Below are 144,179 nucleotides of genomic sequence, written 5' to 3'. Positions count from 1 at the left end.
TTAACTACAACTTGTTCCTAATTTGCTGCTCATTAATAGTTAGTAAGGTAGTTGTTAAGTTTAGGTATTGGGTAGGATTAGGGATGTAGAATAAGGTCATGTAGAATAAGGCATTAATATGTGCTTAATGACTACTAATAAATGGCTAATATTCTAGTAACATACAACTAGTTAAGAGACCCTAAAATAAAGTGTTACTGTTAAGACTTTTTGCATTCTCTCATTGTGGACATGGCGATTAGCGTAAATACTTATTACTATAATGAATCCATTCATACTTTGCAGCTTTCTAATTTTTAGGATTCTCAGTCAAAACACTGGAATTCAATTATTATTATTTTTTATTACAGTTTAAATCAGCATAAAGTAAAATGTGTGTATTTTTTTTGCATTAAAGCAATGAGCCTTATTTTATATACAAAAAATTATATACAAAACTATATATTGTGTGATTTATTCATTTAAATAATATCTTAAACATTTTATATAAAAAAAAACATTTAAAAATATTTTGATTGATGTAATGCAATGACAGTAGTTTAAATCAGCATAGATTATTCTATAAATATAAAAGGCTTGTAACATTTACTTATTTATTTATTGTGCATTACGATAATGAAAATATGTTCATTATATATATATATATATATATATATATATATATATATATATATATATATATATATACAGTGTATATATAAAACTTGTAAATTATGTATTTTATGTATTATGTATATCAATTTTGCATTTAAAATGTACACACACACACACACACACACAGTTTGCATATCTATTCATAAAATCAAATAGAATCATATTATATAAATATGCAAAAATTAAAAATTATATAACATTTTTCAATTAAGCTGAAGTACATATTATAAAGATTTTGTACGTAAATACGCTGAACTTTACTAAACTTTTTTTTCTAGATTATTGGGGTGAAAAGTGAACATGACCTTGAGATTCACCCCATTTCTCCCTTCCACCCAGCTCTCCTAAAGATGTATGGTTGTTTCTGACAGCTGTGAGCTGAGTGCAGCACTAACCTGTGAGGCAAAAGTTGTTAGATAACAAATGCAGTCAGTCGGAACCAAGTGCTGCCTTACAGGTGCGGTATCTGCAGATACCAGAGGTCAGAGGTGAGGCAGTCGGTGGATTTATGAAAAGAGAGATAAAGCTCCAGCTGCACCCTGGGGGCTCTCTCACTGCCTCCCTCCGGTGGGAAGGTGTAACTGGGGTTAGATGAGGTGCGTCTCCTGCTGACTGACAAGCCTGTCTTGGTGTCTGAACTTCAAGGGTTCTGGAGGAAAAGCTAAAAGAGATGGAAAAAGAATCGAAGTTAAGCGACGGCACTTTTTCGTTGCACACCTGCTGTGCGCGCATTTATTTGTGAAAGTATGGTATATTAGATTGTGTGCTTCACATTCAGCATGAAATGCCATTCACAAGCCATTTTATTTCCGTAATGTCACAGGAAATTATGCACGAGGAGCCATGGAGGAAAAGTAAATCAAGTCAGTTGTGATTTCATGCTGAACTGAATGTGTGTGTTTCTGACCTCTCCAATTCCGCTGGCCTGCAGAGTCCGTCATCTTGACCGTGTTTGATGAGCCTGACCGGCGTGAAACCATCTGAGCGAAAAGGTCATGACAGAAATCTCTGTCTTTCTCTTTCTGACAGGTGATTCGTTCATGTGAAGTGAAAACAGAGCCTGGAAGAAGAATATACAGTTTTTATTAGGGCAATTTCAAAGTGGACATTGCGGTTTTTATTGCCTTAAATAATGACGAAAGAGACAATACATGTTAGTAATCAACTGCGGTCATTATGGGTTAATCTCCCTAGCAATATAATGGGGTTCAAATTCTCATAGTGAAAAAAAAAGAAAAAAGTAGTAATATTATGACCATTGTCATACAATGTATAAAAAAGCCCAAAAGCAAGCAAGAAAGAAAGAAAAACAATGAATGAATGATCATGGAGTGACATCTAAAAATACAAAAAAATACACAAACTCTCTTCGAAACATACTGATCGTCCCCCAAAAGGTCATTTCTAAAAGTTTAAAATCTAGTCTAGGTCTAAAAGTATTTAATACATGTTACAAGATTACTTCCATGAAATTCCTTTTTATGACAATGACCATGGAAAAAGACAGAAAGCAGAGAGAGGGAAATGGAGTCGCACATTGCTTATGGAAAAGTACAGTGTATTCTGATATGTGCCCTGGGACTGAATGTTCCTGAATCATATTCACTGGTATTAACAGGACACTTCAAAGATTTTCAAAAAACAATATTAACATGCCTACTGTGGTATAATAATCCACAGAAGAAGAAGAAGAAGAAGAAGAAGAAGAAGAAGAATAAATAAAAACGTGATCGTTATGGTCCCATAACAACTAATCAGCAGAACAAAATAAAACAAACAACATGAACAAGCAAACAATATAATAATAATAATAACAATAATAATATAAAACAGGAAAACAAACAAACCCCACAGTACCAATTTCCCCCAATTAAAACAAAGAACAAAATCTAATAATAACTAATAATAACAATAATAATAATCATCATCGTCATCATCATCATATGTGTGTATCATATCTACTCCCCAAAACAAACAAACAAACAAACAAACAAACTAATATGTATGTATAAACGTGCAAAAACAAAAAAACAAACAAACAACAAAAAACACACTCGCCTACAGTATCTTTGCCTTGCACTTTTTGGTACTTGCAACAGTTTTAAAACACTGCACTGCACAATTTCACACTATAAAAGTATGAAATTAACTTTAATAGTAATAATTAATTTATTATTAATAAACAGAATATTATTAGCTATACAGAATAGGTATTAAATGCACACACACACACAAGCTCTAGCAGTAGCTATATTAGTGTGCTGTTTAAATCCTCTCTGTAATCTTTTATAATCTATGGGACTTTTGACATGTGGAAATCAATGACCTGTCACTGGGTTTAATTAAACTGTTTGCACGGCAGTAGCACATCCATGTGTCCTGCTCTCGGTAATTGGGCGACATCCAAATAGAAGCCACGACCACGTCAGCTGGATTTATAACGGATCCATATCAATGCTATGGTAAAACGTCAAAGCTTGATTACTTGACTTAGTCAGGTAGATAGAGAAACAGACGGAAACTGTTTGATGCCAGAATCAATATCTAAGCTGAACCAAAATCTATTACAATTAAAACAAGTTTTGTGCTCCGCTAGCTCAACTTGCTGGTGTTCAGATGCCAAGCGATTAGAAAAACAAAACCAAAAATATCTACGCGACGTCAATGACAGCAAAACAGAATTGTGCCGGGTGATTGGCATGCTGGTTCGTTATAAAACATGACTTCTACAATAAGTTTTCTTTTATTATTTTCTATAAAAGAAGGCATGCAAACCTTGAAGGCTGGCCTCCAATGTGCGTGAAATTGGTTGGTTTTGTCTTTTTTTTTATTCTGAAGCAATTAATTTCTCTGTTCTTCAGGGAATGTTATAGGAGAATACCCAAATAAACACAGAGATACAAGCAAATAAAACAAAGACAAAGTGAAGGAGGATTTCATAAATTAAGTTATGTCCAGGTCACATTTCCAAATAAACAGAAACCATATTTTGCATAAGTAAATGTCTTTCTGACATATTTATTTATTTAAATCCCATTATTTTTAATGGTAATTCTAATTACTACTATTACTGCTACTTTTACTACTACTACTAGTAGGAGAACTGGCCCCCCGGCTGAGCCTGGTTTCTCCCAAGGTTTTTTTCTTCATTCTGTCACAGAGGGAGTTTTGGTTCCTTGCCACTGTCACCTCTGGCTTGCTCAGTTGGGGACACTTAATTTCTAGCGATTATCGTCAATTTGATTTCACAGATACTATTCAAACTAAACTGACCTAGACAATGACATCTCTGAATTCAATAATGAAATGCCTTTAACTGAAAATTGAATGTTTAATCTTACTTTTATACATTACTGAAACTCTATCCTCCAATTTGATACTAGTAGTCAAGTCAATTCACCTTTATTTATATAGCGCTTTTAACAGTACAGATTGTGTCAAAGCACTTAGCTTTGACACAATCTGTACTGTTAAAAGCGCTATATAAATAAAGGTGAATTGACTTGACTACTGCTAATAATAATAATAATTTAATAAATCTAATGACTGAATTAGTATTGAGTATTTAATTTAAGTTAATTTAATTTAATTTAATTTTAGATACATAAGATCTCATTCATGATTTTTGAGTCTGGTATAATATTGATTATCTAAAACAACAACAACAACATCAATATACTACTACAACCACGTTGACTACTACTACTACTACTACTAACACATGTATTATTAGTATTTTTTAATGATTATTTTTTAATAAGTCTCTGTCTTTTATATCAGATAAACTAATGCGATGTAAGAGAGATCTCATTTGTGATTTATGAGTTTTTAATGATAATTAGATAATAATAATGCTAAATTATCTACTATTATTATTATTATTATTTTTTTTTATTAATTTAATTTTAAATTATTATTCATTTTTAGTGAGTCTCCATGTCTTCTATATAAGAGAAAGTAATGCAATATAAGAGAGATGTCATTTGTGATTTCTGAAATGAGTCTGGAACCAACCAACTAACAAACCAACCAAATAAATATTGTTGAGGCTTGGAAATTTGTTTGGACTTTAAAGAGTGTGGAGTTGACTTTGTCACTGCACACAGCTTGGTTACTTTGTCTTCTTTAACTAACCACAGTTTGTGACTAGCTGTAAACTCGACCTGTTAATGTCAAAGGTCATTTAGAGTGTGAGTCATAGTGTAATTATAGTTTGCATAATCTCTGCAACGCTCCTTTGCTCTCCTAACACATGCACACCTTTCCCCAGCTGCTCTTTTCCAGGGCTGGAGACCCTCAAATAGGCCATGACAAGCAATTTGCTGCATGAAGATGATGAGAAATAGAGCAGAATAGGTTTGCACGTGGACGGCAAGCGCAGCTCACAAATACAGGGGGAGGTGAATATGCATGGGCGGAGTTGGAGGGTAACTGCTACTTATACAGAAGACCTTGAGATCCCGAGAAACAACAGCAGGGAAGCAAGTCAAGCAGAAACACCCTCTGAGGAAGCATGGGAATATGCAAGCATTTCACTCAGCATACTACCTTCTACTTACTTTGAAAGAAGTATGCATACTGTGGACTGAGTATGTAAATGTAAAAAAAAAACAACGGAGTGTCTTTTGCGCAGAACTACTTTCTTCCGCCACGGATTCAAATCTAGAGTTGACAGTTGAACAGCTGAGCCCAAGCCTTTGTTACTAAGGCCCCGTTTACACTAGTTCATTTTCATTTTAAAACGCATAAGTTTTGCTACGGTTACGCCTATCGTTTACAGTACTCCGGTGTTTTTGAGGTCAAAAATGGAGACTTTTGACCTTTGCTGCAGACCCCGTTTTAGTTTGAAAACTCAGAGGTTGCATTTCAGTGTAAATGCCCTAAAACATCGAATTTTGAAAACGATGTTGTGGCTGCCCACATGCGCTCTGCATATCCTTGACGACCGTGTAAACAATAGCATCATGCTCATTGTTGTACCCATAGATAAGTATGGGTAGATTCCCCCATTCGACCGCTCCAAGCACATATATGTGTCCACCATCTAAATAATAGGGAATCTAAATATACGTTTGCACCTGCATGAAGTGTCATATAATATGCGTTTTCGGAGATTGTTTCTGAAACGCAGCCGAAACGCCAGTGTAGACGAGGATCGTTTTCATTTAAACTAGTGTTGTAATGTACTAGTGTATTAAAAGCAGTGTATTTTGTATAGTTAGAATGTTATAAGAGAGATTGACTGTGTGATTGTGATTACCTGCATCTGAAAATTGCATAATGTATGCATAGAAAATCTTAATTGCTTAAGTGTTGCTCTTTTAGCACTCATAAGATTTAAAGGAGATAGCATGTACAGTATGTTTCATTATTTATCAACGTTGTCTCAGATATTTTTCCTAAAACTATATAGATAATTTGGTCATGGAAGATTTGAAAGGGAAAGTTAGAGTTTATATTGAGGCCTCCTAATCTCATAAAAACTATAGAGATATAAAAAAGATCTCATGAGTCATTTTGCAAGTCTCTTACAAAGATACATGCATAAGTCTCCATTTGATCTCAATTACTTCTCATTGTTGTTTCAGAGAAACAAATGAGATGTAAAAGAGATCTTATTAGTGAATTCTTATGAAAGATGTACTGTATACAAAAGTCTCTATTTGATCTCCTTTTAATCTCATCGCTTTCTAGAAGAAATTATTGAGATATTGTGATTTTCTTACTTGTGGGATGTGACAACAATGTTACATTGTAATGTCTGAAATTTGAATGTATTTCACATGCTATTTTTAAAAAATAGAATGCAATACGCCAGCATTCCTTTCTGAACGTAGCCCACATCTCTCTTTCATTTGCTTTTGTTCTTTCTCTCTTTTTTGTTGTTTGCTGGTTCTACAGTCTCTGTTTGCCTCAAGACACTCTATATTTGTGTTTCTCTAGGGAGTATTCGACTGAACCGAAGGGTCTGTTGTTCACAGCTCCTCCTCAGCACTAGCACATTTACACTTCGGCTCTGATCAGCTGCTAACAAACACACAATCCCGCTGTACATACAACAGAACACACACAAGCCACTGCAGATGCGCCCTGTTTTAATAACAAAATGGTGTACAGAACAACGCCTTCAAAGCTTTGTGTTTCCAAAACTATTTCCTGTGCAAAATCAGCCGTGAAAGGCAATATATTCTGATTTCCCAGGACAGAACGAGCTATTAAAGAGGAATGCAGACAAAGTTTCTGTAATTTCAAGTTTTCCCCAACACATACAGGCTTATCTTAGCTAAAAATTCCCTTTAGTTCGAGCATGTGTGTGTATATATATGATTTGGTCTGTTTATTTCTGTGTGTACTGGCAATATTGGTTGCGCCTATCCATGTTAAACGTCTACAACTTTAAATACAACTTACTTTCTCTACTTTTCTCCCCAGAGGAAGAGAGAAGCTGTGAAGTTCAAACAGTTAAACCCCTGCAAAGCCCTGATGGGTTGCTTATCAAGAGCTAAGAGAGGAAAGAGTGACACTGCGCTCTGGCTCTGAGTGTGTGAGTGTTACCGTCGGCAGAGATATTTTCAGGAGAAGGGGGGGAGGGAGGCCTGGGAGATTTCTTGTGCTCACTCACGGGGATCTACTCCAAATGATGAACAGAAAGCGCTGCTCTCCAAACAGCTCAAAACCTCTTGAAGTCCCCGAATCACTGGCAAAATAAATGAATAACATAAGTAGAAACTCCAATGCTTGTTTTAGTTTCACAAATACTGCTTTACTTTTTCATAGACTAGGGATTGCACTTAATATTTCAGAATCAGAATCAGAATGAGAATGAGCTTTATTGGCCAAGTATGTTTACACATACAAGGAATTTGTTGTAGTGACAGAAGCTCCACAGAGCAACAGAGAGACAGTAACAGGAAAGGACACAGGTAATAAAAACAAAATAACAAGAAATAGCCAATAACCAATGTACAAAGCAGCAGAAAAAAACAACAAAAAAAACACAATATATAATATAGACAACTATGTATGTACAGGTCAAGTATGTGCAAATTAGAAATGAGAAAAATAAAAATAAAATAAGTGAGTGGGGTGAATGGATAATGTATTAGTTGTGTGTTCCACGTTTATTGTTGAGTGTTCATGAGATGTATTGACTGAGGGAAGAAACTGTTCCTGTGTCTGGTCGTTCTGGTGCACAGAGCTCTGTAGCGTCGACCAGACTGTAACAGTTCGAAGAGGGAGTGTGCTGGATGTGAGGGGTCCAGAGTGATTTTACCAGCCCTTTTGCTCACTCTGGATGAGTACAGTTCTTGGAGAGTGGGGAGGGTTGTACCAATGATTCGCTCAGCAGTCCGGACTACCCTCCGTAGTCTTCTGAGGTCAGATTTGGTAGCTGAGCTTAACCAGACAGTTATTGAAATGCAGAGGATGGATTCGATGATGGCGGAGTAGAACTGTTTCAGTAAGTCCTGTGGCAAGTTGAACTTCCTCTGGTGGCGAAGAAAGTACAACCTCTGCTGGGCCTTCCTGACAATGGAGTCAATGTGAATATCCCACTTCAGGTCCTGAGAGATGGTGGTGCCCAGGAATCTGAATGACTCCACTGCAGTCACAGTGCTGTTCATGATGGTGAGTGGGGGGAGAGCAGGGGGGTTTCTCCTGAAGTCCACGATCATCTCCACAGTTTTGAGCGTGTTTCTCATCATAAGTGAAAAATATGACCCAATGTCAGCTAATTTATTTCAAACTGAGATGCAAGCCCATTTAAAAAGTATTATAAGAAAGGACATACTTATTGAGTATATCCTACTACATCTTCAAACTGTGTTTTGGTACCAAAGTGTTAGCATTACTAGCTAAATATATGGATACTTACCTTTTAGGTTCAGGTCTCTTCGGTAACACATTGAATTGTGGGCAATATAACCCCCCACCCCCCCAAATGAATACTGCATACTATTTAGGTAAAATTTTTAGTATTTTCAACACCTGTTTGTATGTAAGAATTAACATGTGGCTAAAACTGCACCCTGAATAGTTTGGTATTTTTACCACATATGCTAACATGCTATCATGTTTGTTATACCTTTCCTGTTTGTATGTAAGCATTGGAATGAAGCTAATTTGCACCTTGTGATGGAGCACATCTGTACTGTATGACATAGTTTTTTAAACACTTCTATTGATTCCACATATCCATTTAGGTTTGTACGGGTATAGCATATAGCTAAATTCATTGTTAGCTTTAACTGCCCTTATGAAAATTAACCATGTTTTTACCAAAAAAACAACAAAAAAGAATGCTATAGTTAAACCACAAATTAACTATGGTTTTACTACACTAACCATGGTATTTGTAGAAAAACTGCAGTTATACAAATGGTAATCAATATGCCAGAAAAAAACAAAACATGGTTGCTACAGTTTTACTATAGTAAAACTGTGGTTAAGGGTGTGTCTGAATATACTACAGTTAATGAAAAACAGTACATGAAAGAATAGTATGTCCTAATTCAGAACATTTATAAAACAATACACAACAAGTATCTGGATGACTTCATCCAGATTACATACATACTAAACATACTACATAGGACAAACTAGCATGCGATTTTGGAGGTAGATTAAGTTCAGATAAAATTCTCCACTATTTTTCTACAACTGCCACTAAGTCCACATTTTCCATAGCAAGGGATTATGGGTAAAATAATGTTGGATAAATCTCAAGCAGTTTTCTCTTTGGAATGTCAAGCTGTGCTGAATCATACACAATAAGACCAGGAAAAGCGTTTCATGAAAGTAAACAGTTTTTCAAATTTTATTTCCTGTTGATTTTAAATACATTTTACCTTGCTGAAGGGCATTCTGGGATAGATCTCCCTCAACAATGCACTTAGGTATGTCCTGGTAAGGTAAATACCAAGAAAGAATATGTTCTAGCTCTGCCACAGAACCACTATCAGACGTTTGCAATTTTCCCACCAGGGTTTTGGCTCCCTGAGGGTACCTGAGAAATTGACTGAAAGGGGAAGATAGGACATAGATGGAGTAGAGCTGTCAATCATCTGGCCCAACCAATCAGTTCTCACTGATTAAATCCTGATCACCACCCAGTCAGTTCCTGTGACTACCCATTCACACTCCTAGTTTCTGTTTAGCGCCAACCATCTCTCAAAAAATGCAATGCTGAGAGCTATTTGTGTGTGTGAATCATGTTAATTCTCCCTGAATTAAAATTTTTAACACCAATTAGCATAGCAGAACTAGCCTCCAGCAGTGCGTTTATGTCCGCATCCTACACTGCTAATTAACATAGCTGACAGGTTTTTAAATTTTTTTATTAACCAAGCTGTCAGAGGCAACTCCATCAAAGCACTAGTCAATAAAACTGTTATCCAAATTATGTAAAGATATTCTTGTTCTACAAGATGTTAGTGACGTTCCTCTTCCACTTGATCCATTGTGGACGAAAAAAGCTGCTACATTATTGTAACTCAATTTTGACTTATTTGCTCCTTGCTTGGAGAGCAGGTTGGCCAACTGATATTCAATCTTGCTAATCAAATTGGCACAATCAAATCTTTCCGTTTAATGGCCATCTAGAACAACCTCAGGCAAGTTGTTTTTGTATGATAAGCACTAGAGTGAAATAAAGAAATAAAAATTAACAAGAAGAAACTGCTCTGGAGGCGACAAAATCATGATGGAAAGCGGGTCATTTTGTCTTGTGAACAAAAAAATTTACTTGCCTTGTTGACTCATTTACTGTTGGATCCATCAATCAAATTTCACTGTTTTTCCACACTGAAATGTTCATTAAATTGTTCACAGAGTTCATTAAATCACTTTATGTTTATGCGATAAGGTTGTTCTTTATTGTGAATATTGTCACAGCCATTGCTAACTATGCCACTAAAAAGTTTCTGAAACCACTTTAGTTCTGACTTTAGTTTTAAAATAACCATAATAAAAATAGTAAATGCATTTTGTATTAGTCAAATTAAGTGTCATTCACTAATTTGGCTTTGTTTCAAAATATATCCAAGGCAGCATGATTTAGAAGTACATTTAATCATTATTTATCTTACTATAGTATGTCCTCCATCTTGAACGCATTTTTTCCTCAGTGTTTGTTGCACATGGGGCCTTCTATGCTAATAACACTTGCAATGCTGCCTTTGAAGGTATCTTATACTTAATCATACTTACCTCCTTAGCCAAATCACAAATTATGTCAGTAAAATATTCTGTTAGCATGTTGCTAAGCTAACATTGGGATACTCTAAACATAAAAAAACATAGTCAAATCATCTTTATAGTGCTTTATACAGATTGTGTCAAAGCAACTTTATAGTATTATGCCAGTTTCGCACTGCATGTGTAGGAGCGTATTTTTTGTGGTGCCCATGTTAACAGATTAGAGCATTCACACCGCACGCAGAGGTGGCACAGCAGCGTGTAGCAGGATCGTTTCGTCTATTTTTGCTGCACCGCTTACGCTGAATTAAAACCACAGTGTATTGCTCTTTATCAAAATGAACCTGATTAACATGAAAAATAACAAATTTCACCATAAAATCATGTAAGTGAGGTGTTTCGTGTTTCACAATCACCATATGAAAAAATAAAATGCACGAAAACACATCACATCCATGAGTTTTTCCCAAACTTCAAAGGTCTGTTAAATTAATAAAACTAGGAGGCATTTGTTAGCTTTAAGATAACTTTTCAATTCAATTATTCAATCCAATTACACTTCATTGTTCGAATTCTTTCCAAAATTTGTCTTGTATTTCACAGCGTGTACTGTCTCACATCAATTCACATCGATTATTACTAAACAAAAAATACAATAGACACACCTTAATACAAAGAAACAACACTATATACATAAACACACGGCTACAGTGCATTAGAATAGTGAAACCTTTCTATTTTCCAGCCTCCGCACTGCTTGCACATCCAGTGTGAAACAGGCGTTAAACAGGAAAATTATGTGTTGATAAAGCAAGAGAACGGTGGCCCAGTAGAGCACAACACAACAAAACCTCCACAACACAACCTAAAAATGCTGCAACACAATGGAAACAAGCTGCAGCACAACATAATTAGCACAGCACAGCAATGGAAACAAGCCACAACACAACGAAATTAGCACAACAATATGAAATTAGTCCTTTGCGTTGTGTTGTGGAGATTTTGTTGTGTTGTGGCACTACTGTTTCCATTGTGTTGTGCACAAAAAGAAAATAGAAAACACTCAATTCTGCTACAGTATTTCAGCCATTTTAGAGGCTTTTTTTTGTTTTGTAGTGCATTGTGGGGCCTTCTTAGTAATGTATACTGCTAAAAATGGTACTGTTTAAGTTATATTTACCTTTTGTAACAGTCAGGCCAGTTTTGTAGCAAACTAAGATTTATAGTTGGCCACAACTGGAAGTCTTTAGCAATCCAGAAAAAGTGAACTGTAAACTTCTCATGACTCAAACTAATTACTTGAAGTTTGAAATGGTTTCAGCTGTTTAGCAATCTCCAGTCAAGAGCATTAGTGATCTAGAGTGGACTTCTTGGATGGAGTGGATCTGATGGCTGATCTTGACTACACCCTTCAGAAGGACCTGCGGTTCCCCAGGGTCTCTGGTGGCAGCTGGTAATTGCATCGTCCAAGCTGTCTCCTGCTTGACCCGTCTCTCCTCTTCTCTCATTTTTTCCCTCCTCCGTCTCTCCCTCAGCCCGACATGTTGATTTGTTTGCTCGTTATTTTTAGGCAACATATCTGATGGCAGCGACTGCGCCATTCATCAGTGTCTCTGAACTCCATCGTTTTATCATCTGTCCCCAGCATCCTTCTCTCTGAGGTTCATCCTTCTCTACTTCCATCATGCCGATTCTTGTGTTGATTTTCCTCGCAGTTGGGCAAGAGGTTTAGATCATTTCATAAAGAATGCCTTTCCGGTTGGAAATGCAAGGAGTTATTCGTTTTCAGACTGCTTATACCAATACAGACAAGGACTGCAGACTCTCACTGTCTGTCTCTCTTCCCTGATGCATATGAAAGGTTAAACCCTGTTAATGACTGCATGGTGTCAATGGGAGAGTGCAGGATTGTGGGTAAAGGTCAGGACTGCATACAAGCTGAGCATAAGAAATGCAGGCTCTCTGGAGGTAAATGTTACTTTCTGTACTGCACACACAAGTAAACGGCTTCACAAATACACAACGTATTCTAGCCATCACGGTTTCTGCTTTGGAAGTCTTCTTGTAATTAATTAAGAAATTAATAAATAAGTGGCTGTCTGGTAATGTGCTGAGGTCGACACAACTAAACTTCTATCCTCGGGTGGGACTTTGGGTGGGACATTGTCCAATTTCTAAATTATTCATTATTTTGAGTTAAAAACTGGTAGAAGAAACTGACTGAATTGGTAGGACTGGTTCACCAAACCAGTGTGAACAATTCATTTTCAAATCTGACTGAATGAATTTGCATTACCTTGTCGAACCAACAATAAAAAAGATGGCTTTTCTAAAAAAGGCAGACGACGTGTAAAGCTTATCGCAGTAGATTTTCCGATTCCCTTTCATGCTGTTCAGTGTATATTTAGGCAACAAAATCGCTTTACATCAAAATCCTGCACAGTGTGGGGTAGTAGCATTTGACTACAGTTGAAACACTGCGGAAGAAAAACATGATGAGAAAAAAGCACCTGCCAGGTTTCACAGCTGGAGTGGTGCATGCTGGGATTGCTAAACTTGGAAACGAAGAGGCCATGCAGTTTATCCAATATATGAATCATTAACTAATTACTGAATTATTCAAAAACGAACCACACTACCGCTACCACACAACGCCTTGGACATGACATGAAGCTCGTTAAAAAAACAATTAGCTTCTTTTAAGTAGAGATAAAATTCTTGATGTGGTGTGACAACTACTGTGAAAGGCGTGGTAAATGTATGCTAACCGGAGCAAACGCTAAACCGCATTATATAGCATGACGTGATGGACAGATGGGCGCCTTGGTGGGTTCCACCTTTGTGTCACTGCGGCTGATAGCGAATCAGAGCATTTCAGAGAGCGTTTGATGATGTGGAGCTCGGCTGGAATTAGTCATATAAGGCTGAGGGATCAATACGTCTCTTTGAATCAGGTTGATGGACTACAAAGAAAGAAGGCGAAAAAGCCAGAGAAACTCATGAAGTTAGAAGGTTGTTACTCTCGAGTCACCATTTTGAGAAAACTTTGAAGAGCAAAGTAAAAAGCCATCAAGATCAAGACTGATGTGAAGTCAATTCTACGATCACACTTTTTCTAGCAATATGGGAATATGAGGTATTTACCAACAGGAGAGAATAAACACAATCTGTAATATCTCAATGTTTCTCCTAGACTGATGTATCTTGAGATGGAGAGCAAATTGAGACTTTTGAGAATCTTGTGTTTCTCATATTTTTCTTTAAGAAAAAGTCTCCTGTTATTTTACAGGTATCTCTGTTAGAAAAGATCTCAATGCCTTCAATCAAAAGAGATCTCAGTATAAACTCAAACTCACAAATGATTCGAACAAAATGAACATGAAACATAAATGAGAACAAGGAGATGATATATATAAAGAGCCGTGAAAAGGTTTTTTCCTCCCTGTTTTTTTTTTTTTTTTTATTTAATGCAAGTAAAAACAAAATGCAGTTTTTAAATGATGATTTCATTTATTCATGGAAAAAAGCTGTCCAAACCTACCTGGCCCTATGTAAAAAAATAATTGCCCCTTCCTGTTAAATCATGAAGGAACTGTGATTAACCAGATTATTTTAGAAAGCTGAGTTAAATTTGACTAGTCAAACCCAAGCCTAATTACTGCCAGACCGGTTGAATCAAGAAATCACTTAAATAGGACCTGTCTGATAAAGTGAAGCATGCTTAAAGAATCATGCTGCGATCTAAAGAAATTCCAGAACAGATGAGAAACAAAATAGTTGACATGTTTCAGTCTGGAAAGTCTTATAAAGCCATTTCTAAGGCTTTGGGACTCCAATGAACCATAGTCAGAGCCATTATCCACAAATGGAGAAGACTTGGAAGGCCTCACTTGCCTCAATTAAGGTCAGAGTTCAAGATTCAACAATAAGAAAGAGACTGGGCAAAAACGGCATCCATAGGAGAGTTCCATGACAAAAGACATTGCTGACCAAAAATAATACAAAAGCTCGCCTCACATTTGCCAAAAATATCTTGACTATCCCCAAGACTTTTTGGCAAATATTCTGTGGACTGATGAGACAAAAGTTGAACTTTTTGAAAGGTGTGTGTCTCGTTGCATCTGGAAACACAGCATTTCATGAAAAGAACATCATACCAACAATCAAACATGGTGGTGGTAGTGTGATGGTCTGTGGGCGCTTTGCAGCTTCAGGACCTGGATGACTTCGCATAATTGATGGAATCATAAATTCTGCACTCTATCAGAAAATCCTGAAGGAGAATGTCTAGCCGTCAGTTTGTGTCCTCAAGCTCAAGCGCACTTGGGTTATGGGACAATGATCTCAAACACACCAGCAAGTCCACCTCTGAATGGCTCAAGAAAAACAAAAGGTTTTGGAGTGGCCCAATCAAAGTCCGGACTTAAATCCGACTGAGATGTTATGACATGACCTTACAAATTCTACAAAGAAGAGTGAATTTTTCTCCAAAATTCCTCCACAGCGATGTGAAAGACTTATTTGCAGTTATCACAAACAGGTGGTACAACCAGTTATTAGATCTAGGGGGCAATTAATTTTCCACGTAGGGCCAGGCAGGTTTGGACAGGTTTTTTCACGTAATAAATGAAATCATAATTTCAAAACTACATTTTGTTTTTACTCGGGTTATCTTTGTGTAATATTAAAATTTGTTTGATGATCTGAATCTTTTAAGTGTGACATATGCAAAAATGATAAAAACAGGAAGGGGGCTTTTCACACCTTTTTATATATATATATACATTTTATTTATATATATATATATATATATATATATATATATATATATATCATCCACCTCAAAAATGTCAGTGTTTATTTAAAAACATCCTGTTATGCAGAATATAAGATGTTAAATATTTAATTGATGAGTTGTCAATACTATATATAACAATACAACATGGAGGGTGTGATTTTACCGCAAAATTCAACATATTAACATAAAAAGATATCTGCAAATCCGTGTTTTGCTTCCTGGAGTCCATTTGTTTCTTTGAATTGCAGCAATCCATTAGTTTATCTTTTCTGTAGCTTTCACAGTCTGTAAAAATACACCTCATATTTCTTGTCAAATCTATTAGTACAGTCAATCGCAAAGCTCTTTCTCGTTTTAGACATGTTTTCTGTCACAACATTCACGCTGAAAACCAATGCTGCCAATCAGTGGGCGGAACCGCAGCCACTTCAGCCGATGGTGAAGTCACCCTCTATAGTTTCTCAGAGACATGAATGAGATTAAATGGAGACCAAATTGAGGCATGTCTTCTGATTATCAGATTTGTCTGTCCCAGTTATAAAGGAGATTTAATGTCTCAAACAAATCTGAGATTAGGTTGGTAATTAATGAACACTGAAAGAGCAACTTTTGAGCAACATATATAAATTTTTTCTTTTACCACAGAGCTTATCGACATTCAGACAATCACATTAGAGCTGAGGTGATTCCACAGCGCTAGCTGAATAAGTACATCTCACAGGCCAAACTCTGGCCTGAAATATGATGACCTGGAAGCATTAGATTTCATAGGGATTTGTATAGCTGTGAGCTTGCATTAAAGATACACTTCATACAGCTGTTCCTGGGAAAATAAGCTGTCATGCAGATTTTTCTGCAAGCGGCTTTGAGCAGACAAACAGAAGATGCTGCCTGCTCTGTGGAAAGTCTCTGTAGAGGGAAAAAAAATGCAAACCTGCAAGTGTGGAAGAACAAAACATGTTATTTTAATGAAGTGAAGTGAAGTGAAGTGAAGTGAAGTGAAGTGACATTCAGCCAAGTATGGTGACCCATACTCGGAATTCGTGCTCTGCATTTAACCCATCCAACGTGCACACACACACACAGCAGTGAACACACACACACCGTGAACACACACCCGGAGCAGTGGGCAGCCATTTATGCTGCGGCGCCCGGGGAGCAGTTGGGGGTTCGGTGCCTTGCTCAAGGGCACCTCAGTCGTGGTATTGAGGGTGGAGAGAGCGCTGGACATTCACTCCCCCCACCTACAATCCCTGCCGGCCGGAGACTCGAACCCGCAACCTTTGGATCACGAGTCCAACTCTCTAACCATTAGGCCACAACTTCCTAATGAGTCCTATAGTACACTCAAAAATGCATTTGAGATCTCATTGGGTTTTATTACTGTAGGGGCAAAGAACTGACTGCATAACCAAGAACTGTGATGTACGGGAGGTTGAAAAGATTGAGCACTCATTTTTTTCTGAGGCTCAAGGATTATTCATAAGTGAACGTGCCATTACAAGGGTATCTGTCCTTAGAGACTTCGGGTAAAGGAAATACTGTCAGAGTCGCTAATGCTAAGCTATGAAAGTTCTTACTCTACAACAAACCATTAAAACAGCATAAGATTACTTTCACAATGTCTTTAATTTCCATAATGTAAGCTAGGGATCTGAATAAACATCTTACCTGCTGCAGACTCCAGCAACCACCCAAAATCCCCTCAAAACTAGATAATAACAAGCTAAAAATACATTAGCATCATCACTGCATGTTTTTGAAAATACAGCATTATTTATTAAATAAACAACAGCAAAAAAAGAAATAAAATAAAAATAGTCAGGTGGAAAGTGTTCCCACGCATTGATGAAAGCGTACGAAAATAAATATTTTATATAGTCTAATGTGCACAGACGAATCATTCAAAGCAAAAACAAAGACATCTATTTAGAAAGCAAAGTGAGTTCAAATTGTCTTTTAAAGTAACTGAAAATGTGTATGTATGTCTGTGTGTGTGTGTGTGTATATATGCGCACACACACACACACACACACACACACACACACACACACACAAATGGTCATATATATATATATGGTCAAACTACAAGCATATAATTGTTAAAAATCACACATATATAATAGTTTTATTAATATATCATATTAAATTTATTATATAAATTATTATGTATTATTGTAATTATTAATTTAATTTTATAAATTTTTTATATCATTTTAAGTATGTTGTTGGCTAGATAACGACATAACATTTAGACAAAGTACACATACGTTTAACTTAAGGAATGTTTATCAATCCATGTATTCAAAAGAGCTATTTCTATACAACAAGATGCTTTGGTCATCCCTTCAAAGCTGAAGTCTTTTTTTTAGCAATTTTGTGGCTGGTCATGCATAAATGAAAGCAGTGTATTCATCTGTAGCACAAGAAAGTACAAAGCCTGCCAATCGAGCTAAATCGACAGAGCACGATGGACTCTGCGAGATGACTGAATCGAATCTGTGTGACTGCATGAGCTGCCGAAGCTTTTCAAAGTCTCGTGTAGGAAAAAGGAAGGAATGGTGGTCATTTGAAAGACCCTGTAAGAGAAAATACATTCATGTACGAGATCTCCTTTGTCCTTGTCTACAATAAAAACCTTCTTTGTAACATTGCCGGAAAAAAAGAATGTGCAAAAATGTAGTGATAGAAATGTAAATAAGTGTGAGTACAGTATGCCAAATTCTTAGATTCCAACTTTTTCATTGAACTTCTCAAAAGCGCAGGGTGAAGATCAATATTAAACATTCTAGAATGCGTTTCAAAGACACGCTTCCATTCTTATCAAAATAAATGTTATCTTTTAACTATAAATAAATGCACTGCAGGGCATTTCTAGACAATCTTTGGCTCTCACACGTCAGTCTTGCGAGAACAGCACAAAGTGCAATATAGGTTGCGTTTAAATAAATCAAAACATGCTTCTATACTTTTTGTCTGGGACGTGGAATCCAAAAAAAAACAAAAACAAACCTGAAACAATGCAGACAGAGTGAGAAACTTGGCAAAAGAAGAAAAGAATATAATAGATTATATGCACAGCACTCACCTCATCCCATGGGTGCGACTGAATGATCTCGTTTTCGAGCGTTTAAACATTTCGAATGAAAGAAAACAAGTTTTCGGTGTTTTTATTCCTGAGAGCAAAAGCAAAAGATTTCTCACCTTGCTTTAAAAAAGTGAATGGTTTTTCTGTCAAGATATTGAGCAATTCGAGTTGATAAAGTAGGTATGAGTCATTCACTGAAAACACAATCCTGGTTGGTGTTGGATTAAGATTAATAGATTACAGACACAAATAAACACAGAGGTCATACCCAAAACATGCTTAAAAGCAATGGAACTCAACCATCATTCAAAGTTTTTCTTTTTTTTTTTTTTTTTGGTACCAAGCTCTAGCAACTAACAAACTACATAGCTACATATACTTGGAAACATCTGGTTGGAATGAGAAACGTGTGTGAAATTTAGCATTACATCACTTGCTCACCAATGTGTCCTCTGCAGTAAATGGGTACACTGTAAAAAAATTGCTGTGAACTTTACAGAAACTTACAGGCAATTTTGGTTGCCAGTAAGACTGTAAATTTACAAACTTTCTGTAAATCAATAATTACAATTGTACTGTAAAAATACAGCAAACTCCTGCATGCTGTAAAATTGTTGCGATGGTGTGTAAACATTTGGTTGACTTACTTCATTTGAGTCCACTGAGAAGGAATGTTTCTTAGTATAAAACTGCATAAACTAAATTTGTAATAGTAAAGTTACTAAAACCATGACTTCAACTCAACAATGTGCTTTACAAACACAGTTAAAGCAGCAAGAAAAAAGCTAAGACTAAAAATCAAGGGTCAAGAGCCCAACTAAAGCAAACCCTGATCACCATAATGGTGAGGTCAAACGAAACGTTTTCAATAAAACAACTAAACTTCTGTTAATTCTCAAATAATTTTTGCAGACATATGACAGAAATAAAGTCAAATTGTAATGTGTGAAGCTGGTAATGCTGTTTTAGGAGTTGTTTGATTAGATTTAATGTTGTCTTGTATTTCAGTTGATTTCATCTAAGGCTGTGGCTGAAGTCAGTTGTAGTTCTTGTTTCTCTTTCATTCAGTGATCCTGCTTGTCAACAGCAGGTATTATCCATAAGGAGAGTAAATATTTAACTGAACTGTATTATTTTACACAAGAGAGATCTGTTAGATTAATGTTTTGTGGGTGTTAGATTAATGTTTTAAGGTTTTGTGGGTCACCATTGTGCTGGAGAGTAGAGCCTGTGCTTCAGTCAATTATGAGCCACACACACTGACGTTCTGCTGCTTTATTTAAAGACAGTAACTGTAGAGTTGCTGATACAGTGATGATCTCGTTGTTAAGTGCTTTAGCACATACATGTGTGCTATAGCTGATGATAAACTGCAACAATTTGAGTTGAAGTTAACTTTACTATTACAAATTAAGTGTTTGCAGTTTTATATTAAGAAACATTCCTTCTGAGTTTACTCAAATGAAGTCAACCAAATGTTTACACACCATCATAACAATTTTACAGCATGCAGGAGTTTGTTACAGTACAATTGTAATTATTGATTTACAGGAAGTTTGTAAATTTACAGTCTTACTGGCAATCAAAATTGCCAGTAAGTTTCTGTAAATTTTACAGCAATGTTTTACAGTGTGCCATCAGAACACAAGTCCAAAGAGCTGTTAAAAACATCACAATAATCCACAAGAAATCCAGACTCCAGTCCATCAGTTAACATCTTGTGAAGTGAAAAGCTACGTGTTTGTAAGAAATATTTTGTCTGAATCAGGAGATAAATATGCACAGACCAAGCATTGATTATGAGTGAAAACAATTCTAAACAAATATGTTGGTGGACTTTGAAGTGACAGGACAACAGGGGATGGACTTTTTCAGTAGAAGTGATGGTTTAAAGTTAAAATTCCCTAATGATGGATTTGTTTAATATAAACAGACAGCTTTTCACTTCACAAGACATTAATTCATGACATGGAGCTGTTGTTTGGATTGCTTGTGTACTGTTCCTTGGGCTGGATGGTCTAAAATGCCCCATTGGAATTTCTCTATAAAACTTCACTCTTATACTGTATATGAAAAATAGAGAAAATGAGCACAATCAATTTTTTCAATTTTCTATGATGGTAATGGAAAAAGCGTTTTGGGACCAATTTATCATAGGGGGCAGCAGAGAACAGAAGGCATCATTTCCCCCCTTAATTTCCTCATAGAACACACATAAACCATACACAAAAGTGATTTCTTGGGGAACAGACCCTTCAACTCTCTTAAATATTTGATGAGCCCACTAAGAACAGGAAAAAAAGGGAAAAAAGAGAACTTTTCCACTTGTTATCTAGAAATTTATTTATTCACAGCAGAAATATTATAGATTTTCTGCATTACATTTTCTAAAAGAACAAAGCTATGGCAAGAAGTAGGACACCATTTTCTCATGAGAAAATCTGCAAGCATTACAGGTTTAGTACTGAACAGATACTATATTCTTTAACAACATACACAAATACATTGCTGTTAGCTCTCAGATTTGACTATAATGGTAACTTGTTTCCTCAAGAGTGAAAATCAAAAACAGAGAAAAAGTTTAAAATAACCAAATTCTCAGTGTGAGATATAAAGTCATCATATAAACTCCCAGACAAAACTGTTAGATATGAAGCCACAAATTTGAGAGAAAAAGTTACTATTATGAGAAAATGTACAATTTGCTTGATGAAAGTCATGCAAAACAGATTTTACAATCTTGGCCTTAATGACGCTAACTGCAGGGGAAATGTGGTTTGCTAATTTTAATAAGGTTGTCTAATGCTGCTGGTCTGCAATATGAAATTCCCTATTGGGCCATGTTATTGCTTTTAATTGGTTAATTCATTTACGCTAATTCACTTACACTAGCGTGGTATTCTGTAAAGTCTGCACACATTCATATGACCGCACACACATTCAGAGCTGAGTGAAGCCCTACGTCGAGACTCTACAGCGACTCTCCTGAGGGCATCTTTACCCAAGAGTTAATTATACGTGCACTCGTGGGCTGAATGTTAAACAGCGCTGAATGAATCCTTTCTTGGCTGGAGTGTTTGGTTTGTATTGGCAATCCATCTAAAATGGTGCATGTTTAAAATCAATAAGTCCCAGTAAACCCATACACGACTGCCCCATCATGTTAAAACAGACGTCCAGTGGATTACTATGGAGAGTCGACCATGTGTCAAACTTGTCAGCTTAGCTTAGCATTTTGCTGTGAAGAATCAATAATGCAAACCACAAAGGAAGGGTGTTTTTAACAATGTACTTTGTTAACTCGTACTGTACAAGCATCATTGTCATAATTTCCATTTTATGACTCATTACAGAATCGTCCACGAGACTCTTGTCTTTGTGAGATGCTTTTTTTGCTAGGAAATCCTCAACTGGTCTGTTCGGGGAGAGCAGTTTAATATCATCCTATTGTTGCTAGGTTTTAAGCAGCTCTATGTGTGGTAGCCTTTCAGCTAGGCAGATTACGCTAATTGGTTCTGGTAGCATTGATGCTTAAACTTAATGAATGTCAAAACATAGCCTGATTCATTTCAACTTAAACCCCTGGGTATTGGCTTCCATAATTCAGGATGTTGTTGCAATGCTATGAATTAGGGTTTAAGCTTACTTAGCTCTTCATTAGCTTAGATGTTTTATCTGGAGAAAAAAAAAATCTGTATCTCTTGCTAGAAAATGCTAGTGCAGTTGTGTTTTGGAACATTTTGGCTAGTTTCTAACAGGTCTAAACTTGTCATTAGCTGTTCCAAGCAGGTCATAAAATGGAAAAGCAGGTTTTTATGTTAGCAAGCTAGTTAGCATTTAAGATAACTAAAAAAATCATGATCCAAATTACAGCTACTATCTTAAAATTGATTTTCCATCAGGGTATTACCCAACTCTACCATATGCTAAGCTGCTGTACTGAACATGATGCTAGTAACACTAAAGTAATCATGGGCTTGATTCCCAGAGAATAAACATATAGATAAAATATACACTGTGAATGCACTTTAGGTCAGTTAACTGTTGGATAAAGCCAAATTAATGAATCTAAATGTTAATTTTCAGAAGTACTAAGAGATTACAATTTAATTTTATATTAAATGAAAAATGGGTCTTAAGATCCAAATTTCATTCTGTGACAACACCACCCTTGTAAAAAAAAGCTGTTAGACCAATGCTGGGGGTATCACTGCTGACGAAAGCTGTTTAAGTTAACAGCCAGACAAACTGTTTTGGGGCCCTCCAAGGGGAAGAGAATGATGGTATATACTAACACACCTAGCGTGGCATTTCAACAAGACATACGTTAAAGGAACATGAATCAAAGACAGTCCATGACAAATACACAAGATGTACTTGACTGCTCACTGAGGTAAATAAAACTGTGAAGGTGTAAAATAACATTTAACACTCAAGAATGCTTGATAGGCTGCGGTGACATGCAGCTAATCAGAAATGTTATGATTTTTTATATCTTGCACTGCTGTAATCTGTTATTATAGCACCATCGCTGACAGTTACCACCTCGCCTCATTAAATTAGACGTCATTCAGTTCTAACCCTCAACTCATCTAATTTAACCAAAGCTGCCTCTCAGTTTTTCGTCGACGCTCTTTGCCTTGAGTGTGAAGATTAGCTTAGCTGACAGTCAGTGACAGCTTTGTCAGTTTTTTAAAATTCTTAAGCTGCTTGACAGGTACTATTCCTGTAGTGTCCTTGGTTGAGTTCCTGTGCTAATCAGAAAACCAGCCTTCTCGTTATTCTCTGCCTTTCAACATGTGTATAAGTGTGATGGAAGATGCTTGCTCGTGCTCATCTATAATGCTGCCACAGTACACATGGAAACGGCAATATTTTGATAACTTTTGTGCTGTTTGAAAAGCACTCAGCTCACCTCAGCTACTCTGGATTGCTGAGTTGGTTTTGTCCAGCAGTGATAGTCCAGGTGCAGCTTAATGGCCAAGGGAGGGGTGTCTGAAGCTGTAGATGGTTTGCTTTCCTCTCCACCTACTTGAATAGATGACATGTTTCTTGGTCTCATTCAAGGTGTGGATGCAATAGTCTGGAAGACTGGATAATGATCACACAATGGTCTGGAAATGGATTTGTCAAGCTTCAACAGAACAGTACGCATCTTAAATAAACAAAAGATGAATCCAAGTTTCAAATGTGGTCAAAACCAAAGCTTGAGACAATTATCATCTACTACTTAACAAGCTACAAACAAAATCTACAACTAAACTTCAGTACAAATATTAAGGTCAAAACCAAAGCTCAAGACTCAACTCTTATCTAAAGGAGTCATGAACTGTCTTTGTTTTTTATTTTGTACTGCTCTCTGAGGTCCACTTATAATTTTATCAATAAATTTACATAAAACACATCAATTTAGGAGTAATAGGCTATTTTCTGTCCTGTTTTGACCCCCATCATCAGAACGCTGTGCCTTGTTTATAAACAAATCAAAGTGAAAAAAGGACCAAGTTCTTACTGATGCGATCTGGCACTTCACTAAAAATAAAGTTAATCAAATAAAGTTTATAGTTTGGTTTCTGCATTGACCTGCATTTGCCGCTCCTGTCATTTACCTACTACATGGCATGAAGCGGTAGGCGGGGCTAAACAGGCAGCAATGTAGAAGCAGGTGTTGATCTTTTATGCGGCGATGGTGTTTAGCCACACTATTACGTCATAAAGTGGCACATTCCACAACATGTCGTTTTGGCAGACTGGTTTTAGACTAACGAGAAAGTTTTGAGCTCTGGAAACTTACAGAACTTTTTTTTTATAGCACAATGACCTCTTATATTTCAAAAGATCAAGGGAAGTTTGATAGTTTGAACCGCGATACCATTCGGTACTGAAATAAAAAAAAAAAGTATATTTCCTGCACTGTGATTAGTTACAATGATCATTGCTTCACACTCTTAACCGAACGATCACACAGAAACACACGGGAGCATTTGAAAGCAGCATCTGTCAGTGGATCAATCTATGTGCAATATACTTGGGATCCGCTCATGGTGACGGATCAGCTGATAGATGCGGATTTCAAATGCTCCAGTGTGTTTCTGTGTGAGCACTCAGTGATGAGTGTGAAGTGATGATCATTGTAGATAAATCACAGTCATATCTGTTGAGTGTGTGAACACAATAACCAATCAGCGCAGAGTTTACAAATCTGCTCAACAGCACTCTAATATTAGCGGGAAATGGATGTTTTTAAAATTTCAGTACCGAATGGTATCACGGTCGATGCTTTTGACAATACTACTCAGTTCATGGCCCCTTTATTTCAAACTACAAACAAAAACTACAACCTGAAGAAAGTTTGCCAATGGTATTCCCATATATCTTAATGGCTGCTGCCTAGCTACAGCATTTTTTCCACAGAGGTATGTGGTTTGAAACCTTCCATTTATATGTAGCGTATTATTTATTTATTTGTTATTTCCGAATTGGCAGGCATTCTGACCCCACAATGCTGTAGATACACCATCCACCTGCAGGGGCAAACAAACCCATGCTAACCAGGCAAATCTCTGTTACGCAAGAAGTTAAAGCAGCAAAGAGATTCTGTGAACTCTTGGGAATCCATCAAGTCCTGATATATTTCTTCATCCCTTTATTCCTAAAGAAGAATCATGACTTAAAAGCTGTTTTTATTAGCATAAAAAGGTTTGCTATTGTCAGAGACCCATTGTAGTACAATTGGATGTCACCTACTAACAATAACTACTGTTATCCACAAAGTGCTGTCTGGGTATTTTAGCTCCTCATTCTGACATTTTTCTCCTGACTAATGCTTTGCCTTTTAAACAAGGAAATAATGGTATGCCATGAGCCCTTTATTTATTAAGCTCTCAAACCTTAAATGTGCTTCTTTCTTGTCGTATCAAACTGTCTCTGACCGAGACTAAGTCAAATCTAAATGAGAGGGTTGACACCGTCTATTGAACACTGCAATTTAGCCTTAACAAAAGCCGTCTTAGCAAAAGTGAATCATTCGTGATAACAACTGCCATTGGAAATCTTGTTAAAGTCCCTCGTCTTGATACCACACACCAGCCAACGTCACAGTCCTGTCTTGGTGATCAAGTGTGACTCTTAAACTTGCATTCGAGTCCTCTGACTGTGGTTGTAAACGTGTGATATATTTTTTCCATGTTATCTTTTAGCCACACAAAGGTGCATCCAGTCCAGAGATGGCTTCATTTGGGTCTGGATGCAATAAGCATACCTCTATTATTTACATTTTACATTTACATTTATTCATTTAGCTGACGCTTTTATCCAAAGCGACTTACAATTGCTATATATGTCAGAGGTCGCACGCCTCTGGAGCAACTAGGGGTTAAGTGTCTTGCTCAGGGACACATTGGTGTCTCACAGTGGATTCGAACCCGGGTCTCTCACACCAAAGGCATGTGTCTTATCCACTGCGCCATCACCACCCACAAGAAGGTCTCCAGCATAACGTTGGAACCAGAAAAATGACCGAGTCTGGTTCCCAGAATATACCACTGTAATTTGAAAAGTCTGGACAAAGGCATAACCCCATTTCTTAGAGGAAAATAGCCTCAAACGCAAGCAGGGGTGCTCTGTTCTCTCTATGTCATAGTCATTCTGTTACAGAAAGCTCTCTTTAACCTGTTAGCTCAGGGCAGAAGGAGAGATGAGACTGGAGGTGGGAAAGAGGATAATTAAACTGTGAAGGGTTAGAAACCAGAGCTAGAGTTATTATTAAAGTAGAGGAATACAGGTTGTGATGGTGGTGACAAACCTTGAGCTACTCAGCAAGACTGCATTTTTTGGAAACCATGCATGACTTATTGGTAAACTCATTATGCAGGCTCTAAAGCCCTCCCATCTTGAAGAAACAAATGTTTTACGCAACTCATTTTACTTCCATAATCTGTTGTGTTCCTGAGGCAAACAGTGTTCAATGAGGAAAAAACTATTACTGTAGGTCAGGACTTGAATTTATCTATTTAAATTATATTCCATCTAGGTTAAGGTACCTGGTCTTGCAGGGTTGTGCTGTTGGAAAAAAGTTAAGTTTGCAAGTTATAGCAAATTATTATCTTATAGTGAAACAAAGACATTTGCAATAACATTAACTTAAGAATACAACCACAGGATTTGTACTACAAGAAGAGTGCACAACTCATATAAAGAGAACAAATAAAAAGAGTTCACCTTTCAAATGTGGTCGAAACCAAAAGGTCAGGAAAATTGTGAACTATTACAAACAGGAAGATCTATAACGCAGTAGACAAAATACAAAGATGATGGCAATCATTACTATGGTTATTTCTTTCATTCACTGTCTCTCAAGAATTCATTACAACCTGATTTTACATGGTCATAGGGTCAATGAGAACCATCAGGCCAATTGAAGCTGACCTCATACCTTTGTTCACTGTTCTTGTCCTTCTTTTTCAGTGTATCGCTAAGCTCCTTCTAGATCAGAAAGCTAGTGTCCACAAGTACAGTAATCCTACTAAATGGTTTATTATGGTTCTCACAAGCAGTCCATTAAAGAGCGATTACAAAAGGACAGGAAAATGTGAATGCTAACGAGACAGAATCAATCAAGACCCAGCGTACAACTCCAATAATAAAGCCTCAAATCCTCATGAAAATTCATAGCTTTGGGTAAGAAGTAGCAAGAGTATTGTTAACTAATGCGGTAGCCATCCCAGCGCTGTTTGCTCACATATCCCATTGCGTCTAACGAGAGGCAAAAAAGCATGATTGAATTAATTTCTGCAATCTTTGCTCTCTTCGAGGGCATGGTCCATATGTTTAGCCATTTATGGTTGGGGCTAAGAACAGTGAAGTGGGGCTCTTGAGTTGCAAAGGACCATTCGGCCCTCCTACACAGCTGTCAGAGTTGCCAGTGCCGGTTTTGACGCAGGTCATCCGTTCCTCTCAGCATGCTTGGACTGTTGCCAGAGTATATCGCCTGTCCTCACTATCGAAGTGCACAATCTCACTCGCACTCATCTGCCACCATCACTTTGGCTGCCTGGAGGTCAAACCGAGTGCAATGCAAGCTGTATGGAAAAGAAACAATGTCCAAATGCCACTATGGTAACCTTGTTTCATTGCTAGTACCTATCTATCTATCTATCTATCTATCTATCTATCTATCTATCTATCTATCTATCTATCTATCTATCTATCTATCTATCTATCTATCTGTGAGTCTATTTGTCTGACTATATCCATCCATCTATCCATCCATCCATCCATCCATCCATCTATCTGTGAGTCTATTTGTCTGACTATATCCATCCATCCGTCCGTCCGTCTGTCTGTATGACAATCCATCAATCTATCCATTCATTCATCTGTCTGTTTGTCTATTTGTTTATCCATCCATCCATCCATGCTACAAAGTTTCCATATTGAAGAATATGAGGGAGAAAAGATTCCAGTTTGTCCTTTTGTTCGCAGAGAATATGAAACATTTCAAAAGCAGACATGGCTAGGTAATAATGTTATGCTATATACTCTGACATTGGGTTTGAATATCTGAAAGAGAGAGAGATTTTAAAGCTTTGCTGTGTATAATTATTTTTTTTTTTTTAAGTCAGCGCTGTCTCTACTAGCATGTCGGTATTATGCACTCTTGAGGTTTGAATCTATTAAAATGGATTTGAGAATCATGATCCAATCAAACGAGGCAAAGCTCACGAAAGAACACTGGTTTCAGGATTTTATAATGGCACACACTATAGCCCTAATTAGCACACAGGTTGACAATCTATTTGAATGGCACACTGATCCCCATTAAGGGATGCTGAAATTCCCAACATTACTTTCCATTCCAACTAGCCTCTAGATATTCATATATACCATAAATCGTGTGCTTTATAAGGCCCAATTTGTGACATAACAAGAATAGCAGAAAACATCATTATCTGGCACTCTACCAGATGGAAATGTCTCTGGAACCATGGTTCACACACATGCTTGCACATATTGCATGGAAACAATAATTAAATCAATTAATTAAATTAAATCACTCACCGTTCGCTTGTCTTTTTGAGAAAAGTAAGAACAATAATTAGCGTTAAAGACTACTCTGCTTTGTAGAAAGCAGGTGGGAAATTAAATTAGAATCATGTAGCTGTGGAGATCTAAAAATTGATTGGCGCCCACTGCCAACTTTGAGACATAAATACAAGCTTAGCAGAAAAAATACACAGCCACCAGGCCCAGAAGAGGAATATAGACTGTAATCTGGAACTTGCAACTGTGGCGTTTCTAGTCCCTGAGGTGACACATTTTCCCTCAGTTGCTCATTCTCGGCAAACAGGAAAGACACACTCAGCTGACCCCAATATCTGAGAACCGCTGCCCGTCCAGCAGGTCAGCCACACAGACGGCGAGTAGGAGGGGGCAAAGGTCACAGCGGAGATATAGTGCACAGAATTCAGTGCTTCATCTAACCTCAGTTAAAAAATATATCAGGCTTCATCATATCTTTGTCTTCAAACCAGCAGAAACTACTGAAAATAAATACGGGTGGGATTTTATCCATTGAGAATGGATTGGATACTGAAAAGTGGGTGTGTTACATAACAGACCGAGTTTTAGCAACCCAGTCTCAACTATTTTTTGAGGTGCCAATTTAGTATCTTCAATTTTATACAAATTGCACCAGTTTGCCAAAACGTAAAATATTTAGTGTCGTGTTGGTTGTAGAAAAGGGATTTCATGCAAATTAATTTCATTTGAATTACATTCGTATGAAAATTGTATTAAATTCATTAATTTAGTATGAATTTGTACAAAGTGAATTGTACGAATGCATACAAATTTGATAAAAAGCAGCATGAAAGTCCACCCTTAACCCCACCCCTAAACAAAAATATGACTAGGACAAATGTGATCGTACGAATGAGATTGTACGACTTCGTACAATTTCATGTGTAGTGAAATGTATAAAAACATATGATTTTTAGAAAAAATGCAAAGGTCCACCTCTAATATAAACGTGACTATGGCATAAGCAGATCGTAAAAAAAAAATTAGTTACTGCCATGAGAATTTGTTTGTTGTAGGGAAGAGAGAGAGTCGTACAAATTAGCCACCATCTAAATGTAAAAGTTATGAACTGCCATACGATTGTGTTGATTGTATGTGATTCGTCAGTAAAAATTGAGAGTAAATAATTAAAATGTGATCACTTTCAAAATCAAAACGGTAATCGCTTTTAATTTTTGATAAATAAAGTGTTTACAAATACAAAGTTTTTTTTTTAAGTTAATATAGTGTGCACTAACAAATCTGTTGTTGTAAACTGACTGAGCGATTTTCTAAGCCAGGAAAGCAGAGACCATTCAATGCAATGAGACATTTGTATTTATTTATATTTACGTGTTTGTCCATTCAACCTTGTTAGTTAGGTGAATAGAATGATTTCCTCAGAGATATGATAAATTTCAGTTGACATTTCATATCACAGCCTCTCATGAAACACAAGCCAAATATTTTTAAATTAGTCTGGTCCACACCGAAAGAATTCTCAAGTAAACAGATTATTGTCCGACTGCGGCATGCTAACAGAAGTAATGCCACCCGTGTGATTAAATGTGACATTTTCTCTGACATTTAAACAAAGAAACAAGAAATTATTACTATTACTGTTATTATGTTTGAGATTCAATACTTTTGTTTGTATTTTACCTGGTTTCTCACTAAAAGTGTTGTGGAGACAAGTGGTAGGAAGTCTCATGTTTGTTTATTGGTGGGGTTAGATGAGTTCATGAACAGCACCTGACAATTATATTTATAGCAAGGTAAATTAATATTAGCCTCAGGGAGAAAATAATCTGGCTGGTAACTTTACGAAGGCTGCAACATATGCAATAACAGCAAAAGGAAAAAAAAAAACAAACAAAAAAAAAACAAAACAATAGTGTGACTGTTGCTTACATCTCTTGAGTTTTTAAAATTATAAACATTCTTTTCTAACTACTTTTACTACTTTCTATCTGACTAGCATCTAAAACCAATAATAATAATAATATTAATATAAAACAAATACAATGTAATACAAATTAAATAGATTTAATAATAAAAGCATTTAATTTATTTATTTACTTACAATAGTAATAATAACAGTTTGTTATTTAAAAATGAAAAAAAAAGTATTTTAAATAAAGTAAAATGTAATAAAACAAAGCAGAATATACAGTTCTGTATTTGGATATGCAGTTAATGTGAGATAAATACCTAAATGATCTTTTTAAATACAATTATTTATTTATTAAATCAAAAATATAATAACATTGTTTTTATAATAATATTAATATAATAATAATGCATGTATTTTATAATTAAAAAATTTATTTTAAAGTGATTTATTATATCATAATTCTAATACTATAAAACAATTATATTATATAACATTTAAAAATAAAAACATTTAAGACAATATATTTATGCATTAATAATAATAATAATAATTAGTTATTTTAAAGTAACTTGTAAACTGTAATAAAAAGAGTAAAAGCATATCTATCTATCTATCTATCTATCTATCTATCTATCTATCTATCTATCTATCTATCTATCTATCTATCTATCTATCTATCTATCTATCTATCTATCTGTCTAGACTGTGATAGTGTTCTTCAGTTTTGTGTGCTGTAAACATCAAGTGAATGACTGTGGACAGTTTGTGGGTATGTTTTCTGAGAACTGCAATTAATTTCGCCCACAGAAAGTGATTACACCAAGAAAAAAGAAGCTATTCAAATAGACAGAAAAAATATCCTTTTCTTATAAGAATAGCATTTCGATACTGCTAAAGTAACTGCCTGTTTCTGAGAAAAGTAATGTTCATACGGAACATCCAAACCTCAAGTTGCATCCCTCAAATCGAAGCAGGCTGTTAAAAATGTAATTTTCCTCATCTTCCTTTTCTTCACCTTACTGACTGCCAGATCAAAGTCACTCAGCCGACGATGCAGGCCCGGGCCTAAAAGACGGAGCCACTTTAGCATATAAAGACTTGCCTGCAGTCATGATCATTACCCCACATAATGTACAATCACACCCAACCTGGGAGTGCGCAGATAAAGGTGCCTGGTAATTTGGTGTCTTCCCTTTCACTTCTATTTCTCCGCCTGTCAGCGCGAGCTAGCAGAGGAAAGATTGTTTCATTAGTGTCCAGTCCCTCGAGCAGTCAATCACGAATTTTAGCTGTTCCCCTTTTCTTTTTAACTCTCAACAGCGAGTAATTGGGGTTAGCGTTGTTAACAGTCACTGGCATCAGCTGACTAGCGGTGTTTTCCGTCTCAATTCTCCAGGCAAGTTTGCAGAGCAAACGCTGCCTTAGGAAAGAGGTTTTGAAAAGAGGTGAGAGCTGAATAATGAATCTGTCAGGAGTTGTTTATTTTAAGATGTCATTTTGCTAACTCATAAACTTCAAGAGGAATCATTACCTGTTAAAATTGCTAAACAAACTGCTAGCGCTGTTTGTGAATATTTGCTTCTAATTTCAAATACACTTGAAACTTGCGGACTTAAACTATTAACCGTAAGTAGAAAACCTAGCAACATGCTAGCAGCTACAAACTTAGGCAACTGCTCAAAGCACACCACACACACATTTTTGCTAACTAATAAACTTCAAGAGGATTTTTATCAGCAAGTTAAATGTCACATGGTAGGACATTTGAAAGAAATCACAACTTATACTGTTTATTAGCTAGCTGCAGCATGTGGTGTCAGCTAACTAACGGTGTTTTCCGTCACAATTGTCCAGGCTAGTTTGCCAAGCAAATGCTTAGGAAAGAGGTTTTGAAAACCCTGCTAAAAAATAAAACAATAGAACCCTGCCCAAAACACAATAGAACATGTAATGGATTTAATGGTTATAATGGGAATTGTGTTGGTTTTAATGGAAACTATAACGGTGTCTACTATGTGATGGATTCTATTGGTGGGATGTTAAATCCTATTGGAAAAATTCCCAAAACACACTACAAAAAGGAATTTTGTAATGGTTTTACTGGAAAAAGCTAATGGTTTATAATGTTATTTTAATGGAAACCATTGGAATTTCTGTGATGCTTTCTGTTGGGCCTCTATTGTTTTTTTTAGGTGTTGTATATTTTAGGATTCCATTTTGCTAACTCAAACCTCAGGAATCATTACCGGCTAAAACAGCTAAATAGACTGCGAACACTACTTATAAAGTAAATATTTGCTTATAATTATAAAATAGACCTAACACAAGTGGAAAACCTAGCAACATGCTAGCAGCTAAACACTTTGGCAACTACTAACAACACACCAGTATTATTTTGCTAGCTCATAAACTTCAAGAAGAATGTAGCTAAAATTGCTAAAAGACTGTTGTAAATCACTACTTGTAAAGTAAATATTTGCTTAAAATTTACAGACTTGAACAAACTACTAACCGTAAGTAGGACCTAGCAGCATGCTGGCAACTAAAAAAAACACTCAGGTAACTACTCACGAAATGCTAGCATTTTTTTAACAAGTAAACACTAAGCAATTTAGTTATTCATTAGCTCTTTCTGCAGCCAGTTAAATGTCAAATGGTAAGTCATGACTTATCCTGTTTATTAGCTACCTGCAGCATGTGGACTAACTAAGTTATCTCTCTGCACTTTAACCAATACTATATATATGTATTTTTTATACATATATATGCCATAGAATGGAAAACTGTATTTGCCTTGGCATAGTTGAATAATAACAGTTCTGTACATGGAAATGACATACCATGAGCCTCAAAGACCATTGTTTCCTCCTCCTTATGTAAATCTCATGAATGCAAAAGACCACTGAAAAATAGGCGAATCAGAACATAATAGTTTTGCCCCCAACATTTGCATATACCCGCCCATGTTCTAGGCCAGCCGCCAGCCGAACCTGCACAGCTGAACCATCAGAAGTTCTGTAGGTATTGGGAAGAAACAAGCGAGGATAATGGCGAAAATTGCAGATCATGGAAATAAATGTTATGTTCCAGGCAGTGCAGGGGATGTAAAGTGCAGGGATGGGTTGGTGTCTGTATTCAGAAAGGCACGGAAAGCAAATAACGTGTTCTAATAAAATAACGCAAGTCACTAAAAGGACATTAGCTCCTTGCTAGCGGTAGCCTGTTACACTGCAGTGCATAAGATTTCACTTACCACATAAACAAAGTAAGGAGAGATGACTGATGATGGCGAATGATTTACAGATCCTGAGCACCACTGACAAGCATCTGATCTTGTAAAATGTGTGCTAAGTACTGCTGCTCCATAGTATAAACAGAGTACATGCTATCGCGAATCTCGAAAGTGAAAGTGAAACTAAAAAGCCATCCTGCAATTGAAAGCAGTTTCAAAGTCCAGCATATTAATAGTGGCTCACTGATGCCGTTTTTCTTTTTTTTTTTTACAGTATAATTACCCAATGATATAACTGCACGAGAAAGTATTGAAATAATATATTTTCCCTGTGTTTCTTTCCTGCTGTGTGAGCTACTGAAATGAGCCGCACTGTGAAACAGTCAATCAGAGCAGAGCTCAACATTGAGCCGCACTGGGAAACAGCCAATCAGAGCAGAGCTCAACATTATTATTCATGACCCTTCCAAATAAGACCATTTAATTCTAGGGAGAAATCATAGGGTTGTAAATGAACATGTAAAATCATTTTTGCCCTTACCTAAGCCACATACCTTCTATGTAGATATCAGAGAACAAATTAAAATATTGTATCAATGTATTCTATGGCACCTTTAACTCTCAGCTGTAAGTAATTGGGGATCAGCTGATGTGTCTCTGTTTTTAGAGTGTGCGTTAGGACGGTCAACACGTGGGCTAGGTCAAAGGTTTTGAACGAAACGAACGGCGGACGGCGGGAGATTGCAAGAGTTTTATGGTTAAAACTTATAAATTAACAAATTGTGGAAATATAACAGATGATCTTGGAAGAAAAGCATGTTTATCAACTGGAGGTCAGAAAAGCGGAAAAATAATAAGAATGGGAAAGTCAAATGAAAAGAAGAAAACGGTGGCGGGTAAGCACAGCTGTGTTGTGAATGGACCAGAGTGGGGGGATTCTGATATAGTGGATAGTGATGATAGTATGGAAACAAATCAAGGAAGTGGAAGAATGAGGGAGAAAAGAGAAAATAATTTTGAGGAGATTAGAGCAAAGAAAACCAGGCGTAATCGAAGTTTTGAAAGAGGAGTGGAGGAGAATGATCAAGAAGGTTTGTAATTTAAAATTATACTGAGATTTGGTGAGGAGAAGGGAATATCAGCAATGAGTCCAGTGAAATTGACAACTATTTTGCCAAACCAGATTGGAGACATACATATGGCAAAGGTTTTGAGAGATGGAAATCTACTGATTGTTTGTAGAATTGAAGAGCAGAGGGAGAGGGCTGGAAGAATGAAGGAAATAGGACAATTTAAAGTAATAAATACAAGTCGTGTGGAAAGGGAAAGTAAGTGGAGTAAAGGAGTGATTTGGGGAGTCCCGGTAGGAGTCTCAATGGATGAAATTAAATCAAACTTAAAAGGAGGAATTCTGAAAGGTGTTCGACGGATACAAATAACTCGAGAGGGGGTGAGAAAAGACAGTGAGTATGTTGTACTTGATTTTGAAGATGAATTCCTACCCAAAAAAGTGACATTAGGATTTTTGAGCTATAATGTAAGAGAATACACTCCAAAGCCAATGAGGTGTTACAACTGCCAAAGATTTGGACATACAGCCAAGGTATGTAAAGGTAGAAGGAGATGTGCCAGGTGTGGAGAAGATCATGAATATGGGCAATGTAATCATGAACAGCCAAAATGTTGTAACTGTGGGGGGAATCACAGTGTGGCTTATGGGGGGTGTGAAGTGTTGAGAAAGGAAAGGGAAATACAACAGGTAAGAACTCAGAATAAGATCACATATGCAGAAGCTGTGAGGATAGTGAATCCAAGAGAAGGAAGAAATGAAAGAAACAGAGTGGAGAATCATACCTCAAAGGAAATAGAACAGGTAAATAAAGAAAATGTATTGGTTGACTTAAAGAAACTAGTTATTTTCATTGCAGGGGTAGTTAATGCTACAATGGAGATTAAATCTAAAACAGAAAGAATACAAATAATTGTGAAAGCTGCAGTACATCATCTAAATATCAGTGGGCTGACATGGGAGGAAGTAAGAAATGATCTTAGTTCTCAAGCAAGCCAGGAACAAGCATGGGTTGGATAATATTAAGGATGATCCTCTTGATGCAATGGAATGCTAGAAGTTTGTTGGCCAATGGACAAAAATTTAAAAAATATATAGAAGAGCTATCTAGCAAACCTAGTGTTATTTGTATTCAGGAGACATGGCTGAGACCAAATTTAGATTTTAGACTAGTTGGATGTGATTGTGTTAGGTGTGATAGGAGGGAAGGAGTAGGGGGTGGGTGTGTAACATTTGTTAGAGAAGATATTGCATTTAGAGAGATAGGAATAGGAAATGAGCATGGATACGTAGTCATAGAGATCTGGACAAAGGAAGGAGAGCTCATAATTATTAATTATTATAATCCTTGTAAGAAGTTAGATCTGAATGGGTTAATGCAAATTGAAGGAATGGATGGAAATAAGAGAGTCATTTGTGGGGATTTTAATGCGCATAGTACATTATGGGGAGGAACAAAAACAGATGTAAACGGAGGGGTGATTGAACAATTGTTAGAGGAAAAGGAATTGGTTTGTTTAAATGATGAAAAAAGGACCAGACTGGATGTACACACAGGGAATATGTCAGTATTGGATTTAACTTTGGTGTCAAATAATTTAGCAGGGATATGTGAGTGGGATGTAACTTATGAAACATCAGTAGGGAGTGATCATTATCCAGTATTTTGTGGAATATTACTACAGGAAAATAAACAACAAGAGAAAAGAATAGGGAAGTGGATATTTGATCGTGCTAATTGGGAAACGTTTAGTTTTATTTGTGAGCGGGAAATAGATAAAATAGATTTAAATGAAGATATTGAGGAGATAATCACGTCATCTCCATAAGAACTATATGATTGTCAGAACAAATTTACCAGTAGTTTTGAAAAGGATATTAATTTAGCAGTTAAATATTGTGTGTAAAAAATTGAAAACAGTATTGCTTGAAGCTGCTAATGAGTCAATTCCTAAAAGTAATGGACAAATGAAGAGGAAGGTGGTCCCTTGGTGGACAGATGAATGCAGTGCAGTAGTTAAAGAAAGAAATAAAGTTTTAAGAAGAACTCATAATTTTCAAAATTTAATTAAATATAAGCAAATGCAAGCAAAGGTTAGGAAAATTATACGGAATGCAAAAAGACAAAGCTGGCAGAAGTTTTGCAATAAAATAGGGAGATCAACACCTGTGGGGGAGGTATGGGACATGATTAAAAGCATGAGAGGGATCAGAATAAAATGGAAATACCCTGTTATGAAGGTGGGGGAAAAGGCAGCAGCATCGGATGAAGAAAGGGCAGAAATGATAGCAAAGGCACTCATTGAAATCCATAGCTCAAACAATCTAACTGAGGAGGGAAAGAGAGGAAGGGAATTAACAAAATCAGTTTATTCTGGAAGGATTGAGAGACAGAAGGAAATTAATAGTACAATGGATGCTCCGTTTACTATGGAAGAAATGAAGAGGGCAATAGAAAGAGCTGGAATAACATCTCCTGGAAAGGATGAAATCTGCTACATAATGTTAAAACATTTGGGTGTTTTGGCATCTATAAAACTGTTAGGCTTTTATAATGAAGTTTGGGAAAAAGGAAAGCTACCTTCTGGATGGAAAGAGTCAGTGATTATTCCTATTAGGAAACCTGGAAAGGACCAGTCAAATCCAAAGAACTATCGGCCAATAGCATTGACCTCACATATAGGAAAGATAATGGAAAGAATGATTACAGAGAGAATAGCATTTTATTTGGAAAGGAGAGGAATTCTATCACCTCATCAGAGTGGTTTCAGGAGAGGAAGAGGAACTATGGACCCCACTATATGTTTGGAGACAGATGTTAAGAAAGCTCAGGTTAATAAGGAATCAGTGATGGCAGTTTTCTTTGATGTTGAAAAAGCATACAACATGGTTTGGAAAGAGGGGTTAATGATCAAACTTGATATGATAGGAATAACAGGTAGAATTTATAATTGGATTAAAGATTTTTGGTTTGATAGATTTATTCAAGTCAGAATTGGGAAAGTCTTATCTGGAAGATATATGGTAGAAAATGGTACCCCCCAGGGCAGCATCATAAGTCCAATACTCTTTTCAATTATGATAAATTATGTATTTTCTCAAGTTCAAGGAGACATTGGGCGTTCATTGTTTGCTGATGATGGGGCATTGTGGAAACGGGGAAGGAATATAAATCATATTATAGGAAAAATACAAGAGGCAATTGAAGTAGTAGAAAAATGGTCATATGCATGGGGATTCAGGTTTTCAGCAGATAAAACAAAAACAATAATGTTCACTCGGAAAAGAGGCATTGACACAGGGATAAAGATGTATGGACAAACTATTGAACAAGTTAAAGTTTTTAAGTTTCTGGGTGTATGGTTTGATGCAAAATTAACATGGAACAAACATATTGGAAAAATTGACACTAAATGTAAAAAGATTTTAAATGTGATGAGATGTTTAAGAGGATCAGAGTGGGGAGCGAGTAGAACGGCAATGAAAAGTATTTATATAGCCCTGATAAGATCAGTGTTAGACTATGGAAGTATTGTTTATGGTTCGGCAGCAAAAACATTGTTGGATGTGATACAGGCTCAAGCTTTGAGACTTTGTTGTGGTGCTTTTAAAACGACTCCTGTATCTGCTCTTCAGGTTGAAGTGGGTGAAATGCCATAGCAAATCAGACGAAAGCAGTTAATGATGAACTACTGGGTAAATCTTCAAGGCCATTCAGAAGACCACCATCCAACAGTAAAGGTACTCCTTCCATGCTGGGAAAAGGAAAGGTCTAAACAGAGGTGTTTCGCATGGAATAGTGACAAAGAAGCTAGAGAAATGATTTTAAGTCAGAAAAGATACATTCCTACAGTACCGTTATCAATAACTCCACCTTGGTTGTTTCCTGCAGTAATCATAGATTTTGATATGCTAGAGTTAAAGAAAGAATCTGGAAACATTGTAGCTGTGGTTGAAGATAGACTACAAACTGTATATCAAGCATTTGTCCCAGTATATACTGATGGCTCTAAAGATCCTAATACAGGGAGAACAGGTTTTGCTTTCAGTATTCCATCCTTAAACATTTCTGTTAATAGGAGAACATCAGATCATTTATCAGTGTACACAGTAGAGATGATGGCAATAGCAACAGCACTACAGTAGATAGAAGACACTCAAATCAAAAAGGTTATACTTTGTACAGATTCATGTTCGGCATTAAAATCATTGAAATCATTCACATCTCACAGTCGACAGGATATAGTAAATGAGATATATGAAAATCTCTACAGATTTAAGAATATGAACATCATGATAATATTTATGTGGATACCAGCTCATAGGGGGATAAAAGGTAATGAAAAGGTTGATAGTTTAGCAAAACAGGCTTTGGAAAATGAGGAGGTCATGAATATTTCACTTAGTAAATATAAAGCAAAAGCAGTAATTAAAGCATATATCACGAAGGAGTGGCAACATAAATGGGACACAGGAAATACAGGACGTCATCTTTATGAAATACAACGAGAAGTAGGAGTAGACAGGATAACTAAAATAAGCACCAAAGAGGAAAATATTCTAACAAGATTAAGGGTTGGACATACTATGCTGAATAAAACCTTAAAAATAATAAATAAACATCCAACAGGATTATGTGAGCACTGTGGAACAGAGGAATCAGTAGAACATGTTATTTGTGTTTGTCAAAAGTATACTAATGAACGAGAAGTAATGGAAAATGAACTTAGAAAGATGGAAATAGATGAATTAAAGCTTAAAAATATAGTTACTTATGGTTTAGAAAGTTTATTTCTTTATCTCAAGAGAACAGAGTTGATTAAGAGAATTTAGGTTTTGTTTTTTTGTTTGTTTTTTTATTACATAAAAAGGGTAAACTCTGGTTCACACTCCAATACAGTAGGTGGCGATAATGCACCTCAATGTTGGTGCTACCCGCCATAAAATCGAAGAAGTAAGTAAGTAATTGGTGTTAGCTGCAGACTAGGGCTGTATCCGAAATCGCCCCCAATACCCTCAAATAGTGCACTATTTGAGGGGACAGCCATTTTAAGTGGTGTTCGAAACCATAGTGGATGTTCTCGAGTGCACTCATTCAATCCCACAATGCACCGCAAAAACGAGTGTACAACTGATTTACACTCAACGGCTAGAGATGACCCAGAATGCACTGTGAGAGTCACGTGCCAAGTGAATTCCCGCGTCTCACCAGAAGATGGCGGCCGCAGCTGAATCATCCATTGATTTTAGAAGCGCTTGTCCACGGCGCAATACAGCGTAATACAGCACAGGTACAAATTAATTGTAAATTGACTATTAGGGTTTATACATAATTTCCGTGACAGAGTTCAAGATAAATCCTTCAATCTTACTGCTGGAGCTGCCCGTTTCAAATTATTATTAAACAGCAAGCAAACTATGTAAAAGCGGCAGTCCTTCCGGTGCATTCAGTGTCCGAATTCACTCACTCGTTTTCATTCACTCCTTCAAGTGAACTATATGAGTGGACTAATGTAGGGAATAGTGAATGAGGGTATAGGGGGCGATTTCGGATACAGCCTAGGAGTGTTTTCTGTCTCAATTGTACAGGCCAGTTTGCAGAGCCTTGGGAAAAATGTTTTGAAAAGAGGTGACAACTGAATAATGAATCTGTCAGGTGTTGTTTATTTTAGGATGTCAATTTGCTAACTCAAACTTCAAGAGGAATCATTAGCAGCTAAAATGGCTAAGCAGACTGTAAGCACTGTTTGTGAAGTAGTAAATGTTTGCATTGTGCTTTCAAAAACTGTCTTGTGGACTTGCACAACCAATTAACTGAGTAGAAAACCTAGCAACATGCTAAAACCCTGTTTTAAAAAATCAGCATATGCTGGTTAGGTAGGTTTTGAAGCTTGGATGCTGGTTTGAGCTGGTTTAAGCTGGTCATGAGCTGGTCATGTGCTAGTCCTAAGCAGGTCCTGAGCAGGAGGGACCATCTTAGGACCAGTTTAAACCAGCAAAGGACCAGCTTAAACCAGCTCAAACCAGCATCTATACTTCAAAACCTACCTAACCAGCAACTGCCTTTTTTTTTCAACAGGGAAGCTACACAGAAAACATTACTCACAACACACTAGCATCATAGCAACTATTTTTACACAGGTAAACACTAGTTATTTCTTAGTACTTTCTGCAGCAAGTCAAATGCCAAATGCAAAGATGACCCATGCAGTTTATTAGCTGCAGCATGTGGACTATTTTCTAAGTTATCTCTCTGCACTTTAATCAATGCTATATATATGTACTCTTTTCTTTTTCAGGCCCTTTGTTGCCAAGTTGCAGGTCATCTCTGCTGACGCTTTTAATTGATTTTACTGCCGGCAGAAAAGAGCACAATAGGCCGACTGACACTCTAGAGAAATCGAACGTAATATAGTGCAAATGTCCCTTCAAGAGCTTCAATAAGAGATGCTTCTACTGTAGACGAACTGTACACAATCAATACCGATCCTTCCTCAAAAGGGTCTCTGTTTCCCACACAAATACACAAAACACAATCACAGACACATGCTGATAATGTGAAACTATTTCTAAGGGCAAATTTGCACAATTGTACAGCTTGTCACAAGTAATGTATGTGGAAGTTGTTGTCAGCTCGCATCCTGTTGAAGTTTATGACAAATTCTTAAAAGCAAATTCATAAAAAAAGGTTTACGTTTCATATAAGGATAATCTTCAAATAAATAAGGAACCTCAAAGAAGCTCAGGAAATATTGTTTTCATTATTTGTTATTGCACTGGAGCTAATGTTATTTGGACAAGAGTGCTGGCAGTTTAGCTGGCGGACAAATATTGCACATATTGCGTTTACGATTACTCATCGGGAGTACAAAAAACAGCTTTTAAATCTGGGTTCATTTAGTGAGCCTTTCAAACTGATGTGGCTGATTATAAAAATAGAGAGTTGACTGTTGGATTGTTTTTGTCTTGAATGGAAAATCGATTTATCTATTTTAAATTAATTAATTTACTTTTAAAAGCAAGCTAAAGAACTCCCCTGGCATCTATGCTAATTACAGTTTTGTGTTTGTACAGAACAGAACTTGCTCTCAAAATTGCAATGACTGACACCATTGTAGTAGTGTCTTGTGATTTGGTTTTAGCAATTTTTTGCTGCATTCACGCTATATCGTAATTACTGTAATTTCAAGATGACAATACGTGACATTCTACTTGGAGCCGTTCACACCTTTGGACTCAGACCCGGAACTAGTCTAATGAATCTGAGATGGTCAAGGTATTACAAGTTGGAGCTCTCAGAGAACTTCCAGTTCACAAGTTGTAATTGACCCTTTGCAAAAGTTACTGTTGCTATGTCCGACAAAAAATGCCACTCTCACACTACACATGTTCTCACGCTGTGAAAAACACATCGCGGAGCAAAGAGGAAACTGACAACATGCTGACAGACAAGAAAGAGCAGGCTACTTTAGGTATGAAACATGGTTTCAGCTTTCAAATTTAGTCATTTTTTAAGAAATTCAAACAATAAATACCGTTTTGTGGTTCTTTAATGTGTCATGACAGATCACTGTAGTGCCTCAGTTCAAGCGGCACACGTGAACTGGTCATCATTTCATAATTACTTAAAGCACAAAATACACATGAATAAACATCCGAACGTATTTTATTTCAACCGCGGTAAGACATCAATACACATCATTTTTCAAGTTTAAGACCACTGAAGATAATCTACTGTCCTGTCTGATTTGTTTGCCGGACAAGATTCGACATTATGATTGGTCAGGTCAATTATGAGTTCTACAAGGACCTGAACGCTTTTTACAAGTTGGCATCTTGTAATAACTGTAATTACAATATGGGGTGAACACATCTTTTGACCACAGTAATATTATCGACTGAATTATGTTTGGCAATTTTAATTAAATCACTGTCGACAGAGCTATTGTCAGGGGTTAAAGCAAAAAAAATAAAAAATCCTGAGTCTGAACTTTGTTTTCCAAGGGTTGGGGGGTTGCGAGGGTGGACACATACACAGGGTTATTTGGCGAACAAACAACAACAACAAAAAAAAACATTTGAAAATGATTTTCCTTGAAACTACCTGATAAATAAACTAATAAAACAAAACAGTACAAATAAAGAGCTGCACACGCCACGAACGCAATGACTGTGGCAACATTTGAAAGGATACTATGGCAAAGTTACTGCTTTCCTTATTCAAACAGATTTTTTTTTTCAAGAATATATAATTGACCTGAAATTTTTGAGAAAGAAAGCTGTATCATACACTTGGAAAATTATGAGCTGAAAAACAGGGTTTAATATGACAATATTTATATAGAAACTAATGTGAGGCAATAATAATTGGCCCAAATAAAATATCAAAACCAAGTAATTACATGGTTTTATTGTTAATTACATGGTTTCACTGTTAAAATACATGTATGTAATATGCCTATATTATAAAAAAAAAAGAAATACCTGTAGAGGGCGCCAACGGCCTGGTGATGTTTAATGTGATTCAACGACGTTTAAATCCATTTAATTTGAATGCTTGGCCACATGCAAAGTCAGAAACTTTTATTTTGAAATCGCGATGTTCAATCAATCGCATAATTAGAAATATTTAAGGTTTATAAATGATTCACGGCACAGGTTTATTAATGTTTTACGTTACAAATCTAGTGAGATAACGCACAGTTTTCCCAGATGAACGTAAACTCACCACATATGCAGAGGAAGAGTTTATAGCCCCTTTCACACAATATTTAACTGCTAAATTAATATCCTTTTCAAAACTACTGGTAAATTTGTTCTGACAATCATATAGTTCTTATGGAGATGACGTGATTATTTTGAGCTGTTTACAAAGCTCTGCTGCTTTTTTAAATAGCTGTTGTATGTAAATATGGCGCTAGTTAGACATCTTTGACCATTGCGCCTAGCAGCTTTTTCAATGTGTCGCGTGCTCGAGACACAGCCGCTTCTTTTCCATTCCTCTGCTATATTGAATGAAATCCTCTGTTTATAAGAGCAAACATTTCTGATGGCTAATAATGTTAGTGTTACAGAGGAGGTTCCTGTACTGCCTCCCTTGCACCACCAGAGGGAGCCATCGCCCGAATATTAGTTTTCCCTTGAACTCCATTTCCCACAATGCCTCATACCTGGGACTGATTGCACTCACACCTGCACCTCATTACCACACACACATATAAGCTGCACTCACACGCGCACTCATTGCGAAGTCTTGATTTGCCCCAGCTGTCAGTTCTGAGCGTTTCTACCCGTGTTTTGTTTGTACCTCTTGACCCTGGACTGTTTCACGTTACTGATTGTTCTCTGCCTGCCCCCATTTGGTTTTGTTTACTGGACTTTGATTCTCGCTGCCTGCCTCGACATTCTGTCTGATTTTCCGACTCTGTCTCTGCCTTGCCCCTATTGCTCAGTTTGTTGTTGATTGACCCTGCCTGTTTGACTATCCTTAATAAAGAGCTGCAAATGGATCAAACCTCGTCTGGTTCTTCGCAACAGAAGACTTCGCCTACTAGTGATCCAGTGGCCCTCGCGCAACTCTCTGCCGAATTGACCGCTCAAGCATCTCAGCTGGCATCACAACAGTACCAGCTGAATCGACTGACTACTCTAACAGTAGGCCGCCCAACCGCCAGCACCAAGTAACCCCACGCCGTCAATGACTTCCCCGGTCAGCCCACGCCTCGCCTTCCCAGAACGGTTTGACGGAACTCCGACTAAGTGTAAGGGTTTCCTGTTACAGTGCTCTATTTTTGTAAATCAACAGCCGCTATTATACCCCACTGAATCCAGCCGTATAGCGTTCGTTTGTTCGCTGCTTACCAGGAAAGCGTTAGAGTGGGCAAGAGCAGTTTGGAGGACGGATGGTTCCGCTTTCCCCACGTTCGAGGCATTCCTTCAACAGTTCCGTGAGGTCTTCGAACATTCTACTGAGAGGGGAGATGCTGGAGAGCAACTATTAACCCTTACTCAAGGGAGGATGTCGGCTGCGGAGTACGCTCTCTCATTCCGCACACTCGCAGCTCAAACCACCTGGGTCGAAGACACACTGAAACTGCTGTTTCGAAGAGGATTAAGAACAGAGTTACAGTCCGAACTGGCTTGCCGTGACGAGGGTAGGAATCTGAATGAATTCATTGATCTCACCATCCGAATTGACAATTTAATCCGCTCACGACGCTCAACACAAGCCCCAATCCACGTGTCTCACGAAGCGGTCACGAATCAGGAACCTATGCAATTAGGAACTACCCACATCACGCCTGAGGAACGCGAATGTCGTATGCAAAATCACCTCTGTCTTTACTGTGGTCAACCAGGACATATGAGGACTTCCTGCCCTGTATGTCCATCTACAAGGTCTCAAACGGTGAGTCAACAAACCAAGAACACCCCCTCCTCATCTTGCTTTAATCTACCTGCTCAGTTAATCAATCGGAACAAGGTATTTCTGACTTCAGCACGCATAGATTCTGGGGCAGCGGGGAATTTCATTTCAAGTGAGTTTGCTACTCAGTGCCAATTGAACCTAACTCCCTGTAACTCACCCTTGGCAGTGGAGGCGCTAGATGGATGACCCCTCGATGAAGGGAAGATCCTCCAGACCACGGAGGAGGTCACACTCCTCATTGGAACTTTGCATTCAGAAACCATCCGATTCTATGTCATCAACTCATCCACTCACTTCATCATCCTTGGACTACCCTGGCTGCGCACCCATAACCCTCACATCTCCTGGAGAGAGAATCAAATTATCCAGTGGGATCCCTCTTGTCAAGATCGCTGTTTGTCCAAGGTTTCAAGAATCCCCAGTAAGGCCTCTGACTCTTCTGCTCCGGATGTTGACAGCCTAAACGTGCCAGTCGAGTACTCTGACTTAACCGAGGCCTTCAGCAAGAGAAAAGCATCTCAATTACCTGAACACCGCTCTGTAGACTGCGTTATTGATCTAATGCCCGGTACCACACCACCAAAGGGAAGAATTTTTCCTCTGTCACAACCAGAATCTGAAGCAATGAAGCACTACATCGAGGAAGAATTAGCCAAGGGCTTCATCAGACCTTCGTCTTCACCAGCTTCAGCCGGGTTTTTCTTCGTGAAGAAGAAGGATGGGGGATTGCGGCCCTGTATTGATTATCGTGGCCTGAATGATATCACTGTGAAGTTTCGTTACCCGCTGCCACTGGTACTAGCCGCATTAGAACAGCTCAATCGGGCCAAATTCTACACCAAATTAGATCTCCGCAACGCCTATAATCTCATCCGCATTCGTGAGGGGGATGAGTGGAAGACCGCCTTCTCAACCACTAGTGGGCATTATGAGTATCTTGTCATGCCCTTCGGCCTAGCCAACAGTCCGTCTGTCTTCCAGTCTTTCATGAATGACGTCTTCCGGGACATGCTTAACAAATGGGTAATAGTATACATTGACGACATCTTAATCTACTCTAACACCATGGAGGAACATGTCCGTCACGTCCGGTCAGTGTTAAATCGTCTCATCCAGCATCAACTCTATGCCAAAGCTGAGAAATGCGAATTCCTGTGAAGGAGCTCCAGCGTTTCTTAGGATTCGCCAACTTTTACCGCCGTTTCATCAGGAACTTCAGTACTATTGCTTCACCATTAACCACCATGACGAAACGTCACACAACCCGTCTGAGTTGGTCAACAGAATCACGTCAGGCTTTCGATGAACTAAAAACCAGATTCACTTCAGCGCCCATCTTACGACACCCAGATCCCGAACGACAGTTCATCGTCGAGGTCGACGCTTCTAACACGGGGGTGGGGGCAGTTCTGTCGCAACGTCATGGACAACCGGCCAAGATGTATCCGTGCGCCTTCTTCTCTCGCAAATTGTCTGATGCCGAACGCAATTATGATGTGGGCAATCGTGAACTTCTGGCTATGAAACTGGCCCTTGAGGAGTGGCGACATTGGTTCGAGGGATTCACACATCCCTTCATTGTACTCACCGACCACAAGAATTTGGAATATCTCCGTTCAGCCAAACGCTTGAACCCACGTCAGGCCAGGTGGGCACTGTTCTTCACACGATTTAAGTTCTCTGTGACCTACCGTCCAGGATCCAAAAATACGAAAGCTGACGCCCTATCCCGCCAAACGGAGGAATCGGTTCACACCACCCTTTCTGAGAATATCCTCCCGGAGAGTCTGCTCGTAGCCCCAGTGCAATGGGATATCATGACAGAAATTGAACAATTGAACAGTCAAGAACCACCTCCAGCTGAATGCCCGGCCAACCTCACCTATGTTCCTGAGACCCTCCGCAAACAACTCATAACCCAGGTACACACAACACCCAGCTCAGGTCATCCCGGAATCACAGCCACGACACAACTCCTTCGAAACCGCTTCTGGTGGCCCACCCTGTTAACTGACACAGTCACATTCATTGGCAACTGCACCAGCTGCAACACGTCAAAGACCCCCCGACAAGTACCAGCCGGCCTTCTGACTCCGTTACCCACACCACAACGACCTTGGTCACACATCGCTATCGACTTCATCACTGACCTACCCAACTTACGAGGTAACACCACAATACTCACCATCATTGACCGTTTCTCCAAAGCCTGCCGCCTTATTCCCCTACCCAAACTGCCCACATCCTTGGAAACCGTCGAACTTCTCTGCAATCAAGTATTCAGGTTCTACGGCCTACCCGACGATATTGTGTCAGATCGAGGACCACAATTCACCTCCCGAGTCTGGACAGCGTTCTTCAAACATCTCAATGTCAATGTCAGCCTCACATCCGGATATCACCCAGAATCAAACGGACAAACAGAACGTCTCAATCAAGAGGTTATTCGGTTCCTAAGGTCATACTGTCAACAAAATCAAACTGAGTGGAGCAGATATTTGTTCTGGGCTGAATATGCCCAGAATTCCCTCTCCAAACCTGCCACAGGTATGACACCATTCAAATGTATCCTGGGTTTCCAACCACCGCTATTCCCCTGGTCAGGTGAACCCACCGACCTGCCCTCAGTAACCGAATGGCTACAGAACAGCGAGGCCGTCTGGGATCAGGCTCATACCTATCTGCTCCATGCAGTCAGACGACAAGAACAACAGGCTAACCGTCATCGTCGCCCTGCTCCAGCATATGCCCCTGGTCAATGGGTCTGGCTTTCCACAAGAGATCTCCGCCTCAGATTACCTTGCAAGAAACTCAGTCCCAGGTATGTTCGTCCGTTCAAAATTATTAAGACAAATCACCCCTGTATCATTTCGTTTGGATTTGCCTGCTAATTATCGTGTCTCCCCTACTTTCCATGTTTACCTACTCAAACCCGCTGGTGGTCCGAGCGGAGCGACGGAGGAAGGAGCTGCACCCCAGACCCCCCCTCCTATCCTGATTGACGGCGAGGAGGCGTATCGTGTGCATGAGTTGCTCGATTCCAGATGCCGGGGGGGGGGGGGGTACGTTGCAGTACTTGGTCGACTGGGAGGGATTCGGTCCGGAGGAGCGTTCCTGGGTTAATGCAGATGATATTCTCGACCCTACTCTCACTGAGGAGTTTCACCGGACGCATCCGGAGAAACCGGCCCCCCGACCTCGAGGAAGACCCCGGCGTCGGTTGCCTCCTCGCTTCAGGAGCTGCTCGCAGGGGGGGGGGGGGGGCTCTGTTACAGAGGAGGTTCCTGTACCACCTCCCTTGCACCACCAGAGGGAGCCATCGCCCGAATATTAGTTTTCCCTTGAACTCCATTTCCCACAATGCCTCATACCTGGGACTGATTGCACTCACACCTGCACCTCATTACCACACACACATATAAGCTGCACTCACACGCGCACTCATTGCGAAGTCTTGATTTGCCCCGGTTGTCAGTTCTGAGCGTTACTACCCGTGTTTTGTTTGTACCTCTTGACCCTGGACTGTCTCACGTTACTGATTGTTCTCTGCCTGCCCCGATTTGGTTTTGTTTACTGGACTTTGATTCTCGCTGCCTGCCTCGACATTCTGCCTGATTTTCCAACTCTGTCTCTGCCTTGCCCCTATTGCTCAGTTTGTTGTTGATTGACCCTGCCTGTTTGACTATCCTTAATAAAGAGCTGCAAATGGATCAAACCTCGTCTGGCTCTTCGCAACAGTTAGTTTGGTTGAGAGTGAAAGATGAGTTCCTCTCATACCATTGGTAGGCTATCTCATGAACTCGAATGTGATATCAGCAAGTTTTTTTAAATGTAGGACTATCTTTTTTTTTACGCAGCCAAACGCCACACGCCGGAGATCCGGCACGGTGCCGGAGAACTTTAAGCCCTGTATTGTGTTTTGTTTTTGTTTGGAAGCTTGCTTTGCAGAGGGCAATCTAGAGGGGTTGCCATATTCGTTTATTATAAGCAATGCTTATTAAGCATCTTTGGACTTGTTGTTTGGGCCCAGCTCATAAAGTGATCCAGTTGAAGTAGGCAGGTAAACAACAATATGTTGATATGCGACTTATTTCCAAAACAAAGTGTTTGGATTTAAGCGTATTATGCACTTGTTTTTGTAGCAAAATCTGGCAACAGTAATGAGTCAAATCGTACTTGGTTCACTGCAATTTCTTGAAACACGCATAGCCTATAGAACACAATTCTGATACGAGTTTAAAGGGTTACTCCACCCCAAAATGAAAATTTTGTCATTAATCACTTACCCCCATGTTGTTCCAAACCCGTAAAAGCTTTGTTTATCTTCAGAACACAACTTTAAGATAAAAAGCCGCAACACGTCGTTGCACAAATGTGTTGTTTTAAATTCTAAAGCCATGTGAATAAAGGCCTTTTAATTTTTTCACACTACTCGAGTGCCTTGGATTTATGAGTTTTTTGATGAGACGAAAGAATCCCGCATCGAAAGAGCACCGATTAATGGATTTTTTACACCCCAGCAGCACTTTTTTACATAATTGTGAATATACAATTTTAAGATATTTTGGATGAATATGGAGGCTTTTTTGACTGTCTTATTGACTGCCAAGTAAGTAACACAGTCAAGGCCCAGAAAAATTTGAAAGTCATCGTCAAAATAGTCCATCTGCCATCAGTGAAATGGCGCTACGGTGATACGGAGGAGACGAATTGTTGAATAAAGTCGTAATTTTTATTTTCTTTGTGTACAAAAAATATTCTCAGTGCTTCATAACATTCAGATTGAACCACTGATGGCAGCTAGACTATTTTGACGATGTCTTTCATACTTTTTTGGGCCTTGACGGTGTTATTTACTTGGCAGTCAATGGGACAGTCACAAGCCTTCAGGTTTTCATCCATAATATCTTAAATTGTGTTCTGAAGACGAACAAAGCTTTTATGGGTTTGGAACGACATGGGGGTAAGTGATTAATGACAAAACTTTAATTTTGGGGTGGAGTAACCCTTTAAATAGATCATTAGCACTAGTTCATTGCAAATGTGATTGTAACTACATGCATTTTTCGGGAGTCAGTTAATTCGGTTGTAGAATGTAATGGACATAGATGAACTGTGCAGTGTGCAATCTATAGCTGCAGTGTGTGCATGGCCTAAATATAACAACATTTCCCAATCTAACAAAAATACACTGACTAACCAACTAACTAACGATTAACAACTATACATCAACAATGGTTTTAAAGGAAACACTTTTTAGCCAATTAAAAAGTGTTTTGTTACAAATACGCTAGTCGTCTTTCCAGTGTTCTCAGGGACACATCATTTTTCACATGGAAATAAGTGTGAATAGTAGGTTAGAGAGAGACAGAGAGAGAGAGAATGAGAGAATGAGACGGTGCTTGGCTGGCAGCTGGCAGACTAGCCCTGAAGGCTGTTGATTTCTCTCAGGTGCTTCACCAAAGCATTTTTAAGGAGCCAAATGCAGAAATCTCACAGGGTTGCTGGGCAACCAGCAGGGTGAGGTTGGGAAGACTTCAAAAACAGTTTCAGTCGCAAATCTAAAGGTGAACACTGATGTATCGACTCAGCAAGAAAAACTGAGAGGTCTGTCCTCATACTCTTCACTATAAATGTCACGTTGATGTCAAGTAAACTGCACATAATCAACATTGTGTTCAGGTTATAAAGTGTTCCTCTTAAAGTATTGACCCAAATAAAGTGAGAAAGCCCTCTTTTAGAGAACGAACTCGCGTGATTCGGACCACAGCGATGAGGGAAGCGGCACGGAAGAGATCAGAGGAATGAGCAGCTGGTCTTTTCCACACGTCTGTTTAAACGTGTTAATTTATTCGTGTTGAACTCAGGGAATACTACAACAATTCCTACACAGAGCCTGTGTGTCGTGAATGAGCTATTTTCACGTTTCGTGACTTTTTGACACCTTTGTGCAAGAGTGGTTGTGATTTGATAACAAGCCCAGACTTGAAGCACTTGTTAGTCTACCGTGATTTACTAAAGTTTTCCCTGTGTGAAATTACATCATTTATATCTATATGTCCCTTAGCTTTTAAATAAAAGTATTAGGAAACCTGTATTAGGTTTCTTTCTTCTGCTGAACTTCGAATATGCTTTGAACAATGTGTGCATATACTCATACAGATATGGAATGCCACAAGGGTGAGTATATATATATATATATATATATATATATATATATATATAATGTTTGGGTGAACTATCCCTTGAATACCACAATGACGCATTTCATTTTAAACTAATATTTCAATTTCATATTATCTTTGCATTCATATCAAATAAAGATAATTATCTCTCATTTCAATTCACAGTAAGGTCATTACCTACGCCCATGCACTGAAATCACATTTTGTGCTGTTTTAGAAAGTTGACCAAGGGCACGTTACTGAGAAATATCCAAATGTACAGAGTGATTCATTAGTGGTACTAATTGCAATTATTCATTCTTAGGTTTCAAAGTTTAATGAGTAATTCATCCCACATTGTTTGTGCTTCAGGCATGAATGATACCTCAAATCGTATAGTCAGTTGAGGAGAAGTGTGCCATTACTTTTCTAAGTGATCAAACTTTAGATTTTTGCCTGGTAGACGATAAAATATGTAAAAAAAAATACTATAGACTTGCTTTGAAAGAGAGACTTACCACCTTATGCCTGAGTAAACACTAAAAGGGAAGATTTGTGTTAAGTAAAAAAAAAAGAAAAAAAGTGAGATGAAGTCATATTTTAAGCTATAAAGTAAAACTGTGAGAAAGTCACAAATATAAGATATAAAGTATTAATAGAGAGATAAACTTAGTTTACTCAAACTATGAGATATTAATATCTCAATCAATATTAATATATGTATTGTCATGAAACAAAATCATGTTATGAGATATAGCCATAATTGAGAGATAAACTTTATATACTGTAGTTTATAAAATTAGATGATGAGATACAATCAATATTGAGATATGTAATGTCATATTATGATGATTGTGAGATGAAGTCATGTGATTAAGGGATCGATTGCTTCAGTCTGTCCCTGTCTGTTGTGCTGCTGAGAGGTTTGTGTTTGTAGCTCCGCTTTTTTATTGAATCTTTACCTTACTTTCACTCTCTGTTGTTTAAAGTGATAATATATAACTTAATTCCCACCATATTTCTGGTATTATCTATCAAACTAATCTAACTAATTTGATCATTCGCTTTTTTAAAACCGCGAGTGCAGCGCATCAGCTGGTTAGCTTGTTACTCGCAGTTCTATTCGCGTTTCTGTTCGCACCTATTATTGTTTTCTTTTTTCTCGCTCTGTTTTCATTTCTCTCTGGCTCCGTTTTTTTAACGAGTTCTGGTGGGTGACTGTAAGGCGGCCTAGTCGCGGGTCAAAACACCGCTCTTCCGTTCCGATCAGAACATCAAACAGGTTCTCCCCACTCAGTGACGCACCCAATGAGAAACCTGATGAAAGTGCTCTGGTTATTGGCGATTCTATTGTATGGAACGTGAAAATAGAGACACCAGCCACCATAATCCAATGCTTACCGGGAGCCAGAGCGCCTGACATCTTGGCAAATTTAAAAGTGCTGGCTAATGCTAAACGTAAATTCAGTAAGATTGTTATTCACGTCGGCGCTAATGATGTTCGACTTCGCCAGTCGGAGATCACAAAAAATAATGTTAAAGAGGTGTGTGAACTTGCAAGTACGATGTCAGACACTGTAATATGCTCTGGCCCGCTCCCTGCTTACCGTGACGATGAGTTTCATAGCAGACTGTCATCACTCAATGGCTGGATGTCTAAGTGGTGCCCGCAGAATAACATAGACTTTATAGACAATTGGACGAGTTTTTGGGGCAGACCTGACCTTTTGAAAAGAGATGGTGTTCATCCCTCCTGGGGTGGTGCCGCTCTTCTCTATAGAAATATGGCACATAAAAAAAAACTCCCCGGTTCGGCACGATTCACGCCATTATTGGACAATTCTTATAAATGACATTTTTTCTGGACCAATCGGAATCTCAGCGCTTGGTTCAGGATCTTGAAACACACTGCCATCTGTGTTCGCGCCTGTCAAGAGACACCTGACCTAATGTGGAAACACTGATGGAAATTGAATTCAAGGTAAACCAGTCTTTTTGGAGCTAAACAACAGATATTTGTTTGCTTAAGTCAAATAACGTCAGCTAAGTTAGCGTTTTTTTTCATACAGTTAGCCTATGCTTCGAGCAAAATGCTTAATAGCAAGCAATACAAGCGGATCCAATGCTGGAATTTCCGTTAGCAAGATACAGGGCTCGACAGAGCGAGCATTTCACTCACATTTGCGACTAAAAATAGATGTGTGCGAACTGGAAAATGTATTTAGGAGCACAAGTGCGAATACAAAACAAAATACAAAACAGCCTAACTTATACAGTAGCCTATAACAAACGTATTAATTTATTCTGTTTATTTATGGAAAAATTGCGATGCAGCCTCATATGATTACTTAAGAACTTTAAAAAGGCAACGGTTTAATTTAAATGAGCACAGATGAGAAGAAAAGCGGAGCGAGTTAAAGTGCAGACGCGCTGAATGACGAACATTCGCCACTAGAGGGCGCTGCCGTTACCCCGGTAACCCAGTAAACAAATCAGCTGCTCTACTTAGGGGTGTTCGGTTCCGGTTTTTTTGGAGTCGACTCCGACTCCCGACTCCTAATTTTGGAGTCGGTGGAATCGACTCCTCGACTCCATTTACTTTGAATTAAAGCCAGGCTCACACTGTGCGATTTTTAATAATCTTTTGCGATTGCTGCTTGTCACACTGTACGAACATGATCCCCATGTCAGACTGTAGGATCTCAGTTGTCTTAATGTCAGACTGTACGACAGTCAAGACGCGATAAAAACGGACGTACTCAAGAAGACTTGTCCGGAGTTTTACGTCATCAATACGTGACCCACGTTCTCTCGCTATAATGGTAGCTAGCAAACAACAGCAACGTGTAGCGTTAGTTTTATTAATTACATGCCTTGATGTTAAAAAAAAACAAAAGACGACGTGTGTGGAACAAGTCATGGCTGGGCAAAAGAGGACTTTATGGACTTCCAGTTCTACAGAGCGAACTTGAGGTAATTTTGTTATTCGAGTTTAAACATCCTGCCCCTTAATAAATAAACTTTAAGTAAACTTTACGTTGTACATATATTGTTTTTTACAAATAATGAATGGTTTGAAGTTGTCGCGCTGATTGCGTCATCAAGTTCAGTGCTCCTATTGGTTCTTGGTTTGACGGTCGTCGTAGGAGATGTCACACTGCAGGAAACTTGAGGAAAGTGTCTGAAATCTTCTGACACTGCCAGAATTTAATCGGAGGAAAAAATTGATCGCAACGGCCATTAATCGGCTGTCGGTGAACATGTCAAACCAGCGATCTAGACAACCGATTTTAGCCTAGGATTATAGGAATCTTTTAGGATGTTAGGATTTTCAAAATTTGTCTCAGACGAACAAATCGTGGCCAAAATCGCACAGTGTGAGCCGGGCTTAAAATAGGGTCAGGATTCAGAAGGTGCGTCTCAATATGCTTCCTCGTTTCCTCACTTCTCGCTCGTATGTCCTACGACCCTGAAACCGATCGAGCTCTGCTCTCATGTAGGACATCTAAATTCTTTAATTCCACCGGGAGGAGGGCGAGGAACGATGAGGCTTCCTGAGGAGTCAAGAGCGAGGATACAAATGTTTCCTATACTAAAATATTTAATCAACTAAACCTTATAAATCCCCCTCCTTTTCACATCGCAGCTTCTTCAAATCATATTTAAGTGTGCAATATGTTAGTATTAATCATTAAACTTGTAAAAGCAGACTTGTTTTAGACAGTGTATTTATCTATTTATTTTGTATATTATTTTATATAATTTTAATGTAGTGAAGCTATGAACTTTAACTTAAGCATGTTTAACTTTATTTTTTAACTTTTCTTGTTTAACATTGAAAAATATTAGTTATATTATTACCAATAATAACTGTTGTTTAATAATAGTTTTTAATGCACTTGTCATTTAATAATAGAAAATGAACTTCATATAGAGTGAGTACATGCCATTTCTCTAATGTTAATGTTCCATCCTCGCATCCTAAGGGGATGGAGGTAAGAGGAAAGGAAACAAGGATGCATATATAAGAATTGACAAGCACACAAAGCATTACATAGTTTTTGTTATACACTTAATTTACTCCCTTCAGTTTTCAGAAGTACAACACTAAACACTATACTCTTATTTACACAGCACTTGTCTTTTAATGTCTTATTTAGGGATAACCTACATGATTACATACATTACCTGGAAATTATAGATATCAAAGCTCTTCTGTAGAAAACGTCTAATTTTGTATACAAATAAGTAAAGGTCATTATTAAAATGTTTAATATTGAAAAATTAATCAACACAGACAAGAAACAAAAATCACCTCTAAGAATGCCTATATGAAATAAAAAAGTATATTTAATGACTGATTGCAACACATTGCCGTTTTTGCATTTCATAAACACAGCGTTGCTACACATACTATAATACATCATATATTATTCATAAATATGCAAAACCTGCCAATGTATAACAGCATCAAATGTTTTGAAAATGAGAGGTGAATTACTTGCAGTATAAACATTTATTATTAATCTTAAGATCACAGATTTTCATTTACCTTCATTTTGAAATATTTCCACACGGTTGAGGTCGGGGTTGCCATTATAAGTTAAGGTTACTGGATTCAAAAACAGTCATCTCTCAACAGTATCACTCAATCAACCACCACTTGCCAATTATGGGCATGTTCCGCTCTCATCCTGAGGACTGGTACATGATTGGTTCGTAAAACCTACTGCAGTGTTTTGTGCCAATCACAACCAATTGAATTTTTTTTTACAGTCTATGATTGAACCACATCATGATTGATTGAGCCGCAAAACAGACCCAACAGAAAAAAACTATCTATACATTATTGTTCTTTGTTTTCCTGGCATTACTTATTTTTTCCTCTCATTTCTTTATCTTTTTGTTTTAATTTCTGTACCTTTACATTCATTATAATCTTTTCGTTATAATGAACTGTTGCTGTGTTGAACTTGAAAAAAACACTCGACACTGGGAGTCGATTCCTGACCTGGAGTCGATTCCGACACTAGGGCTAGTGAGAGTCGAGGAATCGACTCTTTTGGAGTCGACTCCCCATCTCTAGCTCTACTTTCCTAAAACTGTGTAAATAATGTTTCACACTCACAGTCATTTAGATATTTATATTCGCTTTAGTCTTCACAATAGCATCAAATAATTCTTACTTAATGAGCTATTTATTTTCAAACATTTTTTCTAAGCTAAAACATGGCCCATCCACTGATCTATAATAGAGAACAGTGGGCCTATCTATATATCAACGACTGATTCGTTATTATTGTTCAGTAACACAAGTTCCATTAGTTAACATGAAAAAAACAATGACTGCATTTATTAATAATGCTATCTTAATTTCAACTTTTAATAATACATTATAAAATCAAAAGTTGTCTTAATATAATTCAATGGAGCTAACGTTAACTAACATAGTTGTATTTTTTTATTAATCAACATTAACAAAGAATATTAACTACTGCAACAATTAGCTATTGCACATTTTTAGTTAATGTTAACCTGCTTTAACTAATGTTATGGGACCTTACTTACCTATTGTTCTTTCGTTCATTTGAACAATCTTTTGCACTCTAATCTTGAAACACTTGTTTACTTTATATTTTTATGTATTTTTTATAAAAGTCTTTTAGTAAATTATCTTTAATAAAGTTATTTAACATGTTAGGAGGACAACACTTTTTTTCACTTAGAAATTATATATTGTGATTTATATACAAAAACATATACCGTGACAAAAGCTTCAATGATTATTGTGAAAATTTTATACCGACACAGTTTAATAGGATTATAACTAATTACATATAGCCTATTAAATAGTGTCTGAAGTAAAATGATTTAAAAACCTTGTGTACTTTCTGTATTCTGATAAATTAAATAATTGTGATTGTAAATGTCTCTTTGTATCCCCTTATTCAGCTAAAACACCTAATTTGAAAAATCTGCATTGCGCCCCTAAATTTTTTTAATGCGCTCCTAAATTTTTTGACTTAGGAGCACATGTGCTCCTTGGGGAAAAGGTAAGTGTCAAGCCCTGAGATAGCAAATTTTCTAGCCATCTAACATTGTTAGCTAGTTGTAATGTTAATTCCTGCATTGTCTGACCGTCTTGCTAACTAAAGTTAACCATTTAGCTTGCTACGTAAGTATATAGTATTTCAGATAGCCAACTTAGGTTACAACCTTATCATTAGCCCCTAACTTAAGCCAGGTGCTCTGCCCTGAGTTCTGGCTACTACTCCAATTCTGAGCTACCCTGATTAACGACACGTTATGGAGGTTGTCGTGTGCGCAGCAGTCATTCAAGTCAGCTGGATGTAGCCCTACTTTTAAAGCGTTTTTGATGTGTTGATGTGGGTAGATGTGACTGTTTAGACAACAGCTGATGCGAGAGTAATACAGTGTAACAAAGCAATTTGACGTCTTGTTGCATTGGATGCGCCGCATTACTTGTAAACAATGTCTATTTAGAATCTGGCGAACGTGCAAGGCTAATGCGTTCACAGTGTCGGCGTCGCCCATTCTGCCCCCCCCCCCCCCCCCCCCCCCCAACACTGTCACCTTTTTTTCTCTGATGAGTTTGCAGGTCTGCTTTCTACAAAATCACTTTTTGTAAATGATTTGATCAATGACAATAATCTAGGTTTGCTCTGTTTAACAGAAACATGGCTAAAACCAGATGAATACATTACTTTAAATGAGTCTACCCTCCAAGATTACTGCTATAAAAATGAGCCAAAAGGTAAAGGGGGAGGTGTTGCTACAATTTATAGCAATATTCTCAGTATTTCTCAGAGGGCAGGCTTTAAGTATAACTCGTTTGAAGTTGTGGTGCTGCTTATAACATTATCTAGAGAAACACGGGTTAGTGATAAATCCCCTGTGATGTTTGTACTGGCTACTCCATACAGGCCACCAGGGCACCACACAGACTTTATTAAAGAATTTGCTGATTTTCTATCTGAGCTGAGTTAGTACTGGCTGCAGATAAAGTCTTAATTGTTGGCGATTTTAATATCCATGTCGATAATGAAAAAGATGCATTAGGATCAACATTCATAGACATTGTGAACTCTATTTGGGTTAGACAACACGTTTCCGGACCTACTCCTTGTCGAAATCATACTCTAGATGTAATACTGTCACATGGAATTGATGTTAGTGGTGTTGAAATTCTGCAGCAAAGCAATGATATCTCAGATCATTATCTAGTCTTGGTTAAACTCCATATAGCTAAAGCTGTAAATTCTACTCCTTGTTACAAGTATGGTAGAACCATCACTTCTACCACAAAAGACTGCTTTGTAAGTAATCTTCCTGATTTATCTCAATTCCTCAGCATATCCAACAGCGCAGAAAAACTTGATGATGTAACAGAAACTATGGACTCTCTCTTTTCTAGCACTTTAGATACAGTTGCTCCTTTACGCTTAAGGAAGATCAAAGAAAACAGTCTGATTCCGTGGTATAATGAGCACACTTGCACCCTAAAGAGAGCAGCTCGGAAAATTGAGTGCAGCTGGAGGAAAACAAAACTACAGGTATTTCGTATAGCCTGGCGGGAAAATACCCTGTCCTACAGAAAAGCATTAAAAACTGCTAGATCTGATTACTTTTCGTCTCTTCTAGAAGAAAACAAACATAACCCCTGGTATTTATTCAATACAGCCACTAAATTAACGAAAAATAAAGCATCAACAGGTGTTGGCATTTCCCAAAACCACAGCAGTAATGATTTTATGAACTACTTTACTTCCAAGATCGATTGTATCAGGGATAAAATTGTAACCATGCAGCCGTCAGCTACAATATCGCATCAGATAGTGCACTGTAGATCCCCTGAGGAACAATTTCACTCATTCTCTACTATAGGAGAGGAAGAATTGTATAAATTTGTTAAATCATCTAAACCAACAACATGTATGTTAGACCCTATTCCATCCAAACTACTAAAATAGCTACTTCCAGAAGTCATAGATCCTCTTTTGGCTATTATTAATTCATCACTGTCATTAGGATATGTCCCCAAAACCTTCAAATTGGCTGTTATTAAGCCTCTCATTAAAAAACACAACTTGACCCCAAAGATTTAGTTAATTACAGAATTATCTCAAATCTCCCTTTTCTGTCAAAGATACTATAAAGGTAGTATCCTCACAATTATTTTCCTTCTTAGAGAAAAATAGTATTGAATTAAAAAAATTGAATTGTTGATATCAAGAATTCATATCCTGAGAAGGAATACAAGTCAAAACAGCTTGCCATACACTGCAGTCACCAGATCCAGTGCGTATCCAGATCAGATGGTGGATCAGCACCCAGAGACGACCTCTACAGCCCTGAACATCAGCGGAGATCAGGACACAGAGATGAGCGCCAGAGACAGATCCCCAGTGATGACCCCGCCACTTAGACAGCCATCGGGAAAGACCACTGGAACCAGTTGAGCCCTTACAATCTGACTTTGCTGCAGTTGGAATGGAACTGCTGGTTCATCTGGTCAGAGGAGAACTGGCCCCCCGACTGAGCCTGGTTCCTCCCAAGTTTTTTTTTCTCCATTCTGTCACCGATGGAATTTTGGTTTCTTGCCGCTGTCGCCTCTGGCTTGCTTAGTTGGGGACACTTTATTTCCAGCGATATCGTCGACCTGATTGCAAAGACAATATTTAAACTGAACTGAGCTGGATGATGACATCACTGAATTCAGTAATGAAATGGCTTTAACTGAAAATCTTTTTTTAAATCTTTTAATTTTACATTATTGACACACTATTTTCCTTTTTTTGATATTTTGCAGTTGCTTTGACACAATTTACATTGTTAAAAGCGCTATATAAATAAAAGTGACTTGACTTGACTTATAAGTCATATTGTGAGATACAAAGTTCAAACTGTGAGATAAAAAAGTCATATTGTAAGATATATTGTAAATAATTACTGAGGTATACAATGTTATATTATGAAATATAAAGTCACATTTATAGATACAATAGTGTGATATAAAGACATATTTGTGAGACAAAGTCATATTGTGATGGTCAATATTGAGATATATAAAGTCCAAACTGTGATATAAAATCATATTGTGAAATATAAAGTCAATATTATGATATAAATTCATATTAGGAGAAATAAAGTCACAACTGAGATATATAAAGACATATTAGGAAACATAAAATCATATTATGAGATATAAAGCTCCATCTGTGAGATATAAATTCATTTTGTGATCTATAAAGCCCAATTATGAGAGTCATATGAAGTCATAATTGTGAGATATAAAGTCACAATTGCCTATTTTATTTATTTTATTTTTTTACTCTTCCACATGGATCTGAGTCATAGAGAGTAGAACATCATAGATACTTGGTGGTGAGATTTAGACTCGGTCCATTAAGCGGCTACTCAGAACACCCAGCAACCACCTAAACCCATTAGCAACCATATAGCAACACCCTTACAACCACCTACAACATTGTGGAAATGAGTTTTGCAGTTGTTGTCTTCAGAAAATGTAAACATTTAGTTTATAATGCAGTGCATTTTTACTCTGGTGGAGATAATTTTCTCATAAACGACAGAATGAATTGCTTTCAGAGGTATAGTGACACATTGCATCACCCCCACATTGTTTCGTTTTTCAAAGATTTTACATTTTCTCCTCCTCTTCTTTCCAACTTGTTTCTTTTTAAATATATATTGTTCCGGGAGGAACCAGACAGGTTTGTTTTAGGGTGTGTTTATAAAGTAGTTTAGTGCGCCCTATCGCTGCTCTGTATTATGTGTGTGTGAGGCAGAGATGGCGAGGCGTTTTAGAGCTGAGATAGCACTGTGACAGATGTTTGTCTCTTTTTTCAATGACACATTGGGTTATGTTCTACCTCTGTTCCACCTGTTCTGCTGAAACATCTCTCGGTTTGAACGAGTCAGCATATGTTGGGGCACAAAACCTACAGAATATGTTTTAAAGGGTAAAAGACCATCAAAACGCCCTTGTTGATAAGAATGACTCCCTGATAAACTGCATTTTCGTATTTTGTTATAAATGTCTTTTTTTTTTGCCATAAAAGTTAACTATGAAACAACTTCTAAGCCCAGAAAGCTTGTGAAAGAGCATTGTGATTATTACATCTCAACTTTGCCTCAGATATTGCTCGTAAAGTGCCTTATTAGAAAGAAATAAGAAAACTTTTGACATATAATAAGAATATAGAAATATAAAATAAATATAGATAGACAATCTTTGATGAGAAATGTCTGAGTTCATATTGAGATTTGACATCTTATTGCAGACTTCTGTCTCTTCTGTCAAATCTGAGCACATTTTGAGACAATGTTGAGATTTCTTCTAAAGCTCTAGAAAAGAGACATTTGAGATTAATAGGTTCATTTTTTCATTGGTCTCTTGTCAAATCTGGGAGCATTTTGAGACACTGTCTCTTCTGGAGCTTCACGGGCAATCTTAACAGAGATTTTGAGACTATGTGGAGATTCCTTCTGAAGCTCTAGAGGCAAATTTGAGATTATTGGGGTAGTTTCTTTCTTTGGTATCTTGACAAATCTGAGCGCATTTGACATTTCTTCTGAAGCTCTACAAGACAAATTTGAGATTAATGTTTTTCTTTGTCTCAAAATGTGCTCATATTTGTCAAGATACCAAAGAAAAAACTCCCCAGTAATCTCAAATTTGCCTCCTCTAGAGCTTCAGAAGAAATCTCAACATTGTCTAAAAATGAGCTCAGATTTGCCTAGAGACCAATGTTGATTTCTTTTGAAGCTCTAGAGAAAGCAATTTTGAGATTATTGTGACTTTTCTCTTTGATATCTTGTCAATTCTGAGAGAATTTTGAGAAATTGTTGAGATTTCTTCTGAAGCTGTAGAAGAGAGTCATTTGAGATTATTGGGACCTTTTTGTTATTTGTCTCTTGACAAATTTGAGTGCATTTTGAGATACTGTTGCTTAGATATTTTTCCAAAGCAATATAGACAGTTGAGATTATTGGGAAATCTTTGGTTTCTTTGCAAATCTGAGCACATTTTGAGACACTCTTGAGATTTCTTCTGGAGCTCTAGAGGAGGCAATTTTGAGATTGTTGGGGCCTTTTTCTTTGGTCTTTTGACAAATCTGAGGGAATTTTGAGACAATGTTGAGATTTATTCTCAAACTCTAGAGCACCTATTGGGAACTTTTTCTCTATGCAAATAAATGCATTTTGAAACATCATTGATATATTCTTCTGAAACTGTAGAGAAGATAAATGAGAGATCATTGAGGCCTTTCTCTCTTTGTCTCTGGACAAATTTGAGATAATTTTGAGACTACTTCTGTAGACAAAATCCTAAGGAGCTGGAAAGAAAAACACAATTAGCTCTCCAACTATGTTGGCAAGACTGAATCATATGACAAATAAAACAAATAAGGAGAGTATACAACTATTTTTTGTAACGTAATACCAACACCTAACTGGAATAGGCTTACTAACCAAACCTTGACTTCCTCTGGAGCAGGAATGACAATTTTCATTTTGGTTGAACTATTTCTTTAAAAAAATGCATTTAGATATGGACATCATGCATTTACCCATAATCCTCCACGTCCATCACATCTTTTGGCATTGTATGATTCAGTCTTGTCAACACTTACTCAGCTAATCCTGAACATTTGTGCAATTTAGCACTAAATCAAGCCTTCCTGATCCACATCTGTCACCGACAGGTGACACTGTGATTCATGAATGATATGCCCTTCATTTTAAGAGGAGGAAGGGAGCACAGAAGGAAAAAAAAAGGTGGGAAAGACTGCCAGAGGTGTGCATTTATAAATGATGGCGGTGTGAAGCCATTAGTTGGATTTGATCTGAGCTGAGAAGCAGAGGTTTTAGGTAGGAGACAGAAAACCAGAGAGATGATCGATCTGACGAGAGGGGTCGTACATCAAGGAGGAGAGAGTGTTTCTGCTGGTTTGAGTGATGACGTGAGATAGTTACGGCTGAGTTCAACTCTGCTGTTGGACTCATTTTAATGAAATTACTGGTTGAAGGCCCAGCTTTAAATTAAAAGCTGATATGTGGCCACAACGGCTGCCATCACTTCTGCTCTGGTTAAATCCCATCTATATGCAGCGAGTGAGAGTTTGATGCTTTGTAACACTTCACCTCCGCCCTCTCAGATGGCTATTTTTTATCCACATCCATTTTTCAAACTCTATTACACAGCAGGAGTCACCACTTTTTAATTTTAGCAAGCGTTCGATGCAATTCGTAAGCCGAATTCAATTCTTTATCTGACAAATAAATGGATTATCATTTTTGTGATTGGAACTATGGCTAGTTGCACATGGTTTATTGCTACGTGACCCTGCTAGCAGTGACTCTAGCTATGCTAGCATATACTAATACTGTCTCCTAAGCAAACTGATTTGTTTTTACACAGTATTTGTGTTAAAAGCAAAGTAGGGTACATACACTTGACATTTCTAGCATCACACTAACAGCCATTTTCAAGCTCTATTAAACAGCAGGAGTCACTAGTTTTTAATTTTAAGAAAGCGTTTGATGCAATTTGTAATGCGAATTCAGTTCTTTATCTGACAAATAAATGGATTTTCATGAGTTTTCATGACTGAAACTGAAGCTAGTTGCACAGTTTATTGCTATGTGATCCTGCTAACACTGACTCTAGCTATGCTAGCATATACTATATGTTTACACTGTTTCCTAAGAAAGTAGGTTATATACGTTTTACATTGCTAGCATCATGCTAACAGCATGGCATGACACTGGCTGTGTACAAAGTAGAAAATGGATACAACATGCGAAATGTAGCGCAACTTGTATTAAAATACAGCTATTTGAAGTGAGTTTTTGGACGAATGAGATTTCACTGTGGGCTAACCAGCACAATGTGACAAATACCAAACTAGCGGCCCTGTTTTGTTGCTTTAATGCGCTAGACTAGAACATGGTGTTTTACATAATGAAGCTTGAAAACAAATAAAAATCATGCTTTGGAAGTTAGCTGAAATTACTGTTAGTTTTACATATGAACACATTCCAAACTAACACATTAGCATACATGCAATGCTAAACTGTCATATAACCCAGCAGTTCCTTACTGCAAACAGCACTATTTTCACCTATTTCAATAACATTATGATAAGATGAGCCAAATGACATTTTTATTACAGTATAAACACAAATTCCTTCTTAGCTTGTAATGGGAAGTTATATAGCAGCAGCACAGCATTAGCGATAAAATAAACACCTTCTAGCAAATGTGTCGAGCTCTCATGTGGTTCTGCATAAACTATGTAATTGGGAATCGTTTTCATGTTTCAGGAGTGGAGAACATTATAAACAGCTTATGTTTTCAGGTAAAAGTTTCAATCAGAAGAAAAATCCATTTTACATAAGGAGTTTAGCTCAATGTTTACCACACTGGATCTTAAAATTAATACTTCATCTTATACTAATCCATAAACCATAATGTTTTATCAATATTATTTTGTCCAGTATAATTTTATAAAAAATATTTATATAATTTTGTTATTAATCAATAATATAACTGCATTGAATGAAAATCCATAGCAGTCAGAAAAACTGGATAAATTCAGAATCTCTTAACTGAAACTGTTTTGGAAGATAATTGTTGGCTTCCCTGACATTGTATCAATAACCTGTGAATAAAAATCTAAAACAAGAACATCAGAACTCTAAAGACAGACATATAATTCAAGAGAAGTTCAGTTTAAACAATAATCAGCAAGACTGTATTTGAAAAAAAATACCAAATCAAAATCTGTGTACGAAGTCAAAATCGACAATGTATACATTCCTAATTAATATTTCTGATCATATACTATACACGTTTTCTTATCTTAGTAATATTTCACCAAAATATAATAACTTACTCGGCCCTCAAATAACTTTTAGTTCTAATGACATCATCAAGGCCTCTTATTTTTCGACCCCTCCCCTCAATCTGACTCTCATATGGAGACACTTCACTATCCAGTAATATATATATTTTTTTTAATTCTAAACTTAATATACCATTAAATAAATAAAAAAACGGTGTGTCTATTTACACTAAGTGCAAATAGCCCATCTTGTGTTACGCGTCAGTGGTTGTAGACATAAAAGGCGCTCGACGAAGGAATGAACAAAAGTAAAAATCTTTATTAGAAGGCATCAACGCACTTAGGACATTTAGTTAACTTAAGAACTGACAAAAGACAAAGGGAGAACTCAAGACTTATAAAGGGAACGATCAAACAAGGAAACAAGATAATTAATACAACACAGGTGATGATAATGATTGATTAACTAAACTGGGACAGGAAATACCAAATAAGGGCAAAACTGAACAGAAGCAGAAACCAAACCGTGACAGATATCGCCCCCCTCCCGGAAGGTGCGTCCCGCACCGTAACAGTAACATCGGGGAGGGAGGGCGGGCGCCCTGGAGGCTGGAGCTAGACCCGGACAGGGAGGAGACAAGGGAAGCCTCCAGGGCGGACCAGAAGACTCGGGAGGCCATGGCGGATCTGGAGACTCTGGAGGCCATGGCGGATCTGGAGACTCGGGAGGCCATGGCGGATCTGGAGACTCGGGAGGCCATGGCGGACCAGAAGACTCGGGAGGCCATGGCGGATCTGGAGACACGGGAGACCATGGCGGGACTGGAGACTCGGGAGACCATGGCGGGACTGGAGATTCGGGAGGCCATGGCTGGACTGGAGATTCGGGAGGCCATGGCGGATCTGGAGCCTTGGGAGGCCATGGCAGGACTGGAGATTCGGGAGGCCATGGTGGATCTGGAGCCTTGGGAGGCCATGGCAGGACTGGAGATTCGGGAGGCCATGGTGGATCTGGAGCCTTGGGAGGCCATGGCAGGACTGGAGATTCGGGAGGCCATGGCGGATCTGGAGCTTTGGGAGGCCGTGGCAGGACTGGAGATTCGGGAGGCCATGGCGGATCTGGAGACACGGGAGACCATGGCGGGACTGGAGACTCGGGAGACCATGGCGGGACTGGAGACTCGGGAGACCATGGCGGGACTGGAGACTCGGGAGGCCATGGCGGATCAGGAGATTCGGCATGCCACGGCGGATCGGGGTCCTTGGGAGGCCACGGCGGATCGGGGTCCTTGGGCGGCCACGGCGGATCGGGGTCCTTGGGCGGCCACGGCGGATCGGGGTCCTTGGGCGGCCACGGCGGATCGGGGTCCTTGGGCGGCCACGGCGGATCGGGGTCCTTGGGCGGCCACGACGGATCGGGGTCCTTTGTGGCCTTGGCCTTTGGCCTGGCCACACAGACTGGGACTATATGGCCCCCCCCCAAAATTTCTTTGGGAAAGTTCCCCTCTGGGGGCCACATTGGAGGAGAGGGCTCTTGGGGGCGCTCGGGAGGAGCGGTAACCTGAGGGCGCTCTGGAGAAGCGGGCACTTGAGGGCGCTCTGGTGGAGCGGGCACTTGAGGGCGCTCTGGAGGAGCGGGCACTTGAGGGCGCTCTGGAGGAGCGGGCACTTGAGGGCGCTCTGGAGGAGCGGGCACTTGGGGGCGCTCTGGAGGAGCGGGCACTTGGGGGCGCTCTGGAGGAGCGGGCACTTGGGGGCGCACGGGAGGCGCGGAGCTGGACGGAACCAGCGGAGACGAAGGAGAGCTGGACGGGACCAGCGTAGATGCAGGAGGGCGCTCTTGCGGCGCGGACTCCTGAGGGCGCTCTTGCGGCGCAGACACTTGAGGGCGCTCTTGCGGCGCGGATTCAAAGGGGGGCTCTTGTAGCGCGGACATTAGAGGGCGCACGGGAGGCGCGGGGCTGGACGGGACCAGCGGGAACTCAGGACGGCTGGACGGGACCAGCGGGAACTCAGGACGGCTGGACGGGACCAGCGGGAACTCAGGACGGCTGGACGGGACCAGCGGGAACTCAGGACGGCTGGACGGGACCAGCGGGAACTCAGGACGGCTGGACGGGACCAGCGGGAACTCAGGTGGGCTGGACGGAACCAGCGGGAACTCAGGTGGGCTGGACGGAACCAGCGGAGACGAAGTTGGGCTGGACGGGATCCTCTTGCGAGGTGCAGGAATAGGAGGGCACTGGCGAGGAGTAGGCACTGGGTGGTACTGGCGAGGAGCAGGCACTGGGTGGCACTGGCGAGGAGCAGGCACTGGAGGGAATGACATGCCCTCAAACTCAATTAAAATCCCCACTGGCACCTGAGCTTCCTCCCTCGGCGGCTCGTGAGGAGCCGAAGTAGGCGGCGGAACCATCCTCACCGTGTACGGCGTAACGTTCATCGCTTCCGGCGGCGGTATCCTCTTCGCCGCGGGCGGAACATTCGTCGCCGTGTACGGCGGCTTCCACTTCGCCGTGGGCGGAACATTCATCGCTTTCTTCGGCGATCTCCTCTTCGCCGCGGGCGGAAACCAATCTGCCACGGGCGGAATCCACCAACTCGTGGTGGACAGGGGAAGCGAGCTGTGGATCTCCGGAGCTCCCTTCCGGGGAACCAAAACTAACCGCCTCCTCTGCATGATGTTGTCTTCGGTAATGGTCAGTTCTTCTGTTACGCGTCAGTGGTTGTAGACATAAAAGGCGCTCGACGAAGGAATGAACAAAAGTAAAAATCTTTATTAGAAGGCATCAACGCACTTAGGACATTTAGTTAACTTAAGAACTGACAAAAGACAAAGGGAGAACTCAAGACTTATAAAGGGAACGATCAAACAAGGAAACAAGATAATTAATACAACACAGGTGATGATAATGATTGATTAACTAAACTGGGACAGGAAATACCAAATAAGGGCAAAACTGAACAGAAGCAGAAACCAAACCGTGACATCTTGTTGGCAAAGGCTATTTACGCTAACTCCGCCCACTACCGTGTGATTGATTTAGTCAACATTAAAGAAAGAAGTTAGTTCAACATCAGTTTCAGTGGCGTAGATGGTAAGGCACATGCTTTTTGACGCGATCGACCCGAGTTCGATCCCACCTTTTGCCAAACATTTTTTTCTCCCTTTTCAAATCTCATGTCGCATCAGAAAGGCATTTATTTTCAATAAAAATTAAGGAAATAATCAAAAAGTTCAAAATAAAGTTTCGGGTAGGGTTAGGGTAGGTGTAGGGAGGGCTTTATTGTCCCAATAAGGTGGCATCCATTTAATAAATTTGAATTAAAATTATAATTTACACTCAGTACGTTATTATTGCGGACTGTTTTATAATGTACTACAATACTGAGGTGCAGATAATTGCCACTATTTGCAATAAGTAGTATAAATAGCAGAAAATCTTGCTATTTTAACAGTGTAAATAGAATCTGTCACTAAAAAAATATGCTATTTGCACTTGGTGTAAATAGCATTTAATTGCTATTTACACCGAGTGTAAATAGCATCTATTGCTATTTGCACTTAGTGCAAATAGCCGCTGGCAAAAAAAAATACTTCACATTATGGAAGTAACAAGCATTGCAAACACTGTTTCACGCATACATTGCGGTTTGGTAGTAAAACTAAAAGTAAAACCGTCAAGCTGATTTCCATTTGTTTCAGAGTCATTACCTAACTACATTAATGACATTGATAATGCAAATGTACAAATGTTAATAGCAAAATACTAAAATGTAAACATGACCTGCAGGACTTGAAGATGAGGGGGTGGAATCAAATTCTGGTTTGAACCGAACAGTTGAACCCTGGCACTGGAGATCACCTGCAAACTGTGGGAGTCTATATGTTCCCGTCAACTCATTACAGACTTGAATTATAAAAGTACAGTTCCCACTTCAGCAGCCGTACGCCCACTAAAAGAGCCATGCTGACGGATGAAAGAGAGAGAGGACGACATGAGCAAGACAAAATGTATGAAAATATTAATTTTGGCTATTGGAAAGGGAATTTGAAATGACTCAATAAAAACGGTGACACGAATCCCGCCTTATCTGCCTTCACAACAGGGCGAAAAGGGAAATAAAAAGAGGCCTCAATTTTTCTCCCCGTTAGTTGATACACTCAACCTTTTGTCCTACAACTTGTTAGATGGTTGCTGTTGACACAGTATCCCTCCCTGTCTGTCTTGCTGCATTAGGGACTCAGAATTACCTCGCTACATTCACCTGGACTTTATTTTCCCTGACACTCGGATACATGATACAGTCCCTAAAGTGCTGCCTGCATCGGATGCGAATTCTCCTCCAAAAGCTTTTAACTGGTCTTGATTTTAAATTTTTTTTTTCAACATCAGTGTCTGAAGCTTTGTTGCATCAGGTTGAAGAAACTCGAATACGACTGTCGTCCCAGGTTCAACTGCAAGAGATCATATTCAATGGGATAGTAGTAGAATCTAGATCAGCCCTTCCATTTCAAGGAAACTGATACACAAATTCTTCTCTTAAAACAAGAATTGACTTTAACAGTGAAACCTGGCATGTGACTAAGTTTTAGCAGTCTTTAAGCAAACAAAACGTTTTGTTTGAATTAGTTGTCATTTAGACATTTTGACCGTTGTACAAGGTAGCCCTGCACACAATGGCATCTCATTGGCCTAAAATCATGCTGCATACAGTTTTAGATTTTTGTTCTGATTGGCTGATAATTTTCGCAATCACAATATTTTGCTTTCAGCAACAATAACAAAAACATAGTCAAAAATTTGCTGTATTGTGACTCATTAAGACAATGAGTATCTCTATAGCTCTATAGTTCACCCAAAATGAAAATTACATGTACTCCCCCGTTCCAAACCTGCAAGGCATACTTTCATCCACGGAACAAAAAGCAAGACATTTTCAAGAATATTCACAGTGCAAACAGTTGCCCAGCAGCTGTTGAGCTACAAAAAAAGTGGTATAAAAGTTAGGACAAAATATAACTCAGTGCAAAAATAAATCCAGCTGTGTCCCATGTTTGTCTTTATACAGTTGCAAAGCAGACATTTCTAACACTTGACACTTGCTTAATGAACTCAAACCCACGAGAACAAAACTCATTGTTTGTTCTTGTCAAAACCAAGACAGATTCTCAATGCATGTCAAGATCTTTTCTAACATAACTATTTACTAATAAGTGGTTAGAAGAAAAGACGACACAGAAATGTAGCACATAAAGCTACCAAAAATGTCTCTGTTTTTTTATTATTAAATATACATTTATTTACAATACACCTGTATAATTCTAACCATATAAAACAAGTTCGAAATAAATCAGTCATTAGTGTAGATTATAGTCCATAACATTGTCAGTGATTTGTAATGTTAATTAAAGATTTAAATGCACTTCAAAAATGTGTTTAGGCAAAGGACACCACAGGTTATTTTTTATTTTTTTCCCGCAAACATAAGAATCCAAGCAGACCCATGGCATTCAGCCGAAGCAATGCAACCAAGACTGTTCGGATAACAAGATTTTAGCTCTGTGAAAGGTGGGTTATTTGTTCGTGCTTTCTGGGGTGGCGGATGTTCTGGCTTGTTATGAAGGAAGGGAGATGTGTGTCTTATGTGACAGCAGCTTGGCGAATTCTGCGAATTTCAGCTAAAACCAAACATCTACAGAACAGCATAACACAACTCCCACGGCTACAAACACGATACTACTGTCCTTCAAATACAGCAGCTACTACTTCATAGTCCAGCTTCCGAAGAAAATTCACAATACTAACAGCTCACAACTGATGTACCTAGGGCTGTAGGAATGAATTGATGCGCCTTATTAACCTGACTCATTAATATTAATGTTCATCCAACAATACTAAATGATTTTTTATTCAAAAGCAGGCAAATGGGTTAGCTAGACTGGTATTAGTGCTTTTGTGCAATGATCGATTGACTGATTCATACATGTCCTTTTAATTTAGTCAAAATTAGTGCTAAAACTTAAATAAAAAGAAGACATTTTTAAAAAAAAAGCAATTGCAAATTGCAAAATTACTACCCAGATAGCACATGTGCGTCTGCAAGATCTCTTGATCTGGAAAGATGTCTTTCAGATGTCAGTTTTACATACATTCTAAATCATAAACATCTTAAAGACATCCAATAGACGTCTATTTGACATCTAAAAGGAAACGTCTTATAGACGTATTCCAGATGAGCAAACGCCCTAAAGAATTTGTCTTGCAGATGTAAATGCAGACATCTAATAGACATCTCAGAGATGTACGTGTGCTATCAGGGATAATGTTAAACTAAAATGAAAATTGAAAATGCAATGAGTTAATTCCATATATTAATAGAATGAATTTAATTCAATGTGTTACTTGCCATTTCTTTGTGGTTACTTGTGAAAATGGTTTCTTCACTACATTTTTTTTTTTCTGTGTGGATGTACTGCCACCATTAAAAAAAGCCCCCATTTTTGTTTTTCTCCTGATGTGTGGCTTAATAAAAAAAACAACAACAAAAAAACCCATCACATCTTAAACGTCCTGTGAGCTGCTAAAATTGCTCTGTAAGCCATCCCGCTTCATTTCAGTTTCGCTAGCATGAATATCTGAGATTGAAGATTCATTACCTCGGTGAGACGCACCAAAATCTAATGAGAGGAATGAGCCAATCGTGGTGCAACATTCCGGCTGGTGTTTATGCATGCTGAGATGGATTTAGCTGTAAATCGGACTCAGTTCTGAGCCCAGGGCTGTTTGAGAGAGGATCCATCATCTCTGTTCCATCGCAGGAGTGACATTTACATAGATCACGGCTAGATAAATATCTAGCATTACTGATTCTTTGTCCTGACGCCTCTGAAAATGACAAATGAGGGGGTTAGGTGGGGCGATGATTAGATACCACCTCGAAGCTTCGCTCTGGTGCATTCTGGGTATTATCAGAGGAATCTGCACATCTTGACCCTTTCCTATGCTATTCTGTTCAGAACATTTTTTTATTTTTTTTTATCATGTTGAGTCCGGGAACCAATTATATTTAGATTATATCTCATAGCGGTGAGGAAGCAATCATAATATGATCTAAGACATATTTGAGGCTTATACGGGAAAGACCTGGCAACCTTTAAAAGGCTGTGAATGATATTTTGACTCCATTACTTGGTTCCTCTGGAATATAATGCAATAGAATCAGGTCCCACCAGTACAGAATGAATTCTCATATTCCCAGTCTAAGAGTTTATTGTGGACTGGTTTGATGCACTCCAATGCGAAACCTTCCCTTCATTGCAGCTATGATTCACAGGGAACTTTGTGTTCCCGGAAAACACATCATGGCCATTTCTGATCAACATATGAGACTTTACACCAGTAAACAAAATTAAATGTCTCTTCTTACTTGTTCGGGGAACATTGGGGCTTTATTCCAGGTTCTTAAGCATTTGCTGAGAGTTTGAAATGCAATGTAATATTATATATATATATATATATATATATATATATATATATATATATATATATATATATATATATATATATATATATTAGGGCTGGGTAAAAAATATCGATTCTCCGATTTTAATCGATCTTCAGTTTAACGCAACGATATCGATTCGGGAAATCCCCAAATCGATTCTTAATGCGCGTGCTTCACGTAAGAGGATATGAATATTCACCTCTCGTCCTGAAGGTGTCACCATCTTTCGAATTGCTCCACTAAAAAAAAACAACTGTGTGCACCCTATTATTAATGTAGATGTGTATTTCAGTAATAAACTTAAGTAGGAGAGTTTCAGTTACCAGCATTTATATCAAAATATGGATCCCATGTCTGCAAAACTAACATTTTAAATGAAATATTGATAGCTAATCGATATCGAATCGAATCGAAATCGAATCAAAACCATAAAAATAAGAATCGAATCGAATCGAAATCGAAATCGAAATCGAATCAAAACCATAAAAATAAGAATCGAATCGAATCGCAGAATTGGTCACAATACCCAGCCCTAATATATATATATATATATATATATATATATATATATATATATATATATATATATATATATATATATAAATAAATCAGTATTTTCTGTATTTTTCTTTTTTCGTCCAGTAAAAATAAGCAAAATATTTAAGGTATTTAGGATAATGTTGAGAATATATCCATCTATTCTTATATTTAGTTATTTGTTTGTTTATTTATTAGCATGAAAAATAGATTGATCATTAACTCAAGAAACATCAACAACAGAACTGTCAATAGGGTGATAATACTAAACTTAATTCGTATATTCTCTATATTCTATCCTTTTTAATGTTTATTTAAGAATGTTTAGATTTTTTTCTGGAAAACAAGAAAAAGAGCTTATTTTTAGAGTTTATTTTTGTCAGCAGATAGAACCATGTGTGCTTTTGTTTTTAAGACCCACTTAATGTGATAAATGCAAGTAGATAATACTTTCAACATTCCTTTTTTTTTTTTTTTTTTGAACCAGTCACTCACTTCATATTTTAGTAGTCACATTAGGACCTGAAAAATCTTTATACTGTAGGGTGCATCAGATGTACACTTCCAACAGTAAATCTGTAAGAGCATGTGGTAGAGTAATAGCACCAGAAACAGATGCACTGAACGAGCGAGTCTTAGATTTTAAAGACCCTATGAAATCAAAATTGGAGTTCCGTGGCTTGTAAGATCACGTCTATTACCTTTGAGGCCATTTATATGGTAGCACGCCATTAAAAGTTGACTAAATAAATGTTAAGCACTCTATGCACTTCAAATTTATATTCTTGATTTATAATCAATTCTAGCAAAACAGATCAAGAAGACTGAGGACTCGTCTTGAGAACTACACAGATTTGTGTCCAAATCCACTAGAATGAGAATTTCCCTTCCCCAGATACCAACTACAACTGATTAGCAACATCATTTAACCTGCAAAGTATGCTGTAAAGTAAAGGCTTTCTGCTATTTAAAATAAAGCAACAACAGGAAATACTCAAAATTTCCAGTCCCAAAAGCTGCATCAAATCATTTTATGGGGTCTTTACAAATAAATCGAAATGAAAATTGACACTACATAGGCCTAATTTTTAATAAATGATTCAGGTTTTATTGTGCATGAATCAGTGTTTTTCATAAAACTCATTCCACAACTTTTCTGCTGATGTAACCAAGTTGCTAGGAAAATTAATATTGACCAATATCACGCCTACTTTTAACGATCCAATCAAATCTCGCTAAATAAAATCCCAGCCTACGTTTTTTCAGTATCACTTTGAAATATATGACATAACCATAATTAAATGGTCTTAATCTGAATGATTCTTCAGTGCAAATTACTCCAAATAATAATAAAATAAGTCTTTGGGAACTTTTATCTAAATTAATTAACTTGCTCCGCCTCCTTTTCAAATGCTATCATCAACACCTCCCCTCCATTCTGAAACATAACACCTGCTTTTCACAACCCAATCGTGGATACAATCAAGTCATATTTCCTGTTCTTTCTCTCTGCGAATTGTCACATGACTGTTAAGCTAAATGCACTACGAATGCTGTTTCAAGTAGTCCTTAGAAAAGGAGACAAGGAATGAATGTATGAAGGAGAAACAGAGCAAAGGAAGGAGGAAGTGAAAGAACCCCACTGGTAACATCACCCACTTTATTTGCATCACTACATTGTGCTCGCCTGTGGCTGAACAAGACCATTCGTGCTGAATTAGTACCGCACCAGAGCCGTTTGATTGGTCACGGTCTACAGACTGGAGACCGTCGAGTGATTTGCATGTGTGCACACACAAACGATTCTGTAATCTCTTTGTTGTCTAGTTAAATAATTAGCCCTGAAAGCAAAAGAGTCGCTTCAAACGCTTGATTCTCCATCCTCTACGAAGGGCTGAAGGCCATGTTTGGGTACGGCTTCTGAGCTTTAAAGCTACCTGATCTTCTAACTCTTGGGAACGTTTTGTCTAAAACCGTAGCAAAGAACCACCGATATAAACCTGGTCTGTTAAAATCCGCCACGCTGCCTGCGTCCCGCTATAATTCAACGCATCTGTGTTGTGTACTTTCCATTCCCTGAATCCTGGATGCTAAAGGACAGTGGTTGGGAGGGTGAAGGGCACTGGCTGTGTCCACAAGGCTCAGCTGACTTCCTGTCCCCAATCCCTGCCCACTGAGTTGGCGCCGAACGTTAGGGTCGCAGCGACTCAGTGGGGGTCACGAGGTTCATACACCACAGGTCAGATGAAGTACTCTTTCCTGCTGTCTCTCATGGCACTGTGCAGGTCCAACTCGGCCCGGTATCTGAGTTCTGGCCTGGGCTGGTGATCTTTCTCCGTGACGGAGGCCATCTGCCGGGTATGCTCATGTCGATGGCGGTACAGGAAGCGGGTCATCACGGCCACGGCGCAGAGGGTAATGAGCACTACTGCTGCTATCAAACCTATGAGAGGCAGAATTAGTAAGTGGCACTTGTGCTGATGCGCAAACGCAAAAGATTTCCTCATTCACATTTCGCAACAGGTTCAAGTTGGTCACAGATTTGCTGCATTGACTAACAGAAAGCTGCTTAGTTTGATCGCAACTTCTACAATGATCGCAGGTGCAGTCACATTTAACACTTTGGCAAATTTTCACAGGCAAAATGCAGTTATTTAAGTAGTAATCCACACAATTAGGAATTTTGCATGAAGGTGAAAGATTTTGCCACACAGATTGGACTCGAGTATTTGCCATGTACAACAAAAAGCTGCTTGGTTTGAAAGTAACTCATGAGTTAATGAGTTAAAGCTAATGTGACCACACCTTTAACCCTTTCGCACGTGAGTTTAAAATTTTCCAGCTGAGCCCCCAGGGCGAGTTCTTTTCAGGCGACCATTATTTTAGAATGTTTAGCCTTATTGTTTCCATGGCGACGTGTCATCCTTGTCATGTGACACACCGCAGTCACAATAACGCTGTATGACACATGGATTGCTTTTATTTCATTTTTCCTTTTTTATTCAAAATATTCACAAACATGCTCACTATATTATGAAATATCTGATATTCCAATTCTAAAATATGTGCAAGTAAATGTATTTGGTAGTTTAAACACTTTTATAATGACCGTTTTAATTGATCTGTTCCTGGTGATGGGCGCCGCCATGTTAGTTCATGCTGAATCCGAGCTGTGGGATTAACAACATGTAAATTCATCCTCTCCTCCCGAAACACATTAAAATAAGTCTCCGGTAAACTGGGAGAAGAGCAGAGTAAACTTTAAAGTTATCTACACAATCTGTATATGATATCAATAAAACTTGTTGTCAGATTATATTTGTAAGGATCATTATTGTTGCTTCCATAGACATCAGCGCTTTAAATGTATGGTTTTGCTAGTACTTAAGTGTATTTAAATGTCTGAAACCTAAAATAAGCATTATATGCTTGAAAACACTGAATATTTGTGATAATATGACAAGCGCTCAGCGCGTCCGATCTGGCTCCGCGCCAGCCAACGAGCGAAAGCAGATTTGAATTCAGCAGTTGATGACGTGACTCACTGAAATTTCTAATCACACCGGTGTGATCGTACGCTCCAGGGACCAGCCAAGACTGATCACACCGGTGTGATCGTATGTGCGAAAGGGTTAAAGTCATCTTTTACACCTTCAAGTTACCTTACCGAAAGTTGACAACATATATTTGTGAGAATATTTGTAAAAGGTTGGATTTAATTAATAGTATTTTTTTATTATAAAAAAAATGGAGCAGCACATACCTCCAATTACAGCGAAGTCACTTTGGGCAGCATTTGTACGTTTTTTCCCTCTACTTCCTGTGTCTACATGATCTGTGAATAAAGTTTATAGTTTGTATGCTGATTCCATTCATTTTGCCTTTCTTGAAAACATAAGATGGTATATTAACCAACCTGACAAAGATCTGGATGAAGACCTATCAGCCAACTCTCCACAATTTGACTCTACCAGGTTACCAAGAACATTGACCAACGAGCTGCCTCGATTCAATATGGCCGCCTTGAGAGGAGCCAAATGGTTGAACTGAACTGAAGACAGACAGCCAATGAAACCTCTCGATCTGGCCTGAAGAACCTCCTCATCTACACCAGCTCGACCTGACAGAGGCAAAAAGACCAAACCTCAGGAAGTTCTTATTTGCTGAACAATAGTGCTAAACTAAAGCAAACTACTGTATTTAGTGCTAAATGAAGGATTCTTGCCCATCAAACTATCTCAAGGTGGCTTGGTGTGGTGAATTAGTCAGTTAAGCACAAGCTCACACACCTACATCTTTAATCTTGAGTTTAATTAAACCGCCTACCTGTGACTTTCCCCAATGTCAAAGACCTTATCGTCATCAACTCTTTGTCCGTGGACAGGCTGTATTTCAGATTGGTATCTTTATCAATCTAAGAAGGAGAAGGATACAGAGAGAAAGAGAGAGAGATGTGGCGTGACATTCACAAGATTCTACAAATATTTTATTGGTGTGAGACAAAAGCCGCCACGTGTTAATCTGCAACACTGCGTGAAGAATACTGATGACATCCTTGAGTTTAAGCACTGATCATAGTCTGTGCTACCGGGGTACAAAACTTCAATGTATCATCAGCCATGCACATCACGGCACTTTATTTAACTCAGAATGAAAACAAATCTGATCTAAATCATTTGAGAGGAATGGGATTAATGATGCTGCAAGTTTCCCTCAGCAACAACAGAACTGAATTATGAAACACGAATGGAACTAAATTTCTTTGTAAATCGTTTGTAAAACCATTCTTATTAAATTGATGCATTCATTACATTTCTATGTAATTTATTTTGTAAAACCATTCTTATGTAAACTGTCTCAAGAATACGTGTTTTAGAACCATTCTTATGTATAGCGTAACACACATTTATTACGAATTTATGCAAATTATACATAAAATCAATTTTACATAATTTGTCACAAAAATGGGGCCTATACATTAAAATGTGTCCAAAATGTAAAAGTGTAACAAAATACAATCTTTAATTTAATTTGTGTAATATATTCACAAAACTGCTCATACATAAATTTTCATAAATGTAATTCGCACCTTTGACTGACCCTCTATGTAATTTGTTCGTAAAACTATTCGTATGTAAATTGTTGCATGAATGCGACCCATATCTTTAATTTATTATCTGTATAATTTGTTCGTAAAACTATTTGTATGTATATTTTTGCATGAATGCAACAAACATCTTCAATCAAATTTCAGTGTAATTTTTTTCATAAAACTATTTGTACATAACTTGTTGCATGAAAGCTTTAACTGAATTTATGGGCAATTTGTTGGAAAACCATACTTACGTAAATTGTTGCATGCCTGCAATATACATCTTCAAAATTGTTCATAAAACATTTTTATGTACGTTGCCTTGGTTAGGTTCACTAAACGATTAAGAAATTTTGTTCTACTCATGTTTCATGAATAAATAACATAATAATGTTGTTGACACATAACTGTGCAAATATTCATTGAAAAGGTTAGTAACTGCCAAAGAACTGACCAAAATTAGCTTCGCCTTGAAATACACTATATTGCTAAAAGTATTGGGTCACCCCCTTCTAATGAACATGTTTGACTACTTTAGTAATTTCTATGAGTACAAATCTTATGTTAAAGCATATAATGATATTCTAGGGAATTGTGTGCTTCTAATGTTATAGCAACAGTTTGGACAGGACCCTTTTCTATTCTAACATGACAGTGCCTCTGTGTATAAGACATGGTTCAAAAAGACATGATTGATTCAGTCAGTGTGGAAGAACTTGACTGGTCTGTTCTCATCACCAAAAATTACTAAAGTAGTCAAACATGTTCATTAGAAGGGGGTGAGTGACCCAATACTTTTGGCAATATGGTGTAAATGCAAAACTTACCTGGACATACATGTCCCTTCCTTCTCTATGTATCTGGATTCTGTGGAGCTCTCCGTTGGCCAAATTAACGGACGTTGGTGTAAAGATGTCAGGCTCTTTCTCTCTGTTCAGCCGATACCATATCTGCAAGCTCCCTGCGGGACACCAATTAGACGCAAGAAACGCAGGCAATTTGAGACATAAGTAAGACAAAATCAAGTCAGCAAAGCACATTGGATGGCTCAATTCCTTCCCCACTGATGAAGGTAATTGCTAGCTTGACCACTGTTTTGAAATATGAGGAACACAGAAAAGGATGCTGCTCTCCAATCATCACCATCATTGCTGTAATCATCTACTGACAGTTTGAAGGTAATCAAAAAACAGCTTTGATTGGCCAATACAGCACTGTGCTGTAACAGGACAAAATCTTCAATAAAAATGAAATGCACATTTTTCCAGCTGCTTTCAGTATTGCCATTGTTATTATCCTCTGATAATATACATTTCTAGACTTTATTTGAACTACATTTAGCCAATACCTATTATAAAAACCTATTTTAGGACCTTTTTTGCATTCTCATTACCATAATATTCCTCTACATCTCAAGGTGGTTTTAATTTTCATATATATTATATATTTAAATATTAATTAGCATACATTTAAGGCAGTCCAAAAAACAGACACTACTTTGCTAATATACAAAACTATAATAATTAACATTATACTATTCAATATACATGTAAGTAATGAGTTTTTTTGCATTAATAATGATACTATCCCCACAATAATAAGTGAAATAGTGCTTATTTTTTTATTAAAATATAATGTGTTCTTCTTTATACATATAGGATATTAATAAAAAAACAAAAATACAAATTTACATTTCGATTAGCATAAAAGCACAAAGTCCATACAACAAAAATAAGAATGAGCTTTTTGAATTAATAATAATTAATATTAATAATGAAAATACTAAATACTTAAATTTTTGCATTAATAATTATATTTTTTCATAAGTGAAACATTTTCTTTTTTTAATGAGAATGTGGGTTTTATGCATTAATAATGATTTTTTTCTGCGTAATAATGAGAAGTGAAAAAATATATATACACATTATTAAAAAAAAAATATATATATATACAGTATATATATAAAATCAAAAATATAATGGAATACTTGTATTATTTGGGGATGATATACAGTATGACCAAAACATGTTCTAAAAGTGTTTTGAGAGAATCACCCATATTGATATTGAAAAAAACAGTAATATTATGTTTGTACCATTGTGAGCCAAAATAATGGCCATGTACTGTTGATGATAGGTGTTGACTGTCAGAAGCATGGCAGGTGTTTGAGTTGTGAGGAAACTGAAGGCGATGCTCTCTCGTGAATTGCTGCTTTGGGCAAAGATAGCTGAGGACTGACGGCTGTGGTTGCGCATCACGGAAAACGGTTCCTGGAAGGTGTAGGTCACCGAGGACCCGCTTTCAAAGGACATGGAAACTTCTGGAAAGGAAGAAACCACAAAAACGTAAAAATGTTGGTGCAAATGCTTGTGGGCAGATTATAGACGGTGATTGGCTGTGTTTTTGTTTCCCTATCAGCATATTAATGTGCTGTCGAACACCAAGGACACGGCGCTGAATGGACAGAGTGGAAAATGCAGAGGAAATTAATCATTTAAACTTTAAATGAATGCAAAATTATGCTTGGACTGAAACCGACCCATGGGCATCTCATGGTGTTCATTTACTCATAATATTATCAGAATAGAAACACCATCCCTCTAGAGTCCAATAAAGAAAACGCAAAGCCAAGAACGCCGTCTCATTCACAAAGCGTTGAATGTTTCGGCTGTCTTGCATATCAGAGGATCAAATGTGATAAAGGCTTATTGACAGCAGAGAGGTTTAGCATTGAGCATGATGGGCAGGGAGGGTCCGCTGGGATTGGTCAGGTTGCAACCCTTTGAGCGAAATTCATCCAAACAACTGTGGTTCACGGTCATGGACGCGAGCCATGCCGAGACAGCAAGACAGACAGAGAATAACAGAACTGCACTGAATATCTCATGTTTTATCCAGCTCAGCTTTGATCAGGTGCTATCTGCGGGCACAACGCAGTCTTCAGAAATCAAGGTTGCAGAGCTCTTAAACGTCCTCCTTCTGGAACGCTCTTTCAAACAAACTGTTTTGATGAGGAACTCTTCCTTTGAACTGCAATAAAATCTAAAACCTTCTGTGTCAGCCACAGACAGATGTTTTGATCAATTATCGGCCAGTTAGCATCTTATTTTAGTTATGAATATCTCAACTGTTTAAGACATTGTATTGTATAGATACTGGTATGATGTTAAACACTGAGCAACGTACCTGCTTTTATTATAACTGGCAGTTGAAAAACAAGCACAAAAAAGACTAATACAACCAAAGCAAGTGCAAAAAACAGAAAGCTTTGTTAGCACTAATACAACAAAATTAAGCGCAAAAAAGGAAGGAGACTTTGTTAGCATATGTAACAAATCTAAGTGTAAAAAAGACTTTGCTAGCTTTGCTAGAATTTTGTTAACACAAGTTAAACAAGCACAAAAAGACAAAGCTTTGTTCACGCTAATACATCCAAATTAAGTGCAGAAAGACACGACGTTTTTTAACTTTAGTACAACAAAATTAAGCGCAAATGATTTTTCTTTACTTAATATTTTCTTATTTTTGTGCTACTGTAACTGTCGTAGGACTGTAAGAGCTGTGCGTGTAAACTTCACTGCCCTGATCTCAAGAGGCGCTCTAGCGATTGATGCTAGAGGCCATGGTCTTTAGCCTCCTTGTTAGAGCTCCAGCCTCCCACACCAGAGACCGCGGTACAAAGCCCGCTCGGAGCGGGGTCAGTAGGATTGGCCACATAGAATGAAAAAAAACAGCATATGCCGGTTAGGTATGTTTTGAAGCATGGCTGCTGGTTTGAGCTTGTCCTTTGCAGGTGAAGAGCTGGTTTAAGCTGGTCCTGAGCAGGAGCTAGTTGCTTAGGACCAGCAGATGACCAGCTAAGGACCAGCTTAAACCAGCTCCAACCAGCAGCCTTGCTTCAAAACATACCTAACCAGCATATGCTGTTTTTTTCAACAGGGTGTGGCCTCTTAAATGGCTAAAAAACAAGCATTATTCTTCATCAGAAAATGCAGCCTGCAATCTTAATTCTACAGTCAACAGTCACAATGAAAACTTATTATGAATATTAGCAATTCATTTCAAACCAGATTCTTTCATTGACACACCCTCAATTTGAAAAGTCAGTGCTTAAAGAAAATCCTTTGACAGAAAAAAAAATTAAATCCTTCGGTATTTTACGACATTGCTGTGGTGGACCAATGATATTTCAGAAACCAAGTGTACAGTCAATATAAACAAATTCAATATTAGTGCAAAAGATTTATTGCCAATATTACCGCACCTTTCTTGCAGTTGGGTCCTCCATAGGCCGAATGTGTGCAGTCACAAACGTAGCCACTGCTCTTCTCGATACATTTCCCCCTGTTGTGACACAAGCTGTTTTGGCTGCTACAGTGACCCGGACACCCTGAACTGACTCCTGGGGTCATTTTAGCCCGCTCCTCAAGGTCAAGTGTCATCCCGTTGATGTTTAATGACCTGATGCACCCTAGAAATCCTCTCTGTCTCGATGCTGTGCCTCCTGCACAGACAAAAATGTACTTATTTTAAAAAGAGAGCTTTGTTAGTGCTTGTACAACAAAATTAAGAGCAAAAAATTTAAAAGTTTGTTAGCGCTAGTACAACCAAATTAAGCAAAAAAAACAATAAAGCGACTTTCATTTGCAAAACGTAAGCTACTAGAGGGCACATAAGTCTGAAGTAATGAATTTGGGTAAAGGGGTGCAGAGCCAGTGGTGGTTTTGTAGGCAAATATTAATGCCTTGAATTTTATACGAGCAGCTATTGGTAGCCAGTGCAAATTGATAAACAGAGGTGTGACGTGCATTCTTTTTGGCTCATTAAAAATTCCTCTTGCTGCCGCGTTCTGGATTAATTGTAAAGGTTTGATAGAACTGGCTGGAAGACCTGCCAAGAGAGCATTGCAATCGTCCAGCCTGGATAGAACATGAGCTAAGTGTGCTTAACATTTAGAACTAATGCAACAAAATTGCATGCAAAAAAGACAACAAGCTTTGTTAGTGCTACTACAACAAAGTTACATGCAAAATAGACGAAAAGCTTTGTCAGTGCCAGTACATCAAAATTAACCGCAAAATACACAGGAAAGTTTGTTAGCACTAGTATACCAAAATTAAGCACAAAAGAGACAGAAATCTTTAGTAGTGCTAATCTAAAACCTAAAATTAATTATGAAAATGAATTTAATATTGAAGTAATTAGCATGTAAACTCTATTAGCAGCATCTTTGTGTAGATACAGGGATATTATTCTCTTACGCCCCACTGACACAGAGGTGTCACTCAAGGCGGTGCCTACCAATGAACAGCTGGCTGTTGAGCTGAAGGTGGGTGTGGCCTTCAGACGGGGCCTCCAGGAAACGCAAGGGCAACTGGTCCACCTGCAGCGACGCCTCCTTCACATTCCTCTCCGCGCGGACATAATGCCACTGCTTGTCGTTCAGCGGCACATGAGACTTTACCGTCAGAACCACCGGCCCGTTACCCACATCAAACGTGAAGGTCACGACGGAGGGTGCTGCAGGATTCAGAACAAAACACACAAATCACTACATATGCAACAGGAATTTGTGCATATCATTTATTAGATATTTATTGTAGGGCTAATTGTGTTTAATATATACATTTTAAAATATATTTTTTTAAATATGCAAGCGCAAAGTTTTTCTTTGAACCATGGAAGAAGTCAAGGTCCAGTGTGACATGAAACAATGCCTCGTTGTGATGCAACTACCTTGTTTACATGGAGCAAATGTATTTTGTATTATTTATGTATTAATGTGTAGAAAAAAATTATCCTTATACTTGGGGGAAAAATATATTTAAAAAAAATATGAAGGCAGGCAGCATGATGAAGATGAACAGCCTCAGTGAACTGTGTACAGTAATTACACAGTTGATGGTTCCAGTGGCACAGTTCACTAAAATTGCTCTTTCCACTCAAACTGACTATGTCCTCTCCTCTTTGCTGCAAATACTAATGGCACAGCATACATATGAGGGGCTTTTACCATTTTACTTCCACATTTGTGTTGATAAAGCATTAGACAGACTGGTTGAAGCTCACAAAACCTGTGAGGGAACATGTTCAGATCATATTTAATGAAAAATAAAACAGAATAAATAAAAAATAGGAAAAATATGGTCATATGTAATATTAAAAATGTAATCTATTTTAAATAATTTATTATAAATAATTGTAATTATGTAATTTATTTTAATTAAGTGATCAAATATTAAAAATAATTAATATACAAATATAATTTTAATATAAAAATAAACTACAATTTTTTTTTTTTTATTTATTAAAAAAATCACAGAGAAAAAAATGTCCACTTAATATACACCGTCATATTTTACAAACCAACCACATAAATAAATAAATAGCATTCTTAAAGCTGCAGTCCGTAAGTTTTGCCTCTTTGTCGCCATCTCTGTTTGAAAACCTGGAATTGCAGTTGCTTGCGGAATTATCTTCCTTGCATTATCTTCCTTGCTCCAGCGCGGATGAAGCTAATGTTTTGAGGAGAATGTGTGGCAGTCACGCACCGGTGTGGATGTTTAGTGTACTTCGCAATCACAGATTCTAGCCTAGGTCTTGGAATATATGACCCAAATAAGAATTTTCACCGGAAGTAAGTAACAAGTAAGTAACAAGTCTGCCATGTTTGTTCTGACCAATTGAGGAAAAAAAACATTACCTTAATTCACGCTACCAATGGTGATTTAATCTAGCTGCTGTGGGAAAAGGCTATAAATGATCCGCCACCTGCAGGATCCTCACATGAGATACCTACTAGCCGGGACAACTTCTTTATGTTTACAGACGTGATGTAATGACGCAGCAGCATGCTCAAATTTCCTGTGAAAACCTACCCGTACCACTCAAATTAAAAAACATTATTATAAGCTAACCTGCAGCTTTAACTCCTCTTAATTTGAAAAGTTACTTCTTTCGGGTTTTTGAAAGAGGTCTCACCACTGAGCTCCACTCTAATGAAGTCTTTTGTGCCCAGATTTTCCAGAAAGACTCCGGAGGGAGCCGTGGTTTTGAAATAGAGTGAGATGTCGATGCTGAGCTCGGCCTGAAGTGTTGGGAAGTGCAGGTAGGACGACTCCTGGTAGAAGGAAGCGGCATTCCACAGAAACCCTGAGGAAAGAGGAGACTATTCTTAAAATAAAGAGGAAACTATTCTTATAATAAATCTTAATTATGAAAAGTAAAAGATAAAAGTTTCTAAATGTGCTAATTACATATGGTTTAAAAAGATGAATCCTTATTTTGTAAAATCTGTGATTTCACCACAACAGAAATAAACATGTTCACATCCATTGTGTTACAATTCACTTGCACATCTGCACTTCTGTGCATTTCTAAAGTGTGATAAAATGAGATACGTATGCTTACGTACTGTCCCCGTAGCAGTGCAGAGATCCTACTCTGTAAATGGCTTCTGACCCACTTCGGTTTGTGTCTCCTACCAAGATCTCGGTCACTGGTAAGTGCTCTTTGTAGGATAGCAGTCCAGTGTCATTCTCCCTGTTCACAAGCAAACAATAGCTGTGTTTACACGGCTGCTCTCACTATCTACAGCTATTGATACTGTCAACATGTGCTGAGATGATATTCAACAGATTACAAACAAACAACACAAAATCTAATATGAAAGAGCACCAGTGTAGAAACAGGCAAACAGTGACGGCTCGTACCATGAGCTGTGGTCAGCGTCACAGTTGCAGAAGTGGTTCATATCGATGCAGTTCTCATCCAGACTGCAGGCGCACTGCTGCACCCCGGGGAGAAATCCACCCCAGTACGTCCTTCTCTCTCCTGCCCGGTCCAGCCACCAGGACAAGGGCGTTCCATCTGGAGCAAACATTTCAGACAACACATTTCTTTATTTCGCCAGTGACATCTAACACTGCTTGATAACAAAAAACACCTTAGGGATGTGCCAATATAGAAGGTTAATACTGACAGTCAATTACTATTTTTATGTTACGGCTAATAAACATAGTTTGCCCAAAGGTATTTTATTAATTACTTACACTTGCATGTTTTACGTTAAATCAGACATGAAAACATTACAACATTTATAAACAAACAGAGAGAAAAAGAAAAGATGGCTAATAGTTTAGCAATTTGAAAAATATGAATAAAATATTCAAACTTCAAAATCGACTTTAGACAAACAAGGACAAAAAAATATATATAAAAAAAAAAGTAATTTTGACTTTACATTTGCCAAATGCAAATGTATTACTTTGTTACGACTTTCTAATCTTAGTTATAGTTTTAAACTACCAATAAATAATAATAATACTATGGCATACATACTGTTTATATTTTATGCTATTATATCCTATAAAATATTCAATAATATATCATTAATAACCTTTAATTTAAAAGTAATTTTTTTGATATCAATTTAATACTGTCAATCTAAAAATATCTTAATTTCATTGTTACATTAATAATTACATTTCACCATGATTAAAAAATTTATAATAATAATAATAATAAGGCATAATGTTTATATTTAATGCTATTATATCCTATAAAATATTCAATTTAATAAATCACCTTTGTAATTGAAAAATAAATTATATATATCAATTTAATACTGTCAATTTGAAAATATTGTAATTTCATTTTTACATTAATATTATAACAATTTATATTATATTATATACCAATTTTTAAAATAATATTAAAAATATTTTTTTATTTAAAAAGGGTTATGTAGTAATTTGCCAATAATAATAATAATAACAACAACAACAATTTTCTAATTTGAAAAAGATGCCAAAATTGCCAATAATGATAATCTCAAAAATACAGTTGGCAACTGCACATAAGTAAAAGCTGGAGGATTTTGTCACTGCCATTGGATTCCTATGATCCTCTGAGGTTAACTGATCTGAAAAGAGTCTAGTCAATGGAGATATTCCCACAAGATCCAGCCACCAGTATTCCACACATTTAGCCTTTCTACTCAATATCCCCCCAGGAAAAATCAGGCCAATCGTTGTTCCTTTGCTCTACAGCCACCAGAGCGCAAGAACGGGACCCAACTTTCAGATCTCATTATGCAAATATCTCTGTGCCCGGCATAAACTGATGAACAATTTCAAGGACTGGTTAGTTTATAAATGTTACTATTTCCCATCAATTAATATTGTAACTAGATTGGGGTCAAGTCAGATTATAGATCTGAACAAATTCCACTTTAGGTAAATTATCCAATGAGCTGAGACGTTTTAATCAAGAATAAGGACTTGGAACGTACGCAGAGGAACTGTTCGGATAGTGAACAATGATCAATGACTGTTAATATATAATATTATATAAAGCAAAAAACTAACAGTGTTGAAGTTGTTCAATACCCACCCCATGTATTGAAGAGGCGGGACTTCCTGCATAGATAAACAACTTCCTGCTGGCACTGCTCAGACTTGCTCACAAGCGTCCGGAGTTGTTCCAGAGACGCGCTGTAATTGAACTTCATCACATGGGGCTTCTGAAGCGACGACCCTTGAACCCTCACCATCTCTGTGCTGTTGTGACTCACTACGGTCCACACCTTATCATCTGGAAAATATAAAAAAACCTGTTTAAAATCTGAAATAATCCATATGTATTTCAACACTTACTGAAAAATGCTATTTTTGCAGTCAGCGTACTGTAGTATACACCGCACAGCATGTAGTAAGCAGTACATCGCCCGTCTTTTCTTTTCTGATCAAAGTCAGTCCCATACTAAACTGAATTCATAGCACTTCATACCTCCCCAGTTCATTCGATCACAAAAGCGAGCTGTAATCCAGATAATAACGTACACAAACCTTAATGAGAAAAGAGCGTGACTTCAATTAGCTGTAAAAATAAAGCCGCGCAGCAAGCCTCTTCCAACCCAGACCAATCTTCGCTACATCTTTGACGTCAGCTTTCTTTTATCCGGCAAACACCTCAGCCGGGGGGAGGGGGAGGGGGGGGGGGCGTCGTGTTTACTCAGCCAGCAGGCACTTAAGTCTTCATATGCCAAGCGTACAGTAATTTACATTTCATGCGGCATTTCTTATTGAGGTTGGCCAAAGTCAATGGCACTTTATTCTAGTGGATCCCGAGCCAGCGGATGTGTGTGTAAGAGAGCGACGCTTTATCACAATTCTGCAGGAGATGAGTAATATTTCACAGAATACAGCAGCGTGTATAACGGTCTAGCAAAACGGGCCCGACCGCAGTTTTCCCCCGGACAGACCCATCGTTCTGCACCCTGGGACCCAGACAGCCCTGGCAGACAGCGCAACATCCATCAGTGATTGGACAAGTTCAAGCTCTGATTAATGACTTCGCATTGGTGTGGATTCAAACAGATTTCCCCTGGCCGAAAACTGCCTTCATAACCTGACAGCTCTGTGTCTTTAAAAAACCCTGAAAAAAGTTAGTAATCTGACAAAATACTTCCGACAAGCACTTTTAAGGAACATTTTTGACCAGTACGTGGAGGTTGAAAGTTAAATCACCCTTGAGGCAGTAGCTATTTGCATTAAGTTTAAAAGAGTCTGAAATTTTTGTATGCGCTTTTTCTGTGTTTGTTTTGTATTCGTCATCCTTTCCTATCAAAATGCTTGCTGTGGATGAGAAAACGCAGAAAATCGAACCTGATCCGAAATATTTTATGACCGACTAAAGTTTCGGAGGCAGTGTGTAAATATGATTGACACAACGTCAGGTTGTATTTATTTTTTAACATGCGAAAATTTTGGATGAAAATTTCGAACTCAGTGAAGAATTGAAAATTTAATTTTTCACACATTAAAAAATAAATATGACCTCATGTTGTCAGTCACGTTTACACACTGCCTCCGAAACTTTCGTCCGTCATAAAAAAATTCGGATCAGGTTCGGTTTTCTGCGTTTTCGCATCCATAGCATGCATTTTGATAGGAAAGGATGACAAATACAAAAAACAAAGGAAAAACGCACGCAAAAATTTCGGTCTCAGTGTGCAATGACCTAAAATGGCATATTTTCTTAGCAATAGACGCTATTTACACTGTGCAAATAGCGATAGACTTTATTTACACTATGTAAAAATTGTTGTATTTTCTACTTTTTATAATACTTATTGCAAATAGTGGCAAATATCTACACCTAAGTTTTGTAGTACATTATAAGTATGCAATAATAACATATTGAGTGTAGATTATCATTTTTATTAAAATTATTAAAATGGATGCTGCCTTATTGGTACCATAAACCCCTCCCTACATTTACCCCTAACCTTACCCAGTACTTTATTTTCAACTTTTCGATTATTTCCTTCCTTTTTATTCAAATAAATACCTTTTTGATGTGATATGAGATTTATTGAAAAAAAACTGCATGTAAAGTATGTATGCATCTATATTTTTATCCTACACTTGCACTATTCATATTTACGCTCATGTTTTTTTATCCCACAGAGGTCTCACCGGTTATGTTGCAGTAGACGACGGTGGATTTGAGCGGTCCGCTTCCATCTGGATCGATTGAGAAAAAGCCTGAGGCACTTCCTGTGAGCCGGTGGGCCTCGCAGGAGGGTTCAAAGATGGCTGACCAGAAAAACAGCGACAAAAACCTCGAGTCAGCTCATGTTGAGCATCATCAAAGAAGCAAAACAGTTTAGTTGGCATTGTAGAGAACGCGTTTGGTTGCTTTGCATTTTTAAAGAGTATTAACTTCAAAAGAACTGAAAAATAAGTTTAAACCTATTCTTCATCAATGCAAAAAAACTGAAATAGTTGAAAGACTTTGTAGGTACTTTCTCATAAAAACAAACAATTTATTGTTTTAGTAATATTTGTAGTCGACTCACAGTTGTGACAGGTGGCTCCCGTGTATCCTGTTCCCGAACAGTCACAGAAGAACGTGTTCCAGGACTGAGAACATTCTCCATCATGCTCGCAGTAGTTAGGAAGACATCTGCAGGAAAAAAATAAGATTTCTGATCAAACTTAGACGGTACTTATAGCAGGGTGGAAAATACATTATCAAATTACACAAATCACACAAACGACACACTGCGACATACGGTACAATACCGAACTGTAATATATTTTGTGCTCGGAGGGATTTAAGGACGGCATCAATCAATAACCACAAGTGACTATTAGGAAATAGATGAGCAAGGCTGAAAGCTCACGAAGGAGGCATCAATTTTGCGACAGACTGAACGCGCACTCAAGGATGAGGACGGTGGACAAGTGATGAAAGATTGTGAATGTGATTAAGTTAAATCTGAAGCCAAGAACTGAACTTTCTCTTGCTGTCTCTGCTGGGATGCGTCAAAAGGGTACAAGCAATATTACTGACCCTTTTAGTGACCCTTGATCAACAAGTTCTTAACGTACATGCGACATCCTGCATTTTAATTGTATATGAGATGGAGTGTATCTACTGCTTGATCCCTCTCTTATCAGCAGGTAAACAATCTTTATCCATATGATGTATTACTCATGAAAATCACTTACTGGATCCTAATTGACAAGCGAATGATTTCAGAAAGGAAACTTTGCTGAAATTAAATTGGGAAAGACAATAAAGCACAAGTGATTTAATGCAAAGCATATGCTAAATACCTGCATGTAAAAATGCTAATTAAAACTGTAACACGACTGAACTCCCTTGTTAAAATATAATTCAACATCTGGGTATGTATTTAGCGCTAATATTACTATCTCTTCTGAAGCGCCTCTTTGTCGGCAAAAAGACTGTTGAATCTGAAAGGTGTTAATGTTGTAATAGTTTCCGTCACTAGAAGAAAATTGAATAATTGAATCCACTAATTAAATGCTGTACAAAATATTAATATCTGCAGAGGTCTGGAAAAAAGAACTTTAAAGAATCTTACGATGCTTGATTGCTACTTTGATTCATTTAGAGTAAAGAGAAGGAACAAAAGACCAGGATAATGAGAAGAAGAAGAAAACACAGCTGTCAGACTCCATTGTGGCAGAAATAAATCATATCCATGTAGCGTGTGATGAGGGAAGGGAGGAGAGAAATGACAACCGTCTCGCCTCATAGGCCGCAGGATTGCAGCCGTGTCTGGAACTCAGCAGAGGTCGATTCCAAACCAGTGTGAGCTGATCTCAGCACTAACGGATGAACAGTGGAGGATGAAACTGGACTGAAGTTGAACCCCAAAATACGTTAGTATATTTTATTTGAAATTCTATCTTTTGGCAGTTTGTGTTGTGGAGGTTATAAGTCACCCTTGAGAACCACTTGACGTATCCCAATGGTAATGCTTATTTTTCAACTCAAAATTAAAGTAACCTTATTAACATCAACCTCCATTATATTAAAGCATTAACTATTGACAGGATTTTAGAAATGCTGTATGACTTACAACAGTATTCGAAAACAATGACACCTTCGAGCTGTTTTAGAGGCATAACAAATCATTTTAAATAAACCAATGGTTTGTGCACAATAAGTGTGATGAGGGAAGGGAGGACAGGAATAACAACCGTCTCGCCGCACTGGCTGCAAGATTGCGATCGTCTCTGAAACTCAGCAGAGGTCGATCTACACTGGTGTCGGCTGATCTCAGTGCTAACCGATGACTGTTAAACCCTGAAATGCATTTGAATACATCTTAATTGTGTCTTTTCTGCAAGGTTAAAGATTACCATCACTCTCTCATTCTCATTTAATTCTCTGCTTACTTCTGCTATGCATCTCATGAAGAACAGGGCAACGTGGGTAGCATCACCCCTCTCGATCAACAAGGATGGCTACATATATTCACCCACGAACCAGTTCCTCCCTACAGGCGCTATTCAGGGCAATGAGCAGGAGCTGAGGTGTCTTAGCCCAGTGCCCGCTGTCCAAATCTCTATTGATCTGTCTTGAGGTATCAAACTGCAGTCAGCTGGCGAGGACAGGGACTTCGGGCCTAGCCATAGGTTAGACAGGGTGATAAAGAGACAACGAAAGCGGTGGAAAAAAAAAGGAGATGGCTAGATATAGCTAGAGACAGAGAGAAAGTGTCTGAAGCACGCTAGTCTAGGTTTACACAAATGATTTAGGATGGTGATCAAAGGCTATCAGAGAGGAGTGTACCTTTTCGAGACTTTCTAACTTATTCTAGAGGACAGCCAAAACCAACAACTGGCCTCGCTTATCTTCATTTACTCCAGCTGATAGGCTTTACTGAAGCGAATACAGGCACATCTTCTACAGCCTTGGTACTCAACAAGCTTCATGTGGCTCTTAATGATGTTGCAACTTGAAGGCTCATTTGTCCCTAAAATGATTCTTTATGTTATTGTCCTTGGCTTGGCTAGACAGTCATAAGTCAACAGCGTTCAGGATCGTTGCAAGATGACGTGCCCCTACTCTCGGTGCTGCTTACCAACCAATCAAAATTAACCAACCTATGACAATAATACTTTGGGTCTAACCTTTAAGAATTAGCAACATCCATCACTAGGACATAAGAATAGAAGGCCACCTATGTCACTGGAAAAAGCATAACAATCAATAAGAGTCAATATAGAAAATTTGCGCATATTAAATCAGTTTTAGGGAGTGGTCATATTTAGCGTTGTTTGGCAAATTTTCGAGGGAGAAAACCAGTATTTTCAATAGAAATCAGGAATTTTCTGTGAGGACAAAACATTTCCCCAAAATTTCCTCATGTTTAAGTTCCACATAAATTCCAGTTTAAGTTGGCCACGTGATGACAAACAGAAAGTTACTTGGTTTAAAAGTGACTTCTGTGTGAGCTGTGTTATACTTTGCTACACTACTGACAATAGAGAATGGACCTTTCTTGCCAACAAATTTTTGGCAAAAGTTCGATATTGTGACCACAGAGTTTGTGGAGAGATCAGTGGGAAGTGGCAAGTATCCTACTTGTCGCAATATTCCCATGACTTCTCTCACAGAACAACCCATTTTCTGTAGCAAATTCCAAATATAACAACAAATGCGTTGAAGGCGCTGTCAAGGCAGTCAATTTACAAAGTGATGAGCTGTTTCAACATCGAAGCATATTGAGGAATCTTCTCCAATGACTTTCATTCAAACTGAACTACCTTGTCTGCCTGTCGAGATTACACCCCTGTTACACCTTTTTGAGTTAACCTTGAAAGCTTCCCCTACGGGAGAGTCTCGGACGACGTGCCCCTACTCTGGATGCTGTTGATTGACCGATCAGAAATCACCATCACTACAATATGCACCTATTCTGGATGCCGCTCACCCAACCATCAGAATTACAGGATTGGTTCACTTCCAGAATAAAAATGTCTTGGTAATTTACTCACCACCATGTCATCGAAGATGTTCATGTATTTCTTTCTTTAGTTGAAAAGAAATTAAGGTTTTTGAGGAAAACATTCCAGGATTTTTTTACATATAGTGGACTTCAACAGGGACCAACGAGACCAACTTTCGACTGAAGAAAGAAAGTCATGAACACCTTGGATGAAATGGGGGTGAGTAAATTACCAGAAAATGTTTATTCTAGAAGTGTAGAAGTGAACTAATCCTTTAACTACCACCCTCACATGCTCCTACTCTGGAAGTTCTCCAACTGTTTAGAAATAACCATTACTACATCTTTCCCCTACTCTGGATGTTGCTAATTTTTCCATCAGAAATTATTCAGCATACTGAGGCAACTCCTCCAATAAATTCCATTCAGTCAAGAACTATCTATTGTCTGCCTGTCAGGATCCTACACCATTTTGAGCTAACCTTAAAGGCTTCCCCTGTGGGAAGGTCTCTGGTGACGTGGCCCAACTCTGGATTATTTTCACTGACTGATCAGAAATTACAAGAACTATGACAAGCACCGATCCTGGATGCTGCTCACCAACCCATCAGAATTAACTACCACTCTGACATTTCCTACAGATCTTCAACAACCATTTAGAAGTAACCATCACTAAGATGAATCCCTATCTCTGGATGCTGCTCATCAACCCATTAAACTTACTTTCATTTTGACATGCCCTTACTTTGGTTGCTGCTTACCAATCCGTCAGAACTTTCCATTACTCTGACATCCATCTACTTTGGGTGCTGCAGATTACTCAATCAGAAATGACCATGATTACAACATGCCTCTTACTCAATGAGCTGATGACCAATCAATTACAAATGATCATGCAAACAGTCTGGATGTCACTCACCAACTCATCGGAAACAACCCTCTTTCTGACATGCCCCTACTATGGATGGTGGTCATCAACCCATCACAACTAACCATCACCCTGATGTGCCCCTATTCTGGGCACTTCTCAACAACCCATCACAATCATTTTGGGTATTTCACTCATAGGTGTCAACAAGTTGTCAGTAACAACTTGGATTAGCTCAACAAACACTCAACACACTTTTCTGTCAGTCAGTATAAGAGAGTATGTACTCTCACAATCTAAAAGGTCAGAATTTGGTCTTGAATCCAGGTCCAAAGTAGCTAAGATTGAGTAAGAAAATTAAGACAGAGGGAAGAAACCTTAAATGTAAATGTTTCCCAACATATGTTCATTCAACAGCTGTTACCATGAAGGCCATGTTGGGTTTTTGTGAACAATTAAACTTGTCACAACACAATTTGGGCCTGTTTTAATTATGAGGTGATGGTTGGTCAAAAGAGCATTTCAAATTTAGTTTGACAAGGGCGCATCAGTCTGAGTGGGTCATGGATGCACGCCTGGATCTGCCTTTCCCCCCTGGAACATTCACAGCATGTTGGCAAAGCTAAAATCACAATTCACCCCCATGCCGGCCCTGCCAACAGTCATTTGCCCAGGTGCCAGGTCTGAGCATTTGCTTGGTGAAGAATGTGGAGTACGTTGCCAGAAAGACCTGCAGCAAACGAGATTGACAGCAGAGAATTTACGATCTCACCCCCTCTCTCCTTTTCCCTGGCTAGCGTTCCCTTTCAGTAATGCTCTTTTCCAAACCTGGCTATCTCTCTTTTGTCCCCTAACTATCTTTCTCTTTGTCTAATGCAATAGCCTAACCTGACTAGCTAGGTGGCTTTCTTTTTTGACTTTGACTGTGTCTAATACTCTTATCCTAATTTAACTAGCTATTTTTTTTTTCTTCCATGCATCCACCTATCAGTCTTTCTTGCATACTTTCATTTATCCTTTCTTCCATCCTTTTTTATACCCTTCATCCATTTATCTGTTTTTTTGTTCTTTCTCTCTTCTCAATCAGTTCATCTATTTTTTCTTCCATCAATTCATCCATCTATTCTTTCCCTTTCTTCATTCATCTCTCCTTTTTCTTTTTCTTTTCATCCATCCGTCCACCCATCAATCCTTCTTCCTTCCAGCCCTCCATATTTTTCCTTCCTTGAAATTAGCCATTCTTCTTTCCTTGCCTATTTCTATCATCCCTCCATTTTTTCAGTCCCATTAGTTTTCCTTTCTTTTTCTATCTCTATTACTTTTTGCTTGCTTTCTTTTTGGCTTGCTTGCTTTCATTCTCTTTTTAACCCCTTCATCCATCCATCCATCCATCCATGCATGCATCAACCATCCATCATTTATCATTTCTTTCTTTCTTTCTTTCTTTCTTTCTTTCTTTCTTTCTTTCTTTCTTTCTTTCTTTCTTTCTTTCTTTCTTTCTTTCTTTCTTTCTTTCTTTCTTTCTTTCATCCTCGTATGTTTTCATCCTTCCTTCTTTTACCAATTTATCCATTATTTCCTCTTTTCTTCTACCCATCTTTTCTTTCATCCCTCCATCCTTCAGTACATTAGTCTTTATTTCCTTTTTTATTTTTCTGTTATTTTTTAACAATTCATCAATCCATTATTTTTCTTTTATACATAATTGTGTCGTTCTTTCTTTCATCAATTTATCATTGCTATTTCCTTATTTCACTCTTCCTTTATTTTTCCATCCCTCCATCCTTCGGTACATTAGCTTTTCTTTCTGTCTTTCTTTCTCTTTGTCTAATGCTCTTACCCTAACCTGAATGGCTTCCCCACCATCCAAATGCTCTTATCCTCACCTGCCTAGCATTCTCTCTCTTTCGCTGCCATTCTGCCTCATATTTATTCCTCCCTGTTTATCCCCCGCTTGTGTGTACCATAAAGTAGACCATGGAAAACAGGCCAGGATGCTAAGGGATGGAGGATAATGGAGGAACTGTCTCATCTGCTCATATTCATTTAAATCTGTCATTATTCGCTCACAGTGAAAGCAACAGCGTAAAGTACTTTGGTGTCATTTGCACAATGAGAACACACACATGTGCAAAGCAGCGATGCATTGTCCAAAAATATCTTCAAAAACTACCTTTTAAAGCCGTTTTCCTTTTAAACTCTGATCGCTGGTCTCCCAGCTTGCTTTGCCCACGGCTTTTGCCCTCACACAGAATAAACTATCATTAAACAAACTGTATGAGGTTAGATATTTATTCACATAAACATCGCATTAACCATCAATCCTCATGGGTGAGGTGTGAAACATTTTCACACATTTGAAGTTTCAGGCAAAAAAGGTGAATCCCAATTAGCTTGCAAATCACTGGCATGGATTTTACCACTGCGCTACGTTGTTTTGAAACTGTGTGTGTTTGTGTCACTCATTATCTCATAATGACTGAATCGCAATAATTTATTTAAAAAGTCACTCATCATTAGCATTTCAAACAGAATGACTAATAGATATACCTGTCCCGAATGCCACAGATGTCAAACTGGAGCTTGCTATAGTTTCCCAGCAGGCCTTGCTGCACCAGATAGAAGTTGATTGGTTGGTTGTTAATGATAACAGAGCGCATGCAGCCTTGATATGCCAGTGTTGGATTCCGACAACCCTGATTGGTTAACACAGATGGACAACCTGTTGAAAAATATTACAACATAAATAATAGATAATGAATCTCAATAATGTGGCAGTTTAACCATGTGGAACAACCATGTGGCCACTGTAGTTAACTAAAACTAAAACTAAAACCATAAAAACTGAATTTTTGTTAACCTACTTAAAAAGTGTTTTAACTGTAATAAAATAAAATATAAAAACAAACTTAGTTCAGCATCTTGCCAAGGACACATTTTCATTCAGTTTAACTTGGTGTACTAAAATAATAGACTTAACAGAACAAAACAAATTACCTAATTTAATCCTTGCTATTAACTAAAATTTTAATGAAAGCATGGAATCTAAAATAAAATATACAAATAAAATCTAATTCAAAATATTACTAAAAGTATCTCATTGATTCTAAAATAACAGTCTTTAAGAAATGTAAACAAAATCATATAAATCAAAAACTACTCTTTTGTTATTAAAAGCAATAAAGTTAAAACGAAGTAAAGCTTTTTTCACTGATTATATTTTGTCAATATATTTGGTTTATTTAACTCCTGTGTAACTATGTTTTGACTATATAAGCTCTTTCAGTTTTTAATAGTTCTCAAAAAAGAGGGCCACATTTAAAAAATAAAATAAAATAAAAAATATTTCACATTTCTTATCATTTTGGGGTGAAAAGTGTGTATTCTGGACAATTACGCATTTTTAATCCATGATAAAACTTGCAGGATATAGAACCAAAAGAAGTGGATTTTGTAATTACATCCCACACAATTGCATTGCACATAAATTATTATTCAATGCTTTTAATTGTAAAACTAAAGGCTTAGTTAAAATAGTTTAAATGCACTAGCACCCTACCTCCAATTAGCACGCTCCTCCCAGGCTGTGCAATGTCCTTCAGCTGCATGGTGGACGGTGGCTCGTCATCCACCGAGAGGGAAACCTGGAAACCTCCTACGCTAATGGCCACCGTGTGCCACTGGCCGTCACTCAGAGCCTGACCTGGCAGAGGAAGACACAGAGCGATGTTACGCCTCAAATGCTGCGCATTAATCAGGGCGAATGATTGACAGATCTGGGGTTTGTGCACTGGAGCTCAACGAGTTAATCTGCATATGTCAGCCCGGCAGAGAATCCACTATTCCCCTTGAGAGGGACGTGCAGAGATTCAGTTTGCCATATGTGATGGCAGCCTGCCAGGCAGCCGTATCTAAAATTCAGTCGACATACAGGTGTGCCTGCCAAAGAGTGTTCTACAACTAAAAATCCAGTTTGAAGTCTCTGTAAACGCTTTGAGGGTGAACGTACGCATGCGGGATTGGATTTTGTTCACATTGTTGTATGGCGGAAATGCAAATATGAAGACAAGAGCATAACCTTGTATATTTATCCCTTGGAGGGTCTTCCCTTTCACATCTGTTGTTCTTAATTTAAGCTAATTATAATTAGACTAAAGGGGCATTTGTATCAACAGCGGTTTGCAACGACAAAACAACCGGTATATTTTCACTAAGAGTTGGCATAATTGAGACAAAACAACAACAATAATATTAATAATAATGATTATTATTATTAGTAGTAGTAGTAGTATTATAACAATAAAAATAATATTATTAATAATATAATAATATTTATTATTATTATTATTTGGATTTATTTATTTATTTTTTTTGGATGAAGATATAAAGATTTGTGCTGACAAGCAAAAGGTTGTAGGCTCAAACCCCACAAGATTCAGACTTCAGAAAGACACACATGTACACTAGTAGACATCTCACCGATGACTATATCAGAGCTTTGCAGCGCTGATCTGTGATGTGTGAGCCTAAGCTGGCCGTGAACGAGAAGCAAAAGCAGTCTCTCCGACTCTCGCCTCAGCCAGGCTGACAGTAGCATCCCTTCCCGGTTCCACGTCCGGAACTGGAACGTCACTGACAATGTTTCCGTGGCAGTGCCCAAAGGAAGCGACAGGAAACTGCTGCTGGAGCTCAAGAAGGTGGTGGATACCAGTTGAGGCTCTGAGCAGGTAAAAGTCACGTTCCCCTGAAATGAGGGTTAAAATAGAGTGTTAGAGTAAAAAAAAAGAATCAGGATATGGGTATATAAAAGTATTTTTGGTGTAGTAAATATTTCGGTGTTTGCACAATAACAAACAATTTTCCCTGAATCTAAACACAAATCCATGCAGAAATATGTTCTTTTCCTTCTTTGACAGGTTTTGCCCGCAGGCAGGCAGACTGAGCGACAGGGGAATAAACAATAAGTCAAATGTCAGGACTTTGAAGACTGCATGTCTCCACAGAAACTAGGGGTCTGTTTTTAGACCAACAGTCCAATGGTACTGCACTATATAGTGGACAATCCATTGATCCGTCTTTCTGTGTGGTCTCAGACAGCAAGCCACAACAGGACCGGCTCCAGACTGTCGGCCTATCGCATGGTGAACCACTTGAGGAAAAAGAATGTGTCTGGATTCTTTAAGTAAGGAGGTGACGGAGAGCTAGCTAAACACAATCCAATAAAACCCCAAACACCACAGAAACACCTCCAGCCTGTGGTGACACACTTTATTTAGCGTAGAAGAAAATACAACTGATTAAAGCCAACAGGAAACGACATTTGCATTACCAATAAATATTATTTATTACTATAATAATAATAAAAACAAAAAGCAAAATAAATAAATATGATCTAAGTTAAAGCTTATATTCTGATAAATAAACAAACAAAATATTATTAATTAACATTTAATAATAACAATGATAATTATAATAATAATATATTTTAAATGAAAGCCAACAACAAAAGCATTTGAATTCCTGTTTTCCTATTTTCATAAAGAATTATATGTTAAAATGCAGCTGACAAACAAAAACAAATAAACAATAAATATTTTTATCAATGACAATAATAATTTTAACAATATATTTCTGTTGTAATATATATTTAAAATATAGAACTTTCATATATTTTAAAATGTTTTCTTTTTCCTAATATTTAATCATTGACTATATGTAATGTTTACTATACTAACACTACAGTATAATTGAGAGCTATCAATTTGAACATTTATTAGACTTTAGAATGTAATAACTTCTAATTTAAGTGAATTTAAACAATCTTCACCTAAACCTATTATAATAAATGTCATATTTAGCTACCTGTGCCCTTCAACAAGTAGGAAATATATAAAAAAATGAATAAAGAAATCAAACATTTTAAATTAAATATAGATGAATCCTAAAAGCTACGAAACGTATTGATTTCCTCTTCTTTCTTTTGTCATTTGATGGACAGACATCACAGCAGCTGAGTTATTTTGTTATTAGGCTGCTATTACTTTAAGAGCTGCCACTGCTGAATGTGACACATTGTATTTTGGTAACTTCGTGACTTAACTGACGATTGCATGCACATAGTTTCATTTGCACTTTAATATGAAATGATACAGGCTACAGTGTGAGCCACCATATTTGTGCATGCAATTGAAGCACAGTATAAAATTAGTTTTTACTGATATATGGCCTGACAACATGTCATCTGACCGCAGTTCACTGTTGCATTACAGAAGCTCCTCGTCACCTGTGTCTTTACTGGGCTTGTTTTACTAGCACCTGTCGCTGAGACGAAGTGGAGTGTGTATCTGAAAAGTCAGTTTAATGTGATCATAAAGATGTTTTGCGTCTAAATAAACAATTCTTGTCAAGACAAAAAGAGACAGAAGCAGCATTTGTGAGTGGGTTGGCCAACCCTAGCTCCACCCTTGCATTAATTGCGTTAAATATTTTTAATGCGCTAAAATGAAAGAATTAATCACATGAGTTAACGCACTAATTTTGACAGCACTAATACAAATGCAATATAACAGAGATAAAAAAGGTCTTAGACTTTTTGACCCTAGTAATCCCAGACACAGTGTATTCCACATATGCCCTGAAGCCCCACTATGATCACGCTAGTCGCTCAAGAGACACCATGCCTCATTGCCTGGCTCTAATTGGGCTCCAAAGGCCCCTTAGGAGTCTGTATATTTGCCTTGTTGAAAACTTACTGCATAATTGAGAGAGCGAGAGGAGATGTCCGCTGTGAAAATCTCAGAGGGTGGCACGGACTAAGTGGGACTCGGTCCTCTCCGTCATTCGTACCAGAGTCCCGCTGAACTCCCTCCCGGTCCATTAAAGGATGCAATATCCAGTATGTGGGCCAGATTAATGGCTGCAGTGATTAGCTGTGCTCTAGTGTAGTCCACTGCACTGATGTGACATGATATGACAGCCGACGACAAGCCATTACACATGATCACAGTGGGGAAACGGGCACTAACAATACGAAACCATAAGAATGGGAACTCGCAAAAGTTGCTTGATTTAGAGGACTGTGATTCCTCAAGCCTCAGAACTGGGGAAATGTGGAACACTAAAGCAGGACTGTGCATTTATATTTGAGTACGGTATCATATAAAATTCTGTCATTATCAGGGATTTATGTCCATGTATTCCTACTAAAACAGCTGCTTAAAAAAGACCACATCTATCTATCTATCTATCTATCTATCTATCTATCTATCTATCTATCTATCTATCTATCTATCTATCTATCTATCTATCTATCTATCTATCTATCTATCTGTCTGTCTGTCTGTCTGTCTGTCTGTCTGTCTGTCTGTCTGTCTGTCTATCTTTATCTATTTAGTTCTATTTTTCTATATTCATCTATATCCATCTAGTTCTCTAGCCATCTTTATCTATCTAGGTCCATATCCATCCACATCCATCTAGTTCTCCATCTATCCATTCATATCCATCTAGTACTCCATGCATCCATGCGTTCATATCCATCTAGTTCTCCATCCATCCAGATCTCCATCAAGACATCCATCCACCCACCCACCCATTCATCCAGTTCTTTATTCATAACTATCTAGTTCTCCATCCATCCATTCATATCCATATGTATCTATCTATTCCTTCATATCCTTCTAGTTCTTCATCAATCCATGTATTCATATCTATCTAGGTGTCCATACATTCATTCATATCCATCTAGTTCTCCTTCCAGCCATCCATCCATCCCTTCTCTGACTTATTGCTTTAATCTACAATAAAAAATAATATATTCATGGTTAATATCTCAATACAACCAAAACAATATGAAATAATATGGACATATGAACATCACACTTGTGGTGTAGTCAGATAAGCAGAAACATGTCATTAGACAAAGCCATCCCTCTCATTAAACCCCTCCTTCATTTCAAAATTACTTTAATTTAGTCCCCAGACCTTTGGCGAGGTGCGATTTTATGAGGTATTCGTCACCGGATCGTTTATGAGGTGTAATCTAAGGCCAGAGCAGCTCTTGGAGACTGATTGCCCACCTTTTAAAAGATATTTTAAAAACACAGCTCTCGGCTCTGTGGGAATAATGTGGACAAAACCACAATTCATTCTCTTAAAAAGCTCCCTTGTGGTGCCATAGTATACTTGCGACAGCTCAAAAAAAATCCAAATGGTTCCATTTCACTCCCTGCTCAACAGAGAACTAAACCAGTGCTAAAATGCATTTCTGGAAAAATGCAGGTGAAAACAAATGAAAATGAAAATATAAATCAATCTCTTTACAAACACTGTTTGTGCTCCACTACCAAAATTCATCACAATCCACAGACTTGGCTGTAGGACGTTCTGGCACCTTTCCATGCTGGTGCTATTACGGAGAATCACTAAATACTCTGGTCAAGAACCATCCATTATGGATAGGATGGGACGGGATTGCTAATTCATCAAGACCTTTTTTATAGCTTTTTCATGACCCTGACAGCAACAATAACAGTGTATGAGATGATCAATAATAAATGTACAAGATAAACATCCTCACCACACTGTAGATCTGAGGTTTGCGTCGTTTGGCTAAGTCGATGATGTTGACTCCGTTGTAGTAGAGGTTCTCCATACATCCATGGAAGTTTTTCCGCAGGAACGTACCTGGTTTTCCGGGAAGGGGGATTCCTCCAAAGCTGAGCTTTGTGAAATGAATGGGAGAACAAAAGCGATGGAGAGGCTTTACAACATAGCGGGGAATGTGTCCAATTGTTAGTCAAATGATTTGGTGCATGTGGTGTTATGCTCTTAACTAATCAAAATTACACCATGTTTCCATTCTATAAGCCAACATGTTACAGGTAGATTTGGTCCAATTTGCAGCATTTTATGCACTCTTTTTGGGGTGAAATAAAATATAAATGTATTAGAAATTGACTCTAGGTAGGATTTCATTGGAGAAAAAACATTGTCCAGGATGACACATCAAATCTGTTTTCCTGGAAAAGACTAATTTAGAATCATTTCTGATATTCTAATATATGCTAAAAGCAAGGTGACCTCAAACCTAACAGCAATGGACTAAAAGTTGCAAAACTTGGGGTCTTTAATAAAAACTAGTGTTAAGGATCTCTATATGGATCTGCTACTATACTGTGCAAAAAATGTAATCAATAAAACAATGTAAAGTAACCAAAATCATTCTCACCTCATAATCAACTTCCAGCGAATCATCCAGCCCACCTGTCCTCACGTGTTTGGTTAGTCTGTCCACGGTGAAGTTGATCTGTTTGTTAAATCGCTCGATCTGGACGGAGTGCCAGTGCTGGTCGTCCAGAAGATTTCCCAGAAACACAGAGACATGGCCGCTGCTAGGGTGCATCTTAGCATCGTCTTGAGAGAAAAAGAGAATTTTTAAAAATATAAAAGTATTCAATTATATTTTAGTGTCATCGTTTATGTTCTTCCTTAGTATATCCATTTTTTATGTTTGAGAAATTTACTAATGACATATTTACTAACAACAGTCTTATTTTAGTATTTTTATACTATTATAGTATTTATTAGTATTTTGAATTAACTTTTATTTTATATTTTCAGTTTTCATTTAATTTTTACTTTAGTTTGTTTTAGTACTTTTATTTTGTGCTTTTATCATTTATTCATTTTTTTTCCTATTTCTATTTAGCTTTATTATTTTCAGTTTTGCTAATTTTAGCACTCCAACTTGCCTTTTTTCAGTTTTCATCAGTTTTTATTTAGCTTTTTTTAGCTTTTCATATAATATTTAGATCTTATTTTTTATTTTAATTTGATCAATTTATTTAATTTTGATCAGTTTTAGTTTTAATCTTATTTAACAAAACCAAGACTTACACAGGTGCAAAGAAATACCATTTATATCATGCTACTAAATGAAACCAAATGAAAATGTTGTCAGAAGCGAACATTTTATCAGTTTCTAATTTTACAGCATAATGGGCAACATTAGAAAGAATCTGATCAAACGGTCTCTTTTTCAGCACGTTTTTCAAAACGAGTCATAAATAGCTTAGGAAAGGTGTGCCTTGTGGCGTCTCCTCTGTTTGATCCTTCTGAACTTCCTGGAAAGAAACCTGCTGTATTGATGATAAAAGAACAGAAAGAACAGTCTATCTTGACAAAGGGAGAAAAGCCTGTCAGGAACATGTTCTTCTCATATTTCACCACAAAATCAAAAGAAAAAAATATGAAATTATATTTTGTATAAGGAAAAGTAAGCTTATTTTTAGCACCATTAATATTCGTTGACGTCACATTAATTGCATATCAATTAAGCACATTTTTTAAATAATATATAACATGCTTCATTTTCTTTAAGTAATTAAATCCTTTTCTGATTTTGGAGCGAAATATAAAACAGACACATTATAGTGAGATTTACCCATGAAGGAGACAATATACAGCTTCTGAAATTAACTTTGAGAGCTTTTTGTGGCTTTCAGAAACAGGATGAATGCAAATGTAAAAAAAAATTGTCCTGATAAACAGCATCAACATTATCTCTATTATTCAATATACTTAGCAATCAGAGCTCGGCGCCGCTCTTAGCGTAACGTGCAACTTATTCCATCTGACGGCTGGTGCTAATTGAACACGAGGCTCGGAAAGCGCTGGGACTCTACATTAGACCGCTCTTTGTGACAGCTCGATACACTTATATGTGATTACGCCGCAGATTTGGCCTCTTAATCAAATCTTTGTTTCACAACTGCCTCTCATATGATTACTGTGATAGAAGAGCTCTACAAAACCCAAAGATGCGGAATAACCTAAACACATTGCTTTGAATCTCTCCAAAATGGGTGTTTTGTGGCTTTTAGTGCATATATATTAGATCTGAGGATGATTTAAATGCTAGTGTACATTTAAATGTTATTTTGTGCAATTTGCATAATATCTTTCATGAATGAAAACACAGATGTAGTCCCTGGATGCACGAAAGCAAAATTATTCGAAAAATTTCGATGTGCTCCTAAAGATCATATCACCATAAAAGCAATAAAATAAAATATTTCCAAGTTAAAAAAAAATGGAATTTGTTAAATTCAAGCAAATGTCTGTATTAGCGCCCCCTGTGGCAGTTCTAATTCTGAGAATGCATTACAAATATCTGCCACAATTCTGAACATGAAAATGCACGAAACCCAGCTTTTTCAAAGCATTCGTGGCCACAAGCTTGTGTAGCGTACATTTCAGGCCTTTGTTTTGAGTTTAAAAGGCTATAGAGAGCTCTCACTCACCCAGATTGATATGCAGGGCCAGTCGGCCCTTATGCAGCTCTAGGGTGATGTAATCGCCTCTTTGTCCCTCTCCATGCACAAGGACCCCGTCCGCACGCTGGCTCTTAAACCGTAGAGAGATGACATCTTTCACAGTGCTGGTGGACTTCTGATTAAACCGGTAGAGCAAAGAGCTCCTGCCGTTGAAGTCTGCGACATCCGACTCTGAGAAATGGAAGGGGAAAAAAGAATCCATCATGGTCATAATAGGCCCTTTTCACAATGACGTCAGCTAATTTCCGCTTTTCCGCAAAGCAGTGGATCCGTACTTCCGTTATACCTTTACACCGGAGACTTCTCGGGAAAATGCGGGAACAACTTGAAATCTAAAGACGTACGCTAAGAGTTAAGACTAATAATGTTAATGTACTTACAGTCGGGTTCTTTTGCGAACGTTATTCTACATTTTTGCTTTAGATGGTTGGAGGCTAACCTGCAGCAATGTTATAGATTTGCGTTCAGATTTGTATGATAACGTTTACGTCTCCAGACAAAATATAGCCTACTTAAAATATTTTCACTTATTTCGGTTTATTCCCTGGATAATTTATTTTATTTATTTCAGTTGCTGTTAAGATTGTAATAGTGAGTACACTGTAAATGTTCATGCAAGTGTTGTTATTCTGCAATAAAAAAAGACAAATGTCATAATTTTTTTATTTTTTTTTTACTATGGGAATAATTGCATGGACACAAGTCCATATTACAAGTTTCACATCCATAAATGCAAGTGGTCTGAAAAGAAACCCAGTATTATCCAGTTCAAGAATAAGAAACAGTGGACATAACATGGGCCTTAGATGTTTAGAAAATAGGAAGGAGGAAGTGATTTTTATTTCAAAATAAATGACTTTTGTTGAAGGGTATAACACCAGTGACACAACTCCATGGGACCACCGTTTTCATTATATATTTTATCATATTTATTCAGCATTTATATATATTTTTTACCTCAAAATAAAGCGCTTGCTGCTCATCATTGCTGTGGGGACAAGCAGTTTTGTGGTGCTTGGAATTCTTTATAATTAATTAAAAAACAAATATTGCCACATTGATGGCTCAATAAGGTGTAATTGTTCAAATAACATATTGTTTCATTTTAAAATATAAATATATTTTTTTATATATTCAAGTGTAATATTTCTGTAAAGGCTAGGGACAGAAAAATTGACATTTCCATAGAATGACCCATTTATTTATTTATGAATTAAATTGTGTCATGTTTATCAAAATAAAGTGGAAAAATATAGACCCCATTTTATTGATATTTAAATAGTACAGGCTTATATTGAATATTCTTGTACATACAGACGCTGTATTAAGCAGTACATAAATTATTGAATGTATAGTCTTTCTGTTACCACATGCAAATATCTAAAACGTATTTGACAAATATATCTAACAGCAATAAAGACAGCAAACACTGCGCAAGAGTCGCGGAAATCAGAAAGTACAACTTCGTTCACAACTCCTCCCTTGACTTCAAGCGGCAAATCTCGCTGATAGGTATTCGGTAAGTTCATTTGAGATGCCAGACGCCTCGTCTTGAATGAGGCCGACAGTAGAAAGCTGCAGTCATCCTTTAATCGTATTTGTGGCAGATGTATAAGTGTCTGGTTGAACTCCATACTGGTAGCGATAGCGCTTTACTATGCGGGCGGAAGTAAAAATACCCTCCTTCGACTCAAAACGGAAGTTGCGTGACGTCATGTGAAAAGGGCCTATTACAATTTGTACAATTTATCAGTAAATGTTGATCTAAGCAGTGTTTGCTTTCACATTCTTTTATAAACACAAAACAATTAAAATTAGAAAAGCAAAAGAAAAAAGTAAAGTAAAAAAGTACAAAGCACAAAAAATAAATAAAAATTTAAAAAAATAAAACAAAAGCACAACAAAACAAAAATAACACAATAACAAAAAGTAACAAAAAGGAATAAAAGAAAGCAAAACAAAAACAATAGCAAAAAGAAAGCAATGCAAAGTGAATCAAAGCAACAAAAATAAAAACAATGGCAAGCAAAAGACCAAAACAACACAATGACAACGAAAAGCAAAACAAAACAATAGCAAAAAGCAAAGCAAAACAAAACAAACAAACAAAAAAAGCAAAGTGAATCAAAGCAACAAAAATAAAAACAAAGTTTAAACTATAACAAAGTTAAAATAAAATAGCTCTTGAGCTCTAGTAAAAAAAAAAAGATAATAAGAACCAGAATGGTACAAAACCTGTCTTAAGAGTTATAGGGTCAGTTTATTTTATCTTATTACCTTCTTATAAACTTTGGCCAGAATTTAAAGAAATATGAAGCCTGTCTCGAAGCAATCCTTCAGAACAAATTCTACCCTGGCAGTAAAAGGCAGAAATGTGGATTTTGACCTGGGCTCAGAGTTCAGACATTACATTTTTGCTCTCTTTCTCCATCTCTCTCCTCGCCGGAGTGCGAGAGACTGAAGCTAACTAGCCATGACAAGCAAAGTCTCGCAAAGAGCTCGGAGCTGTCTGCTGAATATAGAACTAATACAGAGGGTCCAGGAACATCAGCAAGTGCAATGAGGCTGAGTTAGATGAAGACGGGAGATCAGATGAAAATGTGTTTGGTTTTCGATTTTTGCACAAGTTGCTGTTTTGATGAAGGCGCAATGCGTGTCAAGATGGAACGATAAGAAAATATAACTTTATCTCAAAGTCTTTCAATCAAAGAGGCACAACAATAATCGCCAAATAACCACAGAAGTTATATAAACGATGACCTTGAGAACTGAGAGGATAGAAAGAAGAGAAGTTGAAAATACTGCCAGGTTTAAGGGGGAAAAAAACTAATGCATATTGTATAATCCTTCCTGAGGGGAAAGAACAAAAACAATGAAGTTCAAACTCACAACTGCATCTGAACTCAGCCAGACGGCTCGCTAAACACAACACACAGTGGATGCACGTCATGATTGAATAATTTATTATTTAGGATTGTAGATGGCAAAATAAACTTATATTCTCTGTATTTTACTGCCTACATGAAATCTGGATCCAAGGGGATGAGAATAAAGACTAAATTGACAGCTTACTCATTCAACGCTGATATTTCTTACTAATTTCTTACATATTTCTTACGTATTTAAATTTTGTTAACTTAAATAATGCTGGAATAAAATATAAATATTTGATAATGTAAAAAAAACTACAAAGTAAAAACGAAAATTAGAAATGCTGCCTTGGCAACTAACTGAAAAAGGTTTTCGTTGAAGCACTAAATCACTAAATAATTAAAAACTAAAGCAGCAATAAAAATAAATTGAACCTAAATACTATTTAAAAAAAACTAATAAAAATGACAAAAGCACATAAAATAAAAAAAACAACTATAAGTAAAAAAACTATAAATAAATGTTAATTCAAAATATTAATAAAGACTATAAATATACATAAATAATATTAATATAACAATGGATACAATCAATCTCAGATGGATTATTTAGAAATATGGAAAAGAAGTGTTTAGGATTGACATTCAATACTGACTTAAAATGTATTTGAAATATGCTTTGTAATTCGTTGATGTGTTTTTGTTGTTTATTTAATGTTACAGATGATGGCCTTTAAATATGTCAAAGGATTAAAATGATATACACTGCAATAATAATAATAATAATAAAAATAATAATGAAATCAGCAATGCTGATTTTGACAACCTATGGTATAAAACTGAAAAGAAAATAAACACATAACAAATTTTAAATATTTTTGTTTCCAAGAATATTCCCAATCACTCAGCATGGAAAATGTGATTGAGAAATGTGTATATTCTGTTTGGGCCTGCTTATTGCTTAAGAGACATACAAAGTTGTCCGCAAACTCAGAATTATACCTCACTTTATCTGTGTGTCTCTTGGTGGAATCAACACAGCGGTGCTCCAATGTGAATTAATGACTGTACAGGGACACACACACTTATGCTGCTACACACTCCCCATTTTAGACATACACACACAAACAGTTTATACCATGAAGCCACGGCCTTAAATTGCAGTTAGCAGCAGAGGCGCTTGACAGATTTAAAACTAATTGACCTCAGGAGCATTTCAGCAGTGCATGATTAAGGGCAACGCACCACCGAGGACGTCCGGTTTATCCCACAGAAGACAAATATGAATAGAGGGAGTCCATGCGCTATACTGAACGTGCGTTGACTTTTTTTTTTTACGACTCAGACATGTTTGAATTCACTTTACCCCCCATTTGCAGCCACATTTTCTGTTTTCTCCCTTACATGTTTGCCCTCTGTATTTCTTCCCTGGAGTTCGGTTAGCATACATGTTCATATGTTCTTTGTGCTAACATTGAGCGCTGCTGTGTGAAGCCATTGTATGTTTGGCGCATACTAGTGCAGGGCTAATTATATTACCGATCTCTAATTCACTGCGTGATTCATTCATGGCTCTTTTGGAATGCAAGCTGTGCTTAATGCTAATGCTAACCTGCCAGCGGTTTGACTTTGAGAAAGCACTAGCGTCTCTGTTATCAAACCATATTACTGAAATACTGTGTGGTCAGCACCCACTTATCATGTTTGATCAACACGGTAAACCGAGTCGCCCCATCGGTGTCACATTCCGCCCTATCTCACGAAATTAACGTTTAGAGAATAAACATGGTGGTGATAGGTCGGCGAGTGAGGCTTTGAACTGACAATCGGTCTTGCTAGTGCACAGACTGCAAATACAAAGCACCTGAGGAGAGACTGGGAGAAAGGAACAAGGAGGGAGTAGGGGAAGGAAAAAAGAAAGAAAACGAGCACTAGCAAGCCTGCGTTATAAATATTTCAAGCACAAGGCACGTGGCGCTGGCTACCCTTGAGGTAACCGATTGATTGTTACTCTGCACTTTGATACCCAGGAAGGCAGGTCTAAACCAACTCAACCCGACTGCAGTAAAACAGCATTACATTGAACTAGCCAGACTATTTTTGCCCTTACGAAAATTAACCATGGTTTTACCACAAATAAAACAAAAAAAAACATGGTTACTATCGTTAAACTATGGTAACTACAAATTAACCATTGTTTTGCTACACTAATCATAGTTTAACCATGGTATTTGTAGAAAAACTACACTTTTACTATATTAAAACCATGGTTATTTTTTGTAAGGGTGAAACCACAGCTTTCTTCCTTCAAGCCATGTCAGTACAATTGTATGTGCAAGACACACTTGACTGTTTCATTGTGACATTCATTGTTATTGTGACATTCATCCAAGTGAAATGACAGGGACTGGATCCAAGCTTTGTAGGTGATTTTAAATAAATAAATAAAAATAAATAAATTTTCCATTTCATCTCAGCTTTCATTCTGAATAAATAAAGTACCACTTACACACCAAATGTACATTCAGTACTCACTGTATGCACAGCCATAGACCTCCACTCTGAGCCCCATCCATCCCCCGGGACTCCAGTCCACTGGCAAGAACCTCAGAAATCGTGTTCTTATGGAGTGTGAGAGCTTGTGATGAACAGTCCCATCTGAATTTGTATTTCCAGGGAAAGTCTACAGAAATAAATAAAAATTGTTAGTTTGCCCAACAGTAATTGTCCAAGATCTGGCCTTAGTGTACACTTCCTGTGTTAATGAATCAATAACTTCAAATAAGGTTTTCCTGCTGGATGAAAGGCCTTTGTAGAGGTGCAGCCATATTTACTGCCGTTTTGGCAAATTTTCATGGACAAAAAAAAAAAAAAAAAAAAAAAAAAAAAAAAACTTAATTACAACAGGGAATTTTTGTGATGAGGAATTTCGTATGAGGGGTTCAAGTTAGTTAAGGCAATTTTTTGCTAATGTGACCACACCTTAATGCTAATTGTTACTTGCTCTCCCACATCTTGTGAGTTAAGTTTTCGTAAACTTTGAGACATTTTCAAATTTATTTAGTGTCTAAAGTGCAATTGTTAGCTTTGTACATCGTTGGCATTCCTGTGTTAATGTTTGGCAAGTTAGCATGTGCTTCCTCACTCTATTTCTTAATTGACTGCCTTGATATTTGCTAATGAAGGTCACTTATAGAAGTCGGAAAACTGATATTGAAGTTACTGGGAAAGTACGTTGGCTTTCTGCAGGTACTTTAGCCAACTTAGTCTCAATTAGCATAAAGGTTTAACTCAAAGAAACTCTTCCAAAGTCGGAGAGTTGATTATCTATATATAGAGCTGAACTTTTGCCAAGCTGCATTTACCTAAGATTTAAAAAAACTAACACAAAAAGTTAGCGGGGCGCTGCTGGCAGCGTTAGTTTCTTTAAGCTGCACTCGAAGCAATGGTTCTAATCCAAACCTCCAGGTTTAGAATAGCTGGGGGTCCTACCTCCAGCTGTAGAGCCTACCAGAAAAATGGCACAACCAGGAGACACCTACCGCTTTTTAAAAATGTTCCACGTCTTTTAATCTTCTGCACATTAAAATGCTTCACACCTTCAAAGACTTCCATTAAACTCCATTCTCAAACTAATCAGCACCTTTTTTTCCTCCCGCTGGGTGGAAGATAAAAGAACCAAACATTAAACCATCAACAAACAAAAGATTAAATAAAAATAAAGTTGTAATGAGATGAATTAGCCGCAGAAAATGTATACACCACCTCCACCTCCTCCTACGGCTCTCAGTGTTTGTTTAGCTCTGATGATTACATTAGCAGGAATCCAAGTTTCGTAATGAGAGACGACGGTGATGGCAGGTAAGATCTCAGTAATGTTTCGCCCCAGATCTCTTTGAGCCTGGGCTAAATAAGAACGCAGTTGAATGAATGGAGCTTTGAAATGACTAGTATTGATTCAGAAGAGGAGGGTGAAGCCCATTTATTTGCTTGTAAGTGTGGAGGCAATGCAACCGCTGTCTCTTGTGGTGCAAGGGCCGTGCCGATCGATTCCAAAGTTGTCAAAATAAAACTAGCCAAAAAAAGAAAACGTAATTCAAATTGGGCAGACAAGGATTTCAGCTGCTCTGCTCTGCCCATGACTGGTGAGGTCAGGAGACCATGAAATACATTTGGGAAGGGATATGAAGCCACATCACTCAAAATAGAGGGTGAATTTAATCTTAGTTTAGGCGATTAAGTGAAATTCAAGTCGGTAATTAAAATTTGAACATTTCGTGGGTGGCTGGTTTTCGATGGGAAGTGTGTGCTGGTGCAGTGGATAAGACACATGCCTTTGGTGTGAGAGACCCGGGTTCGAATCCACTGTGAGACACCAATGTGTCCCTGAGCAAGACACTTAACCCCTAGTTGCTCCAGAGGCGTGCGACCTCTGACATATATAGCAATTGTAAGTCGCTTTGGATAAAAGCGTCAGCTAAATGAATAAATGTAAATGTGTGCTGACAGTGTCTGAGAGTGCATGGGACGATGCATTAATTTATCCTAGTAAATTATTATGATTTTGTTAAAGACACAGATGCTTAATGATTGTGGGTGTGCATGCATTTTATTCCAGTCATAAAAGCCCCCCTGATCCACATTATCCAGAAAGTACTTATTGCACCGGCCGAAGTACTAATGCATTATAAATATAATAAAAGGATGGATTATGTATAAGAGTACTTGGATAACTCACCCCTATGTTGTCCTCTTGTCTGAACTGCTTCCAAGCTCTTCCTGTGTCACTGTACAGTAACATGTAACTCGCAACCCAATCTGGGCTCCCGAAACGACCCTGGGTCGCCACAGCTGTGACCTCGACCCGTTCTCGCAGATCCACCTGTATCCATCGTAGCCTGTCTGTTCGTTCTGGAGCCCAGCCGCCACCTCCTAACACAAGAACAGAAGGTTTACATTGTAACCGAGTTCAGGTACAAACAACAAAAATATGCAACTTAACCTGTGTTGAGTTTGGCAGGCTACAAGCTAATTTTATTTTTAAGTTGTGGTCACATTAGCGAAATTTCGGCAAAATGTTGCAGGGAAAAAAGTAACAAGGAAGCACTGCTCACACAAAAATCACTTTCAAACCAAGTAACTTTGTGTTGCTTACTTGAACATGCTGCAAAGTCTGCGAGGGAAATCTTTCGCCATTGTGCAGAATTTCTGATTGCGTAGATTCTGATTGAAAATTCTGGATTTTGTCCACGAAAATTTATTGACCAATTGTAATTGTGTCCGCACTTTTAACTACATATTTACCCGAAAAAGCATAATCACGCACATTGGGCCTCATTCATGAAACACAAGCAAAACAAATTTTTGTGTAAATCGTTCGTAAAGCTGTTCTGACGTAAATTTTAGGATTCATGAAAATGTTCGTATTTTCAAAACGTTCATACCACGTGTAAATGGTGCATAACATTTTCTGTGTTCTTTTTGGCAAACTGGTGACACTGAATTTTGATGCACTGCCATTATAATATTTTACAAGCTCGTTTGCTCTGTTTTTTGGTACACATTTAATTATCAAATCGGACGTTTACGAAGTGTTTGCGAATTGCGCGAATTACTTGGAATTTAATCCTATATTTATGAATGTTTCATGAATGAGGCCCAACGACTTTCACAAATACTACGGAGTGATGAATTGTAAATATATTACTATTGTTTAATTTGAAGTGAACTCTTAAATTTCACTAAAACAAACAGTTTAAAACCTCTTGATAACTCTTATCAACTGACAAAGATGTGTTTACAGTAGACTTTATGCATTCAGAATTATTTCAGACCACAACATTAATATGGGCATGAGGAAATGATGTTGTGATTACCAATATTCAAATTAAATTATTATTATTATTATTTTCAGATTCTAAATTCCCAAAACTTATTGACAAAAAAAGAAACCTTGAATGTTTTAACTTTATGCTAGCTCACTTGTGCACAGCACAATGTTAAAAAGCAACAAAAGATTGTGCTGTCATTAATAAGCTAGAAAGCTAATGAGAAAACAACTCTTTTGAAAATGGATACTGCCATGCTAGTGAAAATGCTAAATTGGTAGCATTGCTACTTTTGGCTAGCTTCTGCTCAACACTGTAGTTAATTAAGAAACATTCCTTCATTAACAAAAGCTAAGCTTTTATTTAAAGGCAGAAAAGGTATTTGAAGCATTTAGCAGCCAGCCAAGCCTCAACTTCAGACAAGCCTGCCAAGTGAGCTTCTTTTAAGCTTGTCTGTTCACACTAATTAGCTCAGTAAATCTAACTTACATTGGCACTGTATCTATTAAAAGGCTGAGCAAACGGACAGCGAACCCAGCGCTAGTCAAAGCACAAGGAGCTGCTCCACTTACACAACCATACTGAGCCAAGGAGGTGGGTTTCACATGGGTGTCCCTGTCACTGTCAGGCAGTAAGTCATTATTTGGTCTGCTTTTGACCTGTAGGTCAACTAAATTACAATCAAATCATCTCTAAAATGCTGAGTAATTATGGCTAAAAATACTCTATTGCAAGTCGTACTGGGTATTTATCCCAGCTGTGCCATATAAATTAACAAAAAATAATTTTTGAATGCACTGGAACGGACTCCAGCATGAGCTACACCAATGCTGTAAAATGTATTTTATGGTCTTACAGTGTTTTTGGACATGCAAATAGAATTACCATAAGGAGCCATGTAAATACCATAGTACATAAACAAAATAATCATTCAGTGCCATATTTTATATCAAAATGACTTCGGTATTAGTATCACTATACAATTCTGTCAATCAAAGTCATTTTATAGAAATCTACTATAATTACTTGGGTACTTTTCAACATTTTTACATTTTATGCTGGGATTACTCACCATCTCTTCTGTTGAGCTTGGCAAAATATGGCAACTGACTTTCGGAGGAAGATGAGGAGCTCTGGAATGATGTGAGAGGAAGAGCAGAAACCAGTGGCCCATTGCAGTGATCTAGAACAGCAAGAAATAGATTATCCAATCAGAGTTGGCATTCAAGGTTTGTGAATGACTGGTTTATTCTGGTTCTTTCTGGTTTAGAATGCCCACTTTTCATAAACCAATCAGCTCCCAATGGATAACGGATCAAGTCCTCTCCTTTGCATTTTCCCAATTTCCCCTTCACCCCTACAGGCATAAAGTGGCTTGTGAATATTTCAAATCTAGTAATGGTAATTGTTAACACCCTCAACCTTAGCTGAAGATACCAGTTAATGGACCAGAAGCAAGCAGTATGTGGTACACATGGGGTAAACTTCATTCATCCAGCAAAAAAGGGAGACTTTCCATATCCACTCCTCAGGTTAACGTGTGGAGCAAGATAATGACAAGAAAAAACGAGCAGAATAGAGAGAGAGTGAGAAATCTGACAACAGCTCTCATTTCAATGTTTGAGAAAGCCGCACCGATTTCTCAGCTAATTAACCTTTCAAATGCTTTCTGAATGAGTCTGACATCAAATAGCTTCACTCACAGAATTGCAAATGTATTCCAGACCAGGAAAAAGGTGAGACAGGGAGATGAGAGGGAGAAAGGCAGAGATAAAGAGACGCCAAAACATGAAATAGAAATAGCGAGTATCCGGGTAAGGTCATAGGAAGGATAGAGACCGGTAGCTAGCCCCATCTCCTCTCTAACAACAGCTTTGAGAGACAGAGATACCTGAGCCAAAATAAAACATCCTCTGCTGGCTCAACGGTATATTTAGTTTGGGAATAATCCCTAATAAACAGGCAACCTCTGAAGCAGGTTTCCTCCAGACGAAGCCATTTAAATACCCACCCCATGATGCGTTTTTCAACAGGGAGTCTCTCTCTGACTATCTCTCTATCTTTTCCTCTGCAAGCGTGTAAAGTGGGCAAATTGAGCAAGTGATGTTTCTGAAACTCATAAATATGAATGATGGGAATGACTGACAGAGGCTTCCGCTTCTGCTTGCGGTGACGGTCGTGTGGAGGAGATTGTCAGCATTGCGTCCACCACCAGAAAGAGACCAGATTAGATTTTTCCTTGAGCGGAAGGGAAGTGAAAATGACCTAGTGGCTGCCAAGCACCTGGTGCTCTGATGGTACAAGAGATGGGAATCGATACAGCACAACCATAAACCAGCAGCTTCATTTCTTGAGATGTTTGTGGGTGCTTGCACACGGGGCAAAGCTCTGATGGAGCATTTGATGGACAGGAATGTGTACAACTCTTTTGAGTAGGAGGAAAGGGCCGTGTCCATTTGAAATCACATTGGATTTCTAAAACACTACTGGATCCTACTCTGGTCAATGTTGCAGCAAAGTTTGAAATGTTCTTAACTTTCGGTTGGATGCCAGATTGTCATTTTCCAAAAGTTTTTCCTTCTAAAACCTTGCGATATGCTATCCCCTTTGAAACAACTGATTCACCACTCTTACAAAACTACAAATCTATTTGTTACTGGTGTAGCTTTTGGTTGTATGACTGAGTGCCACTTTCGCTGATCCTTGCTTCTTCTACATCTTTGCAATGCACAGTGCCATTTGAAGACAATCGATCCACAGCGTTCGCTTATGAAAACTCAAAAGTGCCCTAACTCTGTGGGTTATCCACAAATGTTATTTGGCGACTGCAATGTTTTGACCTTTAGGTCTTTATTTGGCTGAAGATGTCGAGGTTAAAAACCACTGCAGTTGATAAATGAAATTTATGGATACCTGGAGAGGTTTTCAGAGTGTGATGTGGATACATTAGTTCCAAAGGGCATTGTGCATTGCAAGTACGTAGGAGGAGGAAGGTTCTATGAAAGTGATGCTCTATCAGGCAACAAACGTTGCTGCAACATACTCAGCATTGAGTGTCCTTTACCTATCCTAAGTTGGATATGTACAACTGTTCTACAATACATCCATGACTACATAAGACACTACATGGGAAAGATTTGGATCTTCATCCAAGATTGCGATCTTCTTCCCAATGCCAAATAAGTTCTTGCAGAATACTCAAAGTCCAAATAACGAGTTGTTTAGAATTACCTACTTTTTTAGTAAAGTTCCCCAGAGGGGGCTAGATGGGAATATTGCTCAGACCTTGCTCTTTCTTAGCTCAGAAGACATAAAGAAAGAAGTTTTCAGTCATGCATCAACGTTTCTCCAAGAAGACAAAAAATGATCACAGGAACATTCATCGACCTTTCAAGATGAGAAATGCTTGAGTTGAGATCTCTGACCTTTGGTTGATTAAACTATTTTTGGGTTTGACAAATCTGAGCATAGTCTGAGACATTGTTGAGGTCTTTTTCTTGGGAGTACAATCCGGGGGGGGGGTTGGGTGTTAAGAGACTTAAAACCGTCTTTAGCTCTCCCTTTAATCTAGTTTCTGTTTAGGAGAAACAATTGGGAAGTTAACAAAGAGTGATTTTGCCTTTTGTATTGGTCTACAAACAGTTAATCAAGGAATCAAAATCTAAATTTGTTTTTATTTTTTATTTTTTTTAACTGCCTAATTTGACTCTGTAATGTTTGAACTTCTGTCAATCATCAGAATAATAATTTATTCTAATCAAATACAATGACCTGATTTCTGCATACATAATTGGTTAATCATGCTAATATTAATCTCAGCTTAGCTTATTAATTAGTGGAAATGAAGTGCACTCATGTATGCATGTAGTTAATAAATTGTTTAACGAATCAAGAACAGAGCTCACTTTTTTTTTACAATTGTCAATAACAATTCATGACAAGAGCGAAAGCCAAAAGATGTTAGCGCACACACAGGGTTGCGTGTTGAACTGTAAAAAACATTGGTTTTCCTCCATTTGACAAACACACAATGCGTAATTGTTTCTACCGGGATCAGACGGATGCTCGGCATGAATACGAAGACAGGTTGGAAGGGTGGGGGCGATTACATTTTTATGTTTACCTTGGAAATTCTCCTAGTCAGCACTGCCAGAAATACTGACATGCATGCTGCAAAATTAATGTTTATGGGAGGAAAACAACTCAGCAGCACTGGTATTAGCTTGAGGATAGGTCGCCTAATTTGCCGTTTTGCTTGCTAGACAGTCGGATGGCGTAAAATGTTAACTTTGTAACAAAGAGTTGGTTGTTATTCAGAAACGTTCACAAAAGCAAGCTCTCAGAATCATATAAAACATCCATTTGACATTACTAACTCAATTCTCTACTGTTCGCTACTCCTTGGAGTGTTTAAGACTCAAAGCTTTTAAGCAAATGTGGTTTGGAAAAACACGTATGAGGCTATTAGCGGATGCAAGAATCCAAGAAATAGCATTTCTGAGCTGAGTTTTTTTTTCCTCCTCCTGTGCAGTATTCTTACGCTTTATTAGATGTAAAAGCAGTCCGGTGCAAACCCAGCACGACAGTCCATTTTTCCTGACCCCAGCTGCGCTTTTAAGAGTCTGCACATTTAATGGAATGCCTGGATGTCCCAGTGCATTGCGCTGTGACAGAACATGTGATTTCTAATGCAGTTTTAAAGAAGCTTTTCCCACATTGAATTGAGTCCGGTGCCTCTAACAAACTTTTCCAATGGAGGCATAAAGAGGGAAAGGGGGATGGGGTGGTTAGATGGAAGCTGAAAATGCCGAATGCCTAGACATCTGTGAATGGACACCTACATCCTGTAGAAAGTGTGAAACACTCATTTAAATCCTGTTGGAGAGTTTGCACGCTCCCGAAGTGTCCCAGATCTCTTTGTACACAGAACGCAATCCGTTCTCTGTGGATTAAAGCTTTCTTTTCCGAATACCAAAACTTGTATTCAGACACTAGCTAGTAAGCCAAGGTCTTCAACATTTAAAAGTAGTGAAATGCGTAACGTTATGACAATTTTTGTTAACAAAATGTGCCATTTGACTTGAAAAATGAAGGCACTAGTTAGAAAAAAAGTCAGAAATGTTAGACAGCAAATGAGTTCAAATTAATTGAAACAAAAAACACTAAAGGTTACTAAACTATTAAATAAATGAAACAGTTCCACCATCACCATTTTTAGGCAGAATATTATACTTCTAAGTGGCAACAAAAGCTATTTATACTCTTAAATTAAAAACAAAATGAAAATTAATAACAGTTACAAAACAAACATAACAAATAATCTATTTAATCAAGCTCGGTATTCATGTTGAATATTATCCTTTCTATTTAGCTATTCACTTTAAAATAAAATTGACTAATTCAAATGGAGTTTACTAAACACAGTAAAAAAATTATGAAATAAAAAAATATATATATGCACCTTTTTCAATTGGCTATATACTTATATTAAACAAACAAACAAAGTCAAGTTTGTAATATTTTGTATTGCAAAACCAAGAAACTACATGACATAATTCGACAAGCTTTAAGTGACGTAAAAGCTTCTATGACAATAGAAAAATTTATGTATAAAAGAGAAATCAACTGTAAAACAATTCTATGGTGCTATCAAATCACTTCTGTTAATTCAAAGCCAGTGCATTCTGTAGTGGAAAAATTACACACTTCAGGAAAAAAAATATACTGATCTGAAGAACCTACCTACCAGACTTTTTCAATCTCCAAAGCACCATATAGCCAACTTAAAACCTCTGTCCACAAATAGGCTCTAAACGATCATTCTAATACTCCTCTTCATGCTATGTGATAATGAATTATCATTCTCAACACGTTTAAGTAGTTAAAGAATTGTGGATCATTCCTGAGCCTTGTGAGAGGGGTTTAATCTTGCATGTGAAGATAAAACTAAGATCAACATCTGTGTAGATTAAACAGCGAGATAATTCTGCCCTCTTTTGTACCAATTTTAACCGGTGTAATGTGGATTGTTAATAATAATAATAATAAGTCATAACACTAAATTATTTAGACATTTTACAATAATACTTAATAATAACAAGTATTATTCTAAAATATGTCTAAATAATTTAGTGTTATGCCAAGCATTTTAATAATAATATTCATAGTCGTAATAATAATATTAATAATAATTTATATATATATATATATATATATATATATATATATATATATATATATAGTATACATTTTATCAATATTATATATTTGTAGTTAAATTATATAATATTTATAATTATTATTGTTTTATCATTTTTAGTGTGGAAACTACAAAAAATAAAATGATGAAAACAATTCAGAAAATCCATGTAACATCCCCTTTTTTTCCCACAACAGCACTTCAAATTTAGACATGTCCCATTTACAGTAGCACCTCAGACCCCTGCACCCTATCTCACAGCATTTTGGGTAATTAAAATGACTCGGGCCACGTTTCTGCCCCTGTCTTCAAGCTTGGCATTTAGCGCTGACCTGATTTTACTAGCGGTTGCCCATGGCAGCGAGAGCTGATGTAATAGAGGAAAATGAAAGAGAGGCTATTATTTAAACCTGACAGCGACGCAAAGAGACCATTCTCTTCCATTGTGACACTCCACGCTCTCCTCAGCAGGTAGAACACAACGAGAAGAGCCTAACAAAGCCCGGTAATTTACGGTTCACCTATTTACCTGAGGATTCGATAGCAAGATGAAGCTATTACATCATGGAACATGAATGGAATATTGGGAGATGTAAACATAAAAGTCAATTCAGCCACACTGATTGACATTTTTGTTTGCTTTAAAGGAACAAAACCAAATTTTGTCATTATTTAGGTACCCTGACATTGTTCCAAACTTGTGGGCGAATCTGTATGCCGTTTCAGAGTAAATAATGACAGAATTGCACTGTTTACTGCAATTTTCCTATCGTAAAACAACCCTAAAGCACAAAGAACTCCTTCATTCATCACGCATACACTGTTTCTAAGAGTTTATGCTGAGAAACTCAATCAGATCTTGATTGATTTGGAGTCGGAGATGTCTGAATGCAGTTCATGCTGAGAGCATGTACATGTATCGATTGAAACTTCTGGCATTCAGTGAAGAAAAAGAAACACTTTCTTTGAATAACAATTTACATTTGGTGTTTTATCTCATACAAACCTATTCTACAGCCTCAGAAAATGTGTGAATGAGTCATTCAGGGCACTAATTTTTGGTGGCAGAGCAGCCTGAACATTCGGCTAAATAGCTCTTTTTGTGTTTCACTGGAAAACAACCTTAAACGTGTTTTTTATACTGATTTGTACTATTCTTCTTTACATAAAGCTCAACAACAATGATTTGGAGTCACAACTGCAACTGTGGCAGCCCCATGATAGTAACTATTAAAACAGATATAAGGATATAATCTACTCTCTCTGTCCTCCATTACACCATCCTGCAGTGTGTCGGATAGGTAGATGATCCGCACTGTGGGAATGATCCAAATTGCTTCCACACTCATTTTAAGTTCTTGAAAAATACCACACTCAGATAAAATAGCAATAACAAGACAGAGTTTTGGAATACAATTCACTGAATTTCAATATTTGACACTGAAATGAGTTATAGTAAAAAACAAAAAAGTATTGATTGCATATTTGCAGTATATTTGCAGCCTTATATATATATATATATATATATATATATATATATGCACATTTTTATGTTAAAGTGTGTATATATTGTTTCAATTTTTATTCATTTATTTTAATTTTAACTCAACTTCAATGCCCTTGACATTAGAAGAATTTCATGGACTTGTGTACACAAGAATCTGGAAGTATGACAAGGTTTAGGCATTAATAATGTAACAGCTGAAGCTGCTTAGTACATATGTGGCCAGATATAGCTCAGTGTTTTACACTGTTGCTGTTTTTCCCCTTTGGTTAACACAGCAGTCTTGGAAAAACAAACTTATCGAGGCCTCCGAATGGTCATTGACTTAAATAAACAACACAACACAACCGGAACACCATCAAAGCTATGGAGATTTGTTTACTCAACCTTTCTTTCCACTGATCAGAGCGGGGAAAATCTCCGGCGCTGTTTCATGATGAGTGTGGGATGCCGGCAGAACTTTCTGGGATATTCGTAAAACGCCATTAGCGGCTTGTTAAGAGTTTCTTGTGCTTTGGATGATATTTACGAAGTTGCAGAGCATATGTTTGGCAGACTAAACGCCCACTAACACAGACTGAACAGCATCTCATTAAGGGAAGATACATTAAAGGAATTTGTTTTCAAGTTACTGTCGGGAGTGAACATCAGCTGGGTTCACGTTTATCATCACTGGCTTTTACTTTGATGGATCACATCCGTCAATCATCTTCATACTGTTCGCTGTGGGGTAACGGCTGGAGTGTCATGGTTGTGGTGTGCGTTTCATGAGAATATGTTAAATATCTTTGATATACAGTACTTGGGAGATTTTCTTTGCATGTGAGTTTTTAGAGTTATACTGTATGTCTGTCTACTCATTCAAAAGGTGTTTGAGTTCATGAATATTCCGAGAGGCAACAATGAGAACTTTTCACTAGTGGCATAAAGTTTAGTCCTCCCTGCAGCTTATTATGTTTAAGAGCCGCCCACTTGACATGCAAAGTGACTGATCACACTTCATTTTGTTTTCAAGCATTATTTGAAATAATTTTTTCAAAATACACTGCAAAAAAGTCGTGTGGGATTTACTTTGACAATTTTTTACTTAGAAATTGCTAGTTAATTTCACAAATAATTACAAAGAAATGACAAGTAACACGTTGAATTAAACACAAAAATTAAGTACAAAGAAAAAATAAAGATTAATGGATCGTGTTTTACAAGAAAATACTATTCTTCGAAGTTATAAATAAAAGTGAAGACTGTACCACATTAATAGATGAGCATAGAATTTTTTTTTTTCTAATTTTTGCGCAATAGTCTTTACAAACGATTATAAAGAAAGCACACCAACAATCAAAAAGAGAAATAAAAACATAGAAACTTCATTAACTAAAAATTCATTAACTAATTCATTAATTGTGTTATATTAACTTACAATTCATTAATTGTGTTATATTAACTTATGTATTTATTTGCGCAGAAAACATTCGCAACCAAAAAAATTCACCAGTTTTATTTTTTATTCACTTTTATTAAATATTTGTTTGCTATACTTTAAAATACGCAAATTTTTTAATCAATTTAAGTACAAAGTCTTTTATAAATCACAAATTCTGCGAAACAACATTCACGATTGGATTCGTTTGCTACTTTAAAGTACTCTAAATTTTAAGTCAATTTAAGTGCAAACTATAATAAATCTCAACTCAACTCAACATTCACGATTGGATGATTAGCAAATGAAACTCAACGTGATCAACATTTTGTGCACTTCAGGAAGTCATGCCATGCTAACCAATCAGATTACCATTTCAGATTGCGAAACTGAAACTACAAAAACAGTATTTTCAGGCAAAATTTGTGTTTTTGAATGGTTTCTGGGAAGGATGTTACTCCACAAACAAACATGTTTTTTCTACTTTAAAATTCCAGGTTTAATTTAATGCGCTAATTGTAATTACTTCATTACAATCATTTGTGAAATTTACTAGCAATTTCTCACTGAATATATTTTCAAATGAAATTGCTAAACCAATTTTTTTTTCAGCCCGTCAGTCTGGTTAATGTGTAAACCATTTTCGCAACTATAAATAGTTTGTCAATATGATGTTTTTATCAAGAGAATATGAACAGATCTTGTTATTTTACTAGTACCAGCAGCAACAAACCAACAGGGGCCCCTGAAGAGGAATTCAGACTTGATTACTTATCTTTTGATTACTGGTTCAGAATTTCTTATGGAATTTGCTGCTTATTAAAAACCAAGATATTCCTCGGATCTCTCAGAAAGACTATCTTCATCATTTTTTATTTATTTTTTTTTTCAACCCACGCATCTTTCAGAATAGATTTTCTGGCATTTATAAAACGTCTTAAAATACCCAATGGCACTGTCGTGATAAAAATCAAACGGAGGTATGTGGACTAAAGGCCATTTACGAGCAGGATGGGAGTTTGTAGGTGGGTGAAGGGGGGTTGTTTGTCTTTAACTTCTAAGGTCAGGCTTTTAAAGCGACTATGGATCCGCCTCTTGTTTGGGGCCGAAATTACAGCTGACACATGTGCTGACAAGATAGAGGCAATTATTGAGTTAGACAATGATCTACTGTACAGTGCAAGCGCTGCACTTTTCTTTCCTAGACAAGGAGAGAGAGAGACGTTTGAGAGTTACCAGAGGCCAGACGAGATGCCCTAACTGTCCGTGAACCAGCTAGTTTTTGTTCACTCTCATACTTTGAACCATCTAAACAGAATGGACGGCATAACTGAATCTTTCCATCAAAACGGCTCTCAACTGGAGGGTTGCTAATCAAAAAATGTGTTGCATTGTAAAGAATAAAACACAACAATCATGCATAATTAACACAAGCTTATTTTCATTTAAAAATGATTTAACGTGTACCATTATTGACGTCAAATATTGCGAATCAAAACTCAATATGATTTTTGCGTAAATTCATCAAGAACTGACTGGGTTTGAAGGGTTAAACAAGAGTAAAAATAGTTTAATGCACAACATTTTTCCATCCAAAACAAATATTTGATTTTAGTCACCACTTCTTGACAAACGAAGCATTTGTGTCCTGAAGCACCAACAATGGTTCTACGACCTTTGAACTTTGTATGATCTACAATCTTTATTTTAACAATTAAAAAACAGAATAAGGTCCAAGCTTTTTTTTTTTTTTCAGAGCCTGACCTTACAGATAAGGTAATTAAAAGAGACATTGTACTTGTTTTAGGCTGAATGCTTTCAAGTATTGTGGATCAAAAACTCAATATCATTGTTTGCACAGATTCATCAAGGGTAGATTGAGTTTGCAGGGTTAAAATAAGATAAATCAAAGTTATGGATAATCCATTTTTAGTCAAAGCATGAGTATTTGATTTCAGTCGCCACTTGTTTTAATGATTTAAGTGCAGAATAAGGTCCCAGATGATTATTTATTTATTTATTTATGTTTTGAAGTCAAGACCTTCCAGATCAGGTAATTAAAAGGAGTAATTGACATTTTTTGGCTGAGCACTGTGAAATGTTGCAAATTAAAAACTTAATATGACTTTTGCGCAAATTGTTTTTTTTTGGACATTTGTGTTTGAAGGGTTAAACAAGAATGAAAACGGTTTATGCACAATGTTATTTCATCCAAAATGTCAAGTTCGATTTCAGTTGCCACTTGTTGGCGAACATACCATTTGGGTCTGATAGCACCAACCACGGTTCTACAACCTCTTTATTTTCACAATTTAAGAGAAGAATAATGTCTCCGCTGATTTTTTGGAGTCTGGACCTTCCAGATCAGGTAATTAAAAGCAGTAATTGACTTTTTCGGCTGAACGCTGTCAGGCATGTTCGATCAAAGCAGAGGGGAAATCTAGGCCACCAACTACAGTTTCTCTCAAAGATACTTTCCCCTCATTATATTTAATAGACTGCAATGTTTTCACCTCAGAAGAATACATATCTCCAAATCATTCACAAACAACACTAAATAAAGTATATGGAGGCGTTGTTATTTTCAGCGCTGTTTTTTAGGCCTCGCTCCAGTTCTGCATTTCATTACGAGACTCACTTCTATCTGTCTGCAATCTGTTGTATGAAGAGTTTGTTAATTATAATTTGTGCAACCTAATGGGTTAGGAGAACGGCGCGGTTAGTGCTGTTATTAATATCAGCAAACTGCTCGCGCTTAACCACAGATGGTTTCGTGCCTGCAACGTCCTGCAGCCTTCTGTTATATCTCTAATCTATAATTATTATCTAACACTAATATTTATTTGGCCAGAAAGGCGCTACTAATTATGCAGCAAACATGAAGCCATTTCCAGTCAAGGCTTTTGAGGTTATAGTTGCAACGGGTCAGACAGAATGTGACGGGCCAATCAAAGATGATATTAAAAAATAAATAGCCATTTGATTGGCCAATTCAAGCTTTGTATTGTGAAATGCAATTCTCAATTCATACTGAACACTCAGATTCAATGATTTTTCACAAGTTTGTGGAGTTGAAAGCTGGAGCTGAAACACATTACATATAATATGTGTATAACCACACACATATAAGTGACATGTAATCAACTCAAATTAAATAATTAAAAAAAAAATAAAACAATCGCTCTCACATTATATATAAGTTGTTTGAGCAAACTGAATAATTAAAAAAAAATATCTCTCACTTTACAATCTACAATCTGTAAAACATTTGATCAAATTAAACAAATTATTACTTATTTAAATTATGAAACTAAAAAGAAGTTACACTTTAATTTAAATTATATATATATATATATACACACACATATCCATTTATCTTCGATTTACCTATCTATAAAGCATTTCATCAACTTAAATGATTACCCATGTATGTATCCATCTATCCATCTATCCATCTATCTATCTATCTATCTATATATATATATATATATATATATATATATATAAATAATAGAAAAAAATAATTACAAATAATGATCATCTATCAAATATTTTATCAAATAAAAAATTATTATATCTTTTTATATAAATTATGCAACTAAGAAATAAAAGTTAAATTAAGTGCTATCTATCCATCTATTTGTCTATCTAGCTATAGAACATTTTATCAGATTAAATATCTATTTTTATCTATTTTTTATATATATATAACTATTATTATTATTTATTTTATTTTATTTTAAGTAATATAATTTTTTTTTTTTAAGTAATATCAATATACAATTTTAAGTAATATCATAATGGGTAATGGTGAATTTCTATTAAATTAATTATCTAGACACCAGTCGCTCTCCACAAACATGGCCTGGATTCCAACCTGCCAAGTTTTTTTATGGATGTTATGTTTAGACACATATTCAAATTAACCATAAGGGATTAGCATATTCATGTTGGACAATCCTGAGTGCCTAACCAGAGTCTGAGGCAACAAATCTTCCTCAGAGAGTAATGTAAATCTCAATTCAACAGATATATGACTCATATTTACCAGTGTGTTTTGCCAAGTGTCGCTTGCCTGCTCTATTTTTATTTCTTTGGATGGTGGGTTGCCAGATTTTCTAAAATCAATCCATTTAAAATCGATACACGAAATATGAATCAACCAAAAAGAGAACATGGATCTTTAATTGCCAGCAATGTAATACAAATGGGCAAATTTGTGAAATTATAGGCTTTTAAATTGCGATTAAGATTATTCTCAAGCCATTTAGTCCTACTGCTAAACTTTTCTTTTAAATCCTCCTACAAATTACATAAATCTTTATAAGTGCCACTGATGGTATGTGCAAGGCCCTTAAATACGGTGCTGACTCATTTAGATGTCAATGACATTACGATTTGATCTATAAGAGGAAATAGCGCCGCCTAGTGGTCAGAAATCTCTCTAACGTGGACTACAGAAAACTATTTAGATTTACTGATCAATACAGAAATCTATTGAGATCTATTGAATAACTTATTTATATCTCTTAAGTCTTTAATTATCGTAATCAAGTGTCATGCATTTGCTTCCTGGACTTTAGGAAGTAAAAAACAAAGCCTTGTTTTTCCACTCATCAATTCCGTGACAGCATCTTAAATATGCATTTAATAAACGCATTGCTTACAGAGATGCATGCATAACAAATTTATAGTGTAGAAAAGCATTAAAAATAATGTGTGTGTACTATCATCATTCTGACAGCTGTACAAAGCTTCCAAACACAACCGACGGAGTTTTGTGCATGCAACTTGAAACTTAAGTATAATCCTGAAAAAAAGGAAAAGGAAAATCTGCTCACAAAAACTCACTTTTACAATTAATATTCCTACTACTACGCTCTAAAGTATAATTGCTGCGAATGCTACAAATAGTAATATTGCAACTACAGGCATCAGATCCTGAAAATAACAATGATATGTAAACACACACTATTTAGCAGGTATTCATACATTTTCATATATTAAAAAAAAACATATAAATCTCACATTTTATAATACTTAAAATGTGAAAATTTAAATAAAACGCGAAAATATAAATACAACATTAATATAATAATAAATTATTGTAGCCTAGATTTATTTTATATAGCCTAATATTTAAAATGTAAACTAGACTTATATTTTATTTAATTGTAATTATATATATATATATATATATATATATATATATATATATATATATATATATATATATATATATATATATATATATATATATATTTTTTTTTTTTTTTTATTATATTATAACTAAGATATCGTATGTACTCACAGTTGTTTGCTGCCAGTGAGGTGCGTAGCGCGCACAGGAGCGCGAACGCTTGGAAACTCAGCGCGTCCATCAGCACCACCTTCATACCTCTCCAAACGCACAACAACGCTTATCCAAGTTGCTCTATATTCCCAGCCCGCGTAAAATAGCTCCAAAAAGCCAGTTCGGGTCCGGTTCGGGATCGGATCCAGCGGCTCTTCGGCTAGAATGTCCAGTGATGAATCGAATGAGACACTCCCCCCATAGTTCCTCTTAAAGACATGCGTTTGTCTCTTCCTATGAGACTCTACGCACACTAAGTTTCTGGCGCGGCTTGCCTGGATGTCTTCAGATCTTCTTCATACTCCGAACTGTACGTCCAGCTTGAAGTCGAGAAGATACTAAGGTCAGAATAAGACGTGGTGGGTTTTGATGCGCCAAAGCCAACAGACAGCGTGGAGAGGTTGTGCGCTGTGAGCCGAATGATACTATCTGTGGAAAGCAGTTCAGTTTTGTGTGTGTGTGTGTGTGTGTGTGTGATAGAGAGAGAGAGAGAGAGAGAGAGAGAGAGAGAGAGACTATTTCAGCAGCACATATGTGGACAGCGCTCACTGAAGCGCTAAGTTTTACACACGACGCGTTGAAACACATTCCAGGTTTAGACATCTATAACGTCTATTGTCTACCTATTGTTAGCGGCGTGTTTCTAAAATCTTAATATAATACTCTAATATTTATCTGATACACAGTATTTGAAAATGTACGTCTAATGCTGTGTAAATTGATAGCAGGTACAGGGTGGCTCTGATTTCTCCTAAAATTCACTTAAATATGCGCGACTTCCGATAAGCTGCTACAGGTAAGAAAAACAAAGTGCAACTAAAACTATTTGCTCTAGAAACCAATATGTTTATGATTATGAGTTAAAATAAAATGAGAGCAAATACTACAGTGGTGTGAAAAAGTGTTGGCCCCCTTCATGATTAAAATTTTTTTTGCATGTTTGTCACACTTTAATGTTTCAGATCATCAAACTAATTTAAATATTAATCAAAGATAACACAAGCAAACACAACATGCAGTTTTTGAATGAAGTTTTTTATTATGAAGGGAAAACAAAATCCAAACCCACATGGCCCTGTGTGAAAAAGTGCTTGCCCCCTAAACCTAATAACTGGTTGGGCCACCCTTAGCAGCAACAACTGCAATCAAGCGTTTGGGATAACTTGCAATGAGTCTGTTACAGCGCTGTGGAGGAATGTTGGCCCACTCATCTTGGCAGATTTGTTGTAATTCAGCCACATTGGAGGATTTTCGAGCATGAACCGCCTTTTTAAGGTCATGCCACAGCATCTCAATAGGGTTCAGGTCAGGACTTTGACTAGCCCTCTGGCCCTCTTCGGTCATTTTTGACCGAAAAATTGTATATTTTGAAATGTAAAAAATCTTAGCTTCATCAGAATGAGACGACACTTGGTGACTTCTGTCACATTAGCAATATGAACACACAAAAAAATCATGGACATGATTCGGATATGTTAAAGGGTAAAAAAAAAAATAGTCACACTTGACTTCTTCGCGGTCAAAAATGACAGACAAAGGAAATTAATGGGAAATACGAAAAAATTTGAAAAGTCAGTGAATATTTTGGTGGTACAAGCTACAAATCAGTCACTGGTCAGAAAAAAGTGTGCAGCAATCAAGGGGTGACTGTCTGGAATATCAGGAGTGCAAAATAGACACCCACACATGCGCACACACGCACACACGCACAGAGAAATTACCTGGTAAGACAATTTTAGGGTTGGTGACTGCAGAGCTGGTCCCTGCACGGCTCGTGCCTCAACGGCTGGTCCCTCCGCGGCTTGTGCCTCACCTCATCTAATCTTTTAGAATGTCTAGATATATATCTAAATGCAAAACCTAAAAAAATTAAGAAAATTATGTCTAATAAACAACAGGAATCCAAAAGCCTCTGTATAGGGTGCTAATACAAGAAGGTTACGCAACATTACAGTTGCGTACAACATTACATAAGTTTTTATTTTTTAATGCCTTTAGATGGCCCAATTCTCACTTCAAAAAAATGGATTTTAAATGCCTTCATTTTAATGTGAAATATTGCATTTATTTAAAAAAAAGTAGTAAAAAAAATAAGGAAATTAAAAAATACATATGAATTCCAATGGAGAAAATCGCTCATTAAAATTGTATAAATATTTCATAGTATCATAAACTTCCCTCAAAATCATAAATAATAATAAAAAAATATTATTGAACAAAAATATATTACATTGATTTTCCTGAAAAAAAAAAAAAAAAAAAAAAAAAAAAGAAGTTATCTTCGGTCACTTTTGCTGGTGTGTTTTAGATCATTGTCCTGCTGCAGAACCCAAGTTCGCTTCAGCTTGAGGTCACAAACAGATGGCCGGACATTGTCCTTCAGGATTTTTTTGGTAGACAGCTGAATTCATGGTTCCATTTATCACAGCAAGTCTTCCAGGTCCTGAAGCAGCAAAACAGCCCCAGACCATCACACTACCGCCACCATATTTTACTGCTGGTATGATGTTCTTTTTCTGAAATGCTGTGTTACTTTTAGGCCAGATGTAATGGGACACACACCGTCCAAAAAGTTCAACTTTTGTCTCGTCAGTCTGAGTATTTTCCCAAAAGTCTTGGGGATCATCAAGATGTTTTCTGGCAAAACTGAGACAAGCCTTTATGTTCTTTTTGCTCAGCAGCGGTTTTCGTCTTGGATCTCTTCCATGCAGGCCATTTTTGCCCAGTCTCTTTCTTATGGTGGAGTCACGAACACTGACCTTAACTGAGGCAAGTGAGGCCTGCCGTTCTTTAGATGTTGTTGTGGGGTCTTTTGTGACTTCTTTGATGAGTCGTCGCTGCGCTCTTGGGGTAATTTTGGTTGGCCGGCCACTCCTGGGAAGGTTCACCACTGTTCCATGTTTTCTCCATTTGTGGATAATGGCTCTCACTGTGGTTCGCTGGAGTCCCAAAGCTTTAGAAATGGCTTTATAACCTTTTCCAGACTGATAGATCTCAATTACTTTCGTAATTACGTAAACACTTTTTCAGACAGGGCCATGTGGGCTTGGATTTTGTTTTTCCTTCATAAAAAAAACCCTTCATTTAAAGACTGCATGTTGTGTTTACTTGTGTTATCTTTGATTAATATTTAAATTTGTTTGATGATCTGAAACATTAAAGTGTGACAAACATGCAATAAAATAAAAAATCAGGAAGGGGGCCAACACTTTTTCACACCACTGTAATTTGCAGTATCATGCACATGATGGACTATTGTTTACAGGTAAAATAACTTGAAAGGAATGACCCCGGAAGCCTCGCACATTCAAGTTACAAATTTGGAATAGGCTGTACATTAAAAAATATGAAATAATGTGGATAGAATAGCGCAAAATTTTGCCTTCAGTGGGAATAACTTGAGTTCAAATTTAGACTTTTGGAGGCGTTTCAAGATATGATCTCAAATCTTCATATTCTTGTATCTGTCTGCTACATCTAATCCTTAAACTGTGTAAATATCAAATACAAATAGTGCTGAGTAACCTACTGATCTGATGTTTCTCCTAAAATTAATTATGGGACATTAAAACAAGCACAGAGAGGCCTACCTCAATAGTTGTTATACATCAAGCAGGAAGGGGCTATCAGACTCCAATTATTAATGACAAAATAACCTTATAAAATGTATAAACTACATATTTTAGTAGGCCTACATAGTGCATAAATACATAATTTATAAGTTCACAGTGTACAGTGAGTCTTTTAGGATTCTGTTTGTGTCTTGTGTTTTTCCATTCCAACATTTCGTGTTATTGCCCATAAAAAGCGTTCTATGTGAATATAAGAATTCAGATAGAACAGTACATACTGTATATTTTAGTCTATAATGAGAATAAGAAGACTTGAGTTTATCTTTGTTCATATTCGGCTTTGGTATCTTGGTTTAAGACAGTGATGTGACAATGTTTGCTGTGAGTTTAGAGGTTGTTTCCAATCTGAGATTTAAGTAAACGTTTTTATTTTCTCTCCTTTCACTAGTTGTCCTTTCAAGTTTCCAGTAACCAAACAGACTGCTGACTGAAAACCATTTGAATCTCTAAAAATCAAGTGAAAACGGTTTTTCTACTAGTTTAAAAGTATTAACAAACCCAAGGCTTTCTACCTGAACAAATGTTGCCTGCAAACTCTCAGAAATTAGCATCGCTATACCACCCATTTTCTCCAGAATGCTAATGTTATGCATTTCCTTTGAGAACGAAGAATTAAAGTTGGATAAGTGAGGTAAGTATTCTCTGTATCATCTAAAACACAAAGACGAGTGCTCGGTGATCCATCATGATACACTATGCAGAAAAACCTACTTGCAGACATCATAATGCGACTGCTTTATGAACTTCACATAACTGAGAAAGCTCAAGATACATACTCTAAATATATATACACATTAGTGTTGGTGCATTTTACAGATGTGGTGGTAATCTGTTGGCAGGTCATAGGGCACAATGGCATGTGTTTGAGACTGGATTATAGGAATCCAGAGTACGGGATTAGAGCATTAATCCCAGAGGTCATTTGGACAGGGAATGACACCATCCTCTGTTCAAAGAGCAAAGACCTACTTTGATACAGTCTGCACACTGATACACTCTTAGAAGAAAAGGTTCTATATAGAACCTTAATCAGGCGCTACATATTTGGAGCCCCTAAAAGGTTCTATATAGAACCCTTTTTAAGGGTTCAATTAAAAGAACCATTTAGGGTTTTTCGTAACCAGGAAAAAGGTTCTATATAGAACCCTTTAGGAGTTCCCATCATGGGATCCTTCTTTGGATTTAATTTTACTTTTGTTTTAATTCAATTTTATGGCTTAAACAGCTCATATAACTAATTTATCACTAGACAAACTAAAATATACATAAGCATAACACATCAAGGTTTTGTGTGATCATTTAAGACATGTTTATTAGCATTTACTGTGACAAGCAATATATAACACAGCAATTCATAGTGCAACAGTTACAGAGATTAACATAAATCCGTGTTTCTTTATTTATTCATACTTTTGAAAATAATTCTTACCTGTCTAAATAGCACTCTCCGTTTTAGAAATATTGTTTTTTCAACCCCCTCCACCTTACTCACCCATCCAACATGTCAGTCACAAATATATGTTGATTGCTAAGAAACCACAAAAAACAACAACAACTGAATGGAATGTTAACTCACCACCAGGTCATTACCCTTTACCTTAAATAAATGTCAAGTATTTACTCCACATTCTCCTATAAACCTATAAACCAAGTAGTCTGACTTTTTTTTTTCCTTTTTTTTTTTTTGTATGCTGCAACTTTCCCCAGTTCTGTAACCCATGGAAGATGGTGAACCACATGTTTCTGAAAAGGGAGCTAAAAGACTAACTATAGTATTGTTTTTAAATTTATAAGCATTAAATATTAATTTTACATTCAGATAAGCATTTAAACAATAAAAACAAAGGACCCACGACAATTTCAGCACTGGGAAAGGCTAAATAGTGCTGATTGAAATTAACTGAGTGATGGCTTTTGGATGCTCCATACTGAACAAAAAGTAGACAGCAAACAGATACTTCTGGCATCTCTGTGTTACTGGTCAGTGATGCATCTATTTTGATGCTAACTCTCCTTGCGATGATTAGGCTTGACATCCTAAGATGGGGATACGAGGCAGAGAAACATTTATTAGACCTATGGAGAGTACAGTACAACAGGAAAAAGAAAGGAATCTCTCACAATTAAATCAAATCTTAAAACTTACTTGAATTAGTTAGGAGTGTGGTGTTTTCATCTGTATGTTGATGAACAAACAAGTAATGCTGTACTCCGGAGTCCAGACCTGCAGTGACAGTGCAAAATATTTATTTATTTATTTATTTATTTATTTATTTATCAATCAATCATAAGAACCTGCATGATGAAAGGTGGAGAATAGAAGAAAAAAAAAGTTATCAGTATCTTCAGATTAGCTGATTGATGAGTTTCAGTTGGTACTGTGAGGAAAAAGAAATAATGTACGTTTTGTGTTATTGTTTTGCAGCAGGTTGGTCATGTTTCCTCTGACTTCCACTTTTCAGCACTCTGTTAAGCTGGTGGTAAAACCTTTAAAAGTGCTTTCTGAGTTAGATGAACATCTACAACAACCAAATACAGCGTGTTTAGAATAATATACAATTACTTCAGCAAAAAAAATTATTATATTTTACTACACTATAACTGCAAACACCAAATACTCGCAGTTATCCATAGAAAAAATGGAAACAACTCCATCAGCTGCTTCTCTCTTTGTTCTTCTTGGTCCTGAATTCATGTTTATAGGCAGTCTGACGGTGATTTGACCAAAACTTAGTTTCATCTTTTCCTATAAAGTTATGTATAGGTCCAATACAAAAAAAATTACGTTAGACTATATCATGAACTCTCGCCAGCATTATTAATCAAGTCACAACAGTTTTTATCAAGATACTTTAAGGATTCATGTTAAAAATGACAAACCTCCCAGCGGAGAATTGCGCAGGCCTGGACAACGAGATAAACCACCTTTCTTCTTTTAGCTTCTTGAAATAAACGTGTAATGTCAGTCTAACTAAAATTGACAAGGGTTTAGGTAATTAAAATAAGCTCAAATTAATTCATTTTCCCACTTACCAATGTAACCGTCGATCTCGTTGAAGTTTAAACAGCGGCGCCCGTGCGCTTTTAAGTGGTCACTCTCGCGAGAGGTGCGCGACTGAAATGCGCCACTGTGCAGACGGGACAAAACTGATCAGCACATAGACACACGTTCAAGTTGTTTGCCGTTTATGTCAAAGATCATTGTATGCATCTGTTTGGAGGGATGAGTTATAAGAAAAGCCTTTTAGAATCTAAATGAAACACTGAAACTCATATGAGCATGTTGCTTGTCAATAAAAGAGCTGCAGGGCATCTTACATGACATGATAACTAGAACTTGCGATCATGTTAGTGTGCCTGTTAATACATAGATCAAACTGTCCAGATTGCTATACACAGCTAGAACACATGCATTTCTACCAGATCAGTTTGTTGGTATAATAATAGGTTGATTCAGTGCAGATGTAAATTTTAAGTTTATTTTCTTTGGAATAAAGGTGTGTCGAAGTAAAATTGAAATAAAAGCACAAATCTATCTATCTATCTATCTATCTATCTATCTATCTATCTATCTATCTATCTATCTATCTATATAAAATGTAAAAATACAACTCTGATATATTTTTTACATATATTTATTATTATATTTTATGCAAAAATAATGCAAATAATAATTCATGGTCCATGAATTCACAAACATTAACACTATTCTCTGCTTCAGTGTCAAGAACAGTACAGTATGAATCATCATATGCTTTATCAACAATATTTGAAACAAAAGTTTAATGATTAACTCAAACTCAGAGTTTTAAATATATAAATTTATACAATAAATGTACATTTATTTTACAAGGAAAATAGCTGTATTTAATTATTTGTTTGTTTGCCATTAATAACTGGTCATAAATTCCCCACATTTTCCTCCCCAGTCAGGTTTCCAAAAAACTCCAACTAAACTTTAAATGTATAATTATGTAAATCAAGATAAGAAACAATTTATTACTTATAATAACTTAATTTTTATTAATTTATTTGTTCAGCATTTGCCATTGTAAAGTAAAAGTAAAGTAAAGTCGTGACGTATTGTCAAGTATGGTGACCCATACTCGAAATTGGTGCTCTGCGTTTAACCCATCCAAGTGCACACACACAGCAGTGAGTAGTGAACAAATCCACACACACACCGTGAACACACACCCGGAGCAGTGGGCAGCCTTGCTCAAGGGCACCTCAGTCGTGGTATTGAGGGTGGAGAGAGCGCTGGACATTCCCTCCCCCCACCTACAATTCCTGCCGGCCGGGGGCTCGAACTCGCAACCTTTCGATTACGAGTCCGACTCTCTAACCATTAGGCCACGACTTCCCCATATATATATATCACAATATATTCACAATATATATTGTGATATATATCCCAATTTTTTCCCCAAAAAACTAAATAAATAAATAATTTTAACAGCTAAAACATAATTTAATCAATTAATATAATGCATAGAGTTACAACATAAGTTATTTAGATTTTCTATGTCACATGACATAATTCCAAAGTGCAATTTTACAACCCACCTTCTGGAATTCACCTTCTCAGTCTTCTCATTGGGAATTCATCCTGGTCTTTTCTTGCCGGAGATCCATTTCCATCGTTTTTTTAAAGTCCCAGCATGCTGTGCTCTGATCATGCTGTTAGACTTACAGATTAGCGGCTTTTAATTTACTCTCCCTGCTCTCCCTTCCCGCTGGCTGCTCACGTTTTACATCTTCCATCCGCGGTCAAGGTTCTCGCCTTCCACCTGTGGTCGAGAGCGTTTGGATTTCATTTGGTTAACCTCACTTTAATAAGCTGGGTAATGATAGACTGGATGGGTGTCATCCAGTTGCATGAAGGTGAGATGAGAATGCTAAAATCAGACTTTCCAAAGCTACAAATAAAAGTGAGATTCGAGAAGAAAAATTCACTAGAATATCCCAGACTTTCTAGTAATATGAAAGAGAGGAGTGAACCAACTCACTAAATGAATCAACACTTATCAGCGCTACTATGTAGTAATTTAACATGCCATAAGTTACATTGAGCTGTACAGTAATATGACATTGAAAAAATCATTTGGTTGTGCTTTTTGTAAAATTCAGCTTATTTCTTGAAAAAATACTTTGAAACCAGCTGATCTATTGTTGTGTAACTGAAAAATGTGTTTCTAACTCCTCAACGCTGCATGAGAAACATGCTAAGAAGGATAGAAAGAGAACCTTTCTGCGAAAAGGACATAATGTTCATCTCCAGGAACAAAGATTTGGGAAGAAAGGGTGAGTGAGAAAAAAAGAGATAAAAGACAGGAAGAGAAAGAAATGAGAGAAACTGACAAAAGAGACAGGGTAAAAAAAAGCACCTTCAGTTCCAGCAAAGGTAAAGCCACACACAGACAAAAGTGTAGAGCAAGAACAACCATTAATAAATAATGACATTATTTATTAATTACATATTATGGATGAGGTTTCCTCTTTTTATGTTCTCCATTTTTTTTACCTCTCTCAGTCTTTCTTTTTGTGTGTGGTTTTGAACTCTGTGTTCTTGGTTTTCCTTCGTCATTAAAAATTAAGAGGTTCAATACACATGTCCAGGTTTTCATTATCGTTGAACTTGATGAAGGTTCGTGCAACGATTTTAATACACTGGGCTGATTGGCTCCTGTATATCTTGTATCTAAAAGTGATTACTTACAACAATGAAAACAAATAGTCAATGCAAGTCATCAGACTCAGAAACACTTACTTTATAACTGATAAAGATCTTGTCTTCCTGACTCATTCTTATTTCTGACATGCCCAAAATTAACCTTGGCTGCTCTGCAGTATCTTTAAAAGCTACTACTCTCTGAAAGTCAAAAAATATACAATATTTATATTGTAAAAAAGCATGTTCCTAGGCTTATAATGCAAATGTCAAAAGTATTGTGGAAATCAGGATTAGTCATAAAATTAATTGCCATTAATACATGTGAAAATCAGATGAGAATTGAACATAGTTGTAACCTGGATCAAAGGAAGATGGACGTTTTGTCGTTGTGGTTTTTCTGGTGGTAGTTGAAAGTGGTGATAGTAGTAAAAATATTCAAACTTCTTGCTAAAATACAGGTCCTCTATCCATAATTTCAATGCCTAGCCTAAATCAGGATAATAGATTTGAAAAAGAAGCATTCCTTTTGGAATATGTCACAGTGCTCTCAAGGGTGACCTTGATCTTCAGGCTTAAGATACTGATTGAAAAGCCTCCACATTCAGGTCTATTCCTATTCTAGTTTGAAACTTCCACATTTCACTCATGAAGTCTTGAGAAGAAAAATCCTGTTCTACATGTTCTCTTGTTGGATTTTCGGTTTTACTCAGAATTGTGGCACATTAATGAACTAAAGATGGTGCTAAAACAGTTGCATGTTAATTTTTAACATAAAGGTGTTTTAAATGTTCTTTGCAGGTTGAGAGCTTTATCATCAAAGCTATACAGGCAAAATATACAGGTACATCTAAAAAAATAAGAATATCGTGAAAAAGTTGAACTTTCATATATTTTAGATTCATTGCATGCAAAGTAGAACATTTCAAAAGCTTTTTTGTTTTAATTTTGATGATTAGAGCTTACAGCTCATGAAAGTCAAAAATCAGTATCTCAAAATATTAGAATATTTACATTTGAGTATCAATTAATGACCATCCCTAAAGTATAAATTCTGGGATCTCTTGTTCTTTGAAACCACAATAATGGAGAAGACTACTGAATTGGCAATGATCCAGAAGACGAACATTGACGCCTTCCACAAAGAGGGTAAGTCAAAGGGGGTCATTATTGAAAGGTGTGGCTGTTTACAGAGTGCTGTATCAAAGCATATTAAATGCAAAGTTGACTGGAAGGAAGAATGTGGGTTGGAAAAAGGTGCACAAGCAACAGGGATGACTGCAAGCTTGAGAATACCGTCAAGCAAAGCTGATTCAAATACTTGGGAGAGCTTCACAAGGAGTGGACATCAGTGGAGTCAGTGCATCAAGAGTCACCACGCTCAGAAATCTTCAGGAAAAGTGCCACTAAGCCACTTCTGAACCAGAGACAACGTCAGAAGCGTCTTACCTGGGCTGTGGAGAAAAAGAACTGGATTCTTGCTCAGTGGTCCAAAGTCCTCTTTTCAGATGAAAGTAAACTTTGCATTTCATTTGGAAATCAAGGTCCCAGAGTCTGGAGGAAGAGTGGAGAGTTACAGAATCCATGTTGCTTGAAGTCCAGTGTGAAGTTTCCACAGTCAGCAATGATTTGGGCTGCCATGTTATCTGCTGGTGTTGGTCCACTGTGTTTTCTGGAGTCCACAGTCAACGCAGCCATCTACCAGGAAATTTTAGAGCACTTCATGCTTCCTTCTGCTGACCAACTTTATGGAGATGCTGATTTCATTTTCCAGCAGGACTTGGCACCTGCCCACACTGCCAAAGGTACCAAAAGCTGGTTCAATGACCATGGTGTTACTGTGCTTGATTTGCCAGCAAACTCACCTGACCTGCGTACAAATTATGCATGTTCTTTACATTAACATCTAGTGTTTTTGTCACAAAAAGGTACAAAATCACTTTCCAGAACCGAACCTTTTCTGTTCCTCTGTGGTGGAACAACCTTCAAGAACCAGCTGAAGACACGTCTGTTAACTGAACCACAACCATGAAGGTGCTTCCTTCTTTATATTAACAACAATTTTTTCTACTTTTATGTATTTCACTACTTTAGATTGAGTACTACTCTAGCTAACACGTGATACTTGGGACACTGTTCACTCCTATGATAAATTGTTTGCGCTGTTCTTCATTTGTAAGTTGCTTTAGATAAGAACATCTGCTAAATTTAACGTAGGCATTATTTTAAATGTTAGTTTATGCATTCCTCCAATTGACATAATCAGGCACGCAACATAACCCCTATCAACCAAATTCAAACTTTTAAGTAAGAGCTGTAACTGTTCTTCAACTCTGAAACCTGATAGACTCTCCTCATTCATCCTTATAGTCCAGCAGCAGATGGGTATTGACAGCTGGCTGACATCCAGTCAGAGAGCAGTTTCTGTCTGTCTAGGCTCTGGCTGTGTGTGTTCTTTACATCCGTGAGGAAGAGTCTTGGACTTTAATTACGGTTTCTGTTTGGTTTGGATTAGCGGTACAATCTCAGTTGAGAGAGCTACTGCGTGACAACAACTCAAACTCATTAAACTAGAGATTTACTTGTGAAGAAACTGTGAATGGCATTTCCCAGTGCAAAAGTATATTTGAGTATATTTTCATATTATAGCATTATATATATTTTTTATACATTATAAACTATGTTAAATATACACCTAAAGCAAAATACAATCTTTTGACATTTCAACCTGTACAATTCTAGTCCAACGAGACCCAAAGTCCCGAGTTCACTGTAGGGAAATCAGGTCTGTGCTGAAAATGGAAAGGAATCAAGGCGGAGGAACCGTCCTATCCGTCATGGATCATTGGCTACCACGGAGAGCTCCATGTGGGGCCTTGAAATCATCAGTACACTAATAGAGTGAACCTACCCAATGGGCTTTATGGCAGCCCATCACAGTGACTCTTATAAGGCATGTATGAAAACGTGCAGATGCTCAGATTCATTCAGCACGGCATTGCTGTCGCTTGCCTCCATTGGCGTGCGAGTGTTTTGAAAGGGCACTTCTGGTCATGTGGAAGAATCGCTCCTGCATACCCGCGCTGGAAAAAAAACTGGCTAGGTGAGGGAACATCTGTTTTCAATGGATTCTGTCCCACATCACTGGGAAGCCAGATGGAAAGAAAGGGAGATAAGAAGGGAAGGAGAGGATGTGTCGAAAACACTGTCTACAGAGAGAAAAAGCATTCAGAGAGGTGACTAATTACACTTCTGATGTCTGAATTCAGACTGAGAAAGTGAATTACACATCTAACAGGCTGTGACTCTAGAGAACCTGTGTTTGGCTCCTTTGATTGCTCAAGGTATTACAAATATTTCACAGATTTTATTTCCCCAGAAAGAAGAGCTGGACGTGCTTCCCATAGATCTAAATTCACTTAATCTCATTAAGCAAGATGCAATACAGTTCGGCTGACAAAGCACTTCAGCCTTAATGGAGATTCTCCTCAGCTTGAAAACCTCTGGCTTGTGTTTCCGAGAAATCAGCACTCATTATCTGGATCTGGTTATGGTGCGACAGCCTGACGTTCCAGTATCGCGGCTTTGTGGGGTAAATTTACGGAACGCTCCGCCCTTTCCTGAAGAAATGCCATTAACCTCATACATTACCTAACCCTGAGCATATGCTGAAATTTATTAACTTTTATGACCAACGATTATGACAATAATATCCATTAGAAAGCCATTATGAAGGGCTTCAGTAAATGCCTGAGATTTGTGACATAATGGAGGAATTATCCAACGGTTCATTCATATTGAGTAGCTGCGGGCCTTTGTATGGTTCAGCTTCATTTTGAAGTGTCTACAGAAGGTGAGCAGGCCAGAAAGAGCCTCTTCATTGTATATGAATTATTTGCATTCGATAAAAGTCGAATGGTCCATTTCTCTTTTTAATCACAGCTTGTTCCCTGAAAAAGAAAAAGAAATTTGCCTAGACCATCAAATGGAAAATTTCTGGCTACTTAGATTGCTCACCTGAACAGATTCTCAAATGTACCTCCTCATGATTTTCAGAAGAGATATCAATAATGTCTCAAACTGTGCTCAGGATATTTCAGTATGAACTCAACTTCTACATTTTTAGAAACTTATCTGGGAATATTATGCGTTGCACATTATATATATATATAAAAAAACCTCTGGATAATTTTCCTGTGGGATGAACTGTCCATTGTCCACACCAACACAAAAAGGAAATCTCTATAATGTCTGAATTATTTCTCCTTCACAGCAATGGAGAATGAAATGGAGATCACATTGAGACATTTGCATAGTCCACACTTTTCTCCAAAGAACAAAAAGCCCCAGTTACTTACATAATTTTCACATAGTTTTTGATATCAATATCAAAACTCAGACCCTAAAATGGACTCAGTAATTGCGTAATTTGTTATATCTCTTTGTGAGTTTTAGGAGAAACATCTGAGGCAAGATGATACTTAAAAGAAACATAACTGAGAATTGGGAGTTATGAGCTATTTTTTTCAGTATTTTTCCCAATGGGATGAAGTCTCACTTGTCCACACCAAAACTAAAGGAAATCTCTTTAATATCTCAATTATTTCTCCTTCACAGCAATTACATAAAATGGAGGTCAAATGGAGACATTTGCATAATTCAGTTTTTTCCAAGAATAAAAGGCCCCAGTAATCTTATACAGTTTTTGAAGAGATCTTAACATCAAAAGACAGAAACAAATGAATTATAAATCAGAATATTATACACTGTGAGCTATAAAAAAGGAACAACCTTTTCAGTAATCTACCCAAATTGGCATTGTCCATACCAAAACAAAAAGTCTCTTAAATACCTCAATTGTTAGCAATGAGATATAATGGAGATAAAACTATGATATTTGCATAATTCATTCTTTTCTCCAAATAACAAGCCCCCAATAATCTCATGACGTTTTTGAAGAGATCTCAATATGCCTCATGTGTCTCAAACTGCCATTTTTTAGCCAGAATTTCAATATGAATGTCATATTTTTCAGCATGCTATTCATGCCACGCTATTCTTTGCAATGCCCGCTGGTCCATATTACCATTCCACACAAGACTACAGGTGTCAGAGTTACTTTCCTCTGGCGATGTAGCGTTCTGTCAAAATGGGGCGGGGAATGTACAGTTGTTTATACCAGCTTCCTCTAATACGTTCACACTCTACTTCTTTTTAATTTCCTCTCTTGTTAAATTGAAAGAGCCCCCCCCCCCCCCCCCCCCCCCCCCCTGTCTCTGCAGCTGTCACCATGGCATTTATGTCTATGTTGGACTTCAATAGGTCGAAGCACTGTTTATCAGACACTTATTTTCCTAAAAGAGTTTCAGACTCACCACCACTCATGTGTCGTCCGCCCAGGGGAAGCTCAGGCAGTTTGTCAATTGGCCCATTATGCGACCTGTCAAGGAAAATGACAAGGGCCCATGGCTCTCTCAGTTACTGTCTGTGTATTGAGAAGCTCACAAGAAAATGCCACAGGTCCCTACAAGAATTAAACCTTGTACCGGTGTGATATTTTTCTTATTATGATAGCAAAAAGAGAGATATCTCTCCAGAAAAGCCTCATTGGAG

The 144,179-nt window shown here is 37.4% G+C and overlaps 1 protein-coding gene across 1 annotated transcript; it reads right to left on the bottom strand.

Moving 5' to 3' along the window:
- Positions 1–73,999: 73,999 nt before the first annotated feature.
- On the bottom strand, positions 74,000–129,755 carry LOC306874780 (contactin-associated protein-like 5). The gene is made up of 24 exons (XM_079425022.1): positions 129,222–129,755; positions 115,860–115,970; positions 113,698–113,891; positions 111,495–111,642; positions 106,057–106,260; positions 103,983–104,167; positions 103,332–103,475; positions 99,233–99,497; positions 98,313–98,456; positions 97,304–97,475; positions 90,475–90,581; positions 90,092–90,211; positions 88,005–88,205; positions 86,324–86,480; positions 86,026–86,153; positions 85,593–85,763; positions 83,913–84,131; positions 82,876–83,115; positions 80,707–80,931; positions 79,439–79,572; positions 77,846–77,933; positions 77,436–77,639; positions 77,283–77,354; positions 74,000–75,962 (listed from the first exon to the last, which is right to left on the bottom strand). The coding sequence occupies exons 1-24, from the start codon at positions 129,304–129,306 to the stop codon at positions 75,760–75,762; spliced, it is 3,921 nt and encodes a 1,306-aa protein (XP_079281148.1). The 5' UTR covers positions 129,307–129,755; the 3' UTR covers positions 74,000–75,759.
- Between the last annotated feature and the right edge of the window lie 14,424 nt (positions 129,756–144,179).

Source organism: Barbus barbus (genome assembly GCF_936440315.1).
Source record: "Barbus barbus genome assembly, chromosome: 9".
NCBI classification, from domain to species: Eukaryota; Metazoa; Chordata; class Actinopteri; order Cypriniformes; family Cyprinidae; genus Barbus; species Barbus barbus.
Note: the sequence above shows the minus strand (reverse complement) of the source record. Positions and strands in the feature narration are given on the sequence as shown.

Coding starts and splice junctions, on each gene's coding strand:
- LOC306874780 (XM_079425022.1), bottom strand. CDS start 129,306: ATGAAGGTGGTGCTGATGGACGCGCTGAGTTTCCAAGCGTTCGCGCTC. Junction 99,498..103,331: donor AACCTCAGATCTACAGTGTG/GTGAGGATGTTT, acceptor CCCTCATTTCAG/GGGAACGTGACTTTTACCTG. Junction 77,355..77,435: donor TTCATCCAGATCTTTGTCAG/GTTGGTTAATAT, acceptor CTTTATTCACAG/ATCATGTAGACACAGGAAGT.